The sequence below is a fragment of the Homalodisca vitripennis genome, chromosome 3 (genome assembly GCF_021130785.1).
Source record: "Homalodisca vitripennis isolate AUS2020 chromosome 3, UT_GWSS_2.1, whole genome shotgun sequence".
NCBI lineage: Eukaryota > Metazoa > Arthropoda > Insecta > Hemiptera > Cicadellidae > Homalodisca > Homalodisca vitripennis.
The window spans coordinates 87,660,165-87,804,343 of NC_060209.1; the positions used below are offsets into that span (position 1 = coordinate 87,660,165).

At 35.3% G+C, this 144,179-nt stretch overlaps 1 protein-coding gene and 1 pseudogene across 1 annotated transcript; one reads left to right on the forward strand and one right to left on the reverse strand.

Moving 5' to 3' along the window:
• Positions 1 to 9,041: 9,041 nt before the first annotated feature.
• LOC124358273 lies at positions 9,042 to 70,545 on the forward strand (annotated as a pseudogene).
• A 23,925-nt stretch (positions 70,546 to 94,470) lies between these two features.
• On the reverse strand, positions 94,471 to 136,987 carry LOC124358679 (H2.0-like homeobox protein). Its single transcript, XM_046810982.1, has 4 exons — positions 136,483 to 136,987; positions 103,410 to 103,577; positions 96,849 to 97,045; positions 94,471 to 94,641 (listed from the first exon to the last, which is right to left on the reverse strand). The coding sequence occupies exons 1-4, from the start codon at positions 136,700 to 136,702 to the stop codon at positions 94,486 to 94,488; spliced, it is 741 nt and encodes a 246-aa protein (XP_046666938.1). The 5' UTR covers positions 136,703 to 136,987; the 3' UTR covers positions 94,471 to 94,485.
• Between the last annotated feature and the right edge of the window lie 7,192 nt (positions 136,988 to 144,179).

Sequence of the window (144,179 nt, forward strand, 5' to 3'; positions counted from 1 at the left end):
GCAAACAATTTGTAATAGAAAAACAGAATTAAGTAATTTTTCTGTCTCATTAATTAATTTAATTTTTTGCTGATTCTAATTAGAATCAATTTAAAATTATTTAACAAAAGTACTTACTTACTTTTAAAACAAACATTTTCATGTACATTCCCTTGAGGTAGCATGAGATTTACTATATTATTACTAACCTGGTGTATATTATTGGAAACATTCCTAGTGACAAATAGTGCAACATCAAATCTATCAGGCTGATTGGCGTACCAAAACTGAAAAGTAAACACAAATATAGATTAATTTGAAAATGTGTTATTCTACTATGTGTTATACATCAGACCAGTTTGAAAAATTACCAGTCAATGGGCTATAATTTCATTTAGTTATGAAGTCGGTTCTATAAACAACCTAGTTAATCAATATGGCAGCTCTCACAATATATAGCCAATGTTCATTGGGTGCTTTTAATTTGCTATCGTACTTTTAAGCTCTGTATGAACTAAAATTTTCTTGTGGTTGTTTTTTTTGAGTTTCTTCAAGCACAACTAAATGTTTAATTTGCAAAATTTTGGAATTACTTCAAAAAATTTTTCAATTACTTCAAGACAGTCATGGAAAATTTCAAAAGGTCTACCACCATTTTGAGCGGATTTTTCCAGTTGGTAAAGTAGCGTATTCAACTTTTGTTGCGTTACTAGCAACTTGGATTTAAATTTGATACAATTTTTTTGTCCTAGATTATGATTAATCGTATACATTAAGTTTATTAACTACTACTATTTATACTGTTGTTTAGTCAACAAGAGGGTATTCAATGTTTTCATCAGTACAGTAGGTTGAAATAGGTATTCTAAGTCAGCCTGAATTAATTGTTTCTTGACCTGCATAGGAATGCTATCAATGGCAAAAGAGTGAACCAGCTGAGGGTGGGTTTTTATATATTTTTATGTCTGGTAGTGAAAATACACACCATAATAGTTTCACTATTTTCCATTTAGTCAAAGAAATATTTCTTAGACAATCTGAAAAAAATCACTCCTTACTTCTCTCACCTGAAGAAAGTCTTTGCACTTCGCTATGCACTCTTTTTTGGCAACCTGTTGTTTTGCCATTGTTATATGTTACACAAAAGTAACAGCATATTTTTTGTGACATAACAAAGGCAAATGTCTCAAATATTATTATCCTATCAAGTTTTCCTTCATCACTAACAAAATTCACAATGTTATTTAGTTTCAAGCTTCTAGTAGAGAATCCAGTTTTCTTCATGCCCGGATGTGATGAAGATAATGAAATAACAAGAGAATTTGGAATGTTCAAGTTTTGGGAATTACCCAACTTGCATTTGTTAAACTAATGTTAAAACTGAATTATAATTCAATATGGCTAAAATTGATATCAGTTCCTGCAAGAGATCCAATTGACATTGATATTCACCATTGTACTCATTGTTTGAATGAACTTATGAGGTTGTAATAGTCTACATGCCTGAACAATGCTATGATGCAACATAGTCATTTGCATCATGATTGTACATAATAATGATAACCATTACACAGGATTAGCTTGTGTATTTATTTATTGCACATGACGTTAAGTATCCACCAATATCTTAACTATAGTAAAATGTAAGGTTGAGAATAAAGTCTTGTAACTTATATTGTTTAATTATTCAAGATGTCTGGGAATGCTAGTGATAAAATGATAATGAATAATACTTTTAATGAGTATTAAGGTCTATTCACACACATCAGTTGAGTCACAGTTCCGTCACAGTTCAGTCACAGTTCCGTCCGGAATTCGTCAGTCAACTGTCCGTCAGTTGGCTTCAGTCAGTCGTCAGTCACTTTATACAGTGATCTTACAGTCAAGCTTATTTTATCATGAGTGAATTAAATTGGATAATATATAATTACCTCAATGGCTGATTTTACTATAGTAGAGTTAGCTGCAATAGCGATAGCCTTAGATAACGAAGAGATTGAAAATAAGAGAAAAAAGCGAAGGATATGGGTTCATGATTTATGGAAGAAGAGGGAAAGTCAGGGAGAGTTCATCACGTTATTTAACACTTTAAATGCCAAGTCGGTCAGAGTTGACCGACGCCTATGATGTTTGTACAGATAACTGTCGGCCATACCTGCCGACAGCGTTGCTACGCAAACAGACAACCATTATGCCCCGTCCTGTATAATGCACTACACTCTAGCGGAAATTATCAAAACTACGTGACCTAGAATGACATTGGCTATTTACAGAACACTGTTTCAGTTCAGATACGCTACAATAAAGTGCTGTTATATGGCTCGAAAGATAGAGTATTTCTTTAGCATCTCGTCGGCCAAAGATGACCGACAGATGTTTTTGTAATTTTGGTGTAACATAATTTTTGTTATTTTATTGTAAAAAATAGTAGTGATTATAGCAAATACTATTACCCTGTGTTGCATTATAAAATTTTAAAGGAAATCAGCAATTTGTATGGTGCTTTTCTTGTTTTTTAAGATTTAAAAGATGTTGTTTGTAAAATAATATACGTATTATGCTGTAATAAAATATACGTTTTTATTATTACCACACAAAAAGTGTTAATTAATTATTAATCTGTAACCGAGAAGGTTACTTACATGAATATCATAATGTACAGTATTATTTAGAATTATACTGTCAGGAATAAAATATTCATACATAATTCAGAACATTACTACAAGCTTTCTTATAGCTTCTTGTAAAGTTGGCTTCCTTATACCTAAATTACAAATATAATTAACACTTTGTGACATAAGGTTTTTGTTAACTTACCACAAATGAATGATCTAATTTTAATGTCATTTCTGTATTACATAGTAAATTTTTCATTTGTGAATGTCCTTGAAACATGTTTCACATAAAAATGGTTTGTCAGGACACACGCTACAAAATGTAGTGACTTTTGTCATATTTCTTGCTACACTGCGGCCTCTCTGTTCGGACAGTTTTTGATAACACATTTTGCAAACTTTCCTAACTCTGTGTTTTTTTGCACCTTCTCCAACCATAGCAGATGATGTTAGATAGTGATGCCCAGTCCTTGATACTTCAGGAATGCGTGGCGTTTCCTGCAAACACATTAAGGAGCAAGCTAGCTGTTCTTTGAATTTTGTAATCGAAATTAAGTGCTTCTTTTTAGCATTGGGAGGTTTTTTTGTTTTCAAAAATGTATTGTATGCCAACCAGCTGTTAACCACAGAAGTACCAAGAACGAGTTCTTCACCTACTTTGTGGTACCATCTCATAGTCTTTCTCACAGCGGTGCTGTATGAAGACATCTGATCAGAAAGATCTATGCCTACTTTAGCCTTATTGTAGGCTGTGACAACAAGTGGCTTTAGTACAGACGGCTTGTCTGGGTTTTTGGATGGAATTTCTACATATTCCGGTTTGTGCACAGTTGACAACATTAAAACTTCTCGTTTATCCTGCCACTTAGTTATAAGGACCCCTTCATCATTTTCTAAACAAATCATTTCTCCTTTCTGGATTTTTTCTTTTGTCAAGTCTTTTGGAATGCCCTTTCGGTTTCGTCTTAAGGTTCCACAAAGATGAGTTTGTCTCGATAACAAAGAGTTTGCTAGTTGAACAGAGGTATAATAATTGTCAACATATAGGTTGTGGCCACTGTTCAAATGGTTTGCCATGAGCTCCATTACTACAGAGGTAGCTACTGAGTTGTCTGTTGCAGCAACGGTACCTTTCCCCATATAAACTTTTATACCATAAGTATAGCCAGTTTTGTCACAAAGTTTAAATATTTTAATACCGTACTTATGAGCTTTGCCAGGTATGTACTGGCGGAAAAGTAACCTACCACGGAATGGTATCATTGTCTCATCGATGACAAGGTCTTTGTTCGGCTTTCTTTTAGGTTTAAAAAAACATACCATTTATAATAGAAAGCAAGGGTTTTATTTTGCCGATACGCCCATCTCTTTGCAGATTGTTGTTATCATTGAAGTGCCAAAAGCGTAAAATTAATTGGAATCTATTTCGGCTCATTACTTTTGAGGCACCTGAGAAGCTGTATAAAGCATTTGTGGACCAATAATCACTTATTCGGGGAAGTGTTACTAGGCCCATGTACAAAAGTAGGCCTATAAACTTTTTTCATTTCTTCTGGATTGGTGTCTCGCCAATCTTTAAGCCTACTCTTACGGCTCAATCGTAATTTAGAGAAATTACATCGTGAGCATTCCGATTTGTTTCTGTGACCATCAGATCAATGACATCGGCATTAAGACACTGTTCAAAGAAGTCGATCGGTTTTGAATCATTAGTGGTAATAAATTTGAATGTAGGCCTAGAGTTAAACTCAAAGATCTGCTGTTTACCTTCAAAACTATGCCAATTGTCACCTTCGTCAGGAGTACTGTTTAACTGTCGTTATGGTATTATCAACATCGGCGTCTGTGTCTTCGTTTGCAACCATAAACTCATTTTCAGCAGCTTCGTCCGAGCCATCACTTGGTTGAAAGTCAGGGTCTGAATCCGTGTGTCGTCAACCACACTATAGTCCATGTCCTCAACACTTTCATCTTCACTTAATCCCGCAAATAAATCACCTTGAGATGAGGGAAGGTCAATTATTCTGTCAATTTCCGATTGTCGCAAAGGATCGCCCATTTTTTACGAACGCACTTCCACTTTCTAGGCTAAAGCTTCAAAACAATAGCAGGTTGATGAGGAAAAAGGCGCGAAAAGGTACAGTGAGGTGTCGTCCGAGAGTGATGTAATACACAGCTGACTACAGCTGCAGTACAATCCAGTGAGCTATTCTGCACTACCAACCACAAAAACGTAATATCCCACACCTAATATTGTGTCGGTCATGTAACGACCGACGGCATATTTTATAGTGTACTATGTAAACTGTAAATGAATCGTGTCGGCCAGGAATGAACCGACGATGTAAAAACGTTATATATACAAAAAAATTATCAAATCACAATGGTAAGTGACCAACTAACAGAAAAAACATGAATAGTTCCTAGTTTTAGCCACGGATAATTTTGGCACTCTAACGCTAAAACAGAATATTTTAGGCTTGGCATCTAATGTGTTAAGGGACTAATGGACGATGAAACTAAGTTCTTTAAATATTTTAGGATGACCATTTGATGATCGTTATGATCGTAAACAAACAGTCTTTAAAATATAAACTCAACACAGAAATACAACTTTTATATAAAAAACGCAATCCTAATAGCAAACACATCCGTCATGCGACCGTCAGGCGTCCGAACAATCCAAAACTATCGGTGGCAAGAAATCTGAAAAATGACTGACGGACGCCGGCAGAGTGACTGACGGACCTGCGCCGGAACTGAGCCGGATGAGTGTAGAATAGCGCAACAGAAAATCCATTAAAGAATAAATTTTTTGACTGTGATGTGACTGATGTGACTGACCTGTGACGCGCCGGAACTGATGTTGTGTGGAATAGACCCTTTATTCTCCTTCACTGAAAAGTTAGATCTAATCATAATCCTTTCTGTAACAATTTGTTTTCCCACCAGAATGTTCTGTTTCTCTAAATATTTATTTGTAATGACCCCCCCACCCCCCCCCCCCCCCACCCCCCCCCCCCCCCACCCCCCCCCCCCCCCACCCCCCCCCCCCCCCACCCCCCCCCCCCCCCACCCCCCCCCCCCAAAAGTTTTGGATTAAAGTACAATTTTAATCTGTATTTTAAAAACGTATATGTGAATAGAAGTCCAGTTTGGCAGCGTTTATAAGCGATTACAAATAAGTATTCAAGCTATCATAACAGTTTGAATAACTGGGGTTATTCCAACCCACTAATTAAAACAAACTTATTTTCACATCCATCGTGTATCCTAAACTACTGTCCAATGGCGCTGGTGGTAAGTCGGCGAGGTACCACGGTTATCGCAAGAGATAACTGGATCAAGGCAACGTCGAGCGTGTCTGGCTGCTTGGATGGGTGACCCGCTGAGAGATCTCATTCCCCTTAGCATAGCAGCCCGCCTGCCCAATCATTGGTGGGATGTTTCGGAAGTCACCATTAGAAGTCGGCCGTTGGTCCCCAGTTTTGTGTTAGTACGAGGGCTTCTTAGCCCTCCACCTGGTATAATGAAGAACATCTTTACTGTACTTGTTTTTACAAATGAGGGGAACTGGGCGCGGCACTGACACCAACTGGACCGCTCGAAAGGAAAAAAGAATGAAATCGAAAAAAAAAAAAAAACTCTCGAAAAAACTCGACAAGGAATAAAAAAATAAAATCGAGACTCTCGAAAAAAAAAAAACGGAAAGATAAAAACCGAAAAGCGAGTTCTCGAAAAGAAAAAAAAAAAAAACATCACAAACGACAAAAAAGAATCTCGACTCGAAAAAAAAAAAAAGAAGAGAAAAAATAAGAAAAAAAAATGAAAAAAAACTTCTGTTCTCAGTTTGGCGGCAAGCTATTATATTATTGGGTCCCACACACGGGTTTTAATTATCAATATAAAAATATAAAGAACCAAATGAGACCCACAAGACATGTGAATTTAGGTCAATTAGTATTCCAATTTGGCTAATTAAATAGTACTAACGTGTATTAAACTATATTTAAACACAACCACATCAGAAAAGAGTTAGCATACAACATTTGTACAATAGGTACACTTATTTATTTACTTTAAATGAGATTCGCCCCTCACGAATATCTTCTTAAGATACAAATTGTTGGGTATTGATATGTCATTAACTATTTGTCCAGCAAAACTTCTGCCATGGTAATAAAGGTGATTCGTATATTAATGAAATAACGTTCCTATGGCAATGTTTTATAATAAAAATATTATACAGAAACTCAAACTAATATTATGTGCAAGAAGTATTCAAAACTCGATCGTTGACTTATAAAGAACTCGATTTGTTGGTTGACAAACCAAACAAATGGTGGATAGTTTTTCACCTTAAATAAAAAAACCTAGTTTTTTTTGGTTTCCAGTTGTCACCTCACAGCGCGTTTTTACTTATATACTGCTAATATTACGCTTTATTATTTGGGTTCTATAAAATCACAATACCATTAGGCTGTAATAGAAAGTTTGTTTGTACACTTTCAAACCTTCTGCTTTTTGGGACGGTTGTTTAATTTCTTCTACATACTTACTATGCCATATTGCATTCAAGATTGTACGCATGTTTGGTGCTAGTTTGAGCAGTGGCTAAGCGTCTAGCTAGCAGAAACAAATACTTTAACGACGCCAGCCCTATCCCCCTTTAATTTGAAAAAACTGTATGTGGAAGGTAAAGCAACCAATACGAGTTTATTTTACTTACTCAGAAATAAAAATAGTTTTATTTTACTACTCAGTGCTTGCACCATCGAAAGACTATATAAATAGGTAAGTCCGTGGTTATACTCCCGAGTGTACAATTTTCGGCAGTATTATTACAATTATAAAACTTAACTAGATATACAAAAATTTAAATTACTTTTCACACTTAATAACTATAAATAGTTAAAAAAGTTATCCCGTTAGAGTAAAATTAATCCAATCACATGCACAAGTCCCAAAACCGTCCACTCCATCTCTGCTAAACCCAGCTATCAAGCGTATTTCGGATTGGACGGACACTACGGAAATATTAGGGAGAGCAGTTAAACTGATACTAGTTTTTTAGCACATGCTTTATTGGTAGTTGCCCATCTCTAAAGGGGCCTAAGACTGGTTCAAGCATAAAGGTTTCTAGGATACTAGGAAACGATATGAACAAGATTTCTTCTGTTGCTAATTGGTTTATCCTTTACTTCTATCTAAGACAGATTACTTTTCTTTTTATTTACAATATTTCGGTAACATTGAAATATCTACCTACAATTTTAATAGAGCGTCTCCTATTTTCTGTAAAAAATAATATTGTAAAAATAAAGGATAAAGATTATGAATCCATTTGTTGTCTCTTTTGTAAGAATTCTGCACTATGATTAATTTTTACGGTTTCCAATTAAGCAAATCAAGTGACCAATAGTTATAAGAATGGTGTTTATTGAAAAGTAGCAATAAAAAGACATAAGTCAGAAACCATAATTACGATTCCTTAGAATGACAACAAAAATACCACAGACAAATTAAATAACCAATACCCGTCTTTTCCTTTCCGTTATATTCAATATTAAAATGGGAACGGAGTTTATTTTGGACGCTTTCAATATTTTCAAGAATGTCCAGTTTTTTTTTAAGGTTAACTGTAAAGTGCAAGTTGTTAAATGAGTAACCAAGTAATATAATTCAATATTAAAGTCAAAAACGATTCAGCAAATAACATGTTTATTAAAACAGTCAAACACAAGAGTTTCCTAGAATATATGAGTTGCTCTATGTCAACAATTGGTTAAAAACCACGCACCCCATGCGATGTCAGCTTGCGTATGAGCGGTGCCACAATGTTTTCGAGAGGAAGGGCACCTGCGAAAGATAATGTGTTTTATATGAGCCGTAGGGAGCATAGTGGAGCATATATATGTATAACAATTACTTTTGTAAACTTAATAATTTAGAGGAAAAAGGCCATAATTACACTGGTTAATAAACATTATTAACCATATACTTGATGAGGTGGCGCATAGGTGTTGAACGCTTATATTTCCCACAGTGTATGAGCCGCCCTCTAATTTAGTTTTTTAAATTCAGGAAGACAAAGTAGTGACCATATTAGGATATAACCATATTACAAACTATCTACCGCATTATATGGTCTTTGTCTATGATATTAGAAGTTTTAAAAAAAACATGGTATATAAAAAAAAGCTACATTGACTCTCTAGTTTCTAGCCTAGCGAAGATTATAATTGAGTATATTAACAGTTTTCATTTCCCTCTGTTGGTGTGACGTGTACAAAGTCAGCTTGCTTCAAGAGCCATTAACCTTGACATAATCGGCCTAAATAACATACTTCGTCGACCCGAGCGTGGCCATAGGCATAAAATGTTTCCAATATCCCCGGTAACCAACTCTAAAAAACTTCTCTTAGGGAAGAACCGGGCGTTTTTTTCATGCCGACAAACCGACCCACCACGGCTTATGTTGTTTTTGAGGGTGAGCAACTGGGGGAGGGGGAAGCTTGTGGGCCTTGGTCGCCCGTGGTCGCGCACGGTAGACCAGTCGTGTGTAGGGAGTTTGGGTATCCGCAATTTGGCTGCAGGTGGTGTCCGCTTAGGCTTTTACGGATTAGAGCTCGTGATGAGAGTGGGGGACTATCTGTGTACTTGCGGGTTTCTTGGGCGTACGGACGGTTAGTGGGTGGTGATTTGAGCGTGTTGGCCGCCCAGGGGGCCGCCCCCCTGGAGGGGGTTATGGGTGGTGGGGCAGTTCATGAGTGCGGTGTTTATTATGCCCGTGGTTGTGCGCTGCGAGCCGGGAAGAGGTCGGGAGGGTGGGGCCCGCGGTGTGCCCAGTAGAGACGTGCATGGGTTGGAGGCCGCGAGGTGTTAATCCCGGCGTGGGTTAGGTCGTGTTCGGCGTGGTGACGTCGACAGGGTTCGATATGGTGATTGGAGCGGTTTCGTGCGAATCGCCGTCGGGGAGCGTGGGTTTCGAACTTAAAAATCTACGGAATTTTAATAATAGGAATAGAATCTGTATCAGTTGGAGTAGAAAATTTTGTTTTTGTGCTCCACATAAATTACAGTTTTTTTTATTCCTACGTTGTAGTAGGCTACTGGAGACCCTAATCTATTCTGTTTCTACCACTAGCGCTCGGGTGGGGTTTTGTGTCGCCCGATGATCCCACGAACCAAGTTCGCGAGGTTCCCTCCTCTGCATTACACTAATCCTTGTCTATTCGTCTTCCGGTACCAACGTATGCTCTGTTTTCTTGGGTGTATCGGCTCGATATAAATAGCTCTTTAATACTCCTTAATACTTTGCGCTCTAACGACGTTCCAACAACCAATCCCTTTAATCTTTTTATACGTACAAAACCTAACTGTAAAATAAATTAGCTTTATATGATTTTCAATGTATTGCAAGGTTTAGGATTTTAAAGTATTTATAATATTATAATAACCCAGACATAAGATTATATCGTTTACAGTTATCTATTTTTTAAAACAATTTGAATTCAATATGTGGTTTTATTTTTTTTTTTTTTTTTTTTCCTTCTTGCATAAAAATCGCTAGTTTAAGGTTCAGGAAGTCAGTATGAAAACTATAATAAGCACCCGACAACATTTAAAAACATTGAACCTTGATTTTTTTCATGGATGGTGCAATACAAATATAACGAATTGTCACCGTTTATAGTAGTCATCTTTGACTCAATGCATTTAGAAACCTGTCACTCTAGAAACTGAAACAGTTTTAAATAAACCTATAAATTTAGCATGAACAATTATTTCTACATTTTAGACAAAATCGAGTTCAATGATGTTGCATGTCCACTTCAATGAAATTTGGTCTCTGAGCGTTTGCGAATGTTACATTTGTCTTAATCTTAACCATGATAATAACGAGAAAATCGGAGAATAAATCAATGTGTAAAATAACACAAACGCAATGCACAAGACTTTCGTTGCGTTTTTCTCAAACCTTTTTATAAAGGTTTGAGAATATTCTGAGTAAGCCGGAATATTTTCCTGTTGTATCTGCTTGTTTCTATATAGACAATATAGAGTTCTAAGTCATATTTCTCTATAGGATTTGGTTGAGGCTGTTATCATTCAACAACCGAATTAACTTGAAATAACTCTACTAAGTGGTGAAATTTGTGAACTAGGCGAAATTGAGCTATGAACGATTACAATTTTTTTAAGCTGTTAAGTAAGAGTTTTAGGCAAAATATATATTAGGAGCTCTAAAGTTAGGCCACCTCATTCGTTCATTTAACTTTAATACCATAATGTAGCTAGTTTTGATGCCGAGAGAGACTAAATAGGGCGGCGGGACCGGGTTGGATAAAGTAAGATGTACGGCGGGGGCGGGGCAAAAAATTTGCGGAATTTTATAAGTACACAACAACGTTAATGTTTTCTTTTAATCTGTTAAGGATAGGCTGCCCTAATCAACACGAATAGATTTGTAAAACTGTTATGAAGACGGATTATTTAGTTGAAAAACTGTGACTTTGTGTTTCTTCGTTTGATCTCGTTAGGCTGACAGGTGATTATATAAATATTACTTACAGAATATCAACAAGACATGTGACTCAGTCTTACTTCACGGAGAAAAAGTGTGAAGTCTATATTTCACCTAATAATGTTATTTGATACGTATTTGTTAAGCCGTAGCTTATTAAACTATTTAACAATTTATACTACTCAAAGATATTGCTAAAAACCATAGCGTTTCTAGACGATTCCACATTAGGTTTAAAGAACGAATCTTCAAATAAGGAGCTGTCTGACTGCTACCACTGAAAATCATTAAGTGTTAAGAATTTGTGATAATATGTGTGTGGCTTTCTGTGCTACTAGATAAACTAACTATCCGTATCACATAAAATTGAGAACAATAGGCAGACACTGCATCATCCGCCCAGCTGCACATTTAACTGCTCTAGGAATACTCTTTACAAATTACATAATGTAGATTTTTTGTTTATTTTAAATGTTTTCCACGATATGCCATTAGTAGTTGACGATCTGTGTGATTTACTAATAAATTAATATCCATTAACGCCAAAATAAATCGAACCCTTAGTACCTATACTGTAAGAATGATAATAAATTAACAGTAAGTAATATATCATTTACCAATGATAATAAATATGAATGAATATGAATATGAAATATGAATAATAAGTATATTATTATGTCATAACAGTTGTTATATTTTTACGAAATATTTTATTGCTCTGTCACGAAAGAAACCAGTAATGGAAATACAATTCCAGGACAATTAATTTATATGTTGTATAACCAACATTTGAGAAACACATACGTAGTTTTAAATGTTTGATTTTTTAAATCTATAGCTGTTCAATTTCCTGAAACATACCGACTTTTTCTTTTCTTGAAAACCTAAAATTTATATTTTATACAAGCATGTCATTTCTAATTAATAACAAATATCGATGGATTTGGTTTATTTTTTCATGTGAAACAAATTTGTCAATATTTGTTTGTTTTTGGTTTTTTTTTAACACACAGGATGGGTATGGTCTTACGCTGCATTATTATGACATAATGTAACACAGTGGCGGGCCGACGGGTACAAAAACGAGTTTTTAGAATTCTAGTCTTGTGACTATACCTCGCTTGACCTCGCAACACTCACTCATCAAGTAGACCGTCAATTATAAATTTTGGCCCTGATTTTTCTATAATAAACCAACCAAGTTCTAATTAGTATAAAATTATAAATCAAAATCAGTATTCACACACCCAATATATATAAGTTAATATTGCATGTGTTTTCAAAGTTATTTCTGAAAGTACAATACCTAATTAAATAACTGATTTTATAGGTGTTGAAAAGAACTAATTACGGCATTTAATTATTAACGTTAAAAACTCTCATTTTGTGTTTGTCGTTCTTTCAAGGAGACATGCAACAAATACTGAATAAGAATTCATTTTTTACGGTCTTTAACTTTTTTTGGATAGTGATGTGTGTTAATATGGATAAAGCTTAAAGCTTAAACAGAAACCGCTTTTGCCTCTATGTTTTTGCCAGCTAGTGATAAATCACTGCCTTCGTTTGGCCATGGAGCACACTGCGCAGTGATGATGGTAAACATGTTCCTTGCGGACAATCCCACTGTCTGCGAGGACTGTGACCCCACAAAAAAACCTGGAACGGGTAACATCGGTTTTTGTTTAGCCGTAGCGCTTTGTAGGCTCCCGTTATGAACTTTATTTAAGGTTAAATAAAAAAACAAAAAAGAAAAACTAAAAAAGAACCAAAACATCCCAAAAAAAAAAAAAGTAAAAAAAAACACACAATATCCCCAGACATAAACACCGAAAACAAAATAGAATAGTAAAGAAGAAGAAAAACAAAAAGACACAAAACAACAAAAAGCACTTCAAAAACATCCCCCGTAAAAAAAAAAAACAAAAATAACACAACAAAAAAGAAAAAACATTAAAAAAAAAAAAACAAAAAAAAAAAAAAAAAATAAAAAAAAAAATTAGATTAAAAAAAAAACCGAACTCACATATAAAACATACCAGCACCAAACAAAAACCAAAATTAATATACCCCAACATACCCCCCCCCCACCCCCACACAACCCCCAACCCCAGCACCCCATCAGACCAACCACCCACCCCCCCCACCCCCCCCCCACCACCCCCCCGACCCCCACGCCCCACCCCCCCACCGCATCCCCCTGCCCCCCACCCACTCCTACACCTCCACCTCCCCACACCCTCCACTCCCCCCAACCCAAACCCCCACCCCCCCCCCCCCCCCCCCAATTGATCATACCCCCCCCCCCCCCTCCCCTTATCCACCAACTCCCCCACCCCCTCCCCCACCACCCCCCACCTTCCCCACCCCCCCCACCCTTACCCACCCTCAAAACTCCCTACAAAAGAACAACACAACATCACACACAACCCCCTCACCAACCCCCACCAAACCCAACCCCCCCCACCCATCCCGCCGACACCCTACACAACACCCCCCCCCCTCTCCCCCCCCCCCCCCCCCCCCCCCCCCCCCAAACCCCCCACCCTACCCCACCCCCACACACTTCCCCCCAACCCCCCCGCCGCCCACCCCAGCCCACCCGTCCGCCCCCCACCGACCCCCCCAGCCCCCCCGCCCCCCCCCCCCCCCCCCACGAACCCCCACCCCCACCTCCACCCACCCCCCCCAATCCCCAACCCAACCACCCCCCCCCCCCCCCCCCACCCACCCCCCCCCCCACACCACCACACCCCCCTCTCCCTCCCCCCACAGTCCCCCCCATCCCCCCCCCCCCACCTCCCAACCCCCCCACCGTCAGCCGATCCCCCCCCCTCCCCCTCCCCCCCCTATCTCCACACAAAAAACCCCTATCTACGCCCCCCTCTACCCACGACCACACCCTCTCTCCAGAGCCTCCCCCCCCCTCTCCGTCGCCATAAATAAAATACATAAAAAGACTCACTCCCTCAAAACAAACCCCCCTCTCCCAAATATAAAAAAAACACAATCCACCCCACGCCACATGACCAAAAAAAAAAAACACCTTTTCCCCCTCCTATCTCCCTTCCCGCCCCCCCCCAATATCCCCCCCCCCCACCCCCCAAACTCCCCCTTCACCCCCCTTTAAAAATAAAAACCCCCTCAGCACCCCCATCCCCCTTATCTCTCCACCCTCCCCCTCAAATATAACAATAGAAAAAAACAATCTCTCAAACACAACTCCTCTCATCATCTCTCCCCCCCCCCGCCCTAGACCCCCCCCACCCCCCACCCCCTCCAACCCCCCCACAGACCCCCCCTCCGCCCCACCCATCCATCCCCACCCTCACACCCCCCTACACCCACCGCTCATCCCCACCCCCCACCCCTCCCCACCCCCCCCCTCGCAACCACCCCCCTTCCCACCCACTCCCCCCCTCCCCCCCCCACCCCCCCATCCCTCTCCGCCGACCCACCCCCCTATCCCACCCCGCCCCTCACCCCCCATCAACCACCCCCCCCCCCCCCCTAAAAAGCAATTCTCCCCACCCAACCCCCCGCCCCTCTCTCCCTCTCTCTCTCCAAATAAAATTAACACCCTCCTCCCCCCCCACCCCAAACCCAGCCCCCCACCCGAACCCCCCCCCACACCCCTCCTACCCTCCACTCCCCCCCACCCCCACCCGGAACGCAACCCCCACCCCCCCCCCACCACCCCCCACCCCCCCCCCCCCCCCACCCCCACCCCCCACCCGCCACCCCCCCCCCTCCCCCCCACCCGCACCCCAGCGCCCCCAACTTCCCCTATCCTACACCCCCACCCAATCCTCCCCACCCCCCCTCCCCTCCCTCAAACCCCTAACCCACTCCCCTGAAAGCACCCCCAACACCCACCTACGCTCTCCCCCCACCACCCCCCTCCACCCCCCCCCCCCCTCCTTTACCACCCCCCACCCCCTCAAATAAAAATAAAAATACAAAAAAAACAACAACAAAAAAACCCAAAACACTCTACCACTTAAACCCCTACCCCAACCCCCCCCACGCCCCCCACAACCACCCTCTATCCCCTACCCAAAACCTCTCACCCCCACCCTACTACCTAAATAAAAACCGAAACAAAAACAATAAAAACATAAACTCTCCTACAAAAAAAAAAAAAAAACACAAAAAAAGTGACAAACCCCCCCCACCCCCCCCCCCCCCCCCCCCCCCCCCCAAAAAAAACATAAAAAAACAAAAACTACAACAATAAAAAATAAAAAAAAACCCCCCCAAAATAATAAAAAAAATCCCCCCCCCCCAAATCACTCTCCTCCTCCACTCCTCCTATCCTAAAACACCCCCCAAAAACTAAAAATAAACAAACAAAGATAAAAAAATATAAAATCAAAAATACGCATCACATGACAAGAATAATCTCTCTCTCCGCTCTCCTCCGCTCTCTTCTCCCTCGCAAAAAAAAACACGAACACCAAACGACCAAGACCAACCATCACCACACCCAACTACCACAAAACCGAACCCACACAACCCCAACCCCCCCCCCACCCCCCCCACCCTCCCCCCACCCCCCTCCACTACCCCCACCCCACTACCGCCCCCCCACCCCGCACCACCGCCACCCCCCACCACCAACGCCCCCCCCCGACCTCCTCGCCAAACATACCCCCCCCACCCCCCCCGCCCCACCCCCCCCCCCCCCACCCTCCACCCCACGCTCCCCCCCCACCAACTCAAACACAAACCCCCACCAAAATCTACCCCCCCTCCCCCCCCCCCCACCCCCCCCCCCCACACCCCCACACCCTCCCCCCACCCCCACCCCACCCTCCCCGAACCCCCCTGACTCACTCGCCCCCCCCCCACCCCCCCCCCAACCTACCCCACACACCCCTAACACTGACCCCCCCCCTCCTCACTAACCCCCCCCCAACACCCACCCCCCCCCCCCACACCCCCCTCCACCAGCCTTCTCACCACCCCCACCACCAACACCCCCCCGCCCCCCACTAACCCCCCCCCCCTACCCCCACCCCCCCTATCTCCCCCCCCACCTCCTCCACCCCCCCCCCCCCCCACCCCCACCCCTCCTACAAGTAAACCCCTAAAACCCCTACACACTCACCCCCCTCCTCCCCAACCCCTCACCCCCCCCCCCCCCCCCCCCCTAAAACCCACAAAAAAAAATAAAATAATAAAAAAAACAAACAATAAGAACAATAAATACACAATCAAACCACACCAAACCCAGGAAAAAACAGATAAACAGCGACACAAAAACAAAAAACTCCCCCCCCACTTCCTCCTACACGCCCCTCACCCCCCTAAAAACAATACCCCCCCCCTCAACCCCCGCCCATATCAATCCCTCACAAAAAATAATCACATAACCCCCCCCAAAAAAAACAAAATAAAAAGAAAATAAAAAAACAAAAGAGAAAAAAGAAAAAAACATAAAAAAAAAAAAAAACTAAAAAAATTAAAATAAAACATAAAAAAAACAAAAATAAACAACAACAAAAACAAACATAAAAACCACAAAAACCACACAACCAACAAAACAGCCCCTACCCCCCCCCCCACAATCCCCTCCCCACACACACCCCCCCCCCCCTCCCCCAACTCCCCCCCCCCCTCCTCCCCCATCCCCCTCCTCCCGCCCGCTCCCCCCCCCCACCAACCACCCCCCCCCCCCACCCCCCCCCACCACCCCCCCTCCCCACCCCCCTAACTCTAACCACCTACCCCCCCAACCCCCCCCTCACCCCCTACCCACACCCCCCACCCACCACTCCCCCCCCCAACTCTAACCTAACAAACCCCATAATAAAAAAAAAAAAAAAATAACAATAACAAAACAAAAAAAAAAAAAAAACAAAATGAAAACATAGACCAAATAAAAAATACAACAAAAAGAGAACACAACTAAAAATAAAATCAAAAAAAAAAAAAAATAACAAAAATATACAAAACACCCAACCAAAAAAAGGAACAAAAAAAAAAAAAAAGTAACAGAATACACAGAAAAACAAAACAATAACAAAAACTAAAAAACAAAAACTCCAACAAATAACCCATCCACCCATCAACACCATCAACTTCCCACCCCCTCCCCACCAACCCATCACCCAAACCCCCCCAAACCCCACAAACCCCTCGCACCCCCCACCCCCCTCCCTCGCCCCCACACACCCCACTCCCACCCCCCCCCCCCACCACCCCATCCCTACCCACCACCCACCCCCTTCCCCGTCACACCGCCCCCCCCCCGCCCCCCCCCCCACCTCCCCCCCCCACCCCCCCCCCCCCCCCCCCCCTACCACCCCGCCCCTCAACCCCGCACCACCACCCCCCACCCCACACCTCCACCCCCCCCCCCCCCATCCTCCGCCCCCAACCCCTCCCCCCACCACACCCCCCCCCTCCACCGCCCCACCACAAACACCCCCCAACCACCCACACACCCTCGCTAAACCCCTACCACCCCGACCCCCACCACCAAGTCCCCAAACCTGACATACTCCCACAGCACATACCCAACCCCACGCCCATACCCACGCACCCCCATCTAAACCCCCCCCCTCCCCCCAACATCATCCCCTCCCCCCCACACCACCCCCCCCCAACCCACACCACCTAAACCGCAACCCCCCCCCCCACACCGCCACCACACCACCACCACACCCTCACCAACACAGAAACCCCACCCCCCCACTCACACCCACCCACCCCCCCGCCCACCCCCCCCCCCCCCCCACCCCCACACCCCCCACGCCATCCCCACACACACCCCCCCATCACTACCCCCCCCCCCCCGCCCCACCGACCCCCTCCCAACACCCCCACCTCCCCCCCACCCCCCCCATCCCCCCTCCCCCTCCCCCCCCCCCCTCTCCCCCCCACCCCCCAAACTCACCACCCACCCACGAAAAAAAACCCACCCCCCGCACCGCCCCCCCACAACCCACCCCCCCCTCCCTCCCCCCCCCCACCCCCTCTCCCCTCTCCCCCACCCACCCCTCCCCCCCCCACCCCACCCACCCCCTCCCCGACACCTCACCCCCCACCCACCTCCTCCACCACCCCAACCCCCCCACCCCCACGCCCCATCAAGCCCCCCTCCACCCCCCCATCGACCCCCACCCCCACTCCCCGCCACCCCTCCTCCCCCCTCCCCCCCCCCCCACCACAACATCCATACGACACCCCCTCCACCCCCCAAATCATAGCACTAACCCCACCCCCCCCACCGAAGAATAGCAACCCCACCCAACCACCCACCCACTAACCAAACCCCCCCCAAAAACACCCCCAAACCCCAACACCCACAAAAAAACACCTACAAACATGATTTATATAATAACCTTGGGTAATCATTTATTGTAAATACGTTGTATATTTAGTTTTTTGTTTGTTGTTTATGTAAACTTATATTTATTTTTAAACTAGTTACTGTTTACTACTCGCGGTTTTCGCCACGCAATTTTCCAAAATCGACAGTTACCTTATATTTGCTTAATAAGAAGCACTTATGATGGAGTCCTATGGAAAATTATTAAAAACGTATAGTTGTCATGACTGATGGTATATATTATTTACGTTTCATGGTAAATAGTATGGAGAGGTTTAACTTAATTCGTATATCATCGTTTTTGTAAGGTGTAGTTAGCATCATTTCTGGTTTTAATATTATACATTTTTTTAAAATAATATGTCCCAGCGAGAGGTCTGGCATTCTTACCCTGATTAAGAAATATTAGAAGATACACATGGTCTCGGGAAACCAACTTCAACTGTCTAAAAGCGTCTATTTCTAGCCCTTTCATCAATATTATTTCCAAGCAAAAAATACATAATTAAGGTAGGGGTCGAGAAGCATACTTCGGTTAATAAGTGCGTACTTCAGACCGTTTAAATTACTTACTTACAGTACTATGTCACAGTTTAGCCTTGACCATATTGCTTTCGAATCGAAATATACTATATACGTTTGATTATGCAGTTCTCGTGTGAAAATCTGCCTTCATCAAAAATCGTTTTACTATTCGGCTAATCTAATATACTTTCAGGTCTAAAAAATATTTCCAGAGAATATAGTTCAGTTTGCCTTGTTCGTAATGAAGAAAATATACACATCATAAAGTGATGTGACCTAAGAAGACCTATTGACGGGCATAGGGGGAAGTCCCTACCTAACTTCCTAATCCAAGACCTCACTGTACTTTCGGTTATAAAGGTGTAAATTCCTCCCATAAAGGTTATGCAACATTCCATAAAATGATCATTATTAAAGTTTGTGTGGTCATATGTCTTGTTTTTTTTTGGACAGAAGTCAGGAAAAAGTAAGAAATCGTTTGAGGCATGTAAGTGTTCATCTTTCTGTTTTCCATATAAGCCACTGTTAAAATTCATATATCACAAAGTGTCAAACTAGTCACTATAGTGGCGGGGAGGAAGAATTATTTTATATTCATAGTTTGTAATTTAGTTCTTTGTTGCTGTAGTTAGATGTTGTTTTTTATTAGGCTAACTATCACCGATTTCAGTAACACTCTTTAACTAATGTTCAGATTTTATAAAGTAAGGAGGAACTCCAAAGTCGAAGTCCGTAGTTTTCATAGTGAAATCACTTGTGATGTAATATGATAGGGTCCTATAATATTAAAAGTGGAATTAGTCATATATAATGCGTCAGGTACCCATTTTTCATGATTAAGAGGACCAGAGGCTAAAAAAAATTGTGATTAATTCTTATTTCATGTTTTGCCCTTCTAATCTTTTTTTTAATTATTCAATAAGTAATTTGTTTTCTCTTGTAATGTATATTACTGTGGTTTGTAAATGGTAGTGTATTAAGTTTATTTAAAAATAAGCGTGCTTAAGTGTATAAAAGAAAACCTTTGATATTTATAATTTATATGGATATTAATATTTTATAATTTATAAATAATAATTTATAAATTTATAGTAATATTAGGATCAGGATTATGACAAATTGTTTCCTGTATTATTTACTATAGTGCATAAAAATATAATTATGTTTGAAGCTACTGAGTTGTATATATTTTAATATTGTAGCCTATTACGCATTGAAATAAATCATTCATCTTCTTCTTAATTTATTTTGAATGCTAGAGACTTGAATTTAAGTTCGTATTATGTAAACTTTTTGTTGTTTCTTAAGTCTGGTTATATCATACTCATAAGATTTAAGCAGAACAATAAAAAAAATAATATACTCAGTATAATAAGTATTTCTAACTATTTATTTTTCCTCACCTAACCTTTTTAATGGATGTACATACAACCTGCTATTTAAAAATAGCATTTTAAATGTTTATCTTAAAATTTCGATGTTTGGAAAGTGATGTTTTCATAAATAGCCTAGTTTATGAGTCATTGTTAGACTGGACACGTGTGGCAGGTGGGCCGAGATAGCGAGCTTCCTGCGCTCCCAGACTGTATATCCGCCATACACAGAGTGTAGTTAATTAAGAAATCCTAATCCTTGATGTGTCCTGTAATATTTTTAGTGATTAAAATTTCATCGCACTCGATTATTTTAACTACGTATATTTTGATTGCTTATACGGTCGAGCGTAACAAAATTTCTTGTGTTATCACTTTACGTTTAATATACAGTAAATATTCTATCAATTGGGGTTTTGCACTGTTAAATATCTACTGCTAATTAAAATTTTTTCCTGTAAAGTGACGAGATAAGCCAGGGGTCACAGTGGTCAGCTAGGCGAAAGACTCAAGAGTATGTCAAATGGTAATTTTAAAACTATTTTTTAATTTTAAGTAGCAGATTTGAGAAATTTATTGTGTGATAGGAGTGATGGCACAGTTTCAAGTCTATAATATTTTATTGAGACAATTTTTTTAATGGAAAGCTGGTAATAATGATTATTAAAATGTCCTTAATACAAAAGCAGCAAAGTATGGTATTGCTTTTGATGGGAATGATGGGATTGAATTTAAAAACCTTTGATAAAGGTTTTATAAGAATTAAATATAGAGTAATATGAAATATTATTATATTGTTTACCGAGATTCGGCCGGCAAAGCAGATTCGGGACGACTCAGACGAATTTCTCAGAGGTCCATATCGTTTTGCTTTCGGAGTGAAAAACTCGTGGAATCATCTATTAAAGTCTATAGTTTTATATTTAAATACATCCATGACCTTTTTTATTGATACAAAAAGCCAATGTAGTTCCTAAATCTGGCAATAATACTAAATATGATTGTATAAATAAATTGAGAACAATAATTTCCCTTCCTCTTTTTAAATCAGCTTTCATTGCGCCCTCTCATGAATGACGTGGTTGGTAAAGTCTGCATCAATACATTAGAACAGCGTGTATTAAAATTATCGCATGGGTATTGATTTTTTAACGATGTTTATGACACTGTAGATAGGGAAAAGTGCGTTAAGCTGAATGATGAAGAAGTTAATATCTACGCATGTCAATAATTTAACTGTAATTAGGATTTTAGTCCAATGTAAATTTTCATGATAGGCAGGAGTTTGGAAAATGATTGTTTTATGACACATTTATTTTCATTATATTGCTTTTTTAATTAGCCAATTGGAATGGAACATCATGTTAAGTTGTTATTATGTTAGGCCAACGGTTTCAATGGTTTTGAGTGTTCTGAGTGGCGCGTTTATTATCTGGAATGCGATTAGCCTGGAGGTAGTTATAAGTATAAGGGGGAACCGCTCCAGAGAGGACAGCTCAATAAGACAATACTCTTGAATTGAAGACGATAACGCAAATTATAATATCTTAACAGTGCATATTAAAAAGAATATTATAAAAAATGTGTTCTAACTGTGTTGGTATTTGTTAAAACCTTTCGAGCAAAATAAAGAGTATAACAAAGAAATGCTAATTTTCCACAATATAAAATTCCTTTGATACATAAAAAAATCATTGTAGTAATTTAGACATACTAGTATGCACAAGGCCCCAAATATTATTATTTTTAAAAACGTTGAATTTATTGTTAATTAAATAAATTTACCCCTTTCCTAAAAATATTACAGCTAACAGCTAAGCATTCACGATACAAATATTTACTTTTTGTATGTTGATAACTTTCTTCTTTAGTTATTATTTATTTTATGAATATCTTGCCCAAATAATTACTCAATAGAAAAATATGAGGTATAATTAATCTATAGTATACAATTATTGTGTGCAATACGAAACAAAGGTATTAGTGTTATTACCACTCTCCAGCTAGTGCCTAACCAAACTCTATAGAGTGACACAGACCATCATCTCTCGGGGGAGAGAGAGCGAGCAGTCGAATGACAAAGAAGAATGAACATCCGCCCCGCTGACCAATATAGTTACCTCTTACTACCACTACGACGCGACAATAGTAACTCTTGTCCGGCGTGCCTTGACCGTGGTCAGCACCTCCTGCACTTGGTCAGGGATTCATTCCTGAATTTTTCTAAAAACACTTCAATAACTAACGCTCGCTCCCACTTAACTCTATGTTGGCAGCCGATCTTTAAGGTTGACTTTTTGATTATTCCTAATACTGTAAATTTGGGTATTAAAAAAATGTTCAGATTAATTTCATAACCAGAACTAAAAACTGTTGATGATAAAGATATGAATTTTTAAATTAGGTGCAAGTAGTCTGGCTGAATAAAAATGTCTTAAATGTATTTATACAATACATTTTTTAACTATTTAAATATTTTGTTAAACATTTTAAAGCTATATTTAATCTTAACAAATTTAATTTTCTCAAAATCATTAATTAAGAAATGTCAACGTCCTGAAGTTACTATTAATCTACGTACTGTACAAAATTCAATTTTTATCATCGGCATCGGCCCGTTTAATTTAGACTTCAATCAAAAAAACATTTTCTCATTTAAACATGTATTAATCGTAAAAATCCTTTAATATTGCTGTATCCCTATATTATTAACTTATTCTCTTACGACTTATGTTGAGTGGGTAATATGTGAAAAGCAATTACACGTGTTTGCCTTTGTTTAAACCTTCTGTTAATGCAGAGTATAAACGAGGACCCGGTTTTACAAATGGCAATGTAGAGTAGTGAAACAGATTTGCGGAGTCTTCTTATTAGGTGTTCTACTTGGAGATATTATGATTTGATGTAACTCATTATGTAGTGAGGAATTACTTCCTCCCGTGTTTAGTAACTTTTAAATTAGTATTTTGTGGTTTCTTGCAATAAGACGGAAACATTTATATGTTATTTGGGAGAAAGGAATGCAAGTATGATCGTTGGACAAAAAATGCAGTTAACTATAAACGAAATGGGTTAAGTGAAAGGTTAACATCAAAAGTTACAGTATATGTTTAACATTTAATGGTAAATAAGAAACAGTATTGTGCATTGGCGTCCCGTAGCGTTTAAATGTTGATAGGGTTTAAATCTAATCAAATAGGTCTCAGTTCCTTATAGGACATATTTGGTATAGGGATCATAAGTACTATCAGACACAGAACTTCGTGACACACTTTTAAGAACGCCTTGCTTTTAGATGTATGCACCAGACTTAGTGCAAACAAATATTCTAAACTCTATGATGGAAGCAGTGATTTTTAAACGCGATTTACTGAGTGTTTATCCATCGCATTTACATAACAGAGCTATATACATAATACATAACACAACTATATACGAGAAACTAAGGCGCGGCGGCGATGAATTTTCAAATCAAGCAGCATTGGAAACCTCTTCTATATTTATCCCATTAAGAGTATATTTAGCTGTTTATTACTGTGTCGGTGTTAGTGTTTAAATCTATAGAAATATCTTGAATTCGTTTTCATTAAAAATATACTAAAAGCTAATTAATTAACATTCTATGCAACGACTTGAGCAAGGTATTATTATCGTGTGTATGAATGTGAAAGATTGGGAGAGGGAGAGTTTATTTGGCCTAGACCCCCTAATTCAAGTGCAATGCACATATGCGTAAAGCAAACTTATTCGGCTTAAGCATTAGGTGTGTAAAAACGTTTAAATTTACTAAAAAATATATATTTCTTTAAACCTTTTTATCGGTACGTTCACACCATTCTCTATTTGGGGCGGTTCCCTAACACAAAGAAAATTTATAATGATGATCATAAAATAATCAATGTGCAAAATTCGCACCTATAATATTTTACAACAGTTGACATTTAAAAGGCTCTTAACTAATTAACTAATTTTTGTAGGCTAACTGTAGAGACGGAAAAAATGGGATTTTTAGCTATTTTATAGAACCAAGTGTAGGGAGTAGCCCGAAGAGATTTTTTGAAATAATAAGAATATGCATATATTCATCCAGGGAACCCTAAGAATGTCTACGTAAAATTGCAGTACAATGGGTTAAATAGTTAAAGCGTGAAAGCAAAACAAATAAAACATATTATTAATACCTTCATGTTATATGTAGGCCCTAAAAATCATTGATAATAAGGATAATACATTTTACCCGTACGTGCTAGAAAAGTGGCTTGTGGGAATATTTTTATTTTATTCAATAATAAAAATTTTTAAATTATATTTGATTTAAATATATACATTTGTAAGATATGTGGAATTATAAATAAGTAATTATTTATTAAATACTTGTGTCCTTTCCTGAAGTTCTTAAATTACGTACAAAAATAAAATTTTGATATCCATCCGTTTTTTTGGTCCTAATTTACGAACTTGACAAATATTTTTATACATTCAATGTATGTAGGTCTTAAAAGCCATTAATAAAGCTTTATATCTACGAGAGAGGTCTGAAAAGTTATCCGAACCTAACAAATTGTTTTGTAATTTGTTTTCCTTTTTGAAGCTAATCGATTAAATTAATTCTAGGCTATTAATATCGCATAAACAGTCATCATCTCTTTCCCAACCAAAAAAGCAGCATTTTTTCTTTTTTGAGTCGGTTCCCCTTTTGTATTTTTCTTTCGGGTGTATAATGGTGTAGTCAAGTTTTATCTACAGTAATTAATCAGCGCATTTGGATTATTTTCGCCTAAACTGCACGAGAAGAGCGTTGGAAAATGTTTCATCCTAAAATCTTTTTAAAGCAACGTAAATAAAAAGTTTTAACGGTCAGGACCCAAATACCATGGAGTGAAATGCACCATCATTGAACTTATTTGTTGCTAATTTTATAAAGGAACCTAACGCCAAAATATCATATCTACAGGTCAGTTTTTGTTTTTTTCGAGATATAGTGCAGTTAGACAGATAAATATTAATTAAATTTTTCCAGCCCCAAGGTTGATAGTCTTTGTTGACGTACAGCCAATAAAAACGTTCATAATAAAATTGATTAAGGCACAGTAACATATTATTTTACAAGGTAGAAGTACACCCACACCAAGTATCGTAAACAGGTTTCACTGAGGTTGCATACAAAACGTTTCGTTCTTCATATGAAATATATCTCGTTAAATCGTGTCACATATGATACCAATACCTCGTGCTCAAATTCAAATCTACACGTCAGTTTACTTTTAGAGATATCGTGTGTATAGACAGACAGACATATAGAAATGAAAAATGTTCAAGCTTCATGAGTAAGTTTTAGATAATTACTGAGAACTATATTTCCTAAACAATATATTTTATAATTAACTACTATTTTATAATTTTAAAACATACAATGATGATCGATTCTGCACAAAGTTAAGAACGATTTACATAAGAGCTGGTCGCACATATAGGATATTTCCTTGGTAAGTTCAAACGGCATAATTCAATTGTGAACCGTAAATAAATTAGACCGGACTCTCTTTTTAACCGCAGTAACTTTTAAGAGTCGCACGCAAGTTATATATTTTCTACATCGGAAAAATAGCCAAAATAAATTCAAATGGAACAAACTCTTTCTATCATGCTTAGAGACCACGTCAGAACATCGTGGTGCACTTCAGCTGTACATGATGAGATAATGAGAACACCACTTCTTCTATTTATAGGTGTCCTCTGATGTCGAAAAGGTTTTAAAGCTTCGTTTTGAGCTTCGTAGTTGCCGACTTTCTTTGGATCTCATTCCAGGAGTGAAGTCTGAGACAGCGTCAAATACTACACACTGCAATAAAAGTAATGTGAATTTGAGCTAAATTCAACATTCAAATATTATAAGTGCTTTCACCAAAGTAGGCTACGGCCAAAGGTAACAGATAGTTGATTTTATAAAAATAAATGCAAGTTAATGAGGACAAATCAAAAATCTGTATTCACGTGCAGACCATATAACCATCAATATAGTATTTTAATAAATCTAAAAATAATAACTGATATCCGATTAACGTAAGGGTTTTTCAACAAAAAATAATTACGCCTTTAATTATTAACATGAACTCTAAATTTTTTTGCATGTTGTTCTTCAAAAGACACACACACAAAATGCAGAATAAGAATAAGGAATAATTAATAAGTTAACGTGAAGAAAGCTTATATTTTTAAACAGAAAACTGTTTTTGGTTATCACAATCCTCAATAACAATCCAAAATATATTTTCTTTTACTCGAATACATGTGTGAATACAACCCAATCAGTAAACAATTTTTCCAAAGTGTTATAGGTGTATACTTTTATGTGGTAGAAGTTTGAAATAATAATGTTTAGCTTGTAATAGAGGTCGTCTGGACCCCAGCTCCGTCAGGGATCTTCTTTAGAAAAAACAAATTATAGTAAACAATTTAATGGCATGGCTGTCGTCTTCTAGGTGTTTTAAAATGCTTTAAAAATCCTAAATTTGTCTTGAAAGTAGTGAAATAATTTTCAGTTTATTTGATTCTACCAAAGGTATCGGTATTCGGTAGGGAAAAGCAGTGTTAAAACCATATGCCACGAGATGGGCTACTCATTAAGTATTTTTTATTGCGACCTTCAAAAATCTTGAACCTCAAATGGGTTCCAAGCTACTAAAAAATTCTACAAAATAATTTAAATTATAATTTTTATATATATTATATATATATATATATATATATATATATAAAAATTATGTATATATATATATATAATTATATATATATATATATATATATATATATATATATATATATATATATATATATATATATATATATATATTGAATAAGAACTTCCAAAACGGATAGGGTTGTTGGAAAACAAGTGCGCCAAAATATTAAGGACTTATTTAGGAGCTGGGTGTATCGAGTCATCAGCCGATATGGTCGAGAAACAAAACATACAGGTTGGGACCGGAAGATGAGGTGAAAAACAGTTTGGAATGCGGGAAGAGCGAGCAGCCGACTCTGCATGGCGCGCCACACCACCAAGTCTGTTTTTCTACCAAAACCACATATGTAGCAGGAACAAAGTCTTTTACCTATCGTAGAAGTTGACAACACCAGTCTATAAAACATTGTTCATGTGCTACTACTTCAATCCATACATATTTTCCAATTGTTAAGAGGTTCGCATAAACAAATAAATATTCATTAAATGTGTCTGAACCTTACAATTACTTAGGAATTTTGTTTAGCAATTTATTATTCATTTGAGGTGTTTTTGTACTCTAATTGTTTCAACAGAAAACCAGTTATAATTGAAATATCATCGGTAGTTTTTTAAATAAATACATTATGATCATAATTTTGTTTTTACAGAAACAATTTTTAAACATCTGTCATCTAAAATATATAATTAGAGTTTGAGGCGTTTATATTTCAATTTATAAAAGGACTCAAACACACCCCAAGGCAAGGCAAGGTGTTTTTGATTGCCTTTTTGCAATCTAAGTCACAACAAATTCTTTTTAAACGATATCCTACTTCGTTAAATAGTTATAGTGAAGTAAATTACACTCATACACAACAATAACCCAGTTACTAAACACTAATGTATAACGGTATACAGCTGTTGTAATTAAATAAGTAATTGTTATATATTTTTAAAAAACATTACAGGATTAGAATTTACATTGCAACATTTCAGCTCTGTTTGACTAGGTAGGTGGAAAAGAGGTTAAAATATAAGCAATGTACTTTTTGCGTCATGACGAATACAAACACAGAGATAGTTTGCATACTTAGTAGTAGGCATTCAATAGACATTCATATGAAATTTTAACAATATTATTGCCTCAAACCACTTCGAGGCACTATCAAATATTGTTTAAGGAGATATCTAAATAGACATAGATAATAAACAAAGTGGTGTAATAAATACATTTCTCAATAGGTTTCCTTCCTTGCTCTTTTCATTTTAAACCAAACCACGTGTCGCGTACCTTATAATATAATATTTGATTAAGAAATGAATATATAAAGCATATTGCAGTATACAAATTGTCTACGAGAATAAATAATAAAGTTTATAATTTTGGACTAGAATCTTGAAGCTGCAGGTGCTGCACGAGCCGCAGGTGCTGCACGCGGTTGACAGGACATGAAAGGCGCCGCGGTGGAACATTCTTTAAAATACAATAAATTTTAACCGTTAACCTACGCCTGTACGCGGTGAGCGTGACAGGACTCTGTAATCACAGCTCCCGGACAGGCCTGACACAGGCACAATATTCATAGCCGTTATATGATTGTACTTGATATTCTTAAATAAAATCTGGAAACACTGTTCGCCGCTAAATACACATACACGGCTGCCGAATTACGCAATATACGCTTGTGCTGAATGATGACAAATTCTTACGGCAGTCACATGACGTAATTATTGCTTTTCTTACTTCCAATTATGGTACTGATCTGATATCGTTGCTATATCATTAATTTAGAATTTTAAAACAATATACTCCTAAATATCCCAAGAGATGTCTCTTACAATTTCCGAATAAGATATTTTTATTGTCATTATTTTCTTGTATAATAATTGGTTAAAGTGGAGAGAGCTTAAAATTAAAAACACAAAACCGATCTTCTTTAGAAAAGCAGTCTATACTAAAAGTATTGAGCTGGTAATAGATAAATGCAGTTTTTGAACTGCAAAAATATGATGTAATATGTAATCAAGAAGTACAACAAAATTATGTGTATAGAGATAACTAAAATGCGGCTGCAATTTCATTGTCTTATCTAATACATCCGTAGTGAGTACGGTGGGCTCTCAACGACTTCAACGTGGGGCGCAACGCAGGATAGCGATGGTCACTCTGTCCCAATGTTATTGTTGTTTTCTACTCTCCTGATACTTGAGACGTTCATCACTGACATTTTCAGACACTGTTACGTCATATCGCTCTCTCCCATCGCCCTCTCCCCAAGCAGCTGTGAGGGTAGCATCATCCAATTCTCTTGCCAACCTCTGTGCGCCTGATACCCTTTGCTTGTATTACTTTGGAGGTTGCGTAAACCACGCCCCCACCGCCATTCTGCTCTCTGATTTGTACATAGCGTTTTCCAATAGAAAAATAGGATCACTTGTCCCTTGGACCGCTTGGTGGCCTCCGCACTAAATCAGTGTGTTTGGATCACCTAAATTGTGTTCAGCGGGCCGAGATTTTATCACTAAATGAATTAAAACTTACAAAGAAGCGTTCTACTTTTTCTAAGTTTATGCTGAAAAATAATGTTTGTAATTCAAATATGGATGTAAATTTTTTTTATAAAATGAAAATTTCATTATTTTCAAGAATACTTGAGCGTACCTTTTATGCTACATTAAAGTTTCTAGTTCGTCACGATATGTGCTTAGGCTTACAGCATGGTATCCCTCTAAATGCAGTGTCCAGTCACTGGCAAACCCGGAACTCTAGGCAAGCAAGTTGGAAGTAGTTTTATGCAGGGCCGTATCGTGAGGTACTTGGCAGGGGACAGTAATTCATTCCCCCCTATGAACTACTCTCATATAAACACCAATATCAGCCACATTCTCTGTTTGGGGCACCAAGCTTGCCCCCTCTCCACACTACAATTACAGCACTGCCGCTGCGCCACTGCGGTTATGCCGTTCCACCAGCAGACAACACAGCAGTCTAGTGCAGTCGCTGTGTGTCGGCAGATGGCATGGCATGCGCCTTTCTTCTCCGCTCCTACTTCTGTCTGGTGAGTCTGTACGTCTGTCTGTGCTGATTATAATCACAATACCGCAAGATGTTGGTAACATCTGTCACCAACTGATCTTCTTTGTTGCCTCAGTCCAGTCTCTTGTGTGGTTGTAGACCAGAGAACGGTTATACTTCTAATTAATTTATTGTCAAACTATCGGTCAACGTTGGTAAATAAATAAGCGGCTTTCAATTTAAAATAAGTATCTGTCAAAAAAAGATAAAACCAAAATGATACAACATAAGAGGAACGAGTTTTTTTATTAACAAATAAAATGTTCGCCCTTAATAGTTTACCATATCTGTACTTAATTATAGAACAAATTATTGACTGTGGAACCGCCAAAGAGATTGTCGCAGTGATTTGAGTTGTTAGTGCGTTTAGTATTATACATTTAGAATAACTTTTAGTATAAAAAGTCAAATTGTCATATTGCGCGTACCTTATAAAAGATTTTATTATTATTTCTCAATCCATGAATAAAATACGTTCCGTTTGTTCGGTGGAACAACATATGGAATAGATAATATACATAATAGTAATGACAAATGTTACGGCCAGTTTCCACAATTTCAGAATCAGACGGAGACAACAGCAAGCTTCTTTAAAGGGAAAACGATCCAATCCCACTGCAAATTTGTATAGACGTTGCCGGTAATCAAACTCATGACCTCTCGGTTCGGTTCGGCGATTTTTATTTATTTCGTTAGATCGTTAATTAATAGACTAATTTTGGTTGACATCTATTTCTTTTTAGGAGTCTGTGAAAGCAACTTTGAGGCAATTACTGATTAAATAACGTACACTGACTAGGATGCGTTCTATGTAACCTCAAGGTTCTCAAGATTCCCCAAAAATTACTTAGTATTCAAGTGGGGACAGCGAACTGAGAGTAAATCACAGTGGCAATGGAACTGTTTATTGGAGTTCAACAAGGATTAATGCTGTGTCCAATTTTATTTATGATATGGGTCAATAAATGATTTGAGATGATTTACGAGGATTAAATAGTACAATAGCAAAACAAAATTTTGAAGGAGCAATTAGAAAAATATTTATTAATATATTTGCAGGGTCTCTTCAAAGCGACATCTTTCATTTTGAAAGGCCTCGACCAAAATATAGAAATAATGTTGGAAAATGTGCAATTATTAGTATATTTACACAGTAAATTTGGCATATATTGTGCTAATTCAGATAAAATGTATCTTCTGGGTATTAAAATTGTAATAATTATTTAGGCCTATTTGTTTTTCATTCAAAAATTCTGTACATTACACTTTCTTTTTACTTATAGATTAATAATGTAAAACTTATTAAAAACTTATAACTCCAAAATTTAAAATAATAACACATTAAAAATGGTTAAACAATTAATCAATTAAATCGCACGTCTATAATTATAGATTACCCACAAGTCCAAGATGCCAAACTGTTCAGGTATAACATAAACATGATTTTATTACATAAGTAAAAACGTAAAATAATCAAATCTTGTCACATTAAAGTTCCGTGTTCCTTTTAGGAGTTTTTTTTTGCCATTTATGTATAATTTTTATAAAAATATTTAAAGATGTTGGACAAGTGGTGTTCCCCACAAACAAACGTAAAGTAGGGCAGCAATAATGCTCGTATTACATCTTTTCGGCAAAATCAATAAATTACAGGCATAAGTAATTATGTAAGGTTATAATTAATATCTTTATTTTATAATTGTTACGTTCTACATCATGTTTGCAATGTCTATCAGACTCAAATATGAATTTGTAAGGCGTGTACGTAATGATTTTTAAAATACTGTTTCTCAGGATGATTACAAAATCCTATAAAATATCCTTGGCATCTTTTCTTCACATTATGAACCTAAACAACGACAATTTATAACCACTTTATTCATTCTAATTTATTACGGCCAAAATGTACGCTTCCTAGGGGTAAGAGATTAATAAGATTTTGATCATGTTATAAAGACGTAAAACATTTTCATTGTTGAATTGTTTTCCGTATTCCACGCACTTTCATTTAGTAACACTAACGCTGTCTTAGCATACCAATCATTTTTGATATCAATATTGCGAATTCTCGTCGCCAATGCTACTAAAATTGGTATGTAGTCACTTTTCTGTAAAATTTTTGCAGAAAGTGCCGAAGAAGACGGACAACTGCACTACTGCGGTTTTTATAGTGTTATCAAAGTCTTTCACTGATCAAGTTCCACCTAGGAAGAAAATGCTTGGTTTAAACTTAAATTGCGTATGAGGCTATAATATTACAGTATCTCAATCGTATGCCATTCTATTTTAATGATATATACGATCAGTATGACAGGAAACATAAGTACCTATATGGTACTTTCCTAGAGTAAGTTATAATGTTCCACAAGCGATATTTATAATAATTTTTATATTACTTATATTTAATGTCATGGACTAAACTCTTAAACTTACAATAGTAAAATTACGTAGTAAGCGTATGAATACCGTAGAAAATAAGCACAATCGAAACAATTAACATGTTATATGTCAATCAATGCCTTTTCATTAGATAACACTTTTCCTTATAAGGCTCCTCGCTGAATCGTTAATACTTCGCCAGCAAATGTCAGAATTGAGTCAGCAAATCGTAAAGTATCGATCGTGTACACGACACATCAATATTTCGATGACATGTCGTCAGCAACGCAGCTCTTCACTCTACCGTCAATAGCGTCCCAATTTTGTTTTATTATTGCTTGTGGTTTTCGATGGATCAACGGAGTTTTCCATCCATAAGGTCCATTTTTACGGACTTCATAAGCAAAGATTATGGGTCACTATAAATTTATTTTGTGTGTATCTCTATTCTGTCCAGTTTACTTTAAATATTAATAATAATAATATATTTATTTTCTCAAACAATCATTACAATAGTTACATAAAAATTACAAAAGTACAAACTTAACTTAATCTAAATGCCAAGTCTGACCAGTAAAATGCAGCCGAATATACAAATGCAACATTGATATAAAACACATAACAAAGCTAAGTGAAAATAAAGGCGAAACTCTAAGGTCAAGCCTGTGTGGGGGAGGGGCAATTCAAATTCAAAAAAAGTGTTCTACCTTTATAAAGATTCCTATTGGTTGATTCAATAGTACCGGAGTAGGTTATGTGGAGTGTAACTTAGCCAACGAATATTCGTTTTCTGTCATTTTACGTGAAATGTTCAGTACATTTTAGAAAATATATACAGCTGAGGAATTTATTGAAAATGTATAAACTTTTAAATAAAACCTCATATTGTATTTATTTCTCTGCGCGCAATGCGAAAACGCATGTATCCAGTGCACCAAAAACGTATTTTAGTAAGCTTACAAGATAACAGAACGCTACACCTGTGTCGCGTAACAAGCTCAGCTGCTGAGCTTTTACACAAAATTTCACGTTTTTAGCTACACGTGTTACTAAGACACATATTAAAATGTCACATGACTGTACTCATTTTGTTTACAAATTTATTTATTCTGCGGTGTTTTCGTTGCCATATTGCTTACCCGTAAGACCAATGTATAAATGTTCAGTAACGCTCAGCCAAATCCCAGGGCATACGCACAATCATCAAACTCGTTGCTTTTATCGTTGGTGTCTTAAAAGTCCCTCCTCTACATTATTCTTTAAATTCTTTATTGTGTAGTATGACAATTTTTACAATAATTGTATTACACTCGTCAGAAAAATATGGCTTAAGATGCATATCTAAATAAAACAATATTTCTCAAACTTTTCACAATTTCTGTAGCCACTTTTAAATTACTAATCGGAAAAAACTCACCAACCGAGTAAAAAGCTTTCTGTATGAGATAGTTATATAATAATTTTTTGAATTGTGTAGGATTATTTTCCATTGTAACATTTTGCGGTAGCCTGTTATATAATTTTGGCCCCATATTCTGGGGAAGTGAGGCACTAAGCTGAAGTCGGTGGGGAACTTGCCTATGTTGAGCGCTGGATCTTGTATTGTAATTGTGGACGTCCGAACCAATTTGGATGGAACCGTATTTGAATATGTGGTGCACAAGCATTTCGTAAATGTATAGAGAGGGGAGGGTTAAAATTCTATACGACTGAAAAAATGTTTTACATGGCGCTCTCCTACGTACGCCGGCTATTATTCGGACGGCTCTTTTTTGCAAATAAAATACTCGTAGAAACTCCCTACGTGACGCTGAGCCCCACAGTATTATACCATATCGCAGCCTTGACTCGATCAGGGAGGTGTAGATTAGTCGTAAAAGAAAATAATTTTGATATTGAGAATATCTGCTTAGTAAAAACAATTGTGATGATAATTTTGAGCATAGCATGTCTATGTGCTTTTCCCAAGTAAATTTACTATCAAAAATTAATCCCAAGTACTTACAATCTGATTCTAAAGGCAATTCGAATTCATTCATAACGATCAGTGGATCGATTTCTGAATTAAAATAATTTGAAAAAGAAATACTTTTGGATTTTGAGGGATTAACATGTAAATTATTTCGATTTAAGTATTGATATAACTTTGTTAGTTGTAAGAAGCAGTTTATCTCTATATGCTCTGATGATTTAGCTTGGAAGATTAAGGCGATATCGTCCGCGTACATCGTAATATGTAACTCTGGAAAATTTATCGTTAAACTGTTTGTATATATGATAAACAATATCGGTCCCAAAACGGAGCCTTGGGGAATACCAAAATTTAATTCCAATTTATTAGAATTTACATTTTTATCTTTTTTATGAATAGATTTGGAGTGATTCACTTTGAAGGATGTTTATATGACTAAATAAGGAATTTTGTTATGCAAGAAAATGTTTGTCCTCCCCCCTTTAATGGGGTATTTTGGAGGTAAGTCGAATTTTGTAAATACAAACCCCTAGCAAGTAACACCTCATTTTAAAGGCAGTATAAAAAAAAGAAGAGTGGCACAAACTAGAGGTCTTTAATGTTACTCTGTGAAAATTAATGGTCAGCTAAAGGTTTAATGTTTATAAAACCCCCACAGTTTAAGTTACTGTAAGGCACATAAACATTTACTCACTAGTTATTTTGAGAACTTAAGACGCCAAATCATAAAACAAAGTTATTATTGATTGTGCGCCCGAAAATGGGAGTTACAGATTCAAATCTCGAATATTTCAAATAGCAAGATCGGTCATGTAGCACATAATTTTGAAGGGCTATGAATGCTGAATAATTTGGTGTAGGCCTAAATTCTTTTTTAATATCAAGTCTTTTTCAAATGGTAAAGATTTTTTGGGTTTTATCTTTTTTTACTATGGTACTTTTGAACTTTAATTTGCGGTTATATATTTTTATGGAAAGAGTACAAATTAAGCTATCACACGGTATGTCTTACAACCACTTTTGCCAGTTTTTTCTTATAGCACAACAATGTTCATATTCAAAAGAATTTGCAGTCCGTGCCCACTTTTAAATAAGAACATCGGCCGTTGTGACACATCAAATTATAGGTTGTTAAAAATAAAATATTAAAAAAAATATATTTTAATAAAACTCAAACTGTCTTAATAATTGTTCAAATAAAACTAACAAGTGATCAAATTGAGTGGAACATTATGATTTAAAAAAGAATCCAATTGACAAAGAGCAACTATACTATGATAAGCTCAGAAGTCCTATAATCGGGATAGAGAGGTGGATATTTGCACAACATCAATTACAGCGTTTGTAAACAAACTATAAGCAGTTGATCAACAATGGTATTTACATTACGACAACATATGTTTTTGTTTCTAATATATGCTATCATTTTATTGTCATTGCCAACTGTAGCTTGATAGTCAGTACCTTTGTTTTTTGTCTGAACATCAATATCATTTTCTATCCTTTTTCTACTCTTGATAATCGTAACTTATACAGGTATATTTATTTCTTTGATTTGTTTACCTTAATTACTAAGATTTTTTTGAGTATCTTTAGAGGTGCAAGAGTGTTTTAATTTTTTTTTTTCATTTTGTACTATTAGTTTACTTGTGATACATAAGGTACATAAGCCTACATTTGTTTTGTTTATATAATAAATAAATTTCACGAATATTGAAGATACACGAAGTTTACGATATTTTAATGGTTTTAGGAGAATGTTTTCAGTATTTTACAGGCGATATCCCGACGTGGAAAGCATTCTAAAGTCTAACAGCTCGGCTAAAGGAGACTGGTCAAGTGCCACAATAAAGACATTGGAAGAAAAGTTGCGAGTGAGAAGGTTCCCGCCGTTATACCAGCTGTTTTACAAAAAATTCCTCACGAAACTTAATCCGTTCGTTTTCTTCTGACTCTGGCTTAAGTACATAATCTATTTGCAGGATATTGAAAGTTCATAAAATGCACCCTTCCAGGATGTCCCTGCGTCAATAAGTATCGGAGGAAGATTAACTGCACCGAATGAACTTTTGCCTATGGGCAAGGGACATGCTTGAGCAAAATCTTCATTTCTTCCAACATTTTTTACGGCTTGATGAAGCCACGTTCCGCAATCAGTGGGAGAACTAAATCGGTACAATATGTGCTACTGGGCATTAGGAAATCCGTATAGGTCACGTGAGGTTGACAATCAAAGGTACTGGACCTTGCACGCGTGGTGTGGTATAACTGGAAAATGTAAGAGTTCCTAATTTTTATGAAGGTACATTAACTGGAGAGTGTACAACGATTCCCTGATAAATACGTTTGAACTTTTTCAACACCAGTAACGGAATATAATATGATACCTATAAATTAAAATATAGAAATAGATTTTTAATTGCATTACTCTACTGAAATGTAAGTTATGCTAATAATGAAATTATTTATTATTAATAAAGGATTAATATTTTTTCCATACAACTAGTTTATTTCGGCAGGTAATAAGAAGAACGCTTGAAGCGTATTAAAATACAGTTTTTTCCCATATAACTTGTAAACTAGAAGAGCTAGAAATTAAGTTAACATTTTAAAATGTTTCTTTATTCACAGCCTTGAATTTGACGTGCCACACAACCTACGTTTTCATTAAAAAAGTGTGTTGGTTACGGGTCTGCAAATATTTTCGAATTTGTAAATTTTTATGCTGTAAGAAAATTATGCAAAAATGGTCATATACGACATACGGTTTGAAAGCTTATTTTGTGCTTTTTCCTATTAATATAAAACTTGTGCCAAATGGTTCGGTGTTCAAAGACCTTCAAAATGATGTGCCATATTTCTTACTATTTGAAATATTCGGGATTCGAACTAGTTATCCTCATTTTCGGGCACATCCTTATCTTAATTTTGCGAAGTCGCCGTATGAAATTTATTAGGGTTACAGTTTATTACATCGCTCTAAGTAAAACGGTTTTAACCACAGGAGATTGCGGCCGCGTGGTCTAAGACACCCTGTATACACTTCTTACGTCTTAACTATGTATACATTTCCAGAATCTTTACTGAAAAAAATTGACAACCACCTCTATTAACAAGCTTCGTTGTTATTGTTATTGTATGCAATTATTGTGCAACATTAGACCCTTTCGTTAAATGTAGGGCCCGTGTATTTGTTGCATACTAAATTTAGGAGATTTTATTTATCTTATGTTTGAATTCTTACTTCCGTTCTCTTATACGAATATATAGTATTCATAATGTCCTGAAACGGTGGCATAATATTTTTCTGAACGAATTACATATAAAGCAGTATTACTTGGTACACCTTACCATTTACTATTACTACACCTACAAATCTATTTTTTGGTAACTCTCAGTTTGCCATACCTGGGGGAAGGCCTGCAAGGAGTCAGAAGAACATTTGCAATGAGAGCAGGGTCGACCTTTGCTCTCATTTAAGATTCTCTTCTGACTCCTTGCGGAGAGTCATTTTAAAAAAACTCGACAATTTATTATTTTTTTTAAACAATTTTACAATGGTATATTTATTGAAGGTAACTAACCTTTTTTGTGTCTGTATTTTAATTTATGTTGTAGTTATAGCAATTCACCATTACAGCTCAATAATCCTAAAAAATTGACCATATCTACATATCTAATACTTTATAAACGTCTTTTTAATAACCTTAATGATTATATACCGCTTACAAGAATCGTCTTTATCTTTAATTCACTTTTCTAAGTGACCGATTCTAAGACCTCCCAGCTCGGAACTCCAGATTAGAGAATTGTTACAGGAACACGCCACTATTCCAGGTATGAAAACCCACCTAAAACCCGTATCTTCTCACCTTTCTAGTCTAATAATAGACATCTCGTCGTTATCTATGTCTGTGGTAGCATCGCTTTGTAATAAAAGGGATTAGGCCTAACGCGATAAAGGTTGCGCTATCAGGCGGGAGGATGGCCCAAGGCCAAGTCTGCGTCTATCCAGGTAACGTTATCACCGTTATCTACAAGGCACGTTAAGTTTACTGCTCTACACGCTATACGTCATCTAGTAGACTATGAAACAGTCGCTACAGGATAAACTATATACGTTGCAACGGCCATCGGAGAACGATTGCAAACTATATAATATAATGAACCAACACAATATAATGCAGGAAAAAAGCGTATATGTTCAGAAAATCTTACTTAAAACTGTGTGATCCAAGTTATTAAGCAATCTGTATTTTATAAAAGGAGACGTCTAACTGATTGACTCACTCACTGACTAACAGACGGACTGATTCATCAACGTCCAGCAACAACCATTTGATATATAGGTTTTTTTCGTGTGCCCTAGAGGTGCACCAAGGTAGAATTGTTCCTCTCCGTCGCCTAGGCTCCGTCCCACTGGCCTCTAAAGTTGATAATATTCCCATAAGAAATTCATCGTTAGAAACACGTGTGCACAATTGAGACAATTCGAATACCTCTTCACCTAAATTGCACCACTTTTTGTAGTCTGGGTGTCTCTGATGTCGAAACGATGCGGGGGGTTGCGTTTTGAGCTTCTTCGTTCTTCGTTGTCGACTTTTTTTGGAGCCCTCAGAGAACATGACTTCAGATTTCAGGAGTCAAATCTGCAACAGCATCAGATTTCAGATGCTGCACGTAAGAGGAAGGTGAACTGGACCTTAACTCAACATTCGCATTGAACCAACCCTTCCCACCATAGCTGCATCATGTGTTAAAAAAAAACTTGTTATCAGTATACCTAGGTTTTCTTGATACAAATTTAACCTGTGATGGTTTACAAAAATTTCATTTCATAAAATGGATATGTCCATGGTGTTTCTTTTTTTTCAAAAGGAAATTGCGTGTGAAGTCCCGTATATCTGCTATAATTAATACTCATACACATAATTATGTGAAATTACAGCAAGATAGCTGTGACCAAGAAAGAATTAAACACAGAATTTGTTTCGTTTGTGATGACAAACACCCGTTAATCTAGGTTTATGCTTGCGTAGCAAACAAGATAGAACAATAACCATTTTAGATGAAAGCTATATAAAGTACACGAAATCGTAGGGCCTACAAGGGAGTAGTATGCAGTTTGCCCTCTTCCCCTTGAATGGCAGATGTACGTCGATAAGGTTCAAATGTTAAATTATCAACCTTTAATCCCGTTATTCTCGAAAAGTATTTAAATTACAATAATCAAATTTTTACCACATGTTGTACACTGTATTAGTAAGAGTCCTTACTAGTTATATGAGTTAAAAAATCTTTTTCAGTTTGTAATGTACTATTACTTTTTATCCACTTACAAAACACCAGTATTCAGAAGGGAGGTCTATGTTATATAAGTGGTGAACATTTGGTTCAATTTAGTCCAGTAGTTTTTGAGAAAAATGGGAATACATGAGCAAAAACAAGTTTTTCAAAAGCCTCCACACAAAATCTATATCAACTGAAAATCTAATCTTAACTTACTCTTCAAAACATTCCTGTTTTATAATCTTGTTATTTCTCCTTTTCTGCATCTAACAATCTTTTCCTTGTCATTCTTGATTTTTCCGGACTTCTTTGCCTCCAATGCACATACTCAAGTATTCGGTCGCGGCCAATTACTCTTAGAGTTTGCAAGCAGTTTTTCTCAACTTTGACTCCTAGATCTTTCAACACTTTGAATTTACCCTTATTCACTTGATTGAAACGAATCACTGAATCATATGTACCACATTTCATAGTTTGAATGCCAAAAAAATCACGTTTGGTATCCTTTTTTAATACGGAATTGAAGCTTTCATTAACATTTTGCGTACGTCCATGTAAGCATCACTTAGAAGATCTGGCTGAGCTATGTTTTTGAATATCGGTTTTATTGTCTCAATACAGCCTGATCTAGAGCACTTGTGTGTTTACAGTATAACGTTTCTGTTCTTTCAATGTTTCAGTCTTGATTTAGAAGGAAGAGTAGTCTTAAGCCTAACCTCAACCTCAGGGCTAACCAAATGTTCACTTCTAGTCCCATTGTCAACTTCAATTTCTTATTCTGTACGTGCTATGTACCTACTAAGTTTTTTTACCCAATTAGTGGTTAAAACTATATAAAAACAGTTCTTAAAACATTTTTGTTCATAATTTACATAAAAATGTTTAGATTTTTTTCGTAATCTTTTTTTTTTTTCCCAGTACTTTTCCTACAACTAACCTTACCTTAACTTTAATTGTTTTCAGTTTTTGTTTACTATTAGTAGTTTTTCAAGTGAGAAGGTAATGGACAACTTAAAATTTGCCCCTTCAAACAACTCAAAACTGTTTGGATTTTGATACCATAACTAATGATCACAATTATTGTTCTAATAAGCAAACAATGAACATCATTTCAGGAAAAACTATTTCTAATGACGATGTCAATAATCAAAACGAGTGGCAAATCGAAACAACTAGAAACAAAAGACATTTGTCAACAGCCAACGTTTCAGATGTTAAGAAACCTTGTAGACCTACAGAGTACGTTGGCACAAAACTGCTAGACCTATTGAATTGCACAACAGATTTGAAATGCTGAGTAACGCCAACCTAGGCTCTGAAGAAGAAACGATGAATGACGACAAATGTAGGACGAAGGTGAGGCCTCCACCTATATTTGTCCCCAACATTGTCAACATAAGTAAAATGATGGTAAACATTGAACAAGTAATTAAAAAAGAGTCATATTCATTTAAATGCATAGCTAGAGATAAAGGTAAAAAATTAACACTGATTACTATTGAAGCCTACCGCCATTAGTCAAACATTTAACTAAAATGAAAGTAAACTTCCATACATACCAAATAAAGGTGACAGAGCTTATAGAGTAGTGCTTAAGAATATGTACTTCTCTACGGAACCCCAGGAAATTAAAACAGCTATAGAAGCTTATATAACCACAAAGTTAGGAATGTGTCGAACCTTAGAAGTAGCAAATCTAAAGATCCACTGTCAATTTTTTTTGTAGACTTAGAGCCAGCATCAAACAACAAAGACATTTTTAAAATTGAATTCCTACTAAATGCCAAAATTGTACTTGAGCCCCCTTACAAACGTAATGATGTGGTGCAGTGCAAAAAGTGTCAAAGATATGGGCACACAAAGGCTTACTGCTGGTACCAAAAACCGCTGTGTAAAATGCGGCTCAGATCATGATACTAGCAGCTGTAATAAATCTGTAAATGTTCCTCCCAAATGTGTATTATGTGGTGGTGAGCACCCAGCCAACTATAAAGGTTGCTCTATTTACAAAGATATTAAGAAAAAGGCTTTTCCACCTCTAAAGACCAGCGTTAAAAAAAAGACACTCCTCCTCCAGTGCAAGATCGAGAAGTAGATAGACCTATAATCTGTTCGTACTCAAAATTCAACAGGTAATCAGTCTCAACCAGTATCACCAACCTTATCTTATGCTAGAGTGGCATCAGGTCAATCAAATGTAGAAGCAAATCACAATCTGAATCAAATAATTGATGGATTTTTAAATAAGTTCGAAATGATGATGTCTCAACAAGCCCAGCAAATAGGTACATTGATTAACCTATTGACAACTGTCATATCAAAACTAAAATGAATAGATTTTATAGGATTGGACTCTGGAATGCCAATGGCTTGGCCCGACATGGCCAAGATATTCAACTTTTTATTTCAATACACAAAATAGATATTATGTTAATTTCTGAGACCCACTTTAACGAACTTAAATTTTTTCAAAATCCCAAATTTTTACTTTTTATTCTACAAACCACCCTGACAATACGGCGCATGGAGGTAGCGCTGTGCTAATCAGAAAACAAATAAAACATTATGAATTACCTAGATTTCAAGAAGATCATATTCAAGCTACAAGCATAGTGGTTGAGGACTGGATGGGACCACTTACATTTTCTGGTGTTTACTGTCCCCCGAGGCACAATATTACCAAACTTCAATTCAACGAATTTTTTCGAAACTTTAGGGCCTCGTTTTGTAGCAGGTGGTGACTTTAAATGCCAAATATGTCATGTGGGGTTCAAGGTTGATTAACCCTAGAGGTAGAAATTTTTGTTAAATTGCATGAATGACAATCACTTGAAGTTACGTATCTACAGGGAACCAACCTATTGGCCTTCAGATCCCAACAAAATTCCAGATCTTCTTGATTTCTTTGTTACGGGAGGTATTTCTCCTAACTATATGGAGGCTGTTTCATCTCTTGATTTGTCGTCCGATCACTCTCCTCTCGGTCATCCTATCAATTAAGTTCATCATTTGTATTGAAAGAAAAGGGCAGCGTCCTTTTCGAATAAAGGCACAAACTGGGTGAAGTTTCGTGAAACGTTAAATGACAGTTTAAAGTCTTAATATATCACTTTAAAACAAGAGAGGAAATAGACAACGCTGTGGAAATTTTTCATTATACTGTTCAGAAATCTGCTTGGAGTGCAACGCCCTGAACTTAATAATACAACGTGTGGCAATATCAATTACCCAATATATTAAGCAGCACATTGCTCAAAAAACGTCGCTTACGAAGAATATGGCAAAATTCTAGAAATGTAAGAGATTAAAACAAATGTTTAACAGAGCAATCAAGACAGTTAAAGATTTTGCTTAAAAACTTAAAAAACATATGGTATTCAAGAATTCACTTCAAATCTCTCCCAACTGAAGCAACAGACTATTCTTTATGGAAAGTAACAAAAAGCACAAAAAAACCGCAAGTGCCCATTCCTCCAATATCTAAACCAGATGGTTCTTGGGCGCGAAAAGTAACAGAGAGAAAACTGATTTGTTTGCTGCATATTTTAGTAATGTTTTCAAACCATACCCTGTAGATAACAACTTTGATAATAGACATGTTGTAAAGGAGTTTCTTGATTCACCTAACCAACTCTCACTACCTATTGGCTCCTTTAAACCATCTGAAATATATGATGAGATTAAAAATCTTAATCCCAAAAAGGCCCCTGGTTATGAGTTAATAACAGGTAAGATACTACAAGAGCTTCCTAGGAAAGCCATACTCTTTCTTACCTTCGTATTTAATGCTATTTTGAGGCTTGAGAATACTTCCCATCACAATGGAAGGTGGCTCAAGTTATTGTTGTTCCTAAGCCAGGAAAACCTCAAAACGAAGTAATGTCCTACAGGCCAATCAGTCTACTACCTATACCTTCTAAATTATTCGAAAAGTTATTTTTAAAACGACTTCAGGTTTTTATAACTGAATGCAATTTAATTCCCAATCATCCAGTTTGGTTTTCAGAGTGCACCACTCCACTATCGAACAAGTCCATAGAGTAGCTAATATAATAAGGCAAGATTTGGAATCAAGAAAATTTTGTTCTGCAGCATTTCTCGATGTGAGTCAAGCCTTTGACAAAGTGTGGCATGAAGGGCTTCTATTTAAAATAAAAAGTCATCTACCTCACACTGTTTTACAACATTATAAAATCTTATTAGAACGAAGGTATTTTCAAATCAAGTTTGATGATTGTCTTTCAGATCTGAATGAAATAAACTCTGGTGTACCTCAGGGAAGTGTACTAGGACCAGTGCTGTACTTAATTTTAACTGCAGACATTCCAACTAATCAAAATTCTTTGACAGCAACATTCGCCGATGACACTGCCGTACTGGCATCCCACTCCAACCATGTTGTAGCATCACAAATTCTACAAAATAACTTAAATTCTATCACAGTTTGGCTTAAAACTTGGAGAATTAAAGTGAATGAAACCTAAATCTGTTTCACGTCACATTTACGTTGAAACATGACACCTGTCCACCAGTGTTTTTTAAACAACATTCAAATTCCTCAAAGAAAATGAAGCTAAGTATCTGGGTGTAACATCTCGATAGGAAGCTGACTTGGAAACCACACATATGGAACAAAAGGCTCCAATTAAATTCAAAATTTTCAAAACTAAATTGGCTTTTTGGGAACAAATCCCATTTATCAATAGAAAGCAAAACTGTTGTTGTACAAGACTGTTCTAAAGCCCATCTGGACGTACGGAATTCAACTGTGGGGAGTTGCTTCTACATCAAATATTGAAATTATACAGCGTTTTTCCAATCTAAAGTTCTCCGAAAGATATTACAGGCCCCATGGTATGTTCGTCAATGAAGTCATTCACAGAGACACGAATATCCCCTTTTGTTACTGAAGAAATTCCAAAGTTCTGCATCAAGTATCAAAACAAAATTAAACTCTCATCCTAACTACTTGGCTATTAATCTGCTGGACAACAGTGACCATCAATTTTCGGCTAAAAAGACATGATTTCTTAAACTTTAGCTGATCGATTTTAAAGATGAACAATCTCTTAAATGTTTATGTTAATTAAGGATAATGAACTTTGATTAACCATGTCCTTAAGATTTATCATCAAATTTACTTATTGTTTGTTGTATATAAAACAGATGTAAATCAATTAAAGTCAAAAAAAAAAAAAAAAAAAAAAATGTACCTACTAGGGTTATGTATGTATAGTATTTGTTACACATTAGAACTAAAAAAATAACACTGTGTATTATTCCACAGCTTTTTAAAATCGTTTGTAAACAAAACTAATACGATTCCAGCTGACACAGAGAGCAGAAAACTTGGAATGTTCAGGTTAGCCAACATACAACACATAAGCTTACTAAAAAGTAATCTTTGTATGCATAACAGTGTAACGATAAGTACCGTTCTAGGAGTAGATTTCGAGCTCGGTTTTCTGAGCAGACATTTTTATAAAACTAATTATACGTTCAATAAAAAGTAAAAATATGTCACATCACTGCACTCAAAGTTAAACGCACTATAAAAACATCTTCGTTTTTAGTAGGATTGAAGTCAAACGTTGGTAAACTATTTTATCAAACTGCAATGAAGGCTGTTCATTTCCTTGGCAGCTGTGAGTAATAAAAACGGCATATTCTCGGTCTAGGCCATCAGTAGTGTGCATTGCTACGTCTGTTCCAGCCATTACGGTACACAGCTGGCCAGATTGATCGGTAATAATTCGTGAACTTGACATTATAGACATTTTATAATCTATAATTTCTTTAAAAGGTTTTAAAGAGACAGAGATTCTTAAAAGTAAACAGACCAGCCAAATATAACAAGCTACTAATATACCAGGCATTACAGTTAAAATACTATATGTGTTGTACAAATTAATATTACATAATAATAATGCGTTGTTCTTTTGCTATTTTAGATCATGAATTTAGTACAATCTTGTTTAAGAATCAGTAATTAATTATTGAGTAACTTTCTCAGAACTTATTAGGTTGTAATTAATTGTTTTTGTACTCTTTTTCCTTTATTACACTAAACAAAGTGAATATAGTGAACTCACTGTTTTTTATTTGGAGTTATCATCGTCATTAATAATTTCTGAAAACTACTTAACTGGTGTTTAATAATAATTATTCTATCCTTTCAATAGCTTCATTTATTATTCTGTTGATTTGTTATTGTGTTCATTTGTCTTATTATTATTGTTGTTGTTAGGCCAAATTACTCTCCGTTGTTCTAATTTTACCATCGTAATTATGTTACTATAAAAATGTGTTAACCGTTTACTAATATATAAATAAGTGACAGCCACTCATGAAATCTACCTTTATTCCGACTGCGTCGAAACGGATATTTGAGTTTTTCTTTATAGTTTATACGAAGCGAGTTTACTGCGTAGTCTTATTATTTAAGGACATGGTGAAATATTAATATAGACTAATTATAGACTAATTTGGAAAAATGTTATGCACAAGATAAGACATTTCCAAGTATGACAGTTCCTGAGGAAGTCCTCACAGCTGTTCTAACAATCTACATTTACACCTTTCTAACACACTTAACCAGTTGAATCATCTGTGTAAAATTGAGTAAATATTAGTGGTTTTAATAAATACTTTGCTATAATGCGTAGATGTTGTCCTAGGTAGGGCTGCAGACACCTCGACCACCTCGGAATCGATGAGACCGCCCTCCCATATCGCAAAGCCTGCAAACAGCGAACACGTAGCTATCAATAGACGTGTTAGATCTAGCTCACTGTACACATTCAGATTGGGATGAGAACTGTTTGTTTGAGAAACGGAACTGATGTGTCTGGCACTTCTACTTGCTTAACCCTTCTGCCATTGCTGTTTATACCACAAACACACGCATACAGGCTACGTTTTGTCTGTCCAGAACTGACTCACAAAGTGGATCAAGGCTTGATTAAATAGGGCATTAGGCGGCCGTGCCTTTGAATTACTACGCACCGAATTTAGCAAAAGTCCACTAGCTTTAACACATTTTATATGCTATCTTTATTATGCTGAGGATGAGACACAATTTCGTATTGATAACTAAAGCTAAGATTTATAGTAGAATTTACGTTTCTCAAATCAATTGTCCAAAATAAAAATAAATTAAATTAAAATGTTTTAATCGTATTTTTGATTGTTCTGTACTGGACATTAATTATCTCAAACAAGTTAAAAACATTTTTTTGATTCAAATAATGCCTAGTCTGATTTTGCCTTGTTTACTTCAGCATTAATAGAGGTTTTAATGTAGAAAACATCCATTATGTTGGTGTTTGGTAATGTTTATGTTTGGTACTTGACGAGATAAGCAAGACGCTCGCAAACCGTTGCACGGAACCTTACGATGGCTGTCAATGTCTGGCCTGGCGGTGTGGCATGATAATGAATGTTTCTAAAACTGGCAATACTTACATTACGACTGTGTTTTACTATTAAATAATTTGACAAAAACTACGCAAGTATTATAATACATAGATAAAAACGGAACTAGCGATAGAATATGACTGACTAAATCTCCAAATTACTATCCAACTATAGTAACAGAAAACGTAGAAATGAACAAAAATGAAAATAAGTTCAACGAAGAAGGTAGCGCCAAATTATCAAAAAGCTGCCAGCTTGATGAACCCGGGTCCTTTAAGTGATAAACTAAGACGCTACCAGGTACTTCCTGTATAAACCGGAGGCGGACAAGCGGCCCAAGGGACAAGCTATATTTTTGTTTTGAGCGGAGTTGGGCCGGTTGTCTCTTGGGCCGCTTGGGTGGACCCCCGCCTGTACATCGGATAGTGTTATTTTCAGTTTCTGTCTAATATTTGTTGACTAAATATTAATTAAATTTAAGAATAAATGTAAATTGTATTAACAATGTTTCCGCGCGGTACAAACCAGAAAACTTTAATGAAATATTTTTCGTGGCTTAACTGGTATACTTATTGCTTCTCGCAGTTGAATACCTTTATCTGGAGTGGAGGGTAGAATGTCCGAATTTGACTTCAGTAATGTCGTTAAAAGATAAAATCTTTATGTCTTATGAGTCTATATTTTGTTCGGCCGTTCTGATTTAGTCATTTTTTATTTTATAGTCACAGCTGTTTAAAATTCTTTCCGTAAAAACAACAACATTTTTAAAATTTAAATACCTCCACAAGAAAATATAGGCAATTGAACAAGCATTTTTGAAAATTACGTAACCAACTGGTCATGATAAAGATATGAATTAATTCCAGTGTATATACGAATTATTATGAGTTATGAGAATGATTTGTTTTATAATGTAGTAAAACTTAACCAAATGATGGTTATGAAAGAATTGTCACAGAAAACGAAGCGTTTTTAAAACATCCTCCAGTCATATTTAATATAATATAAAAAGTCATAAACTTAATATCTTTCAGCTATTTTACCGTGAGCCTGTTATTAAATTCTCGAAGTTACGACTGAAAAATTATAGAAAAACTTTTTTTTCTGTATTCAAGGAAAGTATTTAAAGAGGTGTGATTATGAAATTAAATAAAAAATAACCAACTGAAAACCTATTGTACTTATATGCCTAATCTGCTTAACTTTTAACATTATCTGCCAAACATCAAAATAGAGTAAACATATTCCTGATGGAATATAAACCTTTATTTATATTGCCAGAGAAACATGTATTTTGTGTTTATATATTATTTAATATTTTACAGTGATCGTAACCATTAAGTAAGCTAAATAATGTGGCTATAATATCTTGTTTGAATGTTTATATGTTGACGAAACATAAAAAATGTAACACAATTTTGGGCTATAGATAAAATTATTAGTTATTTTAAACGCTTAACTTGTTTATTAAATACGTAGTATATGAGTTAATCCTCAAAGAGTCATAATTCATGTCAAATACTCTCTCGGTGTGAAAAATGACGTTTACCTCCATTGGCACACGAATAACCTTAGTCTGTTGAATTACCCGAAAGTAATTGGGAAGTGAATTCAATTTTCAGTCAATAAATTGGGCCACAACGCTTCACTGGCTAGTGACCATGGGCACAAGTAAATTGAATCTGTTGTCAAACCAAATGATTGGTTTTACAGTGAGTTAACATCACCAACCTCGATTTTCTATCTTGGAGCATCACAACTAGTGGTGGATCCAGGACTCTATTTCGAGGGGGAGGGCTGATCAAAGGAGGAAGATAAGCCTCCTCTAGAAATCTTTTTAATTTTTGTTTATAAATCCCAGAATTATAATACCACTAAAAGCAGTAAATTTTTAATTATTTAAATGTTGCGAGGTAAGATTGATTAGGGAATTCCTTTCCTTTAATCTTGTCATTACTTTTTCTGCACTCTCCATTGCGAGTTAAGATTATCAACTATATAACAATAAAATTGTTAGTTGAGAATGTTGTCATACACATCGATATGTGTTTCGCGAGTATGCAAAGTTGCCTGCACGCGCAGAACACCGAAAGAAGTATTTGGAATTTGTTTTCGGTTAAGAATATATAATTGCATGAAGTATTTCATTTTTATGAAGACGACTAGTTCTATTTTAAACGTAAAATTGAAAATACTTTGAATTTTTTATACATTTCGTATACTTATACGTCCGTACTATGAGTATATGCGAACATTATCTAAATTATTGAAAACGTGCTTGGGCTTCCAACGTAAAGGTTTGAAAAAGTTCGACACTACCCAAAAGTTTCGGCTAACACCTTACATAATGTACTCGATACACATGCAGTGCCGAGACAACTCTGTATACGGTTATATTATCTGCCCAGACAAGCTGTCATGGCTATTTCTGTAACGTATTCCACGGCTCTGTAAACACGTGCTGTCCCAACATGACTTGGACAAAAATAAAAAACACTCTAACGCTGGATGTACGGTTGGCTGGAAAGGGTTGTATTCCTTTAGAGGTTTTTGTTACCAGTGTAGTGCCTTAAGGCATTATTTGTGAAAAAATAACTCATCCCTATACATGTCACAATCCAAAATAAATACTGTAAGAAATTCCTAGCCATATCAGGAGCTATCCATATAAAGTATTGAGCCTGACTACAGAATGATGATACAATGATTTTGATTAGCCAAAATCACTAATATCTACCAGAGTAATCATATTTTCTTTCCTATTTTCTTGTCTTCAAGGAGTATATTTACAGTAGAGTACAGACAGAGCCTGTCTTGAGAGTAAACTGGCTAAGAGTACATTCGGATGGTAAGCAGAGCATGTTACAGGCGGGTTATTTTTTACCATCTTCTGGTTTTGATCCTATTGCGAGCTTATAAAGGATCCTGGGTAAAGGTTCACTTGTCTGTCTTAGGGAGTTTCGCCACCGTTTATTGTATGTCCTATGTAGAGGCTTCCCAATACATTAATGAGAATCTTATTTTGTAACCAAGGCAAAGGGTGTTAGCGCTTACATACCATAAAATTGAGTCAGGATGCCGTGGGTATATTCCCTATTCGTTCTTCGACGTCTCGGAGATTCGTTCTTGAAAAGCGTTAGTACATTTTCGCCTGATCATAAAATCGCTGTACGTTTTTTAGTGATCTAGACGAAATAATCAAAATTTCAATAAGTTTGTTAAATGACCTGAGCCAGATAGTCGCGATAGCCACGATATGCTAACTACACCGGCTCAAGTGGGCGCCTTGGAGCTGTGGGTTCTCAGTATGTTAATCCCAACATCTGCAGGCGAGGTGTCGAAACCTGGTTCGAGCCTGAGGCCACAGTAACAAATCTCTGTTCTGGTGGTGGACTCTGTTATGTTTGAGTAGATGCTCATCTATGGCTAGTAACGGGACTCGAGGCGATCTATTCCAAACCCGTGTAACCCCAAAGGAATTTAGATATGGAATGATAAAACTATAAACTTCTTAGTTTATAGACCGAAACGCTTCAGCCTTTCCTCGATGCTGATCTTGAGATTGTATCTTGGTATTATGTAAGCTAGTCTTCACCAACACTAAAATCACGAACAGCTTGTAATTTTTTGGGGTGACAATTTTAACGCAGAGTCTACATTGCAGTGTGACTTAGAATTTCTCTAGTCTTTATATCCCTATAAAAAAGCAGATAATCAATAAGTTCTCAAAACGGTTAGCGCAGAGTTAGGCTACATATCTTAGCATCGAAAGTGTCTGGCACCCAACTTTGTAACTAGTAGATAAATAAATGGATTTGCCACCAGAGATTTCTGTCAGTCTTGTTAGGTGGTTCTTATCGTAGAGTTTGTGTTTTGTTATAATCTGGGATATTTAATATTGAACGATTCATTGACAATTAAATAGAAGACTTCAAAAGGTCAAAACAATAATAGAGACTGCTGGCAACATGTTCAACCACAAATTGAATTACCCGTGTGTAGGCTTACAACCCATCGCTATATTGTTTGGTTTGTTTGATCATAATAATAGAAAATCAGACCAACTCATTTTTTTTTCAGTTCGCAAAAACGTACAGTTTCTGGATGTAGTAGCACTGCTTTACTACCGACTGATCTTCAGTCTTCATCGGCAGATTACCTCCTCCTCCGCCGCTCCCTGACATGAAACTCCACTGCGAATTCATCGCGTCTGCACAACTGCAAAAGCGTCCCACGAAAGGCCTCGCTGTCGTTCTCGACCATTGAAGCTCCCTTCAGGATATAGATTGTAAAATAAAAAAAATAAAATTTTAAATTATTATGTATTTGTATTATTATTTTAAAAAATACTCACTTTATGCAGCAGTACTTCTTTGAAATATTTACTATTGCATATTTTCGTTTATTTTCTTTGAGGGTCCCGGAGCCGGGCTATCCCTGGTGTCAGGCGCAAAATTCGCCATTTCTAACGAAAAAAATGCTCTTCCATTTGTATAAAAGTGGTACCTAACTATTCTACTTTACTTTGTTTGCAAAGTCATTGATAAGAATACAAAAATAAATGCCAAGAAACTGAAATAAAACTGGGAGAGATTTTACGCTCTAACAGAGGGAAATCGGGATTTATTTAGGTAGCGCACTTCAAAACCTTCCAGACTAATATAAGAAACCATCAAACTGTAATCGTCTTTATGAGTTTTATATTCTGCGTAAGTAAACATTTACCTATTTTACACGATGGGGAGCGAGTATTGTTTCGTATCTTATCTACTACTACTGCTAGCTACCCCGCGCTGATGGCGTCGAAAGAAAATACTCCTCGAGGTATGCTTATCTCGTTACGATATATCATTCTAGAGGGTTTTAAGAGGGTTATATCACAAGTGTCTGAAAGCGATCAGTATTAGAATTTATACAAAGCTATAGAAAGCTATTAGTGGTTTGGTGTAGGCTAACAAAAAAGATACCAAAAATCTAACATATTCAACGCTTATAATTTAGATAAAAGGTTATATTTGCAAACCAGAGTTCATTAACACGTCGCTGTCGCACCGCACGCGAGCAAGAGAGCACGAGTCCGTGCCAGTCGCCACCCGTGGAACCCGTTCTCAGAAGCCAGTTAATCTCGCAACAATGGATGACCTTGAGGTCACGGTTCAACACAGGTGTGTCTCGCCCCGCCCACCCCTCCCCTCACCGTCGCCACAGGATCATCTCTACTCAATCATAATCATCTCATGCGTGACCTGGCATCTTCAGTTCATTAGTCAAAGATCTTTTGTAGTTCAAATAAATCTCTTATCGCATTATGGGACATAATTCTTAGATTAGGATTTCTTTGAAGGTATATGTTGAGTTTCACAGTGCAGTTGCGGGTTCAGGATTTTAATTTGAGGAGAGCGTAAATACAACCGGGTGCACTGATTGTCTATCACCCTAAAACCCAGGCGTCTAATTTCCGTGGCTATTTGGGATTATTGTTGCAAAATGCTACATTTTGGAGGTTATAAAATTTAACAACTTTAACCCTTTTGCTGTGGTTAAATACTCGCCAGAGTTGTGAGGATGCACGCGCCAGCATGAGAAGCTTCACGTTCGCCCCACAGTGGACAATATCCTGGCCCGGAGAATGAGTCACAATGAACCGATGTTTACCATTTTCGATTTTGATATACAGATAGTAGAGGTAGTGCGTACAGACCAGTGGATACATTAGGCCTACGTATGGTGATCAGAGGTTCGTAGTCAACTGGCGGAAATTTCAGTTACCGTACCAATAATGACTAATTTTTACATACAAACTTTATTGGTGAGGAGATAGAATTTAACAATAGTTTTGTTTTCATTGGGGAAAAAGAAATGCAGAAGGGAATTGCAATCCCGGGCTCTCGAAATCTAAAATTATCTAAGTTTAGCAATTTAAAATATTTTTGCCAATGGAACAACCAGTATATTATCTTTATCAATATAATTGTGCCCCCAGAATTGTAAAAAACGTTGTTTAACGTAAATTATGTTTAGCTGTGTAAATTTGGAGAAACTGTATAATTTCAAAGAAACAGGCTAAAAATAAAGTCGAAGTGAGTTTGGCGTCACTTATGAGAACAACGCTATCTTTAGTTACTTGACTCATTATTAATTCAGAAAATTATCAGCATTATTTTTCTTGTTAAAATTATAATTCTCGAAGTGCGAGCTAACGACTTTATTCTCATGTAATAAGCTCATTACCTCTATTCAGAAACTAGCAGCAAACACGTCCAATAGTATTACTATTTAATCACTTCATACTGTTTAAAATATATATAAGTTACAAATTATAACACCTGTATGACCTGTACTAGATTGTCATTGTCATTGCAGCTTAGGAATCTAAATGTTTAAATTATTGTTAAACCTTTCAACAACGATTATAAGTTTGAATCATTTTTACTTAAATTCGTATAGTCGTTTTTACTGATAAGTCAGGCCTAGTTTATATAATAAAATACAATATAATTTAATATAAGTGTTGTGCGTTTGGTTTTTTGTGTATTATATTGGTACACATTAGAATTGACATAACGCTAGACATTGCTCTAACTTCCCTATTCCTAAATTGCATTTCATCTGACTCCTCCACATTCTAATTTAGTCTAAACTTCTATCCCTTTTACGAGTATACCAGTTAAAAATGCCATGAAATGAAACGGATGTTACTAAAACGAATATAATAAAACTTATTGACCAACACTGAACTATATTTGTGCTTATTAAGTATCGCAATAAAAACAGTATTGACTAAAAATTTCAATTAATTGAATATTTAAGTTCCACATATTTCAATTAATAAAGTAGTACCTTAGTACTACTTAAATAATTATACTGTATTTATCTTGAAATGTATAGGTATTTAATATTAAGGCAATAATTTATTGCTCATTTATTAATTTCAAAAGTTCAGAGTAAATATCCCGTGCTAGTTTACAAGAGGGGCAAGTGATCATCCAGTGATTTATACTTCAAAACTGTTTGCCGAGCAACCTTATATATATCCAAAGAGCCGAGAGTAATTTTGCATTGTATGAGCACCAAACCTATTCGTGAAATCGATAAAGGAATTTCTCCTAACAAATTAACTAATTGTCAGCCACTAGCTTTGGTGAAGTTGAAATGAACAATGTTAAATGGTTAAAAATATCACATAACATTTTTCATAGATCGTATTTCTTTAGCCTGACACACAAAACTAACCGTCAGATTAAGCAACGTAAATGGCTGGATATTACTATTATCAAAGCATCTGACTGTTCATTATAAGTGTGTAGCCTAATGCTAAACAATTATGAATTAATGAGATATGACAAAGTGTATCATATATGTTTAACCCTTTCGATACACCCCTATTTCGACCCCTACCGATACTAGTACGACTGACGATCGACTTCTGCAGGGGAAATCCATCTATCACACCCTCACCTACATGTATGTAAGTGAGGGTGTGATAGAGGGATTATATGTAGATTCAGTGTTCAATATCAGGTTGTCCTTTAATTCCATGAACTTCCCCCCCCCCCACCCCCCCCCCCCCCCACCCCCCCCCCCCCCCACCCCCCCCCCCCCCCACCCCCCCCCCCCCCCACCCCCCCCCCCCCCCACCCCCCCAAATTGCAAAGAACTTTGGCTCTAAATTAAAGTAAAAAATAGATTGCACTTTGTTATAAGTAAAAAGATTTAAAACCAATATTTGTTATTTTAAAAATGTTGGGTTTAAAAAAATATCTTGGAGTTGCACTTGGAAATTTGCATTATAAAATCAATACATCAACAAGTTAATACAATTTAGTTTTTAGAACAAAAACAATATGTAGCGTATTCCATCTATTAATTATAGTTCTAAACCTGTTTATTTCGACAAAAGCTCAGAGATAAAAAGAGAATGTAAATTGCAGATCAGAGCTTAGAAGTACATTATGAATACCTGCAGCAATGACGATGGTGAAACAGCTAAGGTAATATGGACGTGCTAGAGTTTGGCCAACCACAGAGATAGAATGTGTGCAGAGAGAAACGGTTTGGAGAGTGCGGTTAAATAAGAGAGTTGAACGACCTGGGCGACCTCGACACACTGGTAGTACACCAGAGCAGCATTCAGGTTGACCACAGCAGCAGAGGCCTCTTGACACACAACAAACCTGTCTGGGAACATATACGGACTTGTGTGTAAACTACCAAGAGAACAACTTTGTGATGGCATTAAATCCACAAAATAGCCGTGAAAACATTCATCCTATTTTAAAAAATCCCAAAGTGTAGGGAGGATACTGAGTATTTTTATTATCGACTTATATTATTTGCTATGTAAAGCGTACTTAAATATAATTGAGTATTTATTCATATTATTTATGTTCTTATGAGTAACATTACCCCAAGCATTGTGTGTAGGTAATAGTGCTGTGGTCTCAAGAATTTGTTGGTAGGACACAGTGAAGATGGACAAATGTTTAACATCCTTATCCAAATTATCTGCAACATAGAACTACCAAATTAATCAATAACGAACAAATAAAAAGTCATTAATAAATGTTAACCTAAATTTGTTACTTCAAGAAGTGAAGGGCTTGTTTAATCGTGACTTAGTATTCTTTATCAGTTATAATTAAAAAAAATATCTTTTTAATGTCCATAAACAATTACAATAATAATAAAGTTGAAACCAATATACATTTATACTTATACATGATGTATAAGAACTTACATGATTTTCATTGAAAAACCCCACCCCCCTTGAGAGCCACACTATTTCGGTATTTTATGTTTATCTTTTTCCATATACCAAAATAGATAAAGACTGAGAGAGGATTAAGCGTATTAACCGGAAGAAAGTAACAAAGCAAACCAGTTTTACGGAATTCAAAGATAAAGCCGCCTCCAGACCGAAGCTGACCTTGGCACCCAGGAGAAAGAGAACTGTTACGATGACCCTTTAATGCGATCCAGAGTCACGGAGACAGTCCGGCTACTGGGTTTTTGTCTTGGTCACGTTCTTTCTCAGTTCTCAGTGTTGGGGGGGGGTGACAAAAATAATCGCATTTACTGGAGACCTAACTAAGAGGTCGGGCACCGTGAACCTCCGCTTTCCTTGAAGTCTCGGCGTTGGGAATATTGTTCGTTTTTCCAAGTAGGAAAGATGATTAACGTTCATTTGCTAATGCCTATCTGACTAACTACTTGCTCTAGTAATCATGAATAATTACCAAAATTACTTCATCGATGGACCTCATGAGGCGTCCATCATGAACACGGCCGTAAACCATGAGGGGGGGGGGGGATCTAATCTCTCCCATGTCCGCCGTAACCAGATTACACAGAAACTTTGTATTAAACACTTCAGGAGATCCAGTAGAATGTTAATACTAATTAAATTTTAGCTCTTTCTTTGTCACTTTAATTCTGGTCAACAAAAAGCTGACTTACCCAATGAATCGAATACAGCCTAATTTAAAAAAAGACGTTTAGAAGCGATTTTGGGACAGAACTATACTGAGTTAACCAATAATTCATACAGATGAAGAAGGAAGGCAATGATTAGATTTAGTTAAAATACTAGTGAATATTGAGTTTTTATCCTCCCGGACTCCCTCTTCCTCTTACTGCAGCCCCTCCTGACCAATCTGGCGCTGTTACCAGACGACCTCTGGAATCGTTGATTCATCTGAAGGGGTCCAAAAAAAGGTGACGACGTAAGGAGCTCAAAACGAACTAGTTCTGCATTGTTACGACCATCACTAGAGCTAAAACCTCAAAATTCTCCATTAAACCAATTCAACTCCTTAAAAACTTTTTCCGCCCCAAATGATTTATTATAAGCGGTTAAAAAAGGTTACGTCTACCCTAGATTAATCTGTAAATTGAATTAGACCTCGCCCAATGATTCATACAGCTGTCAAGAAAAAAAAAGAATGGTGTTTAGATGAAAGTTTTAAACAAAATAAATTCACACCACGATGATTAATTAATATGGAACGTCCAAAGGCTAGTTTAATGATGTGATTTACAAATCCTAATTTTTAGGTTTAATTTAGTGTTTCAAGATAACTCGAAAGTTGAGTAATGGCATCTTCAAAATTATGTAAACATTAGAGGCAAAAAAAACCCCGAGTTCGTGTGGAATTCATGATCCCGTAAAAAAAATGTTGATGCGAAGATTTTGCAGCTCACTGACTATTTTTTGCAAAATTTAACGAAAATAAACTAATCATTATGTGCTGACTTGGTCCAACAAGAAAAAGTAAATTGTTTATGAAGCCAATTAGCTACTTATTCATATATTACGGGAACAGAATAGAAGATCGTCGTGAAGATCGCTATTTATATTATGAAGCAAGTACTGGTATGGTTTTTTTTTCACATCCTCAGGTGCTGAGTAAGGTCACGACTAGAGTTTTCTAAAGACTGTCGCGCTGAATTCTGGAAGACAAAACAGGATGAGAGCCTGAACTTGTAATGCACGGGGCGAGTTAGTTTTCTAACTGTTCCACTCACATTAAGGCAGGCGAAATAGGGTTGTCACTGAGTAGGCTACACTTAAGTTCTTTTAGTACATCCTTTGTTTCAACTACATAACCTCGATGATTAAAATTCCTACATCGAGTCCTTTCTATTGACGACACTGCCACCAAATGTAAATTAACATAGATATTCACAACAGACTATATTTGTAGATTAATTACCAATAAATATGAGTTTTATTTGACATACCTTTACTCCAATCCAAAGTTCGAAACTGAATACTCGAATTCTATAAGACTTAAACCTACAATGATTCTTCCCACCGAGAGGCCACCAAGAAACCACCTAGCGATCAAGAGAAAAATTACAAATGCTTGAGTGGTCACGGACATGGTTTGAGTCAGCTCCTTGTTTCAGAGGAATTCGCGGATTTAGCCATACTCGCGAACCTTGTGCACGATTTATTAGCATTACCGTAGTAAGATGTAGAAACACCTGAAGATGAAAGTATATTCTTGATGTAGTCTGCGTCCCTTGATTACCTGGGTTGGAGAGGTAAACCCATTTTTTTAACAAGTTAATGTTTGTATGTAAAAAGGGCAAAATCATGAACAGATGTTCGTTTGAAGAGAAAAGTCCTACTTAGAAAGACGTGTATTTAGTAATAAGACATCTATTACAATACATCAGTGGGTAGAGGAGAGTTCCTCCATAACACGAACAGTTCGTGGCTTCTTAAACATAAACTATAAAAACATCGGACACGTTTCTACAACAAGCAATAGTACACTACAATAAATTATGATCATCAGCTTAATACGGAATAATGGAAGAATTAGTCAAGTTCGTATAGGTACTCTATAAGAATATTTTAGAATGATAAAAATACCGAACTGAACAAGTTTTTTTGTTGATTAAACAGAAAAATAGATTAAGGTAACAATGTTCCAATACATCACAACATCCGGAAAGCCCAGGTTGTAGGAATGTTAGTTGTTATATAGGATTTAGTACCCCTTAAACGCCCTAGAGTGTTGTAATAATAACTTGTGTACACAAATTATTTGTTTAAAAATAATAAAACGTAACGAAAACCATTTTACACGGTGTTATTAGTAATGATCACAAAGTATTGATCTGTCTAATTAATTTGATAGATCGGCATTTAACCATGGGTATTATAATGAACAAATAATTATTCGACAGCGTTGCAACTTGTGAATCCCCCCCCCCCCCCCACCCCCCCCCCCCCCCACCCCCCCCCCCCCCCACCCCCCCCCCCCCCCACCCCCCCCCCCCCCCACCCCCCCCCCCCCCCACCCCCAATTTCTCACTAGCTTACGATACTGTATGGAGAAAAGACGTTCCAGCGATGATTTATGACCTAATCTCTGGCTCTCTCCTTTTACCAACTAGTGAGCTCTATGCTGAGTGACTGATTCAATGCTGTTTATCTGGGAAGTAAGGAGAGAGTTATAGATAGATTCATGATGGGTTTCCCTAGGGTTTTCGATCTTTGATCTAATTATTTTTAACATTTTTACTACTGATATTCCAAATCGCAGTCTAGAAAGTGTATCTACACCAATGCTGTTTCTGATAGATCACAACACTGGGAAGTATACATGAAGGAAACTACTGTTCAAAGCCGATCTTGTTGTTCTTAGTAAAACTGTAACCTTAAATCAGGTTTTTATTTAATATAAGTGGTCTTCCTTACTATCTCAAATAACACGGTGACTAGCTTTGCCACATTCTTAAAACGTGGTTTTAGTGGTTCGGTCACTCTAGAGTCCAGAACGATCTCAAAGGTTATATCTCAAGTTTAGCACAATTATCTTTGATAGCGAAATGCACAATTATCATGTGAACATCACCGCAGACGTTATGGGACCGAAGTTTATGTACAATTAAAAAAGAAAAATGAAGATTACATCGGTGGTTTTAATGATTTATTCGACTCCTCGACCAAGTAAGACGGTTGTAGTATCCCAAACCATCATTAGATCAGTTATTCTTGTTTTAATTCTTTTACGAGCAATACATCTTTTATCTCAATTAACAAATGAAAGAACAATGAAATGGTGTTTGATTAACAGCTTCCGTACTGATTGATGTCAGATATGAAATGAGGACTATACGAGGACTGAACTCTGCAATTGTGGAGCGATGACACATCATACGCATAATTGTCTTTTGTAATGGACTAAGCGTTAGTGAAGCTTATCACTTGTGGGCCTGGAAAAATTGCATTCCTCTCTGTCTGTCTGTCTATCCGCACAATATCTCGAATAAATAACTGACCTTTGGACCCATGGCTTTCATTTCTATATGATGAACAGTGAATTCGATGATGATGTATGTCCACTCTATGGAATTTGGCGGAGCTAATACTTTTTACTCTTATGAGTAACCACAATAAATGGTGACTAAAATAAATCTGTAAACCAGCAGAGTAATATCGTCTGAGGTTTGGACATGTGACGTATTAATACATGTAGCTTATTCGTACACTAAAATAAAAAAGAAAAGTAGGTGACAAGATTTGATTTAAGCGCTCTCTTGCCATATGGAACTCTCCCTACTTTACCGGAATGTTTATAATCTAAACATTGCTATGAAACTTAACTTGATTAACAAATATGTGAATATATCATTTGGGAAGATATCTCGAGAAAGATTTCATATTATTATGTAGACTTTAAATTGTGCACGAAACTATTATTTTACATAAAAATAATGCTTTTTATGATGGTGCATATCTTTCCGTGGAATTTCGGTGAGCGTCATTGAAACCTATCACTCAGCGGGCTAACACAATTTCTATTGTGTTTACCGGGGGATGTAAAAATTACTTTTCTGTATCATGACTGTGTCTATCATTCCACAAGTCATCTTGTCAAGAGCTATGGACTTGAGGTTTTTGCATGCAACCTCAGCGAAGCCTGTTACGCGACACGTGGTGTGGCGTACTCCTACCTTGTCTTATTCTGGAAGAACTGAATTCAATTAGTAGGAGATGACTTCTGCAATCAAGTCAACGTTCTTCTGAATCGAACCAAAAAGTTCGGCGACGACGAAGCTCAAAACGAACACTTCCATCGTTACGACATAAGAGACACCGAGATAACAAAATAAAGTGTAATATAGATAGGGAGCTGTTCTTATTGTCTCATCATCAGGTGCACAACTGCAGGTAGGAGATGTTATACACATCTTGTACTATTATGATGACTATCAGCATGGATATATAGACTCCCAGAGAACCTCATGCCGTACCATCTGCCGGTTAAGACTCGTGAATGAGAATATCTTTTAGGATCTTTATTGGAGAAACTAAATTTAGTTAGCAAATAAGCTTTTTCATTTGATCAAGGCCTTTGAATTACCTTTGTGACAAAACTATCATTTTTAGGAGGTGCAACCAGTTGGAGAGATTTTTATTGTTCATCTACATTTTACTTGACCAATACAATCATCCTTGGTAAAAGTGTTTTTCTACAGGAGCTATGTTCTATAATATCACTTCCTGGTAGCTTAGCCTGCTGTGAACCTAGTTCGTATGAGATTCTGGCAAGAGGTTTTTGCACCCTAGCACATAATTATCTCAGCCTGACCTAAAGTAATACGTTTAACACTATAATACCAGATCAGCGATCAAAAAAGTAATTCTTTGAACAGAAGAACTGCCTAGCAATTTCATATTTTATAACTGTAACGTAGGTTATATAATCAAAATAATAATTAAATGTTTTACGAACTACTAAAATAATGTTATAGTTAATAACAGAGATTATTATTTTTTCCTAATTTCCCCTTAATATTATAATGTATTAAAATATCTGAATGTAAATTGGAATTGTAGAGGCAAAGTATAAACAAACGTCTACGGACCGATCTATGATTTTGTGCAAGGTACCTATGTAAGTATAAACATAAAATATGTAATTGTTACAATCATGTTTAACAGATTTATAACAATAAAATTAGGTTTAAGTGCTCATAATGTAACTAGAAAGTTATTTTAATAATCTACCATAAGAACAAACACAACAGCAGTAGAAAATTTACGTCTCGCTAATAATTGGGTAGCGCCTACATAAAACGAAAAACGCTTCTCATTCAGTTGTGTACATATATAGTGTCATACTGATTGAAGGCGATAAACCTAAACTTCTGTACAATCGTGTCAGATAGTAGACCTGCTGAAGCAAAAAAATAACTTGTAGAAAACTTTCTTTTTAGACCAATCAATTTTTAAAATTATATTTTTTACTGATAGTAGACTACTATGGACACACACACACACACACACACACACACACACACACACACACACACACACACACAACAATATTTAATATGAATTAAATCGATCCTCTTACATAGTATAGAGGATAAATTTATTAATAAAATATAATATTTGTATACATTATTTTAAAATAATTCAATTTCTTAATAAATTTAATTAATTAAATTGTAAATTTATGATACAATAAAAATTTAACTAAATTGTTTTTACTATTATTTTACTGTAATCCATTTAGCCTTCTTTTGAAAAAAGAATGTTTGAAGTCCTGTATCTCCATAGTGATGTTTATTGATTAAGTTGCCCACAGTAACTCATATATTGTGTAGTGAGTGATATTTTACTTCATTATGAGTAATACAAAATTTATAAATAGACATATGGCTCATTTTTACTTTTACATTAAGTTACATCATACTTAGTTTTACATCAGTATTTTTTGTATTGTACCCCTTCAAGCTAGCTAACTTATGGACATTTGCAATTCAAGAATATTATATGTATTCTTATATATATATATATATATTATATATATATATAATATATATATATCATATATATATATATATGCTGAGTCAGATACTTTATTGAATTTATTTTTTACTTGACAAATTAAATTCATATTTTTCTTCATTTCTTTTATTTTTTCTTATTCTAGAATAAATATTTTATAGAAGACAAACTAGTTTTAAAAACACAAATGCAGCACTTTATAGTTGACCATAAAATAATTTTAAAAATGTATCCGCCAAAATGAAGTATTGACTTGTATAATATAAAAATAAAACCAGACATCTAAATAGATATTTGAATGATAGTACACAAACTAATTATAATACTCTTACATATCATATGACAGCAATGTTTGTATTTATTATTCGGAAAAGCAATTTGTCTCAGTTAATTTAAACTTCAACATTCATACTGTGTTTAGTATGTAAATTGCTTTCTTCAGCACCACATTGCCCTCCCACAAAGAAATGAGAATGGAATCACGCAAAGTCTTTATAAATATTAGTTTATAACTGGAACAAGGAATGTTCTCTTTTCTGCCAGTGCTGTGAGGAAGTCACGAGAATGGCATGTCTTCAGGGTATGAAAGCTTTTAGTTTGATCCACTATCTGGCAGGCTTCTACACAGGAGAAGGGTGTCTGCCAGCCTACAAGGTTTACAGGAACCTGAGTGATGCCCTCATCTTTGTTGTCCTATCCTCTACAGTTTGTCAGCTGTTGACTTCTCAATTAGAACACAAGGAATCTCTTTCAGTCAGTTGTGTAGTCTGCATTTCTTACACTTTGGCCCTCTACTATTCTCTCTGCTTTCAAGTTCAGCATCAAAAGATCTCTCAGATCTTCTCACTTCTTGAGAAAATCAGAGTGTCTCTGACTGAAGTAACTGACAAAGGAGCGATCACCAAGTCTTTTCAACTTGATATGAAACGTTACACCAGGAACACATACTTTGGATTGTTTGCATCTTTCATGTCTGCGTTTCTTGTTCTCAGTCCAACCGTTACTACGCAGTGCTGCTTTCCTCGGAATGGATGGCAACAAGCAACTACAGATTGACACTTGGTGCCCTTTTGATCTCCAGACGGGTTATGTGTTCGAAGCTACGGTGACCATTCAATTCTTCACGGTGTTTTGGGTTGCCCTCAGATTCTTTGCCAACAACTCGTTCTTCTTGTTCCTGATGAAAGGAAATATCAGACTCTTCGAACATCTGATAGCATTTGGAGAAAGCGTAATAGAGCTAAATCCAGTTCTCACACTTCAAACAAAAGAGGCTGGCCAAAAAAGTCGTAAGAGATTACACTTGCGTTTACTCCAACCGATTTTGGAACACAGACAGTTTGGTGATGACCTGAGAGTTCAGGTTTCTGAAATACAAAGGGAATTCCACTTTGAAACAGTCCGAAAGGAATATGAAACTGTTCATAAAGAATCACCAATTAATATTGAGGTAATGTACAGCTTAAAACTGACATTAAATTTGTTTTCTTTAACAGAAAAATTACTGGATAAATGAAATTAAAAATTGCTTATTAAATGTCATAAAGAAGCGTTTAATTATGACTTTGGTTTTTCAGATGCTCTTCAGAAACCTGCCAAATATACGGTCCCGTAATGCTTATGTACTTGCTAAGTTTGATGGCTTTTGCAAGTACTGGAGCTTTTGGTGTGTTACATGTAAGTATTTCTACATTTTATGTGTTATAAATTTAATAGAAACTTGGCAGAACCCTTATAGCATAATATCATATCTACATTAGTGAGCAATGATAAAATATATAGAGTTTATATATATAAACTATATATACTATATATATATATATATATATATATATTTATATATAATATATTGAATCACAAAAAGTACTTGCTCCGCCGGGAGTGATTCAATGTTTATTGAAATTAAATAAGGCTATTGCCATTTATACAATTTAATGTATATATATATATATATATATATATATATATATATATAAAGTCATTAAAAAGTCCTCACAGTATTGTATAAATTAATATTGGGACTATAAATTTACTATAATTTTTATGGAATAATTATGACAATTTTCCAGTAGTGTCTTTTGCAATTTAATTATTCTGTTTATAAGCTGCAAAACCTTTATTCTAACACACCAACATGGTTCAATTATAATACCTTTTTGTTGTGATCTAAGAAGATTGTGTAAATTAATAAGATTTACACCTTTGTTTACCACAATTTAATATCACCATTATAGTGACCACTCAATAATAAATATTTCCATGGATTAAACAAATGTAAACACAGTGCTGTCTTATTTTGTATTTTTACCACATTCCTACTTCTCCACTAAATTAAAAATATGGATGTTTATAAAACAAAAATTCTTTGTAGTGGAATTGAAAATTAAGTACTTAGATAGCCCATCCTGGAAACTAAAACAATAATAAGATAAAAAATAAATGTTCTGAGAATGTCATAGCATTTATAATAAGAACTCAAACAAAAATCATAGATTCAAATTATGATGTAACAGTATTCATTTACTAAGTTTAACTTTCACAACTTGAGCCAGGAAAAGAATATTAAACCATATAGAACAGGACCTACATTGTAAATGTTTCAAACTTTAATCCAGCACAATTTTTTAAAGAGTGAACCCTATGAGGTCGGATTTGTGGCATTGTACTCTACTAATATAAAGATCTTTAATTTGATGAACTACTAGGTCTATGCTCTCATTTAAGATTTCCTTCTGACTCCTTGTGGACCATCCTCCTGATATGACAAAAAATTGCCAGTTATTTCAAAAAGTACATTTTATAGGTGCAGTAATGATGAACCAAGTTTTATTACTTTATCTGTAATCATTTGGGAATTATCAAGCCTGTGCAGGACTTTTTTTTACACTCTGAGTTAAAATTTGCTCCTACTAAGTACATTGTAATCTGATCAAAACCTCAAAACTTTTTCCCCTCCTTGGAATTATGTTACTAACATTGTATGTTACAAGCCATTAATTTTAAAACTCTGCTTTACTTAACTTGAAAATAATGTTAATAAAAGGAAATTTATTTTCTCACTTGGAAGCCTAATTATTATGATCGTTTTATGATCTTAATACATATACGTAAACAATTCATCATTACCAATTGATGGAGCCATTTAATTTAATAATATTTTCATTTTTGTTAGTTATTCTTTTGGTCTATGTGATATTAATTAACGCATCACATATTGTCTTAAAATTAATTATTTGAACCTTGGAATTAATGTTTATAATGTTTTAAGAATTTATGACTAATTAATATGGATTTCAAAAATAACACTCTATCTTCTCATTTATATTATTTCATTGTAACTTGTCACACCAATACGGACAAAATAGCTTATAGTGTTGTTTCCCAGCCACCAAACTGGGATTTGTTTTTCATGAATATTTTCACAGACAAAAGGGTTTCAAGGAATCCAGTCCATAGCAGTCAGTTTCTTCAGTGTCGCTAATCTTCTGTTCCTGTACCAAATGAGCAGGACCGGAGATGATCTCTCACAGAAGGTAAGAAACAATTTATATAGCAAATCTTCTGTTCCTGTACCTCATGTGAAGGACATTATCTGTCACAGGAGGTTGGAAACAATGTCTTTAGTCAAATCTTCTGTTCCTGTACCTCATGTGCAGGACAGAAAATGATCTCTCACAGAAGGTAAGAAACAATTTATATAGCAAATCTTCTGTTCCTGTACCTCATGTGAAGGACATTATCTGTCACAGGAGGTTGGAAACAATGTCTTTGGCCAATCTTCTGTTCCTATACCTCATGAGCAGGACAGGATATGATCTGTCACAGAATGTATGAAACATCGTCCTGTACCTCATGAGCAGGACAGGATATGATCTGTCACAGAATGTATGAAACATTGTCCTGTACCTCATGAGCAGGACAAGAGATGATCTGTCACAGAAGGTAATAAAACTATGTCTATAGCTAATCTTCTGTTCCTGTACCTCATGTGCAGGACAGAAAATGATCTGTTAAAGAAGGTATGAAACAATGTATATAGGTAATCTTCTGTTCCTAGCCCTGTAGGATCACTTATTTTTTGAAAGATAAAGAATGGCATACTGTAAATAGGTTATGCTATGTCCCTGTTACTCAGCAAAAACTTGTTAAACAGGCACTTTTTATGAAAAAAAAAACAAATTTATTGGTTTATTTTGTTTTTAAATAGTGTTACTGGTGCGTTAGTATATTTAATGTGCATAGCGGTGGGAATTTTCATTAAATTCTGTCAAGTCCTGAAAGACCACTATTTCAGAAGATAAATAGGAAACATTCACATGATTAACCCATGACAACATGATTATCATGTTGTGTTTATAGTAAAGTTCCACTCAAGGAAGAATGGCGGAAGCTTCAAAACAACAATTGACTTGTTTAGTGCTTTAAACTAAATTTATGATATTCATTAATGGTTGGTTTTATTTAAAATAATGATAACATTAAAAATAGCATAAAAAATTCATTTAAAAATATTAGGTCTTTATCTTTGAATACAAATTATATATCTTGTAATTTAGCAATAATTAAGATTGATAGTAACTCAAGTATTGACTTGGTATTAAATGTAGAACTTTGTTGTAAAGGATAATAATTTTCTTTGTGCATATAATTTCATACAACATTGTGGTACTCAATGTGTAGTCTATTTAATCTATTCAAATTTAACATTGTCACTTATCTTACCTCATATTATATACTAAGGATGAGCCCAAAGATTTGGAACTAGTTCCCTTTAAACGTTTCCGGAACAGTTCACTTCATCAGAAGTCCATGTTCCATTTGAACACTTTACTAAACATGCTGAGAAGTACCGGGCAATATTGGTCTGTTAGTCAGGTAATGGCAATCTTTTAAGTTGCAACATGTTGCTTCACTGGATCATTCAGAGTGATTTTAGGGGGGCTGTAATTTAAGTTTGACAGTGGTTAATAATTCTTAAAAGTGTTTGTATTAAAGTGATGGAAATCGTTTAAAAAAAATGCTGTTTATTTTACTATTTTAAGTTTTATTTCTCAATATTTAATTATGTTTTAGTTAATAATATTAAATTCTATATGAAAATTTGAAGCAATTTTCAGGGTTTCAAAACTATTGCTTATTGAACTGGTTGTGATTTAAATAAAACATTGTTTAGTTTACTTTGATTATCAATAGTTTATGTTACTGTATTTTATATCTGGAATGGTTGGTTACCTGTAACATATCAGGAATGGATGAAAACCAGTAGAGCAAAGATGTGTTTAAAATTCATTTGTAAATATCATTACAGCATTTATGAAGTAGAATATTTTACACCTCAAATATAACTATTAAAGCATTCTGGAACTTTGTATGTTCTATATCGATTCAGTACAAAATCTGCAACAATAACCAATAATGTAGTTAAGGCAAGAATCTATCGAAACGAAATGTCTGAAACTGACATTTTCTTGTAGAACTAGTTCCGTGCTCGAAACGTTTAGGTCAGAACAGTTCCAGCTATAGAACAGCCTAGCACCTTTATTATATACCTCACTGTATGTACCGGGTATATTATTTATAACATACTATAATTTTATTAATATATTCTTCTCTGTGATGTAACTTATTATTAATGGCGTGACTATTTTAAGAAGTATATCATCTTTCTAGCGATAAGTAGCTGCATAAGTTAATGACTTTAATTCATCCATTTCTTTTTTACTTTCTTCCTCATACAAAAAATAGGGAAAAAGACTGTAATGGTCCAACAAATTTATTTTTCGGTTTCAGTGGATATGTCTATTTCTTGGTCCCCTGAATCAAAAGTTATTCTTGTATTAAATTCTGATTTTTCATTCATATGACGTGTGTAGTCATAATGAAACAAATGGATTGGTACTGACCCAATGTTTGATTTAAGGGTAAATAACAGGATAAGATATAAAAATGTATATTTTTAAGACATTTGATCTATAAATGTATATTTTCTTCAAATATTAACATGTTTTTAAAAATATGTTTAACAATTTTTTATTAAACTTTCAATATCTGTGTTATTTATAACGTCTAGTTATTGATAAACTTAAATTATGTTATAAAATTTAAGATTAAATGTAAACAAAAGGCATATTCAGAGAAAGGAATACCTTCTGGTCAGCAAATGAGTATTAAATATTCAGAACAATCCAAGGTGATAGATTTTGAGTCTGGGTTAGAGATAATGACAGTTGAAGTCCTCTCTCCTCAAGAACACTCTTTATCAGTACTCTCCACATTATACTGTTACCTTGTCAGTTGGATAAGAAATTCACAGATCTATGATCCATAGGAACGAGTCAAATAATGTTAAAAAAAAACAACCAGTCCTATATATATATATATATATATATATATATATATATATATATATATATATATATATATATATATATATGGAGTAATAATGGAGTATTAAAGGACACAATCATTCATAACCTAACAAAAGAATTATCACTCAGATAGACACCATTTGACTTTTTGACTCCCAAATCAATGGTGTTCTTTCTTCGATGAAGAGGCACCTATAAACTAAGTTTCAAACCTCTAGATCTTTCTATGAAAGTTGTTGCACAGTTGAACAAACAATGACACAATTTGAAGAAGCTCCTGTCGAGTTCTTAATAAATATTTCCCCTGAGATCTTATAATATGGAGAAGACAAAGTACGTTTCCCTTTCTACTTGGGTAGAAAAAAATATAAATACCTATTGTAGAAAAAAATATTTTTGATTAAAATACTTAATTTTTGTGTTTCCACTGGATGCTTTATAGTACCACCTGGTTCAAAATGTGTGTTTGCCATATATATATATATATATATATATATATATATATATATATTTATTTACTTTCGTTTTTATTGTTTTCTTTTATATTTTTATATTTTATACAATTTATGCACCTGAAGACGGTTCTCACCGAAATATAGTGCCAATGTTTTAAAAACACTTTATTTTATTTGTACAGTAATTTACTAAAAATAATATATATATATAATATATATATATATATATATATATATATATATATATATATATATCAGTATCCATATGGATGTATTTGTATATATTATATAAACACACAAGAACTTTCTTAAATATGCATTTAATGTTGCATTAATGCAGAAATGAATGGACGTCTCTAAGATCCAAATAATATTGCCAATACGAATGTTAAGTTCAGCTCCATTTCACCTTCCACTTAACTTAATACAGTGTCTGAAGTATAATGCTGTCACAGACTTGACTCGTGGAATCTGGAATCAGTATCCGTCTGAAGAGATCCTACAGTCGGCGACGAAGGAGCTCTAAACAAACTCTTTACATTTGTTTCATCATCAGAGATACCTAGACTACAAAATAATGTAATCCCGATGAAGTGGTGAATCATTGCATTGTCCCAGGTACATTCAAAAGTTGAAGTACTTTTGGATGAGAGCTTAATATGAAAATAAGCAACCTGGAGCCATTCAAGTCAGTGTTAATTGTCACTATATTTTGATTTTGTAACTAAAACCACACCTTGACCAAATACTTAACCCACTTCCAAAACTGATATTGACTTCCAAACATGATCATAAATGCTTTAAATTGCCTAAAATTACGTGACTCCTCCCCATATACAAAGAATTATATCTGAGATCAATTTGTTATTTTGACATAGTGTGGATGTAGTCTTAGGATGACCCTTGTTGGAGCACCAACAGTAACTACAACTGATTTGAGTCTAGATTTGATGACACGGCTATTACTTCACAATTTATTAATTGTTTTGTCGTTTCAGACAAATATTATTCAATTCTGGTATGATTTAGAGTGGAGAAGTTGCTGAAAAACATCTACGGAAGCAGGTGGTATGCCTGCTCTAAGAAGTTTCGGACAAGTCTGCTGTTGCTGACTCAACGAGTCAACATCATAGTGCAGCCCTGCGTCATCGGTGTCCCCAGCATGCCTCTCAGCTGTACTACGTTTGCTTGGGTAAAATGAAAATTGCTTTATGTTTCATAAGTTTTTGCTATGTATAAGACAATTTATCCAGTCACCATTAAATATTTTTTATAATTATAGTGTTAAAACTTTAATTTTCCAAAATATAATAAATTGAACACAATTTTAAAGTATTCAGAAACAGAAGATCATAATAAAATAAAATGCTCTAGAGTGAACATTTCCATTTACCAATGTCCCCCCAAATTTTTGGTTATAAATAAGATTTATTGTTACACTACGAGTTTGAGTTAGAATTAGCTGGTAATTAAAACATTGAGTATTTTTAATTAAAACTAAAACTCTACAGATATTTATAAAAGTGGATAGTACTAAAGATAAAAATGTAGATTTCATGTCTAATCTACCCAATAGCTTGAATTCAATAATTTGGGAACAGGGTATTGTAAATAAACCTAATAATCTTTGTGGCAACAGGGAAAATTGGATAAATGTGTGACTTGAAGGTATATCCCTGAGTAATTTTTTACGCCATAATCAAAATTCTATTGATAAACCTGTTTGAGACGGAATATTTTGATTTTTACACATGGTGAACAGCGTTCTCAGGTACCTTTTTGAATAAATTATGTATTGGTTTGTGTGAAATACTTTACTCTAACATCAGGAAATCATAAAAACATGTGCTTTCATAGCTAATTTACCTGAGAAAAGTCTTTTTTCTGGGAGGGTATTCGTAGGATGTATGAGTTTCACTTCCTCTAGTTTTATAATTAGAGAACTTTTTAAAAACTAATGATTCGTTTACTTTAAAGCAAACTGCTAAATTAAAAAAGCAACATTCTTTTTATCAAAAAAAAAAATTTTCCAAGTGTTTCAGTTCATGGATTTCAATTTTTAATTTTTTGCTCTGGCATGGTAAACTGATCAGCTCTGATTCCTTCCTTATCCTTTATTCACCAACCACTGATTAGAACACAAACATTCAAATGATATGTAACACAATGCTCTAAAATTATAACAAAACAATTCAGCCTGTTTATTAATATTTTATAGCTTGATAAGATTAGGACTGACCTTAATTTGTTTGAAAACATTTGTTAAGAAACTTTCATGTTATATATTTTCAGCCCTTAGGGAAAGTTGTGTGTCATAAGAACGGGTACATAAACTAATGTGAATACGTTAGTGGAGTTATGGTCTTTGTTATTCAGCGTCATTAAAATAAGTTTGACTGATTGTTGCACAAAGGAGAGTTGGTGTTGGTATTAACTATTGTCATTTGGGACTGTGATCATTGTGGAATATTATGATGAAAAAGGATCCCAGGGATTATGATCTCCGCCTCCCTTCCCGTTACAATATTTTACATCAACCAGTGATTTTCCCAATGTATCCAAATTCATAAAGAAATATTGAATATTATCTTTAAGAATTTATTTATCTGTTTTGTTGGTAATTCTAAATCTTTTACACAAGTAATGCAAAAATTTTTTAATTCCCAAACTTTCCACTGAGGAAAACAATCACACAAATACCAATCCACATTACAATTCACAAAGGGACCAACTCAACATGTATGTTTTAATGTTTTAAAAGATGTTTTCAAAAATGATGTACAAGATTAAATAAACCCATGAAGGATTCACTGCAGGGCTTGGTTTGATGAACCTACCTAGGGATTACAGCAAAACCGATGTATCACTTTTATCTGGGACCAACACGTGGATGTCCACGGAGTGGGGACATCAAAAACCTCATTAAATATCGAGGCGGATACTGAGGTTAAAAAGGTGAGTAATAGTTAGGCTTACTTGTAGAGGATGTCTTTGGTATCTGTAGTTGTAAAGTGAAGCTCTCCAAAGTGTAAACATGAGAATAAGTACCATTCATATTTCCTGTTTGAGTGGAAGAGGATAGAGCTGTTAGCCTCTCTTCACTTTCCTAGGTGGACATGACCGAGATTGTAGCCCACTATCCCTCCTCATGGTGATATTAAAAAATGGGGATGCCAACAGGATTATGCCCTACTCCCAATTGTTACCCACCCTGGAATAACCTATCAATTTCAGAAGCAACACAAAGCGTCCTTTTGGCACTAAAAGCAATATGGGGTTTCTTCAGCTTCTAGTCACAACACTTCGGTGAAACAATAAATGTGAAAATAAACACAAAATCGGGATATATTGTTATCAACTGCAAACTATTTTCAGGTTGGTGTAATCCACAGATACTTTAATTAAATTAAATAGAGAGTGTGCCTTTATTAGTTTGAGCCATTTCTCGTGTACAAGTAGATTTTCAGAACAACCTCCCAATAATCCTTAAAACTAAATAGTTAATTAATCTCACCTTAAAACTTAAACTATATAAAAAAATACCAACCTAATTGTCAACTGGCAAACACTCTCTTGTTTTTCATTAACTTTAAAGGATAACGGGTCCTTACCTTGAGTGATTTTTAGGATCCACAAGGGAGGGAGTTGTTACCAACTTGGGACATGAATCCACTATTTGAAAACATCTGTAAGGATAGTGTCAATGTCTCTATGTTCTTTTTAATTGTTTCTGTTACTAAGAAGAGACGGGAGTTTTCCTTCCCAAATATGATAAAGTAAACGCTTGCTATTCTTATCCTATCTTAATTCTTTTGTTTTAAAACATAGCTGTTGTCCTCTTTAATCACAAAAACCAGAGAGAACTAATAGAAATAATGTTATTGAGAAGAAAATTCAGCTTGTGCTGTCACATTAGGAATAGCATACTTTAGAAAATTCTACCATGAAGTTATAATAATTAAATAAAATTCATTGTTTGTTACAACAGACTAATGGCATTCGTCTCTTGTAGATAAATATATTTTAAATGGGGTCTGCATAGCTAGAGGTTAACCTTTGAAAGAGAATTATAAAAAATCTAGTTTCGTTAAATAAAAAATATTGTTTATTGAATTTGTGTTCTCAGATTAATATTTTTTCATAGCTCTGATTACATTTTAAAACATAACCTTTACCACACAGATCTAATCTTTATATAATTCATCAGGACAACTACTAAAGAGGGCTAGTAGAAAGTAACTACTTTAAGTAACATAGTTGACTAACCACTAATTTTACAATTAAATTTAGAGGTCTGATGGTTTGGTTTTTAAGAGTGCAAAGCCGAAAATTATATGATCTTGAGAAAGACTATCTTTATTTGCATAATTTTTAACCCTCTTGATACTCTTTCATTTCAACCTCCACCAAATTGCAACTTGAATTTCTTTTCTTTGGGGGATTTTTTCCTTGAATTAAAAGCCAGGCATGTGCTTATACCTGTTACAATGCAAATTGGCTCGTCACCAGGAATCGAAATATCTTTTCATTGTTAGTACGTAGAGTCTAAGTTCAATAGATTATTCCAAAGAATCGTGTAATTATAATTATTTAGTTTTCTTTACATGTCTTCAGTTCTAAAGACAATGGTGTCATGCATACTTATTTTTGGTCCTAAGTTCAAGGCATCATAAAAATGACTAAGGAGAATTGAAACACTTTAAAGAAACAAACATGGATTGAAGAAACAACAATTCTCATTAAAATGCTTTGAAAGTGAAGATTGCACACGTCTCTATTAGTGTAGTGATAGAATTCCTGTTAATAGTAATAAATCTTACTTTATATCCAGTTCTTGGTGTTTTATTGTAACATTTTCTGAATACAATCTTTAAAAAGGAGCGTAAGACATGCCAATTTATGGGTGAAGAATCTGTTGGTCTTCAAGGAGGGTTACCCTGGTGGCGGACTCCTCAATTTGTAGCTATGACCTCTGTTTTAAAAGAGGAACCAAAAAAAACGAACTGAATCTCGTTATCCTACACAAGCTGAGTCATTTATCTGTTTGTTTTTGCTCAACCCTTTAAACGTGTAGAATTAGCATCCTGATATCAGAGGGATTGCTCCTGCACATTGATATCTGATCAGATGCCACAAAAATTTTTCTTTTGACATACCCTTAGGATTGTGATAACTACTAAGGACAGAATACAGAATACAGAATACAGAAAGGCTTTATCATGATCATCAAGAACCCGGTAATAGTTGTCAATCAATAATTAAAAAATTAATTAAGTTATTGAAACATAAAACCCTATTGCAAAGGGAAAGAACAAAAAATTAACAACAAAAACATTACAAGTCAGGAGTTGTGAATGTCATAAATCTCATCGAGACTGTAGTTAGAGTTCTTCACCAGCCACTTGTGTATAGTCTTCTTTTGTAGAGTTTTAGCGTTGCCGGTTCTTGATGGCATCAGGAGGAGGGCAGTTTCAAGAAGCTTGGTTCCAGCAAATGATGGTTTTTTGTTGAAGTGCCAAGGAGCGTTGAGTTCTATGAGCTGGTAGGACGGTTGAGCTTGAGCCCGTGTCTAGTTTGTAAGTAGTTGCGCATCATCACTGTTTCTCGGGAGGTTTTCGCTTGGAAGCAATATATGATTGACTCGATGATGATGGAGGATTGAAGTAACAGTGTGAGAATGTCGAGTTCAGGTAAAAGATTCTCTGCAGCTGTCGGGGGAATAGGAGCGGTCGCCAGGCCTGATTCTTATGGCCCGCCTTCTGCAAGATTATAGTACCTCTGGAGGATTAACCATTTGAAGGAACTCCCCCAAAGGATGATTCCATACCGAAGATGGCTCTCAAAGAGAGAGTGGGTAGGGCTAATTTTACTAGAGAGCAGGATGTTGTGCCCGTAGCTTTTTATACCTTTTGAGAGCACAAGATGAGCAGAGCTGAGCTTTGAGCTACGGGTAATCAATGTGGCAAAAACTCCATGTAAGATTATGGTCCTAATATCATACCTAAATGTTTAAGCTCAATCCTCTTTTTCTAGATCTGGTGGATAGCTGTTGTCCTCTTTAATCACAAAAACCAGAGAGAACTAATAGCTAATAATGTATTGAGATGAAAAATTCAGCTTTTGCTGTCACATAGGAATAGCATACTTTAGAAAATCTACTGAAGTTAAATAATTAAATAAAAACATAGTTTGATACACAGACTAATGGCATTCTTCTTGTAGATAAAAATATTTTAAATGGGTCTGCATAGCTAGAGTTAACCTTTGAAAGAGATTATAAAAAATCTAGTTTCGTAAAATAAAAATATTGTTTATTGAATTTGTTTCTCAGATTAATATTTTTTCATAGCTCGATACATTTAAAACAAACCATTACACACATAACTAATCTTTATATAATCATCAGACAACTAAAGAGGCTAGAAGTAACTACTTTAAGTACATAGTTGACTAACACTAATTTTACATTAATTTAGATGTCTGATGGTTGGTTTTAAGAGTGCAAAGCCAAAAATATATGATCTGAGAAAGATATCATTATTTCATATTTTTAACCCTCTTGATACTCTTTCATTTCAACCTCCACCAAAACTGGCAATTGATTTCTTTCTTTGGGGATTTTTCTTGATTAAAAGCCAGGCATGTGCTTATACCTGTACAATGCAAATTGGCTCGTCACCAGGATCGAAATATCTTTCATTGTTACGTATGAGTCTAAGTTCAATAGATTATTCCAAAGAATCGTGTAATTATAATTATTTAGTTTCTTTACATGTTTCAGTTCATAAAAACAATGGTGTCATTCTACTTATTTTTGGTCCAAGTTCAAGGCATCAAAAATGTCTAAGGAGAATTGAAACACTTTAAGAAACAAACATGGATTGAAGAACACAATTCTCATTAAAATGCTTTGAAAGTGAAGATTGCACCGTAGTGTAGTGATAGAATCTGTAATAGTAATAAACTTACTTTATATCCAGTTCTTGTGTTTTATTGTAACATTTTCTGAATACAATCTTTAAAAGGAGCGTAAGACATGCAATTTATGGGTGAAGAATCTGTTGTCTTCAAGGAGTTACCCTGTCTCCCAATTTGTAGCTTGACTCTGTAAAAGAGGAACCAAAAAAGAACTGAATCTGTTATCCTACACAAGCTGAGTCATTTATGATTGTTTTGCTCAACCCTTAAACTGTAGAATTAGCATCCTGAATCAGAGGGATGCTCTGCACATGATATCTGATCAGATGCCACAAAAATTTTTCTTTGACAAATCCTTTAGGATTGTGATAACTACTAAGGACAGAATACAGAATACAGAATACAGAAAGCTTTATTCATGATCATCAAGAACAGAATAGTTGTCAATCAATAATAAAAATAATAAGTTATGAAACATAACATTGAAAGGAAAGAACAAAAATTAACAACAAAAACATTACAAGTCAGGAGTTGAGAATGTCATAAAACTCATCGAGACTGTAGATAGAGTTCTTCACCAGCCACTTGTGTAGTCTTCTTTTTAGAGTTTTAGCGTTGCCGGTCTAGATGGCATCAGGAAGGGAGTTCAGAAGCTTGGTTCCAGCAAATGATGGTTTTTTGGTGAAGAGCGTTGTTCTATGAGCTGGTAGACGGTGAGCTTGAGCCTGTCTAGTGTAGTAGTTGTGCACCTCACTGTTTCTCGGGAGGTTTTGCTTGGAAGCATATATGATGACTTCGATGATGTAGATTGAAGTCACAGTGAGAATGTCGAGTTCAGTAAAAGATTCTCTGCAGCTGTCTCGGGAAGAGAGGTCGGCCATGATTCTTATGGCCCGCTTCTGCAAGATTAGTACCCTCTGGAGATTACCATTTGAAGAACTCCCCCAAAGGATGATTCCATACCGAAGATGGCTCTCAAAGAGAGAGTGGTAGGCTATTTTTAGAGCAGATGTTGTGCCCATAGCTTTTATCCTTTTGAGAGCAAAGAGAGCAGAGCTGAGCTTTGAGCTAAGGTAATCAATGTGGCAACTCCATGTAAGATTTTGGTCTAATATCATACCTAAATGTTTAAGCTCATCCACTTTTTCTAGATCTGGTGGGCCTGATATGTGGTCTTTATGTCTGCCTAGTGCAAGGAGTTTTGTTTTGGATGGGTTGAAAAACAAGGTCGTTATTTAGGAAATATTGTTGGGCCATGCTAACAGATATATACGTGTTGATTTCTAGTGACTCCGCTGTTGAACTGCTGGTGATAAGAGCTGTGTCATCTGCGTATGATACAGGATGACTAAAAGCCTCGAGTGTTTTACCTAGATCACTAGTGAATAAAATGAATAGGACGGGTCCCAACACAGATCCTTGCGGAACTCCTCTTCTAACATACTGTGGAAGTGAATGAAGAGCCTTCGTCAAGCCCTTAGCTGTGTGTTTCAGCTCAACTATTTGCTGTCGCCCAGAGACAGGGCCCGATTAACCAGTAGGCTAAGTAGGCTGCAGCCTAGGGCGCGAGACCGGTGACGATTTTAGGGGGGCGCTTCGGAGTTCAAGATGAAGTGCTTTTTATAGGTAGTAAATAAAAGGTATGGTCTAAAACTTCACTATACATTTTTGGTACATCATTTACACATCCACCTAGACCTTAGATTTACTCCATTTACTTAAAAAATAACTATTAAGTAGAAAAAAGAAATTAATTAATAGCGATTAGTGACAAACGCATAGTAATTATCGTAACGGTAGGGAAACTAAAAGGGAAATTTTGCTTCGCGCGAGGGGCGCCGCCGGCCGCCGCCCTTCGCCGTTTGCAACACTGACGCTCTCTGACAGATAGAGACAGAGTGTAGCTGCAGCTGCAGTCAGTCGTCTCCTCGTCTGCACTGTTTGTTTTAGGCCTATGGCCTATGAATTATTTGGGGACTTTCGTTGTGATTAATTGGTGTCATTGCTCGTTATTATAAACACTGACATTTATTCGTAAGTCGAGTAGAGTGTTTGATACTGAAATATTAGGAAAGAAAGCAGTGGTTTGCTTGTTTTACATATGTAGGCTACATTATGAGTAAAAAACCAAGTGGTTCCGAATACCGTAAAACGGGCCCGGGGAGCGTAACGAACGGGAAAGTGCTCTTCTAAATAAAATTCATAGACTAGACGATTTTTTTTAATAAACCCGAAACTCCAGTTGTTCTGCTGAGACATTGCCGGTCGTCACGGGAACTGAACGAAACGTTGTGAGTGAGGACAGCGGGTGTTATAGTGGAGTGGAAGTGATTCAGCAGCCTGCCAGTGCCACTGCTACCGATGTCTCAGACACCACAACGGAAATTGCACCTGTACACGTCCATTCACCACCATCAACCCGAGCAAATAGCAGATTTGGGACATCAGTTGCAAGATTGTGTACCAGCAAATAAAGAGGTAACCGATTCAAAAAATCTTGATGATCCCGCTTTTATGGCTGGTAAATGAGGCATTGCGTGAATACTTTGCAGTGCACAGCATCAATCAAAAATGACAGTGGGGATTTTTCCCAATCAAAGCGGCAGTATTCTGACCAAAACGTTTATATTTGAACAAAGCTTGTTTTTTCAAAAAACTTGTAAATGGAGAGATTGTAAAAAGAACACATTTAGTTTATTCCCAAATCAACTGGCTATGTATTACTGTGCTCCTTGTAAGCTCTATGGGGGGACGACTGGCCTTAGCTACATGCGGCTTTAATGATTGGAAAAATTCACACAAAATTCAAGAACATGATAATAGTCTAGAGCACAGAGAATGTGGTGAACAAATATTTTGACCCGAGATGAATGCACCTCAGAGAATTGATGCAAAACTACTTGAGCAGCATCAAGTAGAAGTTGAAGTATTGGAGAGATGTATTGTCAAGAGTTGTTTGAAGTAGTTAAGTATTTAAACTTCTCGAGGGCTTCCGTTTTATGGTGAAAATGAAATTTTGGGGTCAACCAGTAATGGTAATTTCCTTGGCTGTATCGAGCTTTTGTGCAAGGTTTGATCCTTTCATGGCTGACCATGTTGCTCGTTTTCGGAAATAAAGGTAAAGGAGTGCCCTCATACTCATCTTCCACGATCGTTAACGAGTTTATTACTCTGTTAGCTGACAATGTTAATCCAAAATCGCGTCAGATATCAAGAATTCTAAGTATTTTTTTTTCGATTATTGTCGACTCTACTCCAGATGTTTCCAATGTGGATCAATTGACTTTTGTCATTCGTTTTGTAGTACACCTGACTGACGGGTCACCTAATGAGCGGTTCATAACGTTCATCCCAAATTGTGGCCATAAAGGGGAAGATATGGAGAAGGCTGTGATAAATACTCTTGAAAAGTTTGAACTTAAATATCAGTGACTGTAGAGGTCAGAGTTACGACAATGCAAGTAACATGTCTGGGTTGTTACAAGGGGCTTCAAAATCGAATCAAAGAGCAAAATCCTCTTGCTCACTACGTTCCTTGCGCAGCTCATTCGTTACAGCTAGTAGGTTCGACCGCTGCAGAAAGTAGTAGTAGTTCTGTTGAATATTTTGCCCTGGCACAGCAAATGTACAACTTTTTCCATTCATCTACACACAGATGGGAAATTCTCTTGTCGCAATATGACAAAGAATGTTTGACAGTCAAGACCCTTTCGAAAACTCGCTGGAGTGCAAGAGCAGATGCCAGTAAAGCCATGCACAAGTCATATAAACAAATAATCGCAGCGTTACAAGACATCACTTCAAACGAAGAAAATAAAAAAGACGTACGACTTGAAGCCCAAACAACTGATAGAGAAGCTCCAGTCTTTGGAAATGACCATGATGATTTGTTTTTGGAATAAAGTACTCATGAAGTTTCATGACATCAGTGTACGACTTCAATCTGAAGATGGAGACTTAGATCAGACAGCACTTTCGTACGAGCTCCTAGAGTCTTTTCTAAGTTCATTAAGAAATGAGGAACAATTTTCTAACTTTGAAAGTGAGGCAAAGCTTATGTGCAATTCTCAAGAGTACCAAACAAGACAATACAAGGAAAAAGAAACCAAAAATCCCTTTTGGAGAAAGCAAAAGAGGGGCACACTGAGTTTGATGGGCGGAAATCATTCCTGATAAATTGTTACTACAAAGCAATTGATACACTCCTAGGGCAACTAACAAGGGAGAAAATCAATTTATGTCACACTCCGAGACTCCTTCAACTTTTTATGGAATTTGAATAAAATTGAGAGTTCAATCTTGAAGGAAAAGGCAACAAAGCTAATGAATGAATATTCAACAGACCTAGATGATTCATTTCCAGATGAGTGTTTGTATCTTCAAAAATTTTTAAAAGAATGATAATACATTCTATGAAGAGGAAAATGTACTGTCAGACAGAATGGAGGAAAGAAGAAAGTCAAACCGACCGGGACTAAAGCTTACAGGCTATTGAAACATGTAAAAACCCTAAAACTTGAATCTCTTTTTCCGAACGTGGAAGTGGCATTGCGGATCTTCTTGAGCATGGCGGTGTCTAATTGCAGCGGAGAAAGATCCTTTTCTGCTCTTACTCGAGTCAAGAATTATTTGAGGTCGACTCTACGGCAAGAAAAAACTCCAAGCACTCGCTCTCTTATTTATAGAAAGTGACTATGTACAGCTCGTTCCGTTTGATGACTTGATCGATGCGTTTGCCTCATCAAAAGCACGGAAGAAAGACTTTGTTTAAATCAGGGAATATATCGTCATGAGAAAAATAAAAAGTTCTTTTGTTAACAGTAGGCCTAATAATTTTATAGTTCTAGCTCATTGTTTGTTATTGTGATTAAATGTTCAAGTCACCAAGTTGTATACCAAAGTTCTAATGTCATTTCTATGTAACATAATGTACTTGAATAAACCAGAGAGAAAGTTGATGACCAATTTGACCATGTTCATTGATTTATTATAAATCCTTTTCAGTGATTTACAGTTTTAAAACGCTAATTAAACAGGCTATACGTAGCTACTAAGCTTTCTTATTAAAATGGACAACAATAAAATCTCCATTATTATGGCAGCATTTATACTGAAGTAAGAGATAAAATTCACATAATTTTAACAGCCCTTAAAATTACAGTATGCATTTTAATTTATTTGAAAAAAAATAAGCCTACAGATTTTTTGAAAGTAACATTACAAAGTGCTGAACTTTGAATTTTGTGACTATTTAATGATAGTAATCTACAAAAAATGTATAAGAATTTAAAAACTCATGTAAGGTTTGGCTGTAGCTAGGACACATTTTTGTGTATGTCCTACAAAACCAGTGGTAAATAAGAACCCTTGATTCTCTTTAAAGAATGTTACCTACAAGTCTACAACAATAGACCATATTCCATTTTAAAGATACAAATAAATGCTCAGCAGTAAAGCATCCTTTCCCTTTGCAAGTTTTGCACTTTCTATAATTTTGCTGTTTTTGTTCGTTTGTTTGTGTGTTTTTAGGAAATGACAGCAAACAGCATAGTTCTTTTAACCGTTGAATTTGAACATATTACATAGCAGTTTATACATACATGTATCATTAGACCTTTGAACAATAATTAAAGTTTATAGTTAGTTGCTGAATGTTGTTCTTTTCCTAAAGTTTAATACTCTAAATGGTCTCTCTCTGTAATGGTCTTTAAATTTAAGTAAGTTGAAATTTTATTACAAAAATATAATATGGCCGCTATACAGCAGAACACTTTTTATTATTGAAAAATTGACAGAGGGAAGAAGCCGGCCGGAAACCGTTTGGGGGGGGGGCGAAGTACAAGATAGCCTACGGGCGCCAAAAACCTTAATCGGGCCCTGCCCAGAGAGGTAGCTTTCGAACCATTTCAGGGCTATACCGCTGACACCCAAGGTTCTGATTTTGTATAAAATAAGCTTATGAGACAGTGAGTCAAATGCTTTACTCATATCGAGAAAAACAGTTGTTACAGTATTTTCAGACTCAATATTATCAATTATACACTCAATGAGCTCAGCAAGGGCGGTGATAGTCGATTTGTCCGGGATGAACCCATGTTGTCCTTTTGGCAGCAGATTGTTACGCTGAAGGTGCTCTAACAGTCTCGAGAGAACTATTTTTTCCAAAACTTTTGATACAGTGGGCACAAGGGAGATTGGTCTATAGTTCTTGATGTCGTGCTTACTCCCTTGCTTATGCAGTGGATATACCTTTGACATTTTTAATTTTGAGGGAAATAATCCCTGAGTCAGAGACTTGTTGATTACATCCGTTAAGGGTTGGCAGGTTACAGAGCTGCAATACTTCAGTATTTTTGAAGAAATGTCATCATAGCCTGAGGAGGAAGAGGATTTTAGAGAATTTATAGTGTTGAATACTTCCTCATTAGATGTAAGATTGAACATGTTAAGTCCTGTTCCTGTGAAGTTTGTGAACATAAGTTAACGTCTTTGGCGCTAGGAGCATTGTTATGACCGAGAGTTACTTCTGAAATTGTTGTAAAATAGGTATTAAAATGTTCAGCTATGGTAAAAATGTCGTCTAGGTAGGTGTCATCATCAGTATTTTTTAATTTCCACGTGGATTCTGAAGCTTCTCTCTTTGGTGCTCTTTCGCTATTAATGACGCTCCAGACTGCTTTGCTCTTGTTGCTTGCTTCGGCGATGAAGTTGGAGTTTGTTTCCCTTCTAAGACTTTTTAGTTTTAAGTCGTAGGATTTCTTCTTCTGGGCAGCATCCTCTTTAGCCTCAATTTGTCCACTGGCTAAGTAGCGCTCGTGGGCTTGTATGAAAGACATCCGCAGTATGTTTACTTCAGGGTTGTTAAATTCTTGAGTTCGGTTCCTGGATCTGTTTCTTGATGTTGTATGGGGGCATGTAATGTCTAATGCTGCAGTCAGAGTTCCAATGAAGTTTGAGTAGGTATCCTCTGCACTTGGAGAGTTGTATACCCGATCCCATGATTGAATTTCAAGAAGCCCCTTTAAATTTGAGATGTTATCTGAACTGAGACGTCTTCCATTTGATGAAGATTGTTTACTTGATGTGGAGGGGAAATCCATGAAGTAAAGTTGTCCGGTGTGGTCTGAGAGCTCGTTTTCAATGATTTCGAAATTGAAGCTATGTGGTGCCAAGTTGGTGCAAAAAACATCAATTGATGTAGCACTTGTAGGGGTTATCCTGGTAGCAGGTAGGAGGCATCGAGTCAGGTTATACTCAGATAGGAGGTTGTTTAATTTATTGTTTTCTCTATCCATCAGTGTGCTGAGCCAGTCAATATTGAGATCACCAACAATGCAAATTGCAGAATTGTTTATGGGGAGTTCTTCTAGTGACGAGTTTAGTGGAGGGATTGATTGGAGGGAAGGAAACCTCTTCCACCAGCGAAACTTTTACAGCGGCACAGGTACTGGAATTGTGGGGGAAAGACCATGCAGGAAGATGGTGGTCCCTATGGGTCCTTATCCTACAGTTTTTCAGGTGGAGGTCACAGCCATTATAGACTGTGCTTGTTGTTGTTCGCCTGCGATATAGGAGTAAAACGAGCAATATTTTCACGGATAGTTAGGCAGCACTGATGGCACTGGACTATTGTGTGTTCAAATCCAAACTTGTTTGGGATTGCTATCAAGTCGTTTTTTCCCTTGCCAAAATCAACAATGGGACTGTTTGTTGGGTTCTTGGCCATGAGGAATCACTGGGAATCCAGGTTGGCGTCTGACCTTCTCTCACTAAGTAGATTGATGACTTCTCGGGTTATAGGTCTGATTACGGGACATGGACACCTGAGGAAGCATCTTCACCGAGTCGGCATCCTTCGGAAGGATCCGCTCTGTAGAGTGTGAGATGAGCAGGATGAAATTGCTGAACACATGCTCTTTGATTGTCCTACAATAGCAAGAGAGCGGTATGCCATCTTTTGTAGTTTGGACAAGGGTGGTGAATTTCCCGAGGAGGACTTGATAGGTTGTTTATGGCGGTTTGTGGAACTGTTGAAATCATAAACTGGTAGGCCTCATGGTGTGCTTCCAGAGTGCGCAAAAGGCCCTTGAGGCTTAAGTGCATGGCAATGGGCCACTCCATAAAAGAAGGGGAAGAAGAAGAACCCCTTAAAACTTATTTAGGTACCTAAAACTACTTTGTTTTACTGATTTTTTCTGTTTTTTTTATAGGTATAGATTTGTACAGTTTAGATATAAAATGTTGTGTGCAAATAAGTCATTTTTGTGTTAAATAGTTGTTATTTTTTATATATTGACCATTAAGCCATTTTCGCTATCCGTGTCCTTTGTTATCAACACACAAACAAAGCCAGTCATCTATTTGTGTGTTGGATATTTCAATGATACAACAAACATTAGAATTAAAACCATAAAGTACTCCAGGAGGAGTGACATGCTACAACAAGAAGCAGTAGCTGTGCAAATATAAAGTGAGCTAAATCACTGAGGTGCAAACGCTTCTTGTGCAATATTATGGCAGACAATAGAATAAAAGAGGAACGTTACCTAATATTACATCAATAGCACACTTTTCCGCAATTGCTATGAATAAAATTGTAGATCTCATTTTGCCATCATAGAGAATATCAATATCATATTGAAGTAAGTTTGGATGACATGTAACCAAGAATTGGATTTCCATTAAATTCCCGGAAGTCTATTTGCAATTAAGAGGTTCATTTGGGTGTTCAAAAATAGCACACTTGCTCACAGGTTATATCAGTCAATTCATGCCTGTTATAATCTTGGAATCTTTTGAACTGTTGAATTTCCTGTGTTCACTTACATTTATGCAATATCAGACTTTAGGGCAATTGTATCAAATAACAAATGTTTACAAATTTTATATTTAAAATCCAAGACTGACACCAGAAGAACCAATGAAAAGATCAAAATCCTTGGTTTAGCTATAACTATTCTGGTAAGGCATTTCCTCTGATTTTGCCTGCTGGAATTTGCATTCTTCTGAAGAAACGTTGTGTAAACTGTGACTTAGTCATCCAATCCCAGGTACATGTGTGAGTATGCATTGATCCTAGCTTCTAGAACTGGTATTCATCTAATGTACCTATCTCAAGGGTTTTGGGGGCTAATTTTAAGCTGTGCAGTCTCTCAGAAGCATGTCTTATAATGAGCATTTAAAATATGGACTTCCTTTATATTTACAAGGTAGGAGTATGCAGAGCCGCTGCTACATTTTTGAAGGGGGTGGAGCAAGTCCTAAAATTGCCGCCCTTTCCCACCAATCAATTCTGTCAATGTATAACTCACTTTTATGCTGCTTCTAAATCAGCTTGTAAATATCCTGTAAGTAATTAATAATTATTATTATATTCGTGGAATGTTGTACCTATGATAAAACTGAAGTTTTTAATTTTTTAATTTGAAAGATGAGGACAAACCAAATAATTTTATACATGAAACGTTTTATATTTACCTGCATTGTAATAATTACAAAATGTTAATGTTACCATAATTATATACTATGTCATTAATATATATTTAAACCTATTACGTTTTTAAGATTTTGAGTTTTCAATTAAAGGTTTGTGCTCAATTTATAAGGAACTTAAAATTTTTACTCTGTAATTAATGTCAGCTTGCTCTCCACCAAAATGACAAATACTGGAAGAATAATGAATATTTGGAGTTACGCTGTGATGTTGGGGTAATCGTCTATGTATTGCTCATAATTAATCATTTTTAAAATTCGATTGTGGTGTAACATTTTAAATTCTTACCCATTTTAAGACCATGTAATTTAAAAACTTCTATTTCTTTGACCAGTTTCTCTTTGTTTAAATCTTGTAGATAGCTGTCAGCCAATGTCTTTGATCAGATTTTATTTAAGAGCAGTGGTGTAGCCAAACAATGCCGAGCAGGGCATGGTCACAGACAGAAAAAGGATGGATGGAGCTCCCTTAGGTTGGACGCACACTAGAGGAGTAAATCACAAGTATCACAAGTCATTTTTTCAAAAGCATTTTGACAGTTTGCTACTCCGTGTGTGATAGCTTGTGATAGAGATACATTTTGAATCGAGAGGTCAAAACATTACTAGTGACTGTTAAACCTTCAGTATAAATGAACAAAAAGAATTTAATGTTGCAGAGTGCTTACGACAGTGAGTCCAAATGTTGGATATGTTTCACCCTAGTTGTGATGAGTTTTTCTAATGATACCATATAGAAAAAACCAAACCATTACTAAACGTTTGTCTACATATACCAATTCGTAATAAATTCTGAAATTTTGAAAGGGACTTGAAACAACACAAACGAACATGTGATGAACGCAACTAAAGGAAGGTTGGGTTTCTTTGACGCAGTGGCGTAGCGAAGGGGGGGGTCCAGGGGGTCCGGACCCCCCCCGAAATTTTAAGACGTATTAAAAAAAATAAAGCATGGAGCAGGAGAAAAAAGGAGAGTTATCATTTACTCTTGTCTACAAACATTAAATTGATTGATTTAGTTGATTAAAGTGACCGTTGTTAAAAATATAATTGTCCTTTCGTTAAATCATAAAGTATCAAACGATACTTTTGGGCTCGGCCTTTCGGATAGTGTAGTGTAATCACGGTATTGCTATAGAGCGCGGTCACGTGGACGTCACAAAGCAACCTAAATTGTAACACGGCGAACATTCGACCTCCAGCGCTCGTTGTGTAAACAACTACTGGAACAACATGAGTGATATCTTCAAGAAGATGGCACAGCGTGCCTTTGGAAGCGCTTGGAAGCCAGCTAAGAGGCCTAGCTCTCCACCTGCCAGCTCGGCGCCTAAGAAGGTCGCTGCTCCAGCAAAGGGCCTTTTTAAAGGCCACAACGTCACCACTTTCTACTGTGACATATGACCAACCTACGGCTTCGGTTTCTACGCCCAGGATACCCTTGCTGTTCCTGGACAGTGTTCCGGACTGGCCTAACCACGCCAAGAAGTTGGAGGAGTTGGCGCGGGACGGCCTGACGACAACATTCCACGGTGCTCACTATCGCTTGAAAGTGACCCACCGTGGAGGACTTCAGGGCAGTTCAGCGGTACCTATGTTCCAAGAAGCTGCCCTTCTACACTCAAAACCTTGGGCGTGAAAGATCGCTTAAGGTTGTGATCAGCGGACTGCCCGACACCGATTATGTGGAGCTCTTCGATGTCTTAACTGACGAGGGCTTCGCCGTCGACGAGGTTGCACGACTTCGGACAGCCAGGGGACCTACCAGGAGCTGATCACGCTGACCAGGGACAGTGAGCGAGAGAATCCTGACACTAAGCGGGCTTGCCAAATTTACAACGTGACAAGCCTGCTCCATGTCAGGGTCTCAGTCACTGTCTACAAGAAGCCGGTCGGCCCGCCGCAGTGCTACCGGTGCCAAGGTTTTGGCCACGGCTCCGGCAACTGCGGGAGGCCGAGAAAATGTGTGAAAATGTGTCCGCTGGGAGGGAAATCATCTGAAGATGATTAGTTGGACCTTCGACGGAGAAGGGTCACTGCTGCAACTGTTGGCGGCGATCACAACGCCAACTATCGTGGGTGTCCAGCCTACAAGGAGGCCAGAGCGGCAGCTGTCCAATTAGGCCGCAAGTCCCGGCCTACCAAACCAGCGGCGAGGCGATCAACGGCCCAGCGCCCAAGCGGACCAGCGCAAGATGAGTCACCAGCGGACTCCGTATCGGAGAATGAAGCTGAGGACGACATGCCGCAGAAGAAGAAGCGCCGGAGGAAAACCCTAGAACCCAGCCAACCGACTTTCCTCGCCCGCCGGCATCTGTGGCTGACCTTCCCGGTCACACAGAGGCCCAGGGCGACTCCCAGGCAGAAACTAGAGTGGCCACATACACCAGCCACTCTGCTGCAACAAACGGAGGCGCCAGCAGCTGATGCAGCATCAGAACCAGCCGCCCCCGCCCAGCGCAGCCTACAAGCCGTCTTGAAATAGCTGCGCAGCTGACCGCCCCCTCACCCGGCTCTTCAATGAAGCTGTGGCCCTCAGTGGCACACGACCAAACTGATAGACTGCTGCAGGAGCAAATTGTACAGTTGACAGGCAAGTCATTGAGCTCAACTGCTCAGATACTGCCCACAGACCAGGAGGAGCGCCCAGAGGCCATCCTAGCGACTTGGACAGTTTAAATTAGCGACCACTTCGTTCAAATTCGTCTTGGGGACGTAAAATGGCTGCTGCTTAGAATTAAGTCACGACGTTTATTTTAGTGTCATTTAAACTGTAGACGTGTATATAATTATAAAAAAAAAAATATAAAAGATCACTTTCGGTCGGAAAATACACTTTAAAAGCTCTACTGATAAGAAGTTCCGACTACTTTGGATTTCACTGACTGAGGTTATTTGTCTTTGCCTACATTTTCCTTAGTATATTCCGATCGGAAGTGATTATTTTTTGTTTTGTTTTCTCGATAATTATATATTTATTCGTCGGCGTTGAATTAATACCTAAAATCAATGTCCTAACAAAATTATAAATACCACTTTTACCTCAACCACTGAACCAGTGAAATCCAAAAATCGTCAAAACTTGAATCTGTAGAGAGCTTTTCTTCGGTATTTACCGACCGGAAGTGATTTTTTGTCGATAATTATATAGGTAGTCGAGTACAGTTTAATGATAACAAAATCGTTCGTCCTAACTCAATCAAAAAACCACGTTTACCTCTATAAACCGAAGTCCGAAGTAGTTGAAGTTATAATCATTAGAGTTTTTCAAGTGTATTTTATTTCCGGACCAAAAGTGATTTTTTGGATTTTTTTTCCGATAATTATATACTCGTCTACAGTGTAATGATACAAAAAATCGTCATTATAACTCATTCATAAATACCTCAATCAGTGAAATCCAAAGTAGCCGAACTTCTAATCAGTAGAGTTTTTCCGGTACATTTTCCGACCGTTTAGTTTGATCTGTACCGGAGCAACGCTCGAAAATTGCCCTCCTTTTCTAAAGGGGGTTCGGCCGTCAGTGGCCCAATGTCCCCGAAGGGGTATTTCATTTTTTCCACAGAATATAGTTGTGTCAATTATATGCTTGAGTGAAGCTCTGTTTTGTTCTTTTTCTTTCTTATCCAGTGAATCCAACGTCACTTTGGAGCCTTATACTCGACCAGAATCGAACTTCGTAAAGTTTTTGTAGCTATACAAGAAAATTGGTGGTACTAGAGTTGATGTGAGAGTTGAATTTGCCTATACATCTTTCCACTTTCTATAAGGCGTAGTTACTAAAGCTCCATATTTTTGGTATTTACCTTTTACCAGTGAACTCATTGGCAAATAACACACAAAACGTCCCTCGGATCTTCCAGTTTCGGACCCCCCCCGAACGAAATTTCTGGCTACGCTACTGCTTTGACGTTGTATGCACATGGGCAGACCTTTTGCTTCTGATGGTTGCCGTGAGAAATACAATTTGAGTTATGCATCTGGCACAGGTTCAAGTGGCTCACGTCGTCATGAGACAGGGGCTCACGTGGTCTCGACAATTAGATATTCAGAAAAATGTTGTAAAAGTAGCCTAGATTGATCATGAGGATTTCCTATCTCTGCCCGCTTTGACTGGAGAGGCTGGTGAAGAGCTGGCTTTCCCTTATTTCAAGGTGACATGACTTAAATATAGTGCCCGCTATCTCTCCTTACGGTTCTGGACAAGAGACAACTCTATCCCCAACGTTACCCATCCTGAATATCTTGAAGCAATTGCAAAGGCCCTTCTTGTACTGTACAATGAGAGGTTTCTCAACTTCTTGTCCAAAGAGAACAAAAACAAACAAAAAAACATGTTAATTTTGTCCAATTGAAAATATTTTATTATTGTATAACATTTGAAACTCGTGTTATCTTGACATATTTTTGTTTCCTTATTTTTAATGCCCAGGGAGGTGTTCACCTAGTAGTCTAGTGGTTTGAGCATTTAAACAAGCAGACAAAGGCCTCGGTATGTTAACAAAATATTGTTCAAGTACATTTGTGTTAAAAATACACACCTAAGATAAAGAGTTTAAGAACTGCATTTAACATTATTAATGGCGCTCAGTCAATAATAAAAGTTAAGATGGTTATTTATTAAACACTTGTTTTGTATACAATACTTCTAAAATTACATACTCAAAAAGAGTACTCTTGTACTCTTTATTGAAGCTCTGCTATTTAGTCTGGAGTTAACGTTTAATCTCTGGTATCTAAACTTTTTGATCCTCGGGTAAAGCGATTCGCGTGGTGACTACTAAACTAAGTGTAATCAGTTATATTTTTGTCGCCTGGGGCAAACTACCTCCCCTGACCTCCTCTAGGTGTGGCTCTGGGAGTATGCCATAATACATGTCGCGTAACAGGCATTGCTGAGGTTGCATGCAAAATTTCAAGTTTATAAGTCATTTCATTCTCGAAATGTCCTACGGACAGATAGTCAGGCAGGCAATTATACAGAAAAAATTGTTTACCCCCGTGGGGCAAAAGGAAATTGTGTTAACCTACTGAGTGATAGGTTTCAATGACTTTCTGGCAAATTCAATGGTTGGACATGCACTGGCATGAAATCCATTCTTATCTATACTATATAGAAATAAAGTTTCATGCAAATTTAATATCTACACATGAAATATTTCTCGAGATATCTTGCCAAATGATACATTCAGAATTTTGTTCGTTAAACAAGGTTTCATAGCAGTGTTCAAATAATAATATTTTAAATCCGTATTTTTTTGTTCTGTGTGTCACAAAAAGCCAGCAAAAAATGATGTTGTATGTGTTGAAGAAGTTAGACAAAATGTGCAAATCTCATATGCTTGTATTCAGTTCTCTTACAAACTTCTTTATTCTGTTATTTTTTCTTTGCTGTCATGGTTGCCCATAAGAGCAATGCAAAAATATTCACTAACGCTCAGCGAAATCTCACGAAGTGACATGCACCATCATCTAACTCAGTGTTATAGAAATTAAGATGTACAATTTCAAATCTATAGGTCAGTTCATTTTCGAGATATTGAATGTACACAACAGACAGACAAATAGATAGACAGGCAGATATAAATGAAATTTTTCCATCCCCTTGAGTGATAGGCTTTGATAAAGCTCAGCAAATGTATTTATAAAAGATTGCATCTTCAGATAAAATCACATAAATTGTCTATTCGTTTCTTTTAATACGAATTTTGATTGACTAAGAAGGGCAAATTTGCCTTTTCTTTACCATATTAGAGGGTTCATTTTCTCTTCACATTTAGACATTATAATAAGCACACAAGTAAATGGGAAATTTTTTTGCCACTTGGTACTGCCTCAGCCACAGGTAGATTAAATTGGAAGTGTCTAGTGATAACAAGTTGTAGAAACAAAAAAGTTGAATTTTATTATAGTTTTAAAGAAAGTGTAAACCCTAGAAATATTCTATTTATTTGTGTATTTATATTCATGTATTTCTTTTGTATGTGAAGAAGGAGGGGAACACCTAATTTGGTGTCGTTCAGTGCAGACATATTATGACCTGTGTTCTTCAGTTAAGTTTTTATAATCAGTATTTAGTTTTTATCAAGGGAATGTTTTAGAGATAGTGTGCATGGAGTTGACACAACAATGTGTGTTATGATTTCTGACTTATATGTGTCACTATGTAGTGGTATGATTGGTTTATTTTAAGCTAGTTTGTAGTTGTGTTGTTATAGTTATTCACTTAAAGAAGAAATCAGATTGTAGATCGTGAAACGGGGAGTTACTGATTTTATGAATCACCAAACAATGGTAAATGTTGAAAAAATCTTGTTTCCTTCACAGTCCTTCCATGGTCAAAAACAAACTTTAAACAAAGTGTGAAATTTTCACCTTTTTGAATAATTTCCGAATATATCTTTTTTTAGTTTTTGTTTTGTAATAAAGTAAGTTGAAAATTCCAAACCGCTAAGACATGTGTTTTAAGATGTGTATTATATTTCTCTGGGGGGGCCCTTTCATCCACTCTATCCATGGGGTTTTTCATACCCTCAGATCCCCCGGAAATGACCTTCTCTCAAACTATATGCTAAATCCGCCCCTGGACAGAAGTCAGAAGGCATTCAGGCTACCACTGACAAAGCATTAGAGGCAACCAATTTTGGGCTCAAACCTGACAATTTTAATTTCAATTTGAATTAGTCAAAGAGCTGAAGACAACAGAAAGAACCAATGTAAGTGCATTGAATTACAATGTTCTTCAAACACCTTTCATTGATCACATGAAATCACGAATAAAATCAATTCTATGCCCATTACAACTAACATTTGATGATCATTATGCCTGTTACAAATTTACGAGGGTGGTTTGATAAGTCTAGTAAATTTGTATGAAAGAGATGAAAATTTTTAGCAAATGCACTGTTGTTGATAAGCCTGATATTCCCATGGATATTACAGCAAGTTTCGAATGGCAGCTGTTAATAGTTGATCGTTGGCAGCCAGCTGAAGTGGTAACTGCGTATTTAGTTCCATAGGATGGAGAACAACTAATTTCGCGCTTTCATGAAACATTTTCATATGAAGGGTTGAACAGCTACACAGATCAAATCCAAGTTGGATGGAGTCCATTGGGTTCTGCACCAACATTGAAGACCATTTACTTTTGGATCAATGAGTTTAAACGTGGTTGGAGAAGCATGCTCCGGTTGGCCCGTTAAAGTCACCACACAGGAAATCAACGATAAGCTGCATAATATGGTAATGGAAGCTTAAAAGTTCACAACATAGCTAATATTGTAGGCATCTCAACTGAATAAGTGCATTGCATCCTGCATTTAAAACTGGCCATGATTTAACTCTGTATGCGATGGGTGCTGCGCCTACTCACTTTAGACTAATAACGGAATCGAAAAAAATTTCTACTCAGAATCTCACACTTTTCAGGTGCAATTCACAGGACTTTTTGCGCATATTCATAACTGTGGATGAATGGATCCACCATCACACTCCGGACACCAAGCAACAGTCCAAACAATGGACAAAAAGTGGGGACAGTGCAAAAAAGAAGACTGTTTTGTCAACTGGAAAGGTGATGGCCACTGTCTTTTGGGAGCCCCAGGGTATAATACTGATAAATTATTTGGAAAAAGGCAGATCCATAACTGAGCCCTACTATACTGTTCTGCTGGATCGTTTGATACAGGAACGTATTGAAAAACGTCCAAGATTGGCAAGGAAGAAGGTACTGTTTCACCAGGACAATGCTCCAGCCCACACGGCAGCTATCGCTGATTTATATCGCAAAAGTGCTTGACTTGGGATTCGAATTTGTTCCTCACCCACCCTATTCACCAGACTTAGCTCCGTGTTATTTCTTCTTATTCCCAAACTAAAAAATTTTGCTTGGTGGAAAGAAATTTTCATCGAATGAGGAGGTGTCCACCGCTGTGACAGACTATTTTGCAGAGTTTGACAAAGCCTACTTTACCGATGGGTTAAAAAATTGGAAACTCTCTGGACCAAATGTATAGTCTTGCAAGGAGACTGTCGAGAAATAAAGTGGGTTTCTGGCTTTAAAAACAATATTCTATTATATTTTTATCAGACTTATCAAACCACCCTCGTAGCTTGTTCTAAAAAGATTTCTAGTGCTATTATATTTTATTTAGATCATTAACATAAGCTGATTTTATAATGAATTGTATTCACTTTGACTGACAGGACTCTAGTTCTCAATTTTGTTTAAACCTCTTGTAATGTATTATAAAACACTTGATTATATATAATAAGATACCATACACATTTTTTAGTACAATGACCAGACTAGTGTGATAAGGTATGAGAGGTTCTAACTACCCTTAGTGACATAAAAATTTTCTTTATTTATTAATAACTATTTATTTATTCATTATTTCATTGCAAGTAACTCTATTTTAGCCATCATGTCAACATAATGGTGTATACGAATATTGCAGCTTGCCCATGGCGTTGAAAAACACATTTTGAAACAGTCATTATTTTTGAAGTAATTTGACCATTGGTCACAATTATTGGTACTCTTTTCTCCTAAAGTTAATGATATTAAATACTTTTAAAAGTATAGTATAGTATAAGTGACATTTATTTAATTCATTTAAAATGTTTGATTTTTGAAAACTCTAAATCAAAACTTAACTTAGAAATGTACAAATTTATACATAGTAGAAGTATAGGTGGAAAATAAGTCATAAGTAAATCACAAAAACCTAATTTAATTACTCCGTTCATGTACACTTGTAGAAAATGATGAAGAATTGGAGGGAAATGATTCGACTTGAGATTCTGAAGTTGAGAAACTGCCAGAATGAAACTTCAATTCTTTGCTATGCCTCCACTTCATTCTTCTATTTTGGAACCAGACTTTCACCTGAAAAATTAAAATAATATTCTACATTTCTTAAAATATAATTGAAAACTTTTAAAAACATGTCAGAAAAGAATAGATTAAATTATTGCCATCACTGAGTAAAGTATTCTGTAATATATTTTGACGGTAATATTGGTGTCATCAAGTGGGAAGGTTGTTCAGATTGTGTGATATTCCCTGATTTTGGAAGGTTGTTGCAATTGCCTTAGGCTCTTTCTATTGCCTTTTTTCATTACAAAAATTAAAATGATTAATCTAAAATGACTCTTTAAACAAGTTCATATAGATGTCACTCTCCAGGAGAGCATTTTATACTTTTAAATCAGAGGGTGCTACATTGCTGGATGAACATTTCCTCTTAAAATGGCACAAACATATTTACTAACATTCCAGAAAAGTTATACTAGGTGGATTTTAAGATGCCTCAAAAACAATGAAAAGTTATGGGTTATCTCCTTACTTTTCAGTTAGAAATTTATCAGTTTCCGAAATCTTGTTCAACATTACTGTCTGAGTTAAGAATTTTTCATTGAGAACAACTTAGCCTTTTTACTAAAAGACAAGCCTCAAAGCACAGTTTTTGCATTCATGAAAAGGCCATAATATAATCTTGCAGTCAAATAATTTCCACACAATTATTTTGAAAGCTGATTTTTTGAATAGTATTCAATTATATGTACTGATGCTGTCACATATTTCGTTTGATAGATCAAGAAATTTATTTAATTTTCTAATTCCTCCAAGTAATGCAGAAGCTAAGAGCCAATTAATTTTGCATAAACACTTGATTTAGTTTTTTCTCATGAAATTGATAGAGAAATTTCATCTAAGAAAGAAATCAATTGTCAACCGTGGTAGTTGGATGGTGTGTGAAGTGGGACATCGTTGAAAGAGTTAAATTATCTGATATATTATTCTCTCAGTTCATATATTTTAATTTTACACATTAATTATATTATAATTAATGTGTAAAAATCTTTATCTTTTTGGTATTATGCTGATTTAACTATTATTTCAAATTTGATGGTTGTTATTTCTGTTAAAATAAAATTTATCATTTATTACTTTTGACCCGCTTTATACACTCTTATTTTGACTCCTACCAAAACTAGCGTGGATGACTATTGATTACATGTTCAGGGCAAATTTCTCAATCAGTTTTACTTCCTCCACAGTAGATTATGTACTTCCTTATATAATCCAAATAAACTCTCATCTCCTGGACTAAATAAATGAATGATGGCAACTTCATTACAACTATTGGAACATAAGCTCACTTGCATCATACACAATAATCCGTGCCAAGCCATAACCAGTTTCGATCATTTTTTGTCTCTTCAGGTAAAGACAGTAGAAACAGCTATTACATCACTTTACGCTTATATACCACTGGTACTGAATTGTTTGTTGCTACTTCAAGGTCTTACACTTATACCAGCACAAAATTGTGTCACTCTGATACAGTCATGATCAATATTCATGTTCATTCAACCGATTAGTATTCATGTTTTTTGTTGTCTCAATATACTTCGTTATAATAAACACAGCAAAGACGAAACCAGTTGTGGACTGCCACGGATCTTTGCAACTGGCATACATTGGAGAAGGTGGAAGTGATTCATAAATTTAGATTAATAAGTTTTCTGTTCACATGAAATGTAGCTTTTGTTCTTCTGAATACAATTTAGGTTTCAACTTTTCATTTATATCTGATATTCAAAGTATAAAAACTTAGAGTTTATTCATTATCAGATAAATAGATTTGTATTATGAATTAATGTGAATGTTGAGTTTAGCTCGATTTCGCCTTCTACTTAGTGCAGCTTCTGAAATCTGACACTATAGGCATGCACTTGATGAGACAATGAGAATACCTTGTCATCTATCATCTAGATTACACTGGTTGGATGATGGGTAAACCAGACACACATCTTTGTAGTCTGGGTGTCACCAATGTCAAAACAATGCAAATTTCACATTTACGTTACAGAATTTTTTTTCATCTCTTTAGACAAACACTGACTCCAGATTCCAGGAGTCAAGTCTGTTACAGTGTCAGGTCTCAGACACTGCACTAAGCGGAAGGTGAAAGGGAGCTAAACTCAACATTGGAGATGAAAAAACTCTTTTCACCATAATTTCATTATGTGTATGTATTTAATATTTTTCTCCAAATAAACATTTAAATAAATTACACACACACAGACCTGAGCGTCAGTGAGCCCAAGGGTAGCGGCCAGCTGTCGCCTGTCTGGCTTGGTGATGTACTTCTGTATCTGGAACCGTTTCTCCAGTCCCTTGCGCTGGAGGTTGGAGAACACGGCTCGGGACCACGACCGCTTCCTCTTGGCAGTGTTGTTAGCTGCCAGAGGACTCCTCTCCGCCACCTCACTCTCCAGTATCACTGCACAGACAAATCTATTACAATTCTTACTTCTTCGTTATGTAATGCAACAAGTGGTGATTACAAATTAGATTGGACATGTATTGAGAGACCTTAATGAAACAACCTTTACAACCCAGTGAGAACAACTTTAAAACTCAAATATTGTGATAACCTTGTCTTTAACCATGGAGTTATGGTAGATCCAATTTTTAAAGATGTAATAATTAGTGTACACACACACACACTCTCTCTCTCTCTCTCACACACACACACACACACACACACACACACACACACACACTCTCTCTCTCTCTCTCTCACACACACACACACGCACGCACGCGCACACACACACACACACACACACACACATATATATATATATATATATATATGGCTTATGCAATATAACATGACCGATAACTACCATAATTTTTAATAGATCCATACAGTTCAGAGGCAGTACTTGTTCATACATTGGATAAATTCGTTAGCCAGTCTTAAATAAAAGGTTCCAAGGTGGTAACCATTTGAATGTCCAAAAAAATTTTTACTTGACTATTTCCCAATATTGACCCAAAATTACAGATTTTCTAAATTTTATTAGGAAATTATAAGTAACTTTAATTTTTTTAAATTTTTTATATATCTTTTAGGATATCAAAATGGCAGTCATTGAAAATTTGGAAAAGGAATTATTATATCTAATTTATTATGCATCATAGAGCTAACTAAATAAATGTTTTAGAATCCTCAGGTCATTTTCAATAATATATCTTCTTCTGTGTTTTTGATATCTCGTATGATTTCAGATACTGAGCGAATAATGTTTCGAGTATTATATAACAGAATTGTGGAAATAATGGTGAATTCTGTAGTTCATGTAAATTCTAGCCAATTAAAATTACTCTTGGTACCAAAACAGTATTTTAAATGAAGTCATTGACTAGTCTCAAAGAATAAAAGATTTCATTGGTGGGCATTTGGATTTGTGCAAAACTGACAATTTATATAAAACTGTCAATCAATTTCAAGCTACATTTATTCTTACTAAATATCTGATAACTCTTAATGTTCAGCTGTTCAGCTTAAAGTTTTATGAGTGTACAATGGAACCATTATAAGGGAATAGGTTTATAAACATAATTTTGGAATGATTGTAACTAAATTAAGCCCGTGTTATTACAAACTAATGTATATACTTATAGTGGGTTGTCTGTTGGTTTCACGATGATGTACTAAAGTTTTACCTTACCACAAACAGTTTGATGTTTGAAAGGTCAATATTACCTTGCCAACCTTGAGATTCATCATCTAATCAGCATTTTCAGTTTAACATTCCAAGATGACAGCCACATAGAAATCAAACATTTTCCAGATGGAGCTGAATGGGATATTGTGTGTCTAACAGATGGAGTAAAATTGCTTAAGCACAGACTAATGTTATTCTTGCAGACAAAAATATTTTAAATTGGTCTATACTGATCATACCCAGCTAAAGTTAACTCATCTTTGAAACGGACTATAAAAACTCTAGTTTCATACAATAAAGTTTGTCTATAGAAGCAAACTTCAAAAAGAATATTGTTAGAAGAGTAAATTTTCAATATTATTACTTTGATAATCACTTCCTATTTTCAATAATCCAAAATAACAGTTATTGGTTTTTTTATTTGTTGTATTATACAGTTCCTCCCAAAATATGTACATTTGTATATTCAGCTAAGAATATTAATCTTTATAGTAATTCGAGAATTTCCTTGTCAATTCCTTGACAATTTGTGTGATACATATTTTTTAAATAAAAATATTGACATAACTTAATACCATTTGAACGCATATCAGTAATTTTTTAAATCAGGCATCTCCCATTATTCTACAACAAACATTCAGAGCATAAACGTGTTTGTAATCGTTGTTCTTACAAGTAGGCTATGTGGAAAAATCAGGATTAGTGCCATTACAGGTGGCTCTTAAATGTAGAATAATAGTAGTAGATTTGTATGACACTAAGTACAGAAACTCAATATAATTTTGATGTCGCTATATAGTTAAAAAATTGAAACTTTAAATAAAAAGTCAATATAATTACTTCATCCATGTATTTATGTATAAGTTAAAGATGTCAACAGTTAAAGAACCATCACAGCCAACACTAAAAGCTCAATCAAGTATCAAAATTGAACACTGGGTCTGAATTTCGGATAATACATACAACACTATCACATACTATCGGATAAAGACAGGTATATCAGAGTTGAATCCATAGCATTCCTAAATGAATATTTTCTCAAAAATGACAAATTTGATTTTCTGCACCATCGAAATATTATGTAGTATACTAAACTAATAGAAACTATGATGTTCCACTTCTTATCTATTGCAGTGTCAAAATACTAATTTTTTAAAACCATTAACGGTAAATATTTTTCCAACAGTATTTTACGTAGTAGACATTGGCAATCAGCTGAAATGAAAAATGTAATTTATCAATTCTGTTTTTTGTATGTTTTATTTACTTTTTATAACATATATTATGTGCAGTTAAAAAAACTTTTAGTTTTTATTTTTTAACAAGCTTCTGATCTGTACTGGCGAAGAGGCGAGTGAAGAAAATGAGTCTGCACCAGGTATTTGGAGTAGATACTGGCTTCTAAACATGAAGTTGAAGAGAAACTCTGTGATGTGTTTCAGAATCAAATTTGATAATTTTGTTGTTAATTCCATCTGTGATATTTCAGAATTCTTATAAATAACCACTGTATTACAGCTTGACGCACTATACAGAAACACTTTAAAAACTGTTATTGTATTCGTACTTAACTAATCACTGAATCGGGTAACAGTTGATAGTGGTATGCTTAGCCGTACATACACATCCGATACATCTGTGTGTCTCATTAGTTTCTTTACTCACCTCACAATCAGTGGCGTAGCGAAGGGGGGGGTCCAGGGGGGTCCGGAACCCCCCCCCGAAATTTTAAGACATATTAAAAAATAAAGCATGTAGCAGGAGAAAAGAAGGACAGTTATCATTACTCTTGTCTACAAACATTAAATTGATTGATTTCACTGATTGAAGTGACCGTTGTTAAAAATATAATTGTCCTTTCATCATAAAGTATCAAACGATACTTTTGGGCTCGGCCTTTCGGATAGTGTAGTGTAAATCACGGTATTTCTATAGAGCGCGGGTTCACGTGACGTCGCAAAGTCACCTGAACCGTAAACACGACGAACGGTTTAAATTAGCGACCACTTCGTTCCAATCGTCGTGGGGGGGACGTAAAGTGACTGCTTAGAATTAAGTTACGCGACGTTTATTTTAGGTGTCATTAAACTGTAAACGTGTATATAATTATTGAAAAAAAATCACTTTCGGACGGAAAATACACTTGAAAAATCTACTGATTAGAACTTTAACTAATTTGAAACTTCAATGATTGAGGTAAACGTGGGGTTTTCGATTGAGTTAGGACGACGATTTTTTTTATCATTAAACTGTACAAACCGTACCTATATAATTATCGAGAAAAAAATCACTTCCGGTCGGTAAATACCGAAGAAAAGCTCTCTACAGATTCAAGTTTTGACGATTTTTGGATTTCATTGGTTGAGTGGTTGAGGTAAAAGTGGTACTTTAGGATTATGTTAGGACGGTGATTTTAGGTATTAATTCAAACGCCGACTAATACATATATAATTATCGAGAAAAAAAACAATAAATCACTTTAAATTAGCGACTTTTTTCCTATGGAGTCCCACAGGGATCTATACTTGGACCAGTCTTGTTCCTTGTGTACATCAGCAGGCGGAACTCATCGCTCCTGAGAGGGAAAATGGTCCAGTATGTTGACGATACAAACGCTCTGCATTAAAGCTCCAACAAAACATGAATTAGAAATCATTTCCTTTTTAGAACTGAATTCATGTATTCAGTTTTTTTTTTCTAAATTAAATCTGAGGACCAACAACTTCAAATCAAATGCACTAAATTTTCTGTTTGCGGAAAAGAGAGATTGAGGATCGCGCTGCTGTGATGGCGGACGACGTCTTCATAGAGGAAACTGATTCCACCAAGTTCCTCGGAATGTACCTTAATCGAAGTTTGAATTGAGACAATCACATTGAAAGTACCTGCTCAAAGGTTTCTTCAGGCATTTATGCTCTACGGAACCTTTCCAAATTTTTGCTCCCGGGATGTACTAAAAATGGCCTACTTCGGCCTTGTACACCCCCATCTAATGTACGAGTTGAGGCTATGGGGCAGCTGTTTCTAAATACAAATTTTAGCGAGTATTTAGAAGTCAAAAGAAAGCTGTCCGCATCATTTCAAAATTGAAATCCCGAAATTCATGCAGAGATGCCTTTAGGGAGCTTGGATTTCTAACTTTGCCCTGTCTCTACATCCTCGATGTCGCCCTGTATTGCCGATTTAAGTGCGAGTTCGTCCGGGGCAGGGACGTCTATCAATATGGGACAAGAGGCAGGGACAACCTTCGGTTACATCCGCTACAGAACAGCCGCATTCAAACGTTTGCCATCCGAGGTTGGTTGCTGATCAACAAGCTCCCTGATGAAATCAAAAATTTGAATGAACCAACAAATTTAAAGCTCGATTGAGACACTTTTTTGCGTCGAGGGTGTTTTTATTCAGTGGAAGAGTTTATGATGAGCCGCTGGGATGAAATTTAAAGTAATTCGGTCATCCTCTATTTTCTGGTGGTAAAATTTAGAAGATTTTAAAACGTATGGCTGTAAGTATGTAATCAGTCTTAGGAATGAGTGTGGACTGTGTATGAGAACGGGTATGAATGGGGGGCAATTTAAAATAGATATACATATTTCTAAATAATTTAATTTGACGAATGTACGCAATTTTTATTATTGTTGACCACAATAAAAAGTATTATTATTATTACCTCCGGTCGGAATTACCGAGGAAAAGCTCTACTGATTCAGATTTTGACGAATTTGGATTTCACTGGTTGAGAGTCGTTGAGATAAAAAGTGGTACTTAGAATTATGTTAGAAACATTGATTTTAGGTATCAATTGAACGCCCGACTAATATCTTTATAATTATCAAAGAAAAATTGAAAAAATCGCTTCCGGTCAGATAATACACCGGAAAAACTCTACTGATAAGAAGTTCCGACTACTTTGGATTTCAACTGACTGAGGTATTTTTTTTATTTTTCCTTAGAATTATTCCGATCGGAAGTGATTATTTTTAGTTTTTTTTCTCGATAATTATATATTTATTAGTCGGCGTTGAATTAATCTCTAAATTTCAATGTCCTAACATAATTAATTATAAGTACTACTTTTACCTCAACCACTTCAACCAGTTGAAATCCAAAATCGTCAAAACGAATCAGTAGAGAGCTTTTCTTCGGTATTTACCGACCGGAAGTGTTTTTTTTCTCGATAATTATATAGGTAGTCGAGTACAGTTTTAATGATAACAAAAAATCGTCGTTCCTAACTCAATAAAAAAAATACCACGTATTACCTCAATAAACCGAAAGTCCGAAGTAGTTGAAGTTCTAATCATTAGAGTTTTTTCAGGTGTATTTCATTTTCCGACCGAAAGTGATTTTCTCGTCTACAGTGTAATGATACAAAAAATCGTCATTATAACTCATTCATAAATACCCCAATCAGTGACATCCAAAGTGCCGAACTTCTAATCAGTAGAGTTTTTCCGGTGCATTTTCCGACCGTTGCGTTAGTTTGATCTGTAACCCGAGCAACGCTCGAAAAATCGCCCTTCTTTTCTAAAGGGTTTTCGGCCGTCAGTGGCCCAATGTCCCCGAAGGGGTATTTCATTTTCTCCACAGAATATAGTTGAGTCAATTATTACGCTTGAGTGAAGCTCTGTTGTGTTCTTTTCTTTCTTATCACTTTGGTGCCTTCTACCAAGTTTCTGTAGCTATACAAGAAAATTATGTGGTACTAGAGTTGCTGTGAGAGTTTAATTTGCCTATAACATATTTCCACTTTCTATAAGGCGTAGTTACTAAAGCTCCATGTTTTTGGTATTTATCTTTTACCAGTTGAATTCATTGGCAAAATAACACACAAAACGTCCCCGGATCCCCCGGTTTCGGACCCCCCCCCGAACGAAAAATTTCTGGCTACGCTACTGCAGACAATAATATATTACTAATTTTGTAATTAATTACTTAATGATAAAAAGGCTACATTCGAAACTTAAAACATTCTAATAATGAAGATTCTAATAACATAATAATAATGAAGGAATGATTGTCATTAGTCAATCTCACCCAACTAACAGTTTAAAGGGTTAGAGGGTTAACGGCGCGCCGTGGCGTCAATATTAGAGCATGTGGTGTGAACTCAGTAAACAACTCACTCACAGTTAGTGTAAGGCCTAATGGGCTTGGGGGTGTGGAGCACTGTGGGGTAGAAGGGCCGCATGTAGTTGGACGGTGAGTCCCCTCCCAGGCGGCAGCACCTCAGCAGTGAGCTCACACACTCGGAGCACGGTGGAGTCGACTTGGCGGTGACAGCGGTGCTGTGTTCTTCTGCAAATCGTTAAAACATAGTTAACCGCGTTGTGTAGTGAAGATAATATATATATATATATATATATATATATATATATATATATATATATATATATATATAATTCCATGTAATACATTCTTATATGCCGAAATACTTAGATCCCGCAGCTTTCGAACTCAATGGTCATGAGCGTCATTTTAAAATTGCGTTTATGAGCTTCTCTGGAAAATAGGTTAATTGTTGTGATGCTGTATTATATTAACGTACTCTTATAAATAACAGTACATGGTTAGCCTAATCACGAAATCCATTATTTTAAAACTACACGATACTTGTTTTACTTAATGTTTAAATAAAACTTATGGCTATAATACAAACATCTTAAGAACAGGGCTTTTCCTAGGGTGGAAATACACGAAGTAAATATCAGGATGACATCATCATTGCTAAATTTGGTCAAATTATAACAACACGATATTTATTATGGAGCATGATTTTATTGCAATTCAATCTTGTAATACAACTAGCGTAGGCTGTGACTATATTATCACGAGTGCTGCTTCAGTCCATAACCGCACCCGACATGTCCCCTCCCACAGCCTGGGAAGGGTTGATTCAATGTGAATGTTAGTCCAAGTCAGTATTGCACTGCACATTCACAAAATATATTAACTTACTACTTTTAATGGATTATCTTTCCTTTTTTGAATTTGATTGATTTTTAATCTTGCTGAAGATAAAGACGATGCAAAGGAGTAGTCATCAAGAAAATACATTGGATTCGATTTACAACATACTTCCAACACCTTGTCTGGCATACACTAATAGACCTACAATACTATTGCCGTGAACATATATGGATTTACAATTTTTCATCCATAGCATTATTACTAGGAAAATCAAAATATACATGTGAGACGAAAGCCAGTTTTCACGAGTTTGTAAATTGATAATTTTAAAATCTCTAATACAAAGTATTCAGAAAACCTGTTAGTACATTTGTACACAAACTTTTTTTAAACAACAGCCAAATTAGAAAACTAGTAAGAACTTTTGTAAATACAGGGTGTTCGTTTGAAAACGTCAAACTCGTATTAAAAGACTAGTATTAAAAGCCTTATAGCCCAAATATCAAAATTCTGTAAACGGGAGTGTATAGTACTAATTGGGGGGAAAAATATTTTCAAAATGGGCGTGGTCACCCCCATGTCCCCCGTACCCAAAGCCAAAATTTTTAAACGGCAACTAATACCTTGTGACACCTCAAATTGAAGGTCATAAAAATGCTGTATTTTCGTAAAAGAAAATTGAAATCGGCTAAGCCGTTTGGCATCAGCAGCCAATAATGTAATTTCTTACATTAAAATTATTAGTGTACAAACTACTGTACAGGTACTACTGCCAATAACAACAAAATTACTCACTAAATACTGTTGTAAATCCTTTTTAAACTTCAAATCAAATGTTCAAATTGGTAGCCATTGACATTGTTGTTCAAGCAAAAAATAACCTATTTTCAAATGCTTGCCTAACCTTTCTAAAAGTTTGTCTGGTTAAACGTCTGCACTCAGCAGTGATCCTGTTTTTCAAGTCTTGGACACCAGTGGGATATGTTTTAAGACCTACCGATTTCAAGTGAGCCCACAAAAAAGTCTAAGGGTGCCGGCCACTCAATTGATTCTCTTCTACCGATTCAGTGATCCGGGTAGTGTGCATATAGCCATTATCGCACAGGAAGAGCATAATGAGGAGGAGCTCCATCTTGTTGAAAATAAAACATATCCGCATCTAAATTTAACTGGCCTACCTCATTTACCTGGTTTTCAAGTGTTTCCACAATAAGAGGGTCAATAGTGTTTTCTAGCAAATCTAAGTACGATTCTCCATTTAAGTTTCCTTCAATAAATACAGGTCCAACAATAATGTCGTCAAGTATTCCTGCGCAAACATTAATTTTTTCAGGCCATTGGGTTGATCCTTCAACGAATACATGTGGGTTTTGGTCTGACCAAAATCGGCAATTGTGTTTATTAACAAAACCTTTATCATAAAATGTACATTAATCACTAAAGTAAATGTTTTTCACAAACATTTCTTTGCCAATAATGATTGCATTCATTTTTGCACATAATTCAATCCGACGATCATAATCATCTTCATTAAGTTCATTACAAACTTTGACTTTGTAAGGATGAAATTTGTTAATTTTCAACGCTTTATGAACGGAACCAACAGATAATCCAGTTTCAACAGCAAGTTTACGAATGGATGTATTAGGGTTTTCAACAATAATATGAATCCCTTCAATTTGAGATAATCCCTCAACTCTGTTACCAGACCTTTTCTTCTTACTAACTGAACCATTTTCAGTAAATTTTGTAACTGAATCTATGATGTACCTAGATGACACATTCCTTTCAGGATGTAGTGTGTTGAATGCGTTAGCATCTATTCGCACACTTATTCTCGGATTCAAAGATAAAAATAATCTCCACTCTTTCTAGAAGGCTGTAAATCATTTTCCTTGTGAAGTAAGACGTACAACACGCACCACTGTCACTAAACAAATGAAACTGCATTCCCAAATGTTTGGTGTGTTGAAATATGACCAGAGATAGCCGCTTACCGGACCAGTCTCCAACAGTACTGTAGATAAGACAGATAAAAGAATGATAATAAACTTACTTGTCCTGTTTACTTACAAATACTAAGAGCAAAATTAATAATTATGTTAATATTATACAAAACCTTTTGCTTTTTGGTAATATCATTGCGTTCAGTAAGTAATGGTGTTGTGATATTAGCAGTAGTACAGTAGTTTGTAGACTAATAATTCTAATGTAAGAAATTACATTATTGGCTGCTGATACCAAACGGATTGCTGATTAAATTTTTTTTACCAAAATACAGCATTGTATGAGCTTCAATTTGAGGCGTCACAAAGTTGCCATTTCAAAGTTTTGGTTTTGGGTACGGGGGGGGAGGGCATGGGAGTGAGCACCCCCGAATTGAAAATAATTTTGTTATCCTCTCAATTAGTAATATACACTCCCGTTTACAGAATTTGGATACTTCGGCTATTCGTCTTTTAATACGAGTTTGACATTTTTTTTAATGAACACTCTGTAAAAATGAAATAAACATAGACGTTTCAACAGTTATCACAGAACGGTTTATCATGGCAATGGGAAACAGAGATGTAAGTGAACTAACGTATGTTGCTCTGAGTTAGTGACATTTATTCATTTGTCACTAAATGTGAACACGTTATTGATCGACACTTACACTCCTTGCGTGCCATATGTTTCGTATATTGGGGAATCCATCCAGTTGCTAACTCAATCTGTACAAAAAAATCACTCGTTATATTATAAAGACATCAATTAAAACGGAGTTCGGTGGATCGCTCACATTTTTATGTCAAAAGAAAAGCACAAATTTTATTGGTGAAAAATAATATTTTACTCAAGAAGTAAGTAAATTTTGATAGCGGCTTAGTGCCTAATTCAATGATAGCCTATACATTTTTTCCAGGTCAGCCTTATGAAATTGAATTTGTGATTCTTCTCAAAATATAACAGTTAAATTCTTAAAATACTTAGGCATCGTTGTGGATTTGTGTGATTTAAAACAACATTCAGTCACGCTTGCTTACACAGGTGAGTTGAAAAGAACGGATCTCTAATTATTTATTTATTTATTTATTTCAACGGTACACACCATTTATACAAATAGAATAGTACAGAGTAACTAATGTTGTTGGTTACAGCTTAACCAAGCATGATCAATAAGACAAGAGATATAAGTGATCAATATAGTTTCTTTATTAAAGTCTGCAAGATTTATGATAGTTTGATGCTATCCTATTTGTTTGATAAAAAATATTAGAGTCGGCAATAGGGTAAATCAAATAGTGATAAATTTATTTATTAAACATGCCAACGGATCGACCATTTTTTAGAACAATTAGCCCACCATTTTTGTTGACAAAACGATATTAGACACAGCACATAATGGTGTATTAACAGTAAAACAAACTAATAGATTGTACAGCAACTAGCACTTAACAGTATTGAGTGTTAGAAAAACATTACAAAAATCAAACAATAGACTAATTTTACAACTGCATAATTCTGATCCATAACCTGATGAAACAATAGCAATATAACCGATAGATCCATTAACATGTAGTCTAAAATAGTAACAACTAGGCTATGGCAAAAAACAATTATACAAAAAACTGCATTAAAATTCTATAAAACGTAGCTATTTGCAATAATGCAATGCTACTATCCAAGAATAGTAAGAGAAACCTTTAAAATAATCAAGAAAAAGTATAATTTATGAAATAGGCTACAAACTAAATATTATAAAAATCAAGACTCCAATCAACATTTGTGCTTTTAAAATGTTCTGGAATTATTTTTAATTTTAAAATAAAAAAAGTTATGGAGATTGATTATTTTTAACTGCATCTGATGTAATAATAACTGAATTTATTTAAGTAAAATAGGCTAATAGGTCAAAAATTCTAGTTTAGTAGCAGTAGCGCGTGAATACTGAAGCGTGAAAAGTGCCGATATTTTGGAAACCAAGCGATATTTTAGGATCATATTTTTTATTTCTTATTTGGCCATCGTCACACCTGTCATTCCATATAATGCTATTGTTAACTTACAGGGATGTCTATCTATATACTGAAAATCAACAATGACTAACTAGGTTATTATAAAAATTAACACTTTTAGTGATAACGTCCGTTATATGTGGTATCTAACGAAAATATGGATGTCCCAACGGACGTTTTGAAAAACTGCTATACGTTTTTCCCATTTTAATGAATTTTTATCCGCAATCGGTGTTTTGTATTCAGAATTTTTTGTACTTTATTTGTTACTTTTATATTTACTATAAACTACTTAATAGTAGTTTAATCGTTTATATAACTTAGTGAAAATAGCACGTGTTTCATCAGCTAAATTAATAAGATAAATATTACACTTTATACAGTTAAAAAAATATCGTAAATAAGTATTTTATAAAAAGTATCGTTTTTCATTACATGCCTTTGAAACTTTGCACTAATATAAATACACATAAAGAATAGTCATTTAAAACAGAATTAAATGTTACATACATATTATTTTTCTAAATATATTTTCTGATTAATTCTGGGTATCATTTAAAAATAATAGGAAAAGGACATTCTTTTGTTATTACGTGTTTAAAATAGTTTCTTGCAATAATTATTGCGCTATACCTCTAATATCCTATAACATGATAAATGCAAGATAAAATCAACTATGGAACAAAAAGTACTAAGACTAGAGTAAGTTACAATGGCCATAAAAATACACCGTTTGACAAGTTTTGTAACTCAACATCACCGTCGGAAATATAATTCACTCAAACCAGAACTGCTCATATAAGTAAACAGCTTACGGAATCGCGAGCGAAGCCGCGGATTACTGCAAGTTTCATTAAATACAATTTTTGAATGACATAAAGTCGTCGAAGGTCATTGCGTCCATTTTCACTCCATCGTATTATATCATAAATGCGACCTTATATAATTTCACTAAAAAGCTAAAATCGTCGACTTTGGGGTTTCTTCACATTGGTCTAAATACTGTTACTGAAATCGCGGAACTATTCAAATACATGTAATGTTAGATGCATTGCAGGTAAAGCTGCGGGTAAGTGCTAGTCCCTGTACTAAGAGTTTCATGTTGAACAAAACAAAAACAAAATTAACCTTCTGTATTGATTATAAAACTAGTTATGACATTTTTTACGAAATATTGCAAACCGCATAGAATCGATGTTTTGGCTTTTCCTCGTTCAACAACGAAACAGTACACGGTGCTTGGTGCCATAAGGGTCGAAATAGAGAACACGAATTTTGGTCTCACTAAAGCACGAATGAGTGAATATGAGCAGCCATTGTTATACTGTTGTCAGACAACGTCCAGGGGGAGGTATATTGCGTTTTATGCCACTTGTTTAATCGTTCCAGAGGAGCTGCTAGTGGCTCACACGTCGATACATACAGGTCCATGTTTACCGGTCGTTTGATCAGCCGACACCGCTTCGTTTACTTCGCTCTAATAGCTGGCTCAGATCAACATTTACACACAAACACATTTGACATCTTTGGGTAGTGTAACGTCTTCTCTTCGCTTCTCACCAGCGCCAGCTTGTCTAGGCAAGCACAACTGGATGTGTTATGTATGTCCTTTTTGCAGAAAGAGTGTCTCTGAGACACAACCACTATTTATGTCCACACTGGTATTATGTCCAGAGTACAGGGTGTTACAAAGAGGTGAACTGGAAAATATCCGATTATTCGTGTAATTTAAATAGTGAAACTTAATTTTCATCTACATATAAATCAGCTATGGTGGGAAGGGCTGATTCGATGTGAATGTTGAATTTAGTTCCATTTCAGCTTCCTCTTACGTGCAACATCTGATATCGGATGCTGTTGCAAACTTAAGTCCTGAAATCTGGAGCTTAATTCAACATTCACATCGAATCAGCCCTTTCTACCATAGCTGCTTTGTGTGTAGAGGACTCGGTTGCTCCACTGTGCTTTGAGATCGTGTCAGTAAACTTCGTAGTGCGCTCATTTGTGCACCTGATGAGACAAAAAGAATATCTCTCCTCACCTAGATTGCACTACTTTTTGTAGTCTGGGTTGATGTCGAAACGATGCTGGGGGTTCGTTTTGAGCGTCTTCGTTCTTTGTCACCGACTATTTTTTAATTTTCGTCTTAGAGTTCAACTTTTGTAATGTCTCTCCCTGCTTGTGATTTTGTACTTGAAAATTCATGAATGAGTAACTAATTCAAAATTGTATACAGCTTTACAGTTTTAATGGTAGTTTGAGTAGAGTGTTCAATGAAATAGATGTTGAAAGACAAATCAATATTTTTATATAAACTATTAGAGTCTTTAATTCACTAAACAATATCGGTTTATAACAAGCCGTAGTTGTTTAATCAAAAAAATTGACAGACAAGAACTTTAATATGCTTATATTTTACAGATCAATGGTCCACCATAATTACGTCTTAACATAAAATTTATTGCTAGAGTGAATTTCGACCATGCCAGGGTGTTGATTGTTGCCGGTGGTAACCCTCTGAGAGCACCTGGAAAGTTATTACCAATTCTAATTTATAGTCTAATTTATGGGTGAATTGAAACTCAACGGTATTATCACATACGATCTCCAAGAAATGACTATAATTTAAAATACTAACGTTATCCAAAACTCTGCCACATTAAAATCTAAATCCTTTTATTCCAATAAAAAAGGTCAGTCAGTCTCCACGGTTAAATCTAAATCTTTAAACTTTCCATTATTAATATAATTATTATAAATTTTACTTCCATAAAATCCAGTTATTTGAATCCCTGGGTGCACTCGTCTTTCTTTAAAGGTGTATTACATCTGATTTTTTTTCTTCCTTACTAGTCAAACTATATGTTTTTTTTTTCGGAAATCTCCCTATGTACCTGCTTTGTTAAAATCCTCAGGATGTTTTCTCAACTGACTGTAAGATTAATAAAGCTATCCTAATTCTAATGAATTGAAATTTTAACCTTCATAGATCGAGGCTAATATCGATTACTCAAATGTTTTTAAAATATTTGAGAAAATGGTACATTTCTGATCAACGTAAAATCTGTGCATTACTGTACTACAGTACATTACTAAAGGTCATTACTGTACTGTACTACTTTGAAACCAATAATATAATATGTTCATCTCAATTTGGGTTCCATCATAATATCTCCACCATTCATTTCTTTATTTGTTCGAAAAGCAGCGACTACTGTTGAGTCAAATGGGGGTAGTTTTACTCTGTTTCGATTTAATGAATGTTGTCTACCACGAGACTCTTAGAGTGGATGAAGGTGAAATATTTGATTCTAGGCTGAGATGTATTTTATGAAAATTTGTTTTCTTCAGAATTTTAATAGTTTTGTTCCGCGTAGACTTTTGCTGGTCGTCTGTGATCTCAGACCGCGAGCAAGTTTCAGAGAATATTTTCCGTCGGATAGCATCTTAACACTCCTATCTTTATTAATTTATCATTGCATTGATTTGGTTTTGAATAACAACAATTTGATTTAAATTCCAGATTATATCTCTAACAATAAAAACTAAAATCAGCTAAAAAGGAGAAATTAAAGTTACATATTTATAATAGTCTAACCCTTTTCTTTACATTAATCCTAAATTATTTAACTCTTCAAAACTAGGACGTTGTCATGACGTTGCCTCGGAACGGCATGTTAGTGTTTATATAAAGTTCTCAAGTTTCTTTTAATATGAACTTAACATTTACTTTCTAATAATAGTTTGTTATTATTATTTATTTATATTTTTTCCAGAAATTTATGTACACAAAACATAGTGTAGTGTATAAAATAAAACATCAAAACGAACTTTAAGTCAGATGTTATTTAAATAACCACGATATGTCTTTACTTTGGCTGTGGACTTGAACATTTAATTAAAAATATGTTGTAAACTAAATTAAATGGGTTTTCTATAACTTCGAACATATCAGAAGTTCACATCCAAAGGGTTGAAAGTTAATTATTTAATTTTTATAGGTAGATGAACACCTATAAAAACACGTTTTGATAAGCATCTAATTTTACGTATGTATTACACAATTTTGGCTGAAACAATATCGGAAAAGTGTAACAATAACAGCGTGTAAAATTTAATCTCTTTTAAGAAATAAAATATTTCTAAATAGTAAAAACAGCATACTACAGTTTTTGTTCTTTTATTTATTTATATTTTTGTTACTACTACCAATACTGGTATTCATTAATAAAAAAAGTCACTTCCGCTAACAACGAAAACTATAAGAACTGTGTTAACACTAGTACAAATTAGCCGTTCAAAGAGATGACCATTACTTGAGTTCATGGCCATTACTCGCTGTTCCTTTCGCTCAAATCGCGGGAAGTGTGGAAGCGACAGTGTTTGTATTATGTATTGTCAACCCTTACGCTACAGGTCGCAGACGGACTCGTCATCCCGAAATATTAATAAGCACGAATCTTGTGTTTTACTATATGACAGCTTTTATGGTTAAATATCAAAACATATACAAACAAAACTGAACTAATATACATTGTTCGATTACGAGTACACTTTCAGTTAAAATACACCTTTAATATTTGTGTCAATGGGGGAGGGGGGTGGCTACAGGTCCCAAAACCCCTCCTCTGGATACGCCTATGTTCCTAAGTATAAAAACCCGTATTTATGCCCCATATCAATTGCTTTATTTTAGTTTCTAAGTTTCAATATTCTTTTGAACAGAAAAAACATGACAGCTAACAAGAACAGGTTATATGAACAATAAATATTTGTAATCCAGTTGTAAAAATACCAACAATATTGATCGAACTGATTTTATCTTTCTGGACACGAATAAATTTATACAAGAAGGAAGTTCTTTTACCGTTGTATATCAGATTAATCCACATAAATCAAATTTTGAAAATAGCTATATAAAAATGTGAAAACCGAAGATAGGCCAAACTATATTAACTGTTAAAATGGAATATAGTACGTTTTTAGTAATTATAGCATAACCACTTTGTTGGTAAATATAATGTATAGTAAACACTAGGTGTTTGAAACACAAACACTTATAATTTATGTGAGGACCCATGGACTTTATTTGAAATCTGCAGGATAAGTTTCAAGACAAGAAGAATTTTCCAATATCCTCATAGCCAAGAATCGAGGTGCGACATGAACCGATTCAAATAATAACATCTTGCTGACCAGAAGAGGAGAAAAAGGTGAACACATTATGGCGATGGTCGATCTAAAATAAATCTGAAGAGTAAATGTTTTAATTTAGGGTTTTTGAAACATGTATAGATAATATTTATTAATATTTAATAAAGTATACAAAATAGTCGGAGTTGGATATGTCAAATAGAATACAACATCAAGAAAATAACTACAATAAGACATAAAATCATTCAAGAAATGAAAAATTGTTAAATGTATCATAGTTATAAATTTGAAAATATAAACTTGTTTCATTTGAAGTCATACATATAAGCCTTAATGGTTTTATTCTACCTCTCCTAAAGCAATTCTGTTGAAGAAGAAAGTCTAACATTATAGAAAGTTATTAAACTGTTACAAATAATGTACTGTATTACTTATTGTACAAATTAATTCATTAGTAGTAAATCATCTTTTCTGAACTATTTAGCAAATAACAAATAATTGAACAAAAAAGAATAAAAATTAAACCATCCATAAATACACTAGATAGAACTCGAATAGTAGTAAGTATAGTTATTTATGAGACATAATAAATATTAATATAATAAGTAACTAATGAATATGGTATCAAATTACCAGAATTAAATAGGAATAAATCTGGTATACGTATATTTATATTAGAGAATTTTTTATAACCCTCTTATACAGTATAAGATTATTGAGCTTTAGCCTACATGATCAAAATAACTAGTGATATATGTATTTTATTTGTTTTTTTTTTATTGTATTAAGTTTTAGCTCGGATTGTATTACGTACACTAGAGATAACTCGTCCAATGATGTAAACTGAGTCACGGCAAAACTGAGCGCTCCTACTGCCATGTATGAAGTGACAGATCGGGTAGCAAAAATTGATATTTAAACGGCAACAAAGTTACGTGGCGCACCCCTAGCGTCAGACTTTAGAACTAACTGAAATAATCCCCAGGGCCTCAGCACGAGCGAAATAATGTTGTGATGCCAGGATTTTATAGTGTATTTTTGTAGTCTAACCCGGAGTTGTTTATCACAATACTTCAGATTAGGCTCAGATTACTATTTGTTAACGAGCGAAAGTATCGTGCCAAACTGGGATTCGAACCCGGGCCCTTACGCTGAGTCTCTAACCACTCAACTACGACGAAAATGTTACGATTCAACTATTTCTAAGACGATATAAATTTTAAATATTTAGTTGAGCGGCTCCGCTCTGGAATGATAAAACAAAGTCGAAGATTCCAAAATAGCCGAAGGATGTCAAGTAGGGCCTGTGTAAATGTTGATCGAACTAATTGAGAGGATTAAAGAAGGAACGCGTGTCGGGTGATCAAACGCCTTATAAATACGGAATCGTTGTGCATCACCGCTCCCATACCGATTAATCGATCCGAGTGCATCAAAGAGCGCTCTACCGGACTGTTTTGATAACACGAGCGGCGACTTCTAACAGCAGTACACTTGTTTGTGTTTGGAATCACTATACCTGAGCCTTTAAAACAACTTTGGAGGGAGGAGTTAACGATATCAGTCTTCTCCTTTCAGCTTGGAATCAGCCACAAAGAAAGTGTTAACAAGGTGGACAAGCCTTTCAAGGTGGCATGGAAGAGAAATAAACGCGTCCGCTCTCAATCGAAGATCCAAACCGTGCAATGATAGCCTGGGACCGCGTCTAGGCGAGCATTAGCCTGAATAGACCCGCACGACGCAACAGTACACAAGTGGCTGAGAGTTACAAACCGTTATGGCAGTATTACAAATAATTTACACTTTCTTACAAAAAACGTGTATGAAATGGCAAAACTGTGTACATAAACAAGCATGTTACAACATAATAATTTCCTATATTACAAACTAGTTTTTATGGTTAATTGTATAACAGAAAACCGGACAAAGAATATAAAAACTGTCACTTATCAACAAATTGCTAATTATACTTGCTTATGTAATAAATAAAACACAGACACAACTACCTTTGCAAGCAGGTATCATTTTAGTAATACAGTTGTTGGCTTAATACTAATTGTGGATGAATAGAGTGTGTTTACAATGACATTTAAGTGATGAAAGCAACACCAAAGTTAGCCTACACATCGGCCAACCAAAAAACGACGTAACTGACAAATTAGAAACAAATAAATTTCGCACACAAGTTCATAGATTTTGCACGTGTATAAGCACTTTTGGTTCTAGTGATTTATATTTCTGACGACAGTGCTGAGTTTACCTTGTTTCTTCGATCCAGAAAACATACTCCTATATAAATTTACGGACATAAGAAGTCTACTTCGGTCATTGTAATGTGGTTCGATAACTGAGTTTCATTTGTTGTCCTGAACAAGAGGCTTGAAGAGCCTAATTCTGTCAAAGACATCTAAAATGGATTTTATAATAGTCTTTAAATTTATAGTAAAAGTTAGATAGTAACTATGACTTTGATATCTGCATTATGATACTGATCAATCACTGCGTACTTAATATTTGGTAAAATTTATAATTAGTAAAATGTAAATCTTTTTCTTATCTGGATAAATGCTATGCTCAACAGCGATTTACAAACAAATTGTTGTCAACTATGACTTGAGTGAGTTAACCAACACATACTACATTTTTGTGTTTGCTTAACGATATGCCTTAAGTGTTTTTGAAGAGGTCCTTGAAAAGTAGTGTTCTACTTTTGTAGCATTAACTACGGCAAATGACTGAACATTTGAAATCCTTTCAAACTATCCATTGTCAATAATAACTGTTCTTTTGTCTTAACTACGCTATCCAACTAACATTGCATAAAGCGTCTTGACTTTACATCTTACGTTCTCTTTAAACATAGAATCAAGCATGATCCGTATTTTCCTAGAAAGATACAATTTGACTGGGGATTTACTCATGTGCAAGTGGTGTTGCTCGGTAACAGAAGAGATTTTCTGCACTTTTTCTGGAATAGATTTGTTTTTATTCGAAACAGCTAATATTTCCTTTGTAAAGTTTTCAAATTCCAAAGTCGATAAGTAACTGGATATCATGGTGCAATATATTTTTGAAATTGCATACCTTTTTCTGGAATAGATTTGTTTTCATCCAAATCATAGCCAATATTCCATTTTTAAAGCTTGGAAATTCCAAAGTCAATTAGTAGCTGGATGTCACGGTACAATATATTTTTGTTATATTCTGTTCTTTATAACACTAAGAAGTGAATTTCTTGTTCCTGGTAACATGTTTGCATTGTCAGGATACAGGACACAATGACTTGTGGATGGATACTTATATAGGAGTCACGAGGCGACCTCCGCCTCCTTGTTAACCGGCAAATTGTAGGCGTTAACCGCCTCTCTACAGTCTCTACAGTCTGTAAATGTAATCGTGTGCGCTAATTTCGCAGCAGTCATTTGTGAATCCAGACATCATGTAACAATAGCAGAGTTTTGATTGAAATTATAACATTTCATTATTATAACACACACACACACACACACACACATATATATATATATATATATATATATATATATATATATATATATATATATATATATAATTTCAATAAACATTGAATCGCAAAAATACAAAATAATTGAATCGGAAAAAGTAAGCGCTCTGTGGTGTAATGGTAGCACATTCACCCGGCAAGTGAGAGATCCGGGTTCGACTCCCGGCGGAGCAAGTAATTTTTGCGATTCAATGTTTATTGAAATTAAATAAGGCAATTGCCATTTATACAATTTAATGTATATATATATATATATATATATATATATGTATATGAATTCTCTTCATGCAAAAATAAAGAACCAAATTTGGTAAACTCATTTATAAATTTTCGTACGTCTCAGCGTACTTCTTCAGACGTAACATTGGATATTGCATCAATATTTACAAAATTAAATTATTAAACTAAATACAAATATAAACAAGAAAAAGAACTCAAATAGAATAATAAACAGTGGAAAATACATCACAGTTGATGTTTCATAAGAAATACCAAAGAGTAAAAATAAGTTACATATTTTTAGAAATGAACGAATGTTCAAACCTAAAAGAAATTTTTATTTTAAAACAAGTTGATGAGCAGTTTCGCTCCTTCTCAAATTAAATCTATTTATATTTTCATTGGTATGCAATGCCACATTATTGGTGCCTTTTAATTTATAACAGTTTTCAATTTTGTCCTAATTATGTTCCCTGGAATGTACATCGAGGGACTTGTCATCTCCATGAGCAATAATAATGTAACGGTGACCTGTCATTCTGATACGTAGAGGTTTGGTAAATCCATTGTTTATTAAAAAAATTACAATTTAGCTGATATATTATGTTGCTTGAATTACAATGAATATTTCCTTTAATTGGATATGTTTTATTGGTTATGTTACTGCTAAAAGTTTGACTAGAGGACATAATTTTGCATGTATCACAACGTGGTTTTTGACCGTGTTTACAACCGTTAAATTTTTTCCCTCAATTTTTGTTTTTAAGATTGGGTCGAACTAACATATTTTTAAGATTTGACGGTCTTCTAAAGATGACCCTAGGTGGTTTTGAAAATATATCTTTAGTTTCCGATGATGATTATAGAATAATGAAAAGCAGTTTTAATTATGGGGTTTATTTTGTTAAGGCCGGGGTAGAATTTAGTAGAAAATTTAGGTTCATCTAGAGGAAAAGATTTGTTGTAATTAAAATTTCTTGTCCTGTGAATTTGATTTTTTACAAGTTTGTCGGGATAATTTAAATTTTTGAATGTGTTGGTTAATTTGTTAATATAAATTGTGAAATCCGACTCTTTGCTACATAGGCTAAATTCTTTGCTGGAATGGCTACACTTCTTGGAATACTTTTTTTTACATGTTTAGGATGGCAGTTAGTGTAATTTAATTATTTCATAGTGTTGGTGTCTTTAACGTTAAGTTTTGTTTTAAGAAAGCCTTCTTCTAAAAACACATCAACATCTAGGAAGTTAATGATTGAGTAGTAATACTTCCAAGTGAAATTTAATGTTGAAAATTTGTTCAGGGAATATAGAAAATTCTTAAGGAGATCTTCACCATGTTGCCATACCAAGAAAATATCATCAATTTAACGATATCAGATCAGAGGAAGTTTATTTTGGGAATTTAAGAAATGTTGTTCAAATAAGCCCATATAAAGATAAGAGGGTGCCATTCGTGTTCCCATGACTGTACCTTTTATTTGTAAATGGATATTATCTTTGAGTTTAAAACAGTTCATTGTCAGGATAAACTCTATTAGTGTTAAAAGGAAAGAAATAGAGGGCTTTGAATGTGCAGATCTGGTATCAAGGAAATGTTTAGTTGCGATTATGCCTTCATCATGTTGGATGTTGGTATACAGTGATGTGACATCAATTGTGTCTAGGACTAAATCGTTTGGTAAAGGTTGGGTAATTTGTTAGAGTTTAACAATAAAATCATTAGTATTTTTAACATAAGAAGGAAGTAGTTTCACAAAAGGCTGCAGTTGGTCGTCAATGTAACCTGATATTCTTTCAGTGGGGCTCCCATAACTGGCAACAATTGGACGTCCTGGTGGTGGTCTGACATTCTTATGAATTTTCGGAAGTGTATAAAATGTTGGAGTTTTGGGGAATTTTGTGTTAGTATGCTTGTAGTTCTTTGTGATAAATCTTCGTCTTCTCCTCGTAGTTCCTAAAACGTTTTTATGGTTTCGTTAAATTCTTTGGTTGGATCTGTCTGCAGTAGTTGGTAAGTTTCATCATCTTGTTCTGCAGTATTACAAAAAACCACATACAAAATTAAATTTCAAAACAACCAAACAATACGTCAAATTCCATCTTTTGTCGGTTAAAAGTAATTGGCTATAAACAGTACAACCATTTAAAACTTTACATATTTTAAATAGGTAATCACTTTGGACGATCTGGCATGTGATCTGAATTCGGGAAAGTACCGATCGGAAAAGCCCCTGGCCATCAGTGCGGGTTCGGTGGCGCAGAACTACGGCGGCGCCTTCCCGGTTCTTCTGGCTAATAAAGAACATCATCCCTCATGATAGTATTTAAATTGAAGCTTAGATCACGTGAGCGCTCATAAACTTTGGTAGTACTGGTAATATATTTATGATACCCTAACCTAGCTTATCCACCGCAGCGCGTTATATAATATTCGTATCCGTACAACACTAAAGTATCCTACACTTATACTAGGATATAACCATTTTATATTTTAATAGTGCATTCATTGACTTCAAATATCATGAAGTAAACAATTAATTTAAACTACATATAAAATTAAAACATAATTAAATGAAGTAGTAAACATTTTGTTATATTTATATGAAATAAATTTTGAAAATGGCGTCATGTTAATATGGAATACACATATGAACTTTTTACGCAGTTCATTTATTATCTTCTTCAGATAATTTCCGACAAAAGTATCTTTAGCATCAGTGCTAAGGCCAATTCTGACTTCAGACAAACTGAGAGAATCACTTTTACTGTCTTCTTGAAGTTGAATAATCATTTCATCCTCAGTATCTTCTATACTTCTGTCTTTCACCCAGTATTATCCCTCAAATTCAAATATTTATTCATAATACCTTTATTCCAGTCTGAAGGCCCGACAGCAGTGGCGTAGCGAAGGGGGGGTCCAGGGGGTCCGGACCCCCTCGAAATTTTAAGACATATAAAAAAATAAAGCATTGGAGCAGGAAAAAAAAGGGAAAGGTTATCATTACTCTTGTCTACAAACATTAAATTGATTGATTTAATTGAGTAAAGTGACCGTTGTTAAAAATATAATTGTCCTTTCGTTTAAATCATAAAGTATCAAACGATACTTTTGGGCTCGGCCTTTTTGGATAGTGTAGTGTAATCACGGCATTTCTATAGGGCGCGGTCACGTGACGTCGCAAAGTAACCTGAACCGTAACACGGCGAACAGTTTAAATTAGCGACCGACCACCTTGTTTCAAATTCGTCTTGGGGGACGTATAATGTCCTGCTTAGAATTAAGTTTACGACGTTGATTTTAGGTGTCATTAAACTGTAGACGTGTATATAATTATCGAAAAAAATATAAACAATTACTTTCAGTCGGAAAATACACTTGAAAAACTCTCCCGATTAGAACTTCAACTAATTTGGACTTCAGTGATTGAGGTAAACGTGGTGTTTTCGATTGAGTTAGGACGACGATTTTTTTGTTATCATGAAACTGTACACTGTACCTATATAATTATCGAGAAAAAATCACTTCCGGTCGGTAAATACGAAAGAGTAGTTGGGTAAAAGTGGTACTTAGAATTATGTTAGGACGTTGATTTTTATATATTAAATTCAACGCCGACTAATACTTATATAATTATCGAGAAAAAGAACAATAAAACACATCCGGTCGGAAAATACCGAGGAAAAGCTCTACTGATAAGAAGTTCCGAACTACTTTGGATTTCACTGACTGAGGTATTATTTCATTTTTCCTTTAGTATATTTCCCGATAGGAGGTGATTATTTTTGTTTTTTTTTCTCGATAATTATATAAGTATTAGTCGGCGTTGAATTGATACCTAAAATCAATGTCCTAACATAATTATAAGTAGGCTACCATTTTTATCTCAACCAGTGAAATCCAAAATCGTCAAAATCTCAATCAGTAGAGCTTTCCCTCGGTCTTTTCCGACCGGGAGTGTTTTATTGTTCTTTTTCTCGATAATTATAATATGTATTAGTCGGAGTTGAATTAATATATAAAATCAACGTCCTAACATAATTCTAAGTACCACTTTTACCTCAACCACTCAACCAGTGAAATCCAAAATCGTCAAAACTTGAATCTATGGAGAGCTTTTTCTTCGGTATTTACCGACCGGAAGTGATTTTTTATTTTTTTTTTATAACTATATTGGTAGCCGAGTACAGTTTAATGATAACAAAACATCGTCGTCCTAACTCAATCAAAAATATCACGTATACCTCAATAAAGCCGCGTTTACACCTGAGTTGGCAACCAATGATTACAAACTTTTATCGCCAATTTTTATTCGAACGCCTTTAAAACAACTGCAACTCGCATTGCAAACTGTAGTTGCAGACCGATTTTACGAATTGGCAACCAAAATTTGGTTTTCCGACTGAAGTCGGTAAAGATGAAAAAGTGGTTGCCAACCTCGGTCGGCAATACGAGTTGCAGTGCCAAATTGAGCGGCGACTTGAGTCTGCAACAAACCCCGCTACCCCCTCCCACCTATCGGCTCCACGTGGTCGATAGGTATTTAACATTTACTCACCTGTATGTTATACTTCAGGAAACATATCAAAGCCTCACAAACATCTGGCACAATGAGAGATATCGCACTTTTTGAAACTTTAAACAAATAACTGATGCTTGTATTAGAGTCGCCAGTTGCCAAAAATCGCAAAGTTATAGCTTACCTTTCACGCACTGGAATTATTTTCCTGTAGTTAGTATCCTTTTTGATAATTATGTGTCCAATACCAACAAATTAAACATTCAAAATCGTTTGCTCGACATTCTTAAACCAGTTTTTTATACTGCCATCGCATCTTAATTCTCCCGTCAAAGGATCTGTATCATCCCTATTTAAGTCACTCAATAGATCGCTCTTGCTCTTGCCTGCAATGAAAGTCGAACGCAAGTCTTCTCCGTCTTCTCAATTTACATAGAACAACACACGCTGCCGCAGCAAGTACAACCTCTTCCGCACTCGACATTCTATATACTGTCTAACTTTTTTGGTTGCAAGTTACAGTTATTGAGCAAACTGTGTTCAGGGTTGCAGATACAAAATTGCAAACTTCCATCGGCAACTAGCGTTGGCAATCGGAGTTGGCAATTTTTTGGTTGCCAATTCCGGTGTAAACGCGCGGCTTAACTGAAGTCCGAAGTAGTTGAAGTTCTAATCATTAGTTTTTTCAGGTGTATTTTATCTCCGACCGAAATTGATTTTTTTTTTAAATTTTTCCGATAAATAGGCCGATAATATACTCGTCTATAGTGTAATAATACAAAAAATCGTCCATTATAACTCATTCATAAATACCTTAATCAGTGAAATCCAAAGTAGGCGAACTTCTAATCAGTAGAGTTTTTCCGGTGCATTTCCCGACCGTTTAGTTTGATCTGTACCCGAGCAACGCTCGAAAATGCCCTCCTTTTCTAAAGGGTTTTCGGCCGTCAGTGGCCCAATGTCCCCGAAGGGGTATTTCATTTTCTCCACAGAATATAGTCGTATTAATTTATACGCTTGAGAGAAGCTCTGTTTTGTTCTTTTTCTTTCTTCTCCAGTGAATTTCAAAATCACTTTGGTGCTTTCTAGTCGGCCAGAATCGAACTTCCTAAAGTTTTCTGTAGCTATACAAGAAACTTTGTGGTACTTAGAGTTGCTGTGAGAGTTGAATTTGCTCATTACATCTTTCCACTTTCTATAAGGCGTAGTTACTAAAGCTCCATATTTTTGGTATTTACCTTTTACCAGTGAACTCATTGACAAATAACACACAAAACGTCCCCCGGATCCCCGGTTTCGGACCCCCCCCCCCCCCGAACGAAATTTCTGGCTACGCTAACTGCCCGACAGAAATCAGAGTTTCATCCAGTAGTTACTGTACTCTAGAGTTGATAACGACATGTATTCCTGGATCGAATACGGTATTTAAATGTTGACTAGATAAGTTCAATTGTTTTAAAATCACACGTGTATGGAGAAAGCTTCAATAGTCAGCATGCTTCATATAATGCTGCCTTCCTGGTGCTTTGTTCATTATAGGTGTAGCCAGTCAATCATGTATTTCTTTGGTGATGATTTATTTAGTACTCTGTTATTTTACGCTGTATGATATGAAGCATTGTCCACGATTAGCAATGAGTTTAGAGGCAAATTAGAACAACTATTTGGCGAAGCTATTTTTCAAAACTTACCGCACTCATTTCACTGTGATCGTTTCCACGCGCGGTGTTAGGATTGAAAGTTAGCTGCCCTCCAGCCAAAAATACATCTTTTGATCCTACATCTACAACTATTAAACTGTGATGAGTTTACATATATATGGTCTATAGTATTATTCTGCGAACACTTGCGGAAAGTCATATAGATAACACACTTTATCTCCACTATCTCTAAGTAATCTGGAGTCAATATTTGTACCTCCAATTTAAAATGTCCTCTAGCTATATCAAGATTCTCCTCTTCCTACCACATTGCCTCCACTTGGATCCCATTTCCTTTAAAACGCGTCTTAGTGTCCAGCTGCCTCATTTTAACACTTCGTTTCACGTAGTAGGCCACTGGTAACAATTTATTACAAATTATAATAACCTTTTTGTTGATGTAAAAATCCCTTATCACGTCTAAAATAAGTCCTATCCTATCAAAGTCGTGTACAAATGCGTTGAGATTGTCAGGTCAATTTCTATTTTTTCATCAGGTTTGATCTTACTTCTTTCCGAATCCTTTTTACAGGTTTTCCAGACTCGTTACGATACTTACTAGCCCACGCTATTGCCTTTGAAATGAGACAATTTAACGATTTTGCCCGCACTTCTTTATCATAACACTCACTTACTTTTCTGATAACTCCTCTCTCGCCCCTACGTACCGTAAAGGAAACAACTACAGTATGAGAAAATAAACCACATCAACATAACAAAAGCATGTGTAAGCCACTGGGTATAATTAGCTCACAGAGTTTCCAGTGCACATTATGGTACCATAAATATAAATACTATTTTATATTAGGTTAAGTTTGATGCTTAAATATGGTTTATTTTATAATCTGGATAGTTAGTTTAACTTTTAATTATTTATTGTTCCACTATCGGAGTAAATAACGGTATACTACTTCATTGTTGTTCTCCAATGGTATAATAATCGACATAATATTTTAAAGAATATAATATGTGCGTGTTACTGACGTAAGTGCCTACAAAATTAGGTGATACCGCCTCAATACTTAGTTGCACCGTGTGCTGGACTATAATGGCGACTCTTAACTCGCCTACAGTATTCAAAAATTCAATTCAATTCAAAACCTTATTTATTTCCAAATAAGGACATTACAATTCCATAATAGAATAATATATACTATAGTAATTTTCAAGTATGATTAAATTATTGAAGCACTAATAGATGCATCTTTCGTTATTGTTATATTTAACTCTTAATTTTGAGTTAATGCGTATAAGGAAATTTGTAGTTTTCAAAAGCACCGGCGTTATTTGTACGAGGTCTGTCCCAGTTGGATGTAGGATCGTTTCAGTGATATACAGGAGCCTTTGCTGGGTTTGACACTGATAAAAACGCACAGTTTTTCTATATTTCCACTGAATTAAAAGCCGAAAAACAATCTAATAGTATTTTACTTCTGTATGTTTATCTCAGTCATTATATTCAATTACATTCACCTACAACATAAAATGCAAACAAACATTATTCTATAATAAGAATTAATTATACGATCCTATGAAAAAAACATATAGTGTTGTATACAAAAGTCTGACATTAGAAAAGATATTACGAATTCCCTTTTACAAATCATGTTTCAATTAATTCTCCAACAGATAGAATCTTTAGTTTAGTCAATGACAATTAGCAGCCAATGCTAAAATATTTGAAATCACACATAAATAATAATGAGCACTTCATCTGAAGACTCAATAAGACTAAGGTAACTCATTCCCAGTCATGTAGTTTTGGTCACTATTGATGTTCAGACTTTGTACACCAATATTCCTCATGCTTTAGGTGGAGAAACTATAAAACTGTTTTACCACTAGACATGAGTCAGCATGCTCATGCACAAAATTTGTAATGACTTTACTTAACTTTATTTTAACTACGATCAACTATGAATTTCAAGACCAAAATTACTAACAAATTAGTCACAATTATGAAAATTATTTTGAAATTCTCTGAAGAATTTTTTAAATATTTTGCCCGAGACATTTTTTTAAACAAACATTCTTATTACAGACACCGACACAATGTGAATTATTTACATTTTAACAGCTTACACACCCTATGCATATCAAAAAAATTGTACAGAAGAGTTTGATAAGTAGACCCAAATAATAATGTTCTGACCGTTTTCAAAATTATCTTTAAAAAGTAGGAAATGCTTTTTTCAATAGAAAATATCCTTCTGTGTTTATAAACAACCAGACTAGACATTCAGCTGTTAATAAAACGCATAGAAATGATGATGTAAAACTTAAAAAAATGATGAAACAAGCAATATCCTATGAAGTGCATACCAAATTCTTAAATCTTCACCAACAATGAAACAATCGTATTGAAAACCACGCATACAGCAATACTTATCATTAATAATAATATTTTGGTACGGCCACCTAATGAAAGTAAAAATGTAATGAAGACAAACATTGTATAATATTTGGAAATTTATTGAAACATAAAACTTGTTTACTAACAGCGCAGCAATAATAACATCCAATCAAAGGTAAAATCAACTATAAAACAATAATGTCATTTAGTAATTGACAAATAAATATTGTACAATTATATTAGATGTATTAGTATTATATCTAATATATTAGTAGGCCTATTACTCTGGCCCGCATTCCGACAGGTTTTTTCGGACATTTTTACCATGGCCCTGCCACACGTCTATTTGAAGGGGCCGTACTACGGATGAGATAGCTCAATCTAATAACTGTAAGTTACTACTGAGACTTATTAAAATTAACAAAACAAGAAGGTGTAGTTCAATGGGATAACGGCGGGTTGGATGGAGCGGTGTAATCGAGGCGCAGTGGCGGGCCATGACGTGACCATGACGGGACCGGCCAGAGCTTAGTACGTCCCTGAGTATTAGATATATTAGTTATAGTATAGATTTATTAGTATCAAACCCATAATAAATAATCATCGCTGTTCTCCTAAAAAAAACGAATCAAAAAGCCTTATCACTAAAAGGTATTTGCAAAGTACCTAAAGATTAACCAAATTTATTTAGAACATTTAAAGAAGGCACACCGGTTTATTTTGAAAACTAAAGCATTCAATTGTTGAAAAAAAAAAACTGATTCATATTAACTTTTAATTTATTTCGAACATATTTTATTTCAAAATTATTTATCTGTTTGAAACTTCATAGTCTTGCTATACACATGAACATATGGACTATGCACAAGTAGTGATTATTCAATTCCAATATACTGTATTAAATTAATTTATAACTCTTATTGTTTTTTTTATGAGTGGAATATTAGTCATAACAGTTTTATAGTAAAGTTCTTATGTTTATATGTATTTGTAGTTAAATAGAGACATAGTTTAAATAGACAAAGTCTCTATTTAACTTTTAATTTCCATTTCTTTTCAAATAAATATTTTTGGCTTTTTGATAACGGCAAATGTAGGAATATTAAAGGATCCTTTTACAAAAAGAAGTATACTACATGATGAAAATCTATATGTATATAATATATATATATATATATATATATATATATATATATATATATATATATATATATATATATATATATATTTTATAAATTTATCCATTACTACAGCCATTATTAATGATTATCATATACAATTTGACGAACATTGCAAGTTCAGACTATATAAAAAACGTTCTGTCAACACTTTCTGTTGAAAGAAGTTTTATAGTGAGGAAATTGACATTTTATAGAATTGATTAATACAAAACTTTAAAAGAGTAATGTTAAAACTATCATGTTAATTAAAATACTGCCAATGGATTTAATTAAAGCTTGATAAATGGAATGCATGATAATATTTACAAGTTCCGAGTAATTTCAATTTTATAACTTTTATACTACTTGTGTCACGTTTTTTCGCTATTTCCCATTTTTGGGAAAGCGAACTTTAAATCAAACAAAATACGGGTACCTCAAATTGCCATCTGATGACAGACTAATGAGACTTTTACCAACTCTTTCAAAATTCTTAAATAAGTTGTGCATTGAAGTTTACTTCCAAAAATATTATTTTGTACATTTTATTCCGAAGTAATATAAACTAGTATTACTGTTGTAGTTATCTGCTATACTTGCTCCAATGATTTGTTATTATTGCACGTGTGAAGTATAGTATTTGCAAATAGGAAGTGCGGCTAGGATCGGGTAGTTTCACATCCACAGACAAACTAGTGCAGGAGATTAGGATCATCCAAATTTCCGTCCTGTTCCAGAGTATTCCTTAGTCATGAATCAGATGATACTGAAAACCCCGAGACGGAAAACGCTAGGTGCGCTCTGCTCTCGTGAGTGTGGGGGTGCGTGCGTACAAAGCGGATACCTGGCCCCTTCGTATGGAAAATTAATTGCTGAAAACTTAAGATTAAGCTTATTGATAAATCTCATCCATAACCCTTTCAAATGGTAAAATATGTATACAACATAAGTTGAAATATAATGTAGGTTCCAATCTTTTAATTCAATCGATTACATCAATAAAGGCTTAAATGCATGGTCATTTAAATATGGCCTTAATATTAACCAAACCAAAACACAATGTTACCATAGCCAATTCTCGAATAATGAGGAATAATAGGTCTTTGAGTAAAAGACTCATAAAACAAAATTAAACTGGTTCAAAATGAGATTTATGATTACTTTGACTCGTTCCTAACTGGACATAAAATGAAGCTTGCAATAATCAAAGCATTTATTGCATTAGTTCCGTTAATAATGTGAGTGACATTCAAAGTTCAAAAACTTTCGGTAAAGTACGGAGAGTTAGTAAAGTATAATTCGGCTCTCGTAGGTTGGGCAATATCATTCATATTATTAAGAACCGCACATGGGTCCCTTTGTCCAAGAAAGAACCCTATTGGATTTGCAATCAAAAGGTTACAGGGCAGTTCATCTGTTTGTGTGTCGTATAACTCTCTTCAAAGAATGGTTCTGGATTCTTGAAACTTAGTATATACGTTCCTCTTGGTCCAAGGAATATAGCTCTACTGTTTTTGGGGTTAAAAAGTAAAAGGTAATCTCTCTGTCCGCCTGCGCGCTAACCGTCTCGATAGGTGTTGTCGAGTCCTTTGATACTCCGTTGTACCGTTGTTATCACCGTAGAAGAACTTTAATCAATATTGGTAGAACTCAACCTCTATTATTTACGTGTATTCTAGAAGTAAAATCGCGATGAACATCTTGCACATTGTCACAAGAAATGTTCTTTAGACCTTAAATGAAGTTCACCTTCCTCATAGTGCATTGTCCAGATTCTGACGCGATAAAATACTTGACCCTTGGACTCAGGACGATCTTCAGACGAAAATGACTCCTGATTAAAGGAGCCAAGTCTATGACAGCATCAGATTCCAGACGCTGCACTATGAGGGAGGTGAACTGAACAAATATCTTGGAGACGGGGTGGTAGATAATGAACTGCCTTATTTGGCAGTTAATGTTACTTCGGCCTACAATGAACTGATTGTTTTGAATTGAATGGAATATTAACATTTGGAGTATATATTTAAATTATATTGAATTCAAAACAGTGCCATATTACGAAATCAAGAAATGGGAGTGTACATCATCAGAAAGAAACAAAAACTGACACAAAGTTGGTTTGTGGACTGAGAACAACCGCCTGAGCTATAATGTAAGCGCTCTGTGGTGTAATGGTAGCACATTCACCCGGCAAGTGAGAGATCCGGGTTCGACTCCCGGCGGAGCAAGTACTTTTTGTGATTTGTGAAATTTCTTAGTTATACACTATAATTTACAATGTTACTATTTAAGGTTACAATTTAAGTCTGTGTCGAATCACTTTTTAAATTTATATTAACTTATTCATAATAGTTTTAACTTACATATAATAAACTATTTAAACAAAACAAGGAATAAAATATAAAGAGAGTAACGTGCAATCAACAATATAAACAAACATGCAATAAAAATGAAAATTAAATATCAAGCAATAACAATTATAATATATATATATGTATACAAGAATCAACATATATATATAATGTACCAGGCACCACAAAAATATAAATAAATAAATATATGATAAATACTGTACACAAATAAATGTGTGTGTGTGTGTGTGTGTGTGTGTGTGTGTGTGTGTGTGTGTGTGTGTGTGTGTGTGTGTGTGTGTGTGTGTGTGTGTGTGTGTGTGTGTGTGTTTATACTAAACAAATCAGGTGTTTTAAACTGAACAAAATACTCTGATAAGACTAACATTGAAACTTTGGCAGCCCTGGGACAGAGTCCTATAGCTGAATGCAGTTCAACTCACAAAAGCCACATCTAGATTGAAAAATGTACATAGAAATAATAGTTAATTTTTTGATACTTAAAATGCCGTACAGAAATCAAGAAATTCTTAATAATATAGCCAGATGACTGAAAATATTATTTTCAATTATTATAAATCTAATTTTAAAATTTCACTACTACAGTAGTCTCTCTATAGTCCGACCCTGTCATCGAACCGTCAATTTGCAATGTGATCCCAAGTGGGCTGAGGAAAATAGAGAAGCAGCACAAAACTCATGGTTTTACAAAGTCTTTATGACGATGCTTTAGAAAAGTCTTTTATATCTAAGAAACAATAAACTATGGATAGTACTGTACTTCTTTATTTTAAGACTCTATTGCACATCTTTATGTTAAGAATTGATTTTTTGAGTAACAGGTCTATTATGTAATGTAAACAATTGAAACAGCTTTTCAATTGAAATCCAGTAATCCGGCTTTTTGACTAATCCGACACATGTCTGGTCTGAATTGTGTCGGATTGTGAGGGACTACTGTATATAGAATCATCAAAGTTACTTCAATATGATTCTACACATCTCCTGGGGAGATTTGACCCTGGCAGATTGGAACTTTAAAAAGTAATGTGAAAGAGATAATTAAATATAATTTCTACATTGTCATGAAGTTAAATGTTTAAAACTATCTTTACATAACTATACATTGTAGAAATGGAATAAAATCGACAATTTTAAATCTATTTAACAGCAGACTTATTGAGCTTCATCCTACGACGCTAAACATAATTCATCTTGAAGAAATAAAGATGTAATAAAGATTTTACTAATAACACTGAATAATCTTTGCTGAGGTATAGTAGCCACCACCACAATCACTTTCAGGGTACCAAATTATCGATTTGAAATACCTAAATTATAGAATGCAAAGCACTATCTAATGAATTTAATGATATTTATTTACAATTAGTTATAGCTCATTTTTTGTATAGAATAAAAATATTATTCAAAATTAACTAAACAAACTACAAACTACATACTAAAACAAAGTATTTAAAATCATGTCCATGGTATTGTGTAATGGCCGCAAGCACACTTACGATGTAAATGTGTTATTTGTGTCATAAGCTGTCAGACACGTTTATCCTTCAAAATAATAAAAATTAACTAAATATATTACACTGTTTTGTTTGTTACATTTTTTAAATATACATATCCTAGTTTTTTTATCCACCATTAAATTATTACATTTTTAGATACAAGACGTCTGAAACTATACTGTAATTTGAAATACAGTACCTATGTAATTTAGTTCGATATTTTGATTACAGCAGTTCAGATAATATCAATAAATCAATTGTGGTGGTGGCCGCTTATTATAATGCAGCCCAATTTTTAGTTAAATCGCAACCCACAGTATTTTGTTAGGATAGGAAGGTTGAGTTAGCATTGTTTTGGTACAGTATGAACCGGAAACTTTAGAAGATAGTTCGTTACAAACAATCTTCAGCTGTAAAATAATGCAGTCAGATTTGAGTGCCGTAAGAGCAAATCCTTCTATGTAGAACTTAGGAATAAGAAAGAAGTGTATACCTGCAGCGAGTTGAGAATGTTTTCAAAAACTGTTGTGGCTGTGTATCATAAGTATTGTAACATTGTTTACCACACAGTTTTACAAGATATTTATTTTAAAATTACTTATGTGCGTCAAGCCAATTGACGTTTTTGTTTATTTAGTAGCACATTGATTATAACAAAAAAGTGTCTACTGCTTAAAATTTCCTTTTTTCCTAAATGACTAAATACCCAAAAAGTTCAAATATTTTCAATTTTTTAGAGTAGGTAGGCCTTTTCCTTCAAGAATGACTCGAATTTTAGCGTAAATTCTTCCGAGAAGTAATAACAATTCTTAAACAATAAAATTAGTGGAGTGGAGAGTTGACATTGGACATTATAAAAATCAGATTTTTTGCCGAAAATGGTTATAACCTACAATGAGGCGGCTGCTTGAGGTTATAGGTGGAGCTGATAGCTTGTAACGCCACACACACACAAGTCATCGCTGCTCCGCGCCGCGCCGCCGCACCACGCCGAGGGTCTACATACTCGTGCTTCTCGTCGTCAATTTATGGCATCTCAGATTTATGATCCCTAAATTCTCGCAGGAGACCGTTCGCTGTAGCTCTCCTGTCCCACTGTCAGGTTCGTGTGGCTCTCAGTACTCCAACTAAACACACATTTGGATCCCCACGCGCAAAATTACGTAATCGTGTACAAAAACTATCATAAAGACCTTGACATTACAAGGTGTATCCTTCACTTCCGTCGACGAATGATCATAAGAAAATACACATTCTTTTGTTTTTCACCTGAGTAGGGAGTCCGTTATTTGCACACCACACATAAAAACAATGATGACTTTATGACATCAACAAATGTCATTATTTTAATATTTGATTAATTGGTCACTCTTTAGTTAAGCACGGTCTAGATATTAAAAGTGGTTGGAGTGCACATGATCTATAATGGTTAAACCACTACTGAGGTAATCAATTAACTAAAACGTCTTATTGTGGTAGATTTATTGAAACTTCTATACTCTGTCCGGAGAACTATGACTTCATAAGGATTATAGAGTATAGACCATTAACCACTGCAAAATCTAATTTTGATTTTGAATCACTATAGGAGTAGAATGATTTTAATATATTGCTATACATGTATGAGTTACGTTTAGTATTTCATAGGTGTATCTTTATTGGATTCACCTTCTGTATCTGTTATAAAGTTTGCATATGTAATGAAATTAATTACACTTAATTGATTAATAACACTTAAGTGAATTAATAAAACTAATCAACGTGTTTTGGAAACACGATGGAAATTGACAGGTAGCCCCACGCACCGTTAGAACTGTGAGTGTGCGTGCGAATGTGCGATAGTCGGTGATGGTCACCGCTATCCAGCAGAGTATTGCTCTAAAAAAGCCCACTAAAATCGATATTAGCGATTATCAATTATCACTAATATCGATAATCGATGTTTTCTAAAAAGTTGTTACGCTTAAATTTATTCAAATAGTAGCCTAATTATCATAACAACTTGCAATTAATATTGATAGATAGAGATGATTAATACGTTAAACTTTGACTATATTTTCTCAGATATTTCTCAAGACAAAGGGAGTCCCACACTCCGTGCGCAAATGCATTCCCCCTACGTAAAAAAGTAGTTCTGTAAACAATGGCCTTTGTTCCATTCTAGCCTTAAAAGACTATAATTAGATCTCCAGTTGCGTAAAACTGTTAGTAGAAAATAAGTGGCCAAAGATTTCAATAATTCCTTTGCACTGGTTGAGTTTTCCACAGCTCAACAGTTCTGACGACAAGATTCTGAGCTGGTGATTTCTGTTAGTGAGGAAAAAAACGTGTGATGTTTATGATTTGGCTCTTGTGGATACTTAACGACCATACTGACATATTTTGGAACCACTTATATAATTCTAAAACATCCCTCTGCATTCAAAACATTTGCAGCATATTTGTTACCAACCAAAGTAAATTCAGTGTGTGAAAGACGATCTTTGCCTTGAAGTCAATTCTCACCCAATTTAAAATAGTAAAAATGAAGTAATATTTAAGAAAACTTTGTTTTAATCAATTACATTTTTATTATTATTGTTAGATCTCAATCTGATTTGCGGAAAAAACATGCGTATTGATCTATCCAAAGCATTCAATTATGTTTACCAGATAACTTTGTAGCACAATCCGGTGATTGAATAGTAGCTTAGAGACGGAGTCCAGTGCGTAGAGATCTACCAAATTACATTGATCATGGAGTCCCTCAAGGATCAATATTTTATCCTAAATGTTATTTTTTATTTAAGTACATGATTTTGGGAGTACTAATTTGGAATGGAAAGAGAGTAAGTACAGTATGATGACGGCATGACTATTTATTGGTAAAGCATGTTGCATTTATGACATTTAAAAATTATAATAATTTCTTCAGTTGAGTTCATGCATTCAGTTGTTCTCAGTTATAAGTTTTGAATCGATTAACTCAATAACTAATTTTATCAACTCATTTTCTAGAATTGGATCTGTACTGACTGACATTAAATGACCTTGCCAAACGTGTTTAATTACGGTTACTTCGTGTATTTAAGTTTTAGATAACCTGCCTCAAATGCTCTCTAAAGACTCTCTAAGAATGGCATATTTTGGAGTACCACTTTTATATCTACATCACACAGCAAAAAGTCAGATTTATAGGAAGCTCAAGAAAGCCTCCATCTGTCCATATAGCAGTAACTTCTATACTGGCAAGCTCATTTTGGCCAATTTTTGGTCGCTATATATATTTTTTTTTGTCAAAGTTTTTTTTGTCAAAGTAGGCATAAATAAGTTAAATATATAACTGTAAAAAAATATTAGCACAAAAATAATTACCTTGCAAAAACTATTGGTTGTTGAACAGTTTTTGCCCAAAAGTACAAGTGTTATTTGAGTTTTTTACCCAAATTCTTAAAAAAATAAACTACAAACAGATACAACAGAAAAAACAACAGATGCAAAACTTATTACCCACTAAGAATATATGAAACACTGCAAAAATTTACAACATGTACATATAAAAATATGCAAAAAGTAGCAAACTGGTCAAAACGCAATGGTATTTTGTCAGGTCAGTATAAAATATTGCTTTACTAGCCCAACTGGTGTTATATCGTAGTAATTTCATAATTGTATTCTATTATTTAAACACTAATTTATAAAAAAATAAAATAAAAAAATAAAATTATAAAAAATAAAATTATAAAAAATAAAAGTTTGGTAAAACCTTTATTATATTCATGTTGGTACTTTTCGGAACAAATATGTCTGCTAAATGAATCCAAGATTTTCTTTGATGTATAATACATTTTTAAATCTTCATTCTTACCTGAATAAAAGTTTAATCATTGAAGTAAATAAACACAGTAATTACAAACAATACAGGTAGAAGAGCTTACAAGTAGACAAACGATACAGAGACTACAGAGAACTAACACAATATATTCACTATTTACCCTCTTCTGTTTTCAAAACATCCTAGTTTCATCTTAAAAATATAACAGTTTTTTTGTCTTAAAAACAAATTACTAGCTGTGAGTCACCGAGTTTTACAGAAAAACAGATTCACTATGCAACAATTTGGATTAATGGCAATAATGAGGTTCATCAGAAAGTTAAATACTTATTTGGGATAGTTTAGTTCCTTTTTATTAAATAGATATAATATTTTGGAGGGTTGATTGATAAATACTTCATATGAGTAAAGATGACATAGTTATGAGTCGCTGGACACCAAGAGCGAGTCAACATGAGTTGCTGGATAGTTATAGGTTAAATGTAAAGTCATAAGAATAATTTCAGTTCTGAATGTAAGAGATAAGGCTTTCAGAAATCCAGGGTAGCTGGCACTGCCGAAGTTTTATATGACGTAGAACTTCACGACTAACATACTGGTGGCAAAGACACATCACAATAAAATATTGACGTGTATTAGTGTTACACGTTCTTCTATCACCAGCTGACTATGCTGGTCAAGCAAGTCATGAATGGGCTCCATTACAGTTTCAAAGAATAAGCAGGTCATTTTTTATGCATTCAAGTTTAATGATATACAAAACCTATTGGTGTCTAACCAGATCTAGCGACTTCTTTCATCACCATGCACGATTACTACAGTACTTTCCCTGATAGGAAACGCCTAAAGTAGCAGTTCCAGTGAGAGTTTTAGTATTAGCTGGCCACGATATAATAATTGTTCCTTTGTACATCTACGGATGTTATTCCTTCTTGTTTATGTATATATATATCGCATTATATCATGCGAGTTTTCATTACATATAATTTATTGTTATTGAGCTAGGTTATATAGGTTTTCTTATTGCTACACAGATATTTAAATTTTACATATTTTGGATATATTTGTTATCTTGTTATATATTTAATCATCTGTTACGAATATGAATCTTTCCATGTCAGTTAATTTGATATACAGCTTAATTGTCGATGTAATGTTAAAATAATTTAATAGTTGAAATCTTGATAATCTTGTACATACTTGTTACTTGCAAGTGTCCTTATTAACTAATTGAAATTGGCGTTTTATAGCAATTAATGGTTTTTCATGCATAAGTATTACTTTATAACCAGTATTATTATTGATGTATGTATTTACTCAGAGTGTTCGTTGTGGAATAAAACATAGATTGATTATGAAGGCTTTACTTCAAAGATGCACAATATATTCAAAAGAACTGTACATAAACCTCAAAGTATTAGTGATGGGATGAATAATCTCTTTTCAGTATAACGTATATAATAGATGGCGGAACAAAAAGGTAATACAGATCTCCTTATTAGTCATCATGGTAATTATACTCTGTAAACTCCTGAAAAAAAAACATAAATTTTTGTAGACTATTTTATTACGAATAAGAATAAGACTTTTATAATATCAAGTAATGGAGGGAGGTTCGTTTCTGTTCTCTCTTATATACGAACTGATTTACACATTTGTATATGTTTTTTCAGACTTTTCTTTTCGTGTTGGCTTACATACTCAAATAACGGCTATTCTGTACAGCACCAATTAAACGAAATTTTTTCAGGATAAAATATTGCATAATTTACATTTAGCTATTTTTTCCAAAGCCCCAAATATGAATATTCTTTCTAGTCAGCATGATATGACATTTTAACTTAGAAAAGTATAATTTATACGCAAATATCCCATTGCAACCTATTATCCATGTACATAACTACAGTTATAGGTAAAACTTTCAACCTTCACTACAACTCAAATCACACTAAGAACTACTTATAACAAACGACAGTACCTTGTGATGAGAATCTCAGAAGTGAGGACTCCCTGCTAGGAGCTATCTCGTCGGATAGGATTCTGTCCATCCCGAACTTGAGTGCCCTTGAAGTGCAAGGCTGAGGTTCATGGACACTTTTCTCCGGTTTGTTAAAAAAGTGTCTGTCAGATTCCATCTTGTTGCCTCCCTCAACCGACATACTCGAGTTTGTACGTCTCAAAAGTGAACAAACAGTCATCAAATAAGTGTCTGCTTATCTTATAAACTCGATTATATTGAACAATTCATAACAATCACTGTCATTGGCTTAATATTCCCAAAAATGAACTGTTTTATCATTACTAATTAAAATTCCAGTTACGGATTTGACACATTTGACTCTTACGCGATTTATTACCTGGAGTAACTCACAGAAATAACCTCTGAATCTCGCACTGTATTTACCGACATTTAGAAATATCACAACAAATCAGATTCGAGCGAAGTAAACGCGCATAATCCGGCGACACGTTGATCACGTAAGGTGCAGTACCAGACTGAGGGATATAGGGAACACTACATCTAACGTTGAGAGGCGTGGCTTCGAACTGCCAGCCAATCAGGCTGCTCAGAGATCACATTAATTGCTATGGGCGGATCCGAGAGCAAGTGAGCAAATACCATCTGGTCTCCATTTTGTAAATAACCAGTAGCACATTTCATGTACGGGTAAGCCGATTTGACATCAAAAGATACATTTAACCTAGTCGAGTATACAAAAACAATTCTGAGGTTTTAAAATAGCTCGTAAAAACAAGTGAAGTACATAAAGCACATATTAGAAGTTTTGTGATAAAGTAAGGACTTTATAATAAAATATAGGATACATTAAGTATTGTTAAATATTAATAAGCTAAAGGTTCTGTTGTCCATGGAAATACTCCCTAATTCTAATGTTTGATTAGTCATTTAAAAGAGCTCACTGGGAAAAGGGTAACTTTGTTACTTTCAAAATTTACACCTTAGGGGTTCGCCCTATTGGCTTTTGGATCTTTGATGCCATTCAGATGCTATTGATGAATATTTAGATTCCCATATGGTTTAAATTGTAAAGTAAACAACAATACTTTCATGACCTAGCAACATCTACAACTAAATGCAAACATGATTGTGTAAAGCCACAGGAACAACAAAGAGTAATTAATTATGAGTTTATGTTCGAAAAATTCCAATCAGAGTGTGCAATGTATCACATGTTTGGGGATGATTCTTCGTAAAAATAATGTAAACCTATACCAAACTTTTAGTTGTAACTTACAATGATGATATATGTATATAAAAGTATGTATATATATATATATATATATATATATATATATATATTCTTGGAGCGAAGCCAAGAAATCTTTAATGTGATGAAAAATTACAACCTATCAAAAAATTTCATCTCGCCCTTTTTAGAGCAGTATTTTGAGACTGAAAAGCCAATGACGAAATAAAAAACAGTTTAATAAAACGTGTTACACACTTTGTTTATTGTTTTATGTTACGTAAGTATTCCATTAGTAAATTTACAAACTGGTAAATATTACTAATGGTATTATCTTCGGGTACACCGAAGTAATATAAAAGTATCATAATTATGGGATAACCTTTTGTTTATTATTCCGTTGTTTAGTGTGTTTAATATTAGTTAGATTTTATTAGCTTAATCATTAGTGGTCAAGTCACTTCACAAAGCATACACTTTAAATTGTAAAAGAAAATTATATTTTGTTTGCAGGAATTTAGGGATTAATATACTCAGAAAGTATTATATGCTTATTTTGTGATTTGTTATATACCATTATAAATATATATAACAATAAATATTTTTACTGTTTATACAAATAACATTCTAAAAGAGACTAAATTCGATTCAGAATATCCTTAGGGAAACTACATAGATTTTGTCTTTGTCTTCCTATTTTATGGACATACAATTTGTAAGTTATCAGCAAGTGGCAGGATTAGTATTGATTAAATCATCAAAAGGTGATAAACAATAAAAAAATGGTAAAATATTGAATCTTTATTTAGGATAAAACGCACATAAAGTTACGTTAAAAATGGAGTATTCTGATTTAATACATTTTGGGATGTAAGATTGATTTTGAGAAAAACTGCAAAAACAAAACCAGTTAATTTTTGTGTTTTCCTGGTTTGGGTTAGTGATACAACTGAAATTTGTCTCAAAATGAATCATGCATGCCTAATTTCATTAAATTAGACCTTATAAAAAATCTTGTTTTGGCAACTAGGCTACATATTTTTGTGTAAACTGTAAAGTAAACGCACATGTTACTCGAAATCCGCGGATACATAACTCACTGATAATACATGAAGATACTCTGATGAACTCACTAATGTCTGATCATTTTGCTTAGTGAAGTTTACGAATTCATCTAAAGATGTACACACCGTAAGTAAAAAAAAACTTTTTGAATGTCAAGACATCAGAATATCCACCAAGACATCAGAATTAATAATTGATTGGAGAAACATTATATTTGTTAAATAATAAGCAAACACCAATTGAATCAACCTTTATTGCAGTTAACAATGATTTCATTTATTTCTAGACAATTATTCTTTATCCAAATATCAAGCCATCAAAAAAGCTTCAACAGAACTCCTTAGTTACTAGAGGTAGTGTAATTCTATCACAGGTTTTAAAATGTAATTTTTGTAAAGACTCAAACGAAAATGTTTTTAATATTTTATTAGAAAATATTGACAAACTACCATTGAGACTGAAGTTGTAACACATTTCAAAATCCTCAGAGTGACTAATAAATTTAATAAACGATTCCGCCACGTTATTAAAAATGTATCTCTTGCAGGTCAACGCCCTCTGGTTTTCATTTTTAAGAATACTCTGACAACCATGGATATCACTCGTGTCCATGGTCCAGAACATGGCCCGCGTCACTTAGAGAGTGATAACTCATCAAAGATGCAATAAATGTATTGTTATTTTATTGACGTGACAACGTCTTAAATTAGGTTGCGGCTCGGAGTCACTCATGAAAAAGTGTAACGCCCGGTAACGTTACGATGCCCGTCCAGTGGGTCCGCCGCACGGGATCCGCACGGGATAAAGCAGATAACTGTGGGTCCGCCGCACGGGATAAAGCAGATAACTATGTTTATTCGTGAAAATGTGGAGTGCTTAGATTCGTCATTTACAACAACTACAACAATAAAGGTAAATAATTGTACACTGATATTTCATTATCGTAAACTATGATTGATTGATTAATTGTTAGATTGACACAAAATTTGAGAAACTGAGTTTATAGGTTATGTCATACTATTGACAAATGTTGATAGTGTTAAGTAAATTATTAGTTTAAACCACTCTGCAATCAATCGTAATTCAGTCGATTGAGAAGAAACAGCGCGTATTGCTAGTCAAACATTTAAAATAACAAATTATAACCTCTAACCTGTCATAACAGTGCGACCAAACAAACGAACTAAACCGACCAATCACCACGCGCGGAGTTAGAATTTAACTGTGTTTAGTAAGAATTTCAAATTCCAATTTTAGTAAATGTTTTATTCAACTTTACCATTTACAATAACAAATTTTAATTAATTTCAAATTATGTACAATGTTTTAGTAAACAAAATATATTTCTATAGTTAAAATTTGTGCAATTCTTATTTTCATTCAATTCCTTGTTCCTATTGTGCAATTTAATAATATTCATATCAATAAATATTCTACCGAGAAAAAGACGTTGTCACGTAAAATCTTCGCCCGTAAAACCGACTTTACAGGCAACCATAATTTTTTTATTATATATTTTTAACAGGTAGATATATTAAAACGCACCACTCCAGAAGGTGGACAAATTTCGTTTCTGTCTATCCGCACAATTTTTTTTTAATCAAAAAGAGCTATAAACTTCAACTGTTGCATGAACTCTCATCTCCATATTATGGGGAACTTCGAGTTCGATGATGGTGTGTGCCGGGATTTGGATAAAAATTAGCGAACACTGTTAAATTAGTCTTATGGGTAACCGAGATGGCAAAATAAAATATACATACTAAAACGTATGACATTTTACATGCATACTCGTACATGAATATATCGTTATATTTAGGACGTAAGACTCCTTTACATACTTTAACATTGTTCGACAATCCGTTTTATCAGTTTATGTGTATATAGACAAGAGTTCGAAGATATTTTATGTTCCTACGTGGATGGGGTTTAGCTAAGCGTTAACTCAGGGTGATATATCGAGAATGAACCTTGAAATGTTGTATAATTTATTTAGCTACCACTACGGGTTTGGAAAAGCCCTGTTCTATCTTTCTGTTTACCTGTCTGTGTGCCTCTTTTCCGTTCGATCTCTCAAAAAAGAATCGAATTATGGACTTAATATCTTGCATGTAACGTCTTTTCTAAGCAACGTCGTATTTAATGATGGCCCATGTTCCTCTAGAGAATTTTGCTGAGACCTTACGCAGCCTAACTATATGTAAAATATCACAAGAACTATTTTAATTAACTCTTTAAATTGTGTAAGAAACTTAATTTCTACATAAACAAGAATGAGTAAAATGATGAAAAAGAAGGTGTGTATCAAAGGAATTGGACTCTGCGTAGTTGAAGTCTATCAATCAGTAGACATGTTTCTATTCTGTCTGTCTGGAAGGTGTATATTTCTTTTCTGTCTAATTGAGTGTCTCTCCACAGGACATCTCGAGAACCAAATGAGCCATATGCTTAAAAGTTTGCATGCAACTTCAGCGAAGTCTGCTACGCTACAAGTGGTGCCTTGTAGTATAAACCCTCAGTCAATACAAAACGTGATACCCAAGACCTTTGCTCTTTTTGCTGTATACAACTATCACCAAAAGCCGGCGAACGGAGGAAAACCTTGCAGAATATGTGCGAGTTGCCTGGGTCGATGTTAAATCCCCCTTCATTGATGTAGTTTTAATTATCGATACAGATACATGGCTACTCTGTATATAAAGTCACGGGCCCAAATTTCATGACACCGTAAAATATTGATGTTAACCTGTACATATATCTAGAGACAAAAAACCCTTTGCAACTTTGAGTGGTCATATTTGAACATTTTATAGTTATCATTACCCTCTGATGTTTTAAAGTTATATTTGGTAAACATATTGATACAAAATTAATAAACCACAATTCTTCAAACGCTGAACTTCATCTATACGCTTTAAAAATGTTGTTTTTCCCCAAATACGACATCATCTTAAAAGTCTTTATGTATGCTAAGGACTTACTCCTTTATAAGCAGCTTCACCACCACTATAAATGGATACAAGCAAAATTTAATTGGAGGTTAAATATGTTTTAAGTTAAGATATCCAGCGGTTAAATACAAGAGGATTACCTATGTAAACAAAGTCAATCGTGTGGCAAGTTCACTAGGAGGTTTAGTTCTCCAAGACCAGACAATAAAATATATAGTAAGTATTACAAAGTTGACCAAATAACATATTGACATTGGCACAGAGTTGATTATGTTGATTATAACTATTGGTTGTTTCATCCATGTAGCAAATTGGACAAATGTTTATACGAGTCCATACACCTCGTATCATACACCTTATATCATAGTTTTATCAGTAGTAATAATACCATGCTAAACATGATACATGTTCGGATGTCTCAGTTACAATATCGTGAAAGTTTTTAAAATTTGTATAAAGTAGTTAAATATCATCAGGATAGTTTATTAAATAAATTAGCTATTAACTTAAAGAATCACAAATCCTATTAGTAGTAGTACCGACAAATTCACTTTACAAAAAGTATTTTTATTATAACTAAGTGACAATAATTACAATCTCACATTTAACTCTGTCACATTTACCTGCAGGGGGAGTCATTGGTACCAACAACACATTACTGTTGCTATTTATAAACTACATATTCACCGTGAGATTATAATGCCAGGAGTACGGGCTTGAATCCCGGCTTGGTACGGCATTTTAGCAAGCTGACAAATTAGTGAGTTTGCCTGAAGTTATGCGCACATATGTTCCGGACTAGAGTTTTTGATCATTCTCAACCCTCACCACTCAAAAAATAAAAATTTTATCCCTAATGTCACGTGGTGTAATTACAAAATTACACTTCAGAATCAACATTGGGTTACAATGTGAAATACTACACTGACAATGTTGCGTTCGATTATTTCCATTCAATACATTCGTTGAACCTGTTTACCGAATGGCTCACCTGTTAATTTTACAATAGAAAATCTCGGTTGTTGGCATATGAAGCCCCGGGGCCCCGATGTTGAAGCGGCAACCCGAGTCGTGAACGGAGTAGGCTCGGCGCGGCGCGGCGGCTGGATCGTGTATGTTGGTTTGTATACAGAGTCCCTCTCTAAACACCCGCGGTGGTCGCTACCGTCCCGCCATCCCGCCACCGCGCCCGCCACTCTCATAACCTAACAATCACAGTCATTTTAATGCATCTTGGTTATTTTTGAAACGTCAAATCTTTCTGTTTTAGAGAAATGAGGTCGAACCCCATACAAACGTCGGAGAAAAACAATATTGCTGTAGTAAACTCAGGCCGATGTGACGTTCCAAATATTTTAAATTACTAATGTTTGTAGCAATGACTAAAATGGTCGGATAGTATTGCTGTTAAAGCAGGTCAATCATCGCGCATCGGAGAAACAATGTGGTTGTGGCAAACCCATACCGATGTGACGTTCTAAATATTACATTACTAATACTTGTGGAAACGGCAAAAATGGTGGGATGGTATTGCAGTCACAGCAGGTCAATCCACGCACATCGGGAAACAACGTAGTTGTAGCAAATTCAGGCCGATATGACGTTCTAAATATTACATTACTAATACTTGTGGAAACGGCAAAAATGGTGGGATGGTATTGCAGTCACAGCAGGTCAATCCACGCGCATCGGGAAACAACGTAGTTGTAGCAAATTCAGGCCGATATGACGTTCTAAATATTACATTACTAATACTTGTGTAAACGGCAAAAATGATGGGATGGTATTGCAGTCACAGCAGGTCAATCCACGCGCATCGGGAAACAACGTAGTTGTAGCAAATTCAGGCCGATATGACGTTCTAAATATTACATTACTAATACTTGTGGAAACGGCAAAAATGGTGGGATGGTATTGCAGTAACAGCAGGTCAATCCACGCGCATCGGGAAACAACGTAGTTGTAGCAAATTCAGGGCCGATATGACGTTCTAAATATTACATTACTAATACTTGTGGAAACGGCAAAAATGGTGGGATGGTATTACAGTCACAGCAGGTCAATCCACGCGCATCGGGAAAACAACGTAGTTGTAGCAAATTCAGGCCGATATGACGTTCTAAATATTACATTACTAATACTTGTGGAAACGGCAAAAAATGGTGGGATGGTATTGCAGTCACAGCAGGTCAATCCGCGCGCATCGGGAAACAACGTAGTTGTAGCAAATTCAGGCCGATATGACGTTCTAAATATTACATTACTAATACTTGTGGAAACGGCAAAAATGGTGGGATGGTATTGCAGTCACAGCAGGTCAATCCACGCGCATCGGGAAACAACGTAGTTGTAGCAAATTCAGGCCGATATGACGTTCTAAATATTACATTACTAATACTTGTGGAAAACGGCAAAAATGGTGGGATGGTATTGCAGTCACAGCAGGTCAA

Excerpts from the sequence above, each read along its gene's own strand:
- LOC124358679 (XM_046810982.1), bottom strand. The coding sequence starts at position 136,702 with ATGACTGTTTGTTCACTTTTGAGACGTACAAACTCGAGTATGTCGGTT. Across the intron at positions 97,046-103,409 it reads CATTAGGCCTTACACTAACT|TGATACTGGAGAGTGAGGTG; the intron begins GTGAGTGAGTTG and ends TTGTCTGTGCAG. Across the intron at positions 94,642-96,848 it reads TTGGGCTCACTGACGCTCAG|GTGAAAGTCTGGTTCCAAAA; the intron begins GTCTGTGTGTGT and ends TTAATTTTTCAG.